The sequence below is a fragment of the Pristiophorus japonicus genome, chromosome 17 (genome assembly GCF_044704955.1).
Source record: "Pristiophorus japonicus isolate sPriJap1 chromosome 17, sPriJap1.hap1, whole genome shotgun sequence".
NCBI classification, from domain to species: domain Eukaryota; kingdom Metazoa; phylum Chordata; class Chondrichthyes; family Pristiophoridae; genus Pristiophorus; species Pristiophorus japonicus.
Window position 1 is genome coordinate 126,877,257 of NC_091993.1, and position 144,179 is coordinate 127,021,435.

Sequence of the window (144,179 nt, forward strand, 5' to 3'; positions counted from 1 at the left end):
GATTGCACTATTCCTATCTAGATGTCCCGCTATTTCTTCCTTAATGATAGCTTCAAGCATTTTCCCCACTACAGATGTTAAACTAACCAGCCTATAGTTACCTGCCTTTTGTCTGCCCCCTTTTTTAAACAGAGGCGTTACATTCGCTGCTTTCCAATCCGATGGTACCTCCCCAGAGTCCAGAGAATTTTGGTAGATTATAACGAATGCATCTGCTATAACTTCCGCCATCTCTTTCAATACCCTGGGATGCATTTCATCAGGACCAGGGGACTTGTCTACCTTGAGTCCCATTAGCCTGTCCAGCACTATCCCCCTAGTGATAGTGATTATCTCAAGGTCCTCCCTTCCCACATTCCCGTGATCAGCAATTTTTGGCATGGTTTTTGTGTCTTCATCTCTGAAGACCAAAGCAAAATAATTGTTTAAGGTCTCAGCCATTTCCACATTTCCCATTATTAAATCCCCCTTCTCATCTTCTAAGCGACCAACATTTACTTTAGTCACTCGTTTCTGTTTTATATATCGGTAAAAGCTTTTACTATCCGTTTTTATGTTTTGCGCAAGTTTACTTTCGTAATCTATCTTTCCTTTCTTTATTGCTTTCTTAGTCATTCTTTGCTGTCGTTTAAAATTTTCCCAATCTGCTAGTTTCCCACTAACCTTGGCCACCTTATACGCATTGGTTTTTAATTTGATACTCTCCTTTATTTCCTTGGTTATCCACGGCTGGTTTTCCCTTCTTTTACCGCCCTTCTTTTTCACTGGAATATATTTTTGTTGAGCACTATGAAAGAGCTCCTTAAAAGTCCTCCACTGTTCCTCAATTGTGCCACCGTTTAGTCTGTGTTTCCAGTCTACTTTAGCCAACTCTGCCCTCATCCCACTGTAGTCCCCTTTGTTTAAGCATAGTATGCTCATTTGAGACACTACTTCCTCACCCTCAATCTGTATTACAAATTCAACCATACTGTGATCACTTGTTCCTCGAGGATCTTTTACTAGGAGATCGTTTATTATTCCTGTCTCATTACACAGGACCAGATCTAAGATAGCTTGCTCCCTTGTAGGTTCTGTAACATACTGTTCTAAGAAACAATCCCGTATGCATTTTATGAATTTCTCCTCAAGGCTACCCCGTGCGATTTGGTTTGACCAATCGATATGTAGGTTAAAATCCCCCATGATTACTGCCATTCCTTTTTCACATGCCTCCATTATTCCCTTGATTATTGCCCGCCCCACCGTGAAGTTATTATTTGGGGGCCTATAAACTACACCCACCAGTGACTTTTTCCCCTCACTATCTCTAATCTCCACCCACAATGATTCAACATTTTGTTCATTAGAGCCAATATCCTCTCTCACAACTGCCCTGATATCATCCTTTATTAACAGAGCTACCCCACCTCCTTTCCCTTCTTGTCTATCTTTCCAAATTGTCAGATACCCCTGTATGTTTAATTCCCAGTCTTGGCCACCCTGCAACCACGTTTCTGTAATGGCCACCAAATCATAACCATTTGTAATGATTTGTGCCGTCAACTCATTTACTTTATTTCGAATGCTGCGTGCGTTTAGATAGAGTGTTTTAATACTAGTTTTTAAACCATGATTTTTAGTTTTGACCCCTCCTGCAGCCCCTTTATATTCATACATATTGTCCCTTCCTATCACCTTGTGGACCAGCCAGGACCCGATATTATCGGTGGTAAAGGATTGCATCCTCAAAGGGGATTGGTCTGCCATACCTAAGCAAATGTGTGAGGAGGCCGAACCGTACATTAGTTGCAAGGACGAACTGTCTATTCAAGCAGATTGCATATTGTGGGGCAATCGAGTTGTAATGCCTAAGAAAGGGAGAGAGAAGTTTGTGCATCCTGGTATAGTGATGATGAAGGCCATCGCCAGGTCCCATGTATGGTGGCCAGGAATTGATTCTGAGCTGGAAGCATGTGTGCATCAGTGCAACACTTGCATGCAGCTCAGCAAAGCACCAGCGGAATCGCCGCTGAGTCTTTGTTCGTGGCCAGCCAAACCTTCGTCGAGGATCCATGTAGATTTTGCAGGTCCCTTCCTGGGCAAGATGTTTTTAGTGGTGGTGGATGCTTATTCGAAGTGGAGAGTATTGTGTTCCTAACACAGATGAGACTGCACACAGGGAGGTTAAAGTAACAGTGACCTCAATCTTTATTTAGACATTCCAGAGTGAGCAACAGGCCTTAGGGGCCCGCTTATATACAGTGCTCCCAAGAGATGCTGGGATCCCTTGGGACTTCAGGGGATGCGCTCCCTGGTGGCGGAACATGGGAGTGCATGCTTTACAGATACACAACAGATAGAAAGCATAATCATGTCATCCAGTACGTCCACGGCAACCATAGAGAATTCAATGTCATGTTCACGACACATGGTCTGCCTGACATAGTGGTGAGCGACAATGGGTCGTGCTTCACCAGTCAGGAGTTTCAGGAGTTTGTAAAGCTTAATGGCATAAAACATGTAAGGTCAGCACCGTTCAAGCCTGCATCCAACGGGCAAGCAGAACGTGCAGTACAAATTATCAAGCAAAGCATGAGGCGAGTAACCCAAGGGTCACTGCAGGCCTGCTTGTCCTGCATACTGCTGAGTTACAGGACAAGACCCCACACACTCACAGGGGTTTCGCCTGCTGAACTCATGATCAAAAGATGTCTTAAGGCCAAGTTATCTCTTGTACACCCGGATTTAAGTAATCATGTTGAATACAGAAGACAGAGTCAACAAGGGTACCACGATCGCGCAACTGTGTCACGCGAGATTTCTGTTAATGATCCTGTATATGTGCTGAATTATGGTCAGGGTCCCAAATGGATCGCTGGTACAGTCATGGCCACGGAGGGCAACAGAGTATTTGTTATTATGCTCAAGAATGGGCAAACTTGCAGGAAAGACATGGATCAGACAAAGCTGAGTCACACAGACGAGCCAGAGCAGTCGGACGAAGAAACCGTCGATGACCAACCAACCTACCAGCAGCCTTCAGTGGGTTCAAGGGTCATCAGTGAACCCGGAATTTCCATCGCGGACTTTTTCAATAAAAATGGACTTGCAATACCTGACCTGGCCACTGCCACCCCCAACAAGTTAGCCATGCAGCTCTCAGCCACAACAGACTCCGCACATTCACCCAAGGCCGGAATCGAACTGAGACGGTCAACCTGGGAGCACAAAGCATCAGATCGTCTCAACCTGTGAAAGACTGGGATAAGATCTCAGAGGAGGGTATTGTCATGCCTGTACATGCTGTTTGTAGCCACCAGATGGTGTCATTGTTGGAGGCCACTGAGCAGCACACACATGGTGCTGCTCTGGTATAAAAGGCCAGCTATTTTGAGAGTCAGACCTTTTGGGCCTAAATAAAGCAGAGCCAAGATTGCACCTTGCTTAGTTAAACAGTACTCAGTGTGAACCTTTATTGCATACATAACAGTTACCTCCTCCAGCCCCAACCCCTCCCTATCTCTGTAACCCCCTCCAGCCCCAACCCCTCCCTATCTCTGTAACCTCCTCCAGCCCCTACACCCCTCCCTATCTCTGTAACCACATCCAGCCCCTATACCCCTCCCTATCTCTGTAACCTCCTCCAGCCCCACACCTCTCCCTATCTCAGTAACCTCCTCCAGCCCCACACCTCTCCCTATCTCAGTAACCTCCTCCAGCCCCTACACCCCTCCCTATCTCTGTAACCTCCTCCAACCCCTACATCCCTCCCTATCTCTGTAACCTCCTCCAGCCCCTACACCCCTCCCTATCGCTGTAACCTCCTCCAGCCCCTACATCCCTCCCTATCTCTGTAACCTCCTCCAACCCCTACATCCCTCCCTATCTCTGTAACCTCCTCCAGCCCCTACACCCCTCCCTATCTCTGTAACCTCCTCCAGCCCCTACACCCCTCCCTATCTCTGTAACTTCCTCCAGCCCCTACACCCCTCCCTATCTCTGTAACCTCCTCCAGCCCCTACACCCCTCCCTATCTCTGTAACTTCCTCCAGCCCCTACACCCCTCCCTATCTCTGTAACCTCCTCCAGCCCCTACACCCCTCCCTATCTCTGTAACCTCCTCCAGCCCCTACACCCCTCCCTATCTCTGTAACCTCCTCCAGCCCCTACACCCCTCCCTATCTCTGTAACCTCCTCCAGCCCCTACACCCCTCCCTATCTCTGTAACTTCCTCCAGCCCCTACACCCCTCCCTATCTCTGTAACCGTGTGCAACTGCGCCTGGAAAGGTGAGGCATCACCCCAAGGACAACGTTGTCTTCTGTGTGTTTTCAGGAAATGCCGAAGAACAAAATGAAGTCAGTCATAGTAATCCTTATCGTCATGATTGAAGCCAGCACGAGTCACAGGGGTGACACCGAGGAATCGGTTGTTTTCAGCTGCACCGGCAGAGACCGACCGTGACCATCGGAGGTGGCTCGAAGGATGGGGCGAGCGTCTAACTCGGAGATAGCCGGGATGGCTGAGGTCGAATTCCACCCAGTATTCCAGCCATGACAAGTTCACCTATGGAGAAGCGTCCATCCCATGCCCGAGAATAGGGGTCACCACCTCCCGGGTTAGGGGAACGGAGGGTAAACAGGTGTGCCTTAGCCGTAGGGAAGGTGGTGGTGGCTCAGGAAACTGAGCTTGGACACAGCTGACTGGGAAAGACTAAGTAACGACACGTACCGGACGATCGCGGGTTCTCAGGGAGGAGTGAATGTGTGTTGGGATAAGTGGTGGGAATCCGAGGAAGGGATTTATGTGTGTATGTGGGGGTCAGAAAAGATCTGCCCAACGGGTGTGTCGATCCCCCGAACACCAGGAAGCCCCCGCCCACAGCCCCGACGGTACAGGCGACTGTTGATAGGTGTCTCACCAACACCTTCCAGGGAATGGGTTGGTGTTAAGCCCCACTGATGTTTTGTTTCAGAACATGTACTACTCCCTGGCATCCGTGATCCTGAACCTGACTGAAGTCCACCTGCCTGCGTGGTACCCGAAGAAGACGGAGAAGCTTTATGAAGCTCTGTTAAAAGTGATGTTTCAGGAATTTTATGAACTGGACTATGGAAATGTAGATAAAGAACAGCTTTGGGACACATGTTGGGAATAGTGTGGGGTCTGGAAGGCAGAGAAGAAGGACCTGGAATGATGTAGCCACAGTGTTCAGTACAGGAACGGGTGTTGTTAATACCATGGATGATGTACAACTCCAGATGCAGACCACTGGGTTAAAGAACCAACTGCATAAGATTCTAGGGGAAGAGAACATAGTGGTGGGTTCAGAGCTTCATGAGGACCAGGCAATGACCCTTCATTTAAAGGAGGTCATTGCGGAACTGGAGAGGCATGCTAAAACTGTCAATGATTTGATACGGGAGGACAGACTGCACGGAATGAGGTGTGTGTGTTGTATGGAGCATGGTTGCTGGGCGAGGGCCGCAGTAACCTGGAGGACCTGAGGCAAGGTCGCGTCCCTTCATGGATAAGCAACAAGCATCTCGCCGCGCTGCACCCGTATAGCAATTCATTGGCCCCGTGCCAGCTTTGTTTAGCCTCTGAAGCCGATCCTGTCCCTGTAGATTGCGGGCGGTCCAACCACACAGTGATGGGAATTGTAGTAAGGATGCCGGTAATGGGTGGATCCTCCCGGCCAGCATACAGGGTTGAGAATATCGGGGTCATTTGTGGAGGAGTGCATGTTCGTTTTAAAGTGGTCCCGCCGTATGTCATAAAGTGGGAGCATACTAGTCATCTAGTTTTTAGTGATTTCTGTACATGGACATCCAAACCTCCACAGTTCCCAGCTTCTCACCACAAGCTCAGACTGCAGGCACTCTACCAACTATAAGCTCATATTATCCAGTGCCATGCAGTTATCATAAGAACATAAGAATTAGGAGCAGGAGTCGGCAACACGGCCCCTCGAGCCTGCTCCGCCATTCAATGAGATTGTGGCTGATCTTTGACCTCAAATCCACTTTCCTGCCCGATCTCCATATCCCTTGATTCCCTAGAGTCCAAAAATCTATCGATGTCAGCCTTGAATATACTCAGAGACTCAACATCCACATCATCATCACAGGCAGTCCCTCGGAATCGAGGAAGACTTGCTTGCACTCTAAAAGTGAGTTCTTAGGTGATTGTTCAGTCCAATACAGGAATTACAGTCTCTGTCACAGATGGGACAGACAGAGGTTGAGGGAAGGGTGGGTGGGACAGGTTTGCCACACGTTCCTTCCGCTGCCTGCGCTTGGTTTCTGCATGCTCTCGGCGACGAGGCTCGTGATGCTCAGCGCCCTCCTGGATGCTCTTTACACTTTCCCGCCTGATCCCCATATCCCTCAATTCCCCGAGAGTCCAAAAATCTATCGATCTCAGCCTTGAATATACTCAACGACTGAGCATCCACAGCCCTCTGGGGCAGGGAATTCCAAAGATTCACCTCCCTCTGAGTGAAGAAATTCCTCCTCATCTCAGTCTTAAATTATTCTGAGACTGTGACCCCTGACTCCAGACTCCCCAGCCAGGGAGAAACATCTTCCCTGCATCTACCCCATCAATCCCCCTCAGAATCTTGTATGTTTCCTGTGAAGAGCGAAAGGTGGATGTGAATTTACAGGAACGCTTCGAAACCTCTGGTGATAATCAGGATAAAAGCACGGGAAACAAAACTCATTTTCAAAAGCTGATGCAAAACCAGAAATAGCTGGTGTGTTGATCAGACAAATGTTCTTGGAGTATACCCAGGGACTTCGATCTTTGCACTGTGCTTCCAACCACACTCCATAGTTTAAACAGCGGAGCCAGAAAAACAAAGGTTACATAACAGCAGTGTGTAATTATAAAATGTAGTTTGTGTTTTATTTAATGACATGTCGTAGTGCACTGTGTAAATGGCTAACCTGAAACATTGCTTCTCATTGCAGTCGTCAGTTGGAGCCAAGGGATTAACGTCATGGGCATTCTCGCTGATCGCCAACTTATCCCCAAGGAGAATCCCATCCAGCCAGCATTCCCGCTGATGACAGGCAGTGCCAGTGAGCCTCTGATTGGCTCTCCCCCCAAAGGGCAATACTATCATCGAGCCCCTCCCCCTCCCCCGCCCAATGGGCAATTCCATCATCGACCTCTCCCCAATGGGCAATACTGTCACCGAGCCCCTCCCCCATGGGCAATACCATCATCGAGCCCCCCCCCCCCACCAATGGGCAATACCATCATCGAGCCCCTCCCCCATGGGCAATACCATCATCGAGCTCCCCCCAATGGGAATGGGGTACTGAAGTTGCATGATCAGCCGTGATCATATTGAATAGTGGTGCAGGCTCGGAGGGCCGAAAGGCCTGCTCCTGCACCTATTTTCAATGTTTCTATATCATCACCGAGCCCCTCCCCCATGGGCAATACCATCATTGAGCTCTCCCCAATGGGCAATACCATCATCGAGCAACCCCCCCCCCCCCATGGGCAATACCATCACCAAGCCGCCCCTCCCGCATCCCCCCCCCACCATGAACAATACCATCACTGAGCCGCCCCCCCCCCATGCGCAATACCATCATCGAGCTCCCACAACAGGCTCTCCCACCATCTACCACTCGCATTGACGGTCGATAACGTTAGCGAGCTCTCGCACCAACAGGCCTTAAAGCTGACAGAGGTGGACTTGCATTGACAGCCCGTAATGTACGAGGGATAATGGAGGTGCTGTAGCTCACACTGTTGCCTCCCAGCCCCCCTGGACCTCCAGCCCAGCTCTGAGGCTCCATACCGACAGCACTAGAGTCAGGTCAGTGGTCATTCTCACAGCGAGTATTAAGGCCGTCGGGTGAAGTGCCATCCGCTGGTCAGCTTGACTCCTGCTCTGACCACCCCCTCAATATGTATCCCTCAACCAACATCACTCAGATTATCCACTCGTGTATCTCATTGCTGTTTGTGGGAGCTTGCTGTGCGCGAATTGGTTGCCGCGTTTCCCACATTACAACAGTGACTACACTTCGAAAGGTCTGTCAGTGAGGCACTTTGGGACATCCTGAGGTTGTGAAAGGCGCTATAGAAATGTAAGTTCTTTTCCTGCATGAATTCCTTCTCCTCTGCTGTTAGAGGGGGTGGAAACCCTCTCCGGGTCGGGGGCAGCAGGGTTCGGAGGTGATGCCCGCCCGGTGACTGAGAGCAGGGTGCCAGTGTGCTGCCAGTCGCTCGCCGTGTTTGGGTTGCCGGTTCCCATGGAGCTGTTTGGCATGGGCTGTCTGGACGTCAGGAGCAGAATGTAAAGTATTTATGATAAAGACTGAACATAAAACAGTAACAGATGTTTGTAATATTTTCCAGGCTCACTGTGTGCAGAAAAACATTGGCCTTGGAGTTGGTCGGGGTCCTGCAGGCGTGAACCGGACAGCAGGGCTTCATCGGGATGGGGTAGGCCCAATATCGGGCCTCGGGCTCTTCACACGGCGGCCTTGACACTCGGAGTGAGAATGACCACTGCCCCGACTCTAGTGCTGTCGGTATGGAGCCTCAGAGCTGGGGTGGGGGTCCTAGAAGGTGTGGTGGTGGTGGGGGGTGACAGTGTGAGCTACAGATTCCCGCTGGGCCTTCTCCTACAGCACGCCGGCAAAGTACATTCGCAATTCGGGCCACTGCGTCACCGGTAGATCTTGGGTGTGGAGCAGGGGAATCGACTGGGGAGAGGGGGGATTGGGAGGCGCACAGAGAGGGGGTACATTGGGAAAGGAATCATCATCATAGGCAGCCCCTCGAAACGAGGATGTCTTGCTTCCACGCCAAATATTCCGGATCCCGAACTACATCCTGAAGGGTGGAAGATGCCTGTGGGTGGATTTTTTTAACGTGAGGTGACCGTTGCACACCAGCCACCACACGGGCTTGACAGAGCGAGGTCTTGGTCCAGTGGCAAGGGTTGACCAGGACAACTGGAGACCAGCTCTGCTGCACGAACCTAGTGCGCACATATTGCAATGTGGGCTGGCCCGCGCTGCCCCTGGGCCCTCGCCTCTTCTGGGCCCCGAACTCACGCCTCTCCCGGGAGGATTGCATTGGAGGCTGTTCAGAGAAGGTTCACTCGGTTGATTCTGGAGATGAGAGGGTTGACTTATGAAGATAGGTTGAGTAGGTTGGGCCTATACACATTGGAATTCAGAAGAATGAGAGGTGATCTTATCGAAACATATAAGATAATGAGGGGGCTCGACAAGGTGGATGCAGAGAGGATATTTCCACACATAGGGGAAACTAAAACTAGGGCTCACCTATTTAAAACTGAGATGAGGAAGAATTTCTTCTCTCAGAGGGTTGTAAATCTGTGTAATTCTCTGCCCCAGAGAGCTGTTGAGGCTGGGTCATTGAATACATTTAAGGCGTAGACAGATTTTTGAGCGATAAGGGAGTAAAGGGTTATGGGGAGCAGACAGGGAAGTGGAACTGAGTCTATGATCAGATCAGCCATGATCTTATTAAATGGCGGAGCAGGCTCGAGGGGCCAAATGGCTGACTCCTGCTCCTATTTCTTATGGTCTTATGACTGAGGGGGTGGAGCACTATAAGGAGGTCTGAGAGAGAGGGTACTGAGAGGGGGGACTGGGAGTGGGGGGAACTGGGGGGTAGGGGCGAGACAGCCATCGGGAGGAGGGGTCGCGTTATCGATCGGGGAGAGGGGGGGTGCGAGCAGTGGCCATCAGCGGCTTGCGGTTTCAATGTGAGGCTCGGGACTGCTGCACCTCCCGACTTCCATTCCGGTTAGTGTTATTTACACACCTGCTCACTGGGTGGTGGCCTGTAGTGGCCCCTTTAAGGACCTCGGGTTAGGCCGCCAGCAGACCTGATGTTCCCAAACTCAGCAGATCTGGCACCCACTGTCTTCTGAGTCATTCGGTAACCAGGGCCGCAGGCTGGCCTTAGGCCCCATAGCAGAGGGCCAAACGCCTGTTTCAGGCATGGTGCATGGATGCTGCCTTTGATGTCTTTACCAATATGGCGGGTGTTGGAAATCTGGCTCACTCCACCTGCCAGATTGGACACCCGTTCTACGTCATCAGATTTCTCGGCCTTTGAGTTCAACACGTAGAGTGCGCAAGGACTTGTCGCTGTGATGGAGGGGCACAGAGTGAGGGGGCAGCACAATCTGCCCAGTAGCAGGGTCTGCTCTTACTGGGATCTATGGCCTCGCCCCTCCTCAACTCTGTAACCTCCACCAGTCCCGCAACTCTCCAAGATCTCTAATTCTGGTGTTACACACGGCAACCCACTTCTTCCGCTGCTTTACATCCAGCAGTTCCTCCAATTCTGGCCCTTTGAGCATTCCCGATTTCCATCACTCCATTGGTGGTCGTGCCTTCAGCTGCCGAGGCCCCAAGCTCTGGAACTCCCTCCCTAAACCTTTCCCTTTCTCTCCTCCTTTAAGATTGTCATGTATTCAACAGTCATTGTAACCCAAGTATAAACTGACCTAAGTTGTACACCGTGAGAACACTGACCACTAGGGGGTGAACTTGTGGGAGACACTCCTAACCTGGACTTTCAGGTATAAAAGGGGATGCTCCACCCACCTTCTTCACTTCAGTGCTGGCTAATAAAGGTTACTGGTCACAGAGTGATCTTCTCTCAAGTATGGGCCTCGTGTGCATTTGTATTGTATAGTAAGGACATATTATTGGCGACGAGAAACTGGGATTTAAACCACGCGACCATGGCCACTAGCAGCACAGAAGAGAGGTACTGTGTTGGTGATGATTGGGACGACTTTATTGAGAGACTACAGCAAAGTTTCGTCACTAAGGAATGGTTGGGACAGGATTCGGCCGACAAACGCAGGGCTCATCTCCTGACGGTTTGTGGATCCAGGACGTACTCCCTGATGAAGGACTTTCTAGCGCCAGAGAAGCCGGCGGACAAGACTTTTGAAGAGCTCAGTAAGTTGATCGGGGAACACTTTAAACCGGCGAGCAGCATGCACATGGCGAGACACCGGTTTTACACACACCGGCGGTGAAAAGGGCAAAGCGTTCCAGACTTCGTGGCAGACCTCCGGCGACTGGCGAACCGATGTAAGTTCCCAGATACATGCAGAGCGGAGATGCTGCGAGACTTTTTTATTGAGGGCATTGGGCACGCTGGGGTTTTCAGGAAACTGATTGAGACCAAAGACTTGACCCTGGAAACGGCGGCTTTGATGGCCCAGACATTTATCTCAGGGGAGAAAGAGACCAGAATGATGTCTGACAAAAATCTTGGTTTAAATGCAGCAAATGGACAGGGAGTCAACATTGTTAACGCTGTACACAGTTCTCCAGGCAGACAAGGGCAATTGGACATGCCCCAGCATGTAGTCGAACCCAAAGGGGGAATTCAACAGAGACAATGGCTAGCTGAACGGCGATTCATGCCATCGCAAGGGACAATGCGGCCAGTAATGGGGCCATCAACACCTGTCAATGGTGCGCTTAAAGACAGTTACAGAGACAATCAGAGACGATCGACTGATAATGGACCTTTTGTTTCCAACAACGGCTCATGTTGGAGGTGTGGAGGCAAACACACAGCCAGAGCTTGCAGGTATCAGCAATATACCTGCAGAAATTGCAACGTCAGCGGTCACTTGGTGCGTATTTGCAGGAAACCTGCAGCCAGGCTGATGTACGAGGAGGACGGGCCCGATGTAAGCCCTACGAGGCCAAATGGACACTGGGGGAAATCGCTGGAAGCTGAAATTCAGCGAGTTCATGTGGAGCACCTATACAGTTCATACACCAATAATGATGAAAGTGCTCCTCAATGGCATCCCAGTATCAATGGAGCTAGACACGGGAGCCAGCCAGTTCCTGATGAGTATTATAGAAACATAGAAAATAGGTGCAGGAGTAGGCCATTCGGCCCTTCGAGCCTGCACCGCCATTTAACAAGTTCATGGCTGGTCATTCCTTCAGTACCCCTTTCCTGCTTTCTCTCCATACCCCTTGATCCCCTTAACCGTAAGGGCCATATCTAACTCCCTCTTGAATATATCCAATGAACTGGCCTCAATAACTCTCTGTGCAGGGAATTCCACAGGTTAACAACACTCTGAGTGAAGAAGTTTCTCCTCATCTCAGTCCTAAATGGCCTACCCCTTATCCTAAGACTATGTCCCCTGATTCTGGACTTCCCCAACATCGGGAACATTCTTCCCGCATCTATCCTGCCTAGCCCCGTCAGAATCTTATACGTTTCTATGAGATCCCCTCTCATCCTTCCAAACTCCAGTGAATAAAGGCCCAGTTGATCCAATCTCTCCTCATATGACAGCCCAGCCATCCCTGGAATCAGTCTGGTGAACCTTCGCTGCATTCCCTCAATAGTAAGAACGTCCTTCCTCAGACTAGGAGACCAAAACTGAACACAATATTCCAGGTGAGGCCTCACTAAGGCCCTGTACAGCTGCATTAAGGCCTCCCTGCTTCTATATTCAAATCCCTAGGCCAACATACCATTTGCCTTCTTTACCGCCTGCTGTACCTGCGTGCCCACTTTCAGTGACTGATGTACCATGACACCCAGGTCTCGTTGCACCTCCCCTTTTCCTAATCTTCCGCCATTCAGATAATATTCTGCCTTTGTGTTTTTTCCCCAAAATGTAATATCTCCACGTTTGCAGATGACCGTTGCACACCAGCCACCACACGGGCCTGATAGAACTAGGCCTTTATCCAGTGGCAAGGATTAACCAGGATGACTGGAGACCTGCTCTGCTGCATGGACCTAGTGCGCACACACATCGCGGTGTGGGCTGGCCCGTGCTGCCCCTGGGCCCTCGGCTCATCTCGGCCCCATACCCTCATTCGCCGCACCTCCACCACGACTAGATAACCTCTTGTTGGCTGGCGCAGACACGATGGTAAGCACATCATGGAATCTAATACGGCCAGAGTAATCCCCTGGACTAGTCTCGATCGCCTGGATGGGTCGGAGAGGAATTTTCCCAATTTTTTTTCCCCCAATTGGACTGGGGTTTTAAACCTCATTTTTTGCCTCTCCCAGGAGATCACATGGATCCGAGTGAGGTGGAATGTAGGGGGTGGTCTCTGGGGTCAGGTTCACTTCTGAGCAGTTCAAATCACTCCCACTCCCTGGGTTCTAGACTTTGAATTTATTTGGGGGATGTGCCAAAGTGCATGAGACAACTGGTTTGGTGCAAAGAACTTCGATTTTATTAAGGACAAGAAAATACAATGTCAAACTTGTAATCATTCAAATAAAGAACACTATATCACACATTCAAAGGGGTTACAGAAATAATACACCTCCCACCTCCCAATGCCTAACTCTGATTCGGTTAAACTCCAGGGCAAACAGGGACTATGCTCACCAATCCTTTATTGTCAGTTGAAGGTGGTTCACGATTTCGGGGTTCGCTGGACTCTGTAGGTTCTGCTTGCCGTACCCTGAACGTCGTAGAAGACGTCTCACTGCGTAGTCTTCAGTTGGGTGGTGCGGTAGGGCGCGTATTGGACTTATGGGGTGAGTATCCACTTTCTTTCGTTAGCAATAGGTTTCAAAAGTCTCTTTAGACAATGCTTCACCTGTTGGTGGTCAGGACTAGACTGTAGAGTGGACACTTTCGAATCTTCGGTTTCTTCTTTGCGGAGTTTGGTTTCGGAGTTGGCCGATCGCGGTGTTTTCTACGGTACCACGTTGGCTGTGGTCGGTTGCTGCCGCAATGGCGATGTGCGGAGTTACTGGGGCCCATTTCTCTGACGTGGTGATGTTCTTCCTTCTTCTTCGATAGCAGGGCAGTGTGGCCCCGGGAGTGTCGGCGAGGCTGGAGAAGCTAGTTAAAACTGCTGTGGTGATCTCTCTCCCTTCTTGATGCTCGATGATGTTACGCTGCTGTAGTGCATCCAATGCATTGCATAAAACTTCGTGAAAACAGGGCCCCAGTTATACTTTGGGAGCTCTTCTAATCTTCGCGCCAAATCAGCCCTGATTGTTTAATTTTGGCAGGCTTGATATCTCTTTGTCATATTTTGGTGGGCCCATTAATGTTAACCTGTCTCGGATGTGTCGACCTTTTAAATTTGTTTCTTGATCGTGAAAAATTAGTTTTGGTATTTGCAATGTCTGCCTAGGCCTGGGTATTCCATGCGGGCTGGATGTGCCATTGTCATTCTGTATATGCTGGATGGTTTCTTGCTCAGGGTGATGGCTGCTATCTCTGGGTTGATTGTTGCTATGTTAATGTCTCCCGGGGAGAAGGGTTTTCGAGTTTACACAATTCCCCAGACAATTTGTTTAGCTTCAATACCCAGACAGTTTCAATACTCAAAACTAGTTGCTTTGAGGGACAGGCATCCTTTAGTTCTCACCCTTTTCCACACGGACCCAATCTACCATGTAAAAATCCCAAATTCGATTTAAACTCATAGTTTCTTCCCTGTGCACTTTAAGATCCCAAACTTTCGGGTTGATAGTTCCAAATTAAATATTCTTTCCAATGAGTCCAAACACTGGGAGGGGTTTCCGCACAAATTTTGTAACCTTACAGGAGTGCAGAATGTTGCGATACATGGGGTATCTCAGTTTTGTGGTCTTCTACGGCCACGCTCCATTATTCCACATTTTATTTTCAATGCTTGTGTGAAGTGCCATGCAGCTTTACTCCTTCCCTCGGCAAGCTTGGTTTGGAAATTAGGCTGAAAAATTCTGTTATGATGCAAAAGTGATAGCTTCCTTTCCCTTTTATACCAACCGCTTTCTAGGGATCTTGATCCTAGAAACATAGAAATTTACGGTGCAGAAGGCCATTTCGGTCCATCATGTCTGCGCCAGTCGACAAAGAGCCACACAACCATTGGTCAGCAGTCCTGATGGTATAAACCTATGAACACACATAGAAACATCGAAAATAGGTGCAGGAGCAGGCCATTCGGCCCTTTGAGCCTGCACCACCATTCAATAAGATCATGGCTGATCATTCCCTCAGTACCCTTTTCCTGCTTTCTCTCCATACCCCTTGATCCCTTTAGCCGTAAGGGCCACATCGAACTCCCTCTTGAATATATCTAACAAACTGGCATCAACAACTCTCTGCGGGAGAGAATTCCACAGGTTAACAACTCTCTGAGTGAAGAAGTTTCTCCTCATCTCGGTAGTAAATGGCTTACTCCTTATCCTTAGACTGTGACCCCTGGTTCTGGACTCCCCCAACATCGGGAACATTCTTCCTGCATCTAACCTGTTCAGTCCCGTCAGAATTTTATGTTTCTATGAGATCCCCTCTCATTCTTCTAAACTCCAGTGAATAAAGGCCCAGTCTATCCAGTCTCTCCTCATATGTCAGTCCTGCCATCCCGGGAATCAGTCTGGTGAACCATCGCTGCACTCCTTCAATAGCAAGAACGTCCTTCCTCAGATTAGGGGACCACAACTGAACACAATATTCCAGGTGTGGCCTCACCAAGGCCCTGTACAACTGCAGTAAGACCTCCCTGCTCCTATACTCAAATCCCCTAGCTATGAAAGCCAACATGCCATTTTCCTTCTTCACCAACTGCTGTAGCTGCATGGCCAACTTTCAATGACTGATGTACCATGACACCAAGGTCTCGTTGCACCTCCCCTTTTCCTAATCTGCCGCCATTTAGATATAATCTGCCATCATGTTATTGCCATCAAAATGGATAACCTCACATTTATCCACATTATACTGCATCTGCCATGCATTTGCCCACTCACCTAACCTGTCCAAGTCACCCTGCAGTCTCTTAGAATCCACCTTACAGCTCACACCGCCACCCAGTTTAGTATCATCTGCAAACTTGGAGATATTACCCTCAATTCCATCATCTAAATCATTGATTTATATTGTAAATAGCTGGGTTCCCAGCACTAAGCCCGCGAATCTCTTGTGTGGGACCTTGTCAAAAGCCTTTTGAAAGTCCAAATACACCACACTGGATCTCCCTTGTCCACTCTACAAGTTACATCCTCAAAAAATTCTAGAAGATTTATCATAAATCTATGCTGACTTGAACCGATCCTGTCACTGCTTTCCAAATGCGATGCTATTTCATCTTTAATAATTGATTCCAACATTTTGCCCACTACTGATGTCAGGCTAACCGGTTTTTTCTCTCATTTTCCCTGTTTTCTCTCTCCCTCCTTTCTTAAAAAGTGGTGTAACATTGGCCGCCTCCAGTCCATAGGAACTGATCCAGAGTCGATAGACTGTTGGAAAATGATCACCAATGCATCCACTATTTCTCGGGCCACCTCCTTAAGTACTCTAGGATGCAGACTATCAGGCCCCGGGGATTTATCGGCCTTCAATCCCATCAATTTCCCTAACACAATTTCCTGACTAATAAGGATTTCCTTCAGTTTCTCCTCCTCGCTAGACCCTCGGTCCCCTAGTATTTCCGGAAGGTTATTTGTGTCTTTCTTCGTGAAGACAGAACCAAAGTATTTGTTCAATTGGTCTGCCATTTCTTTGTTCCCCATTATAAATTCACCTGATTCTGACTGCAAGGGACCTACGTTTATCTTCACTAATCTTTTTCACTTCACATATCTATAGAAGCTTTTGCAGTCAGTTTTTAAGTTCCCAGCAAGATTCCTCTCATACAATGTTCCCTCTCCTAATTAAACACTTTGTCCTCCTCTGCTGAATTCTAAATTTCTCCCAGGTTTGCTGCTTTTTCTGGCCAATTTATATGCCCCTTCCTTGGATTTAACACTAACCCTAACTTTCCTTGTTAGCCACAGTTGAGCCACCTTCCCCGTTTTCTTTTTACTCCAGACAGGGATGTACAATTGTTGAAGTTCATCCATGTGATCTTTAAATGTTTGCCATTGCCTATCCACCGTCAACCCTTTAAGTATCATTTGCCAGTCTATTCTAGCCAATTCACATTTCAAACCATCGAAGTTACCTTTCCTTAAGTTCAGGACCCTAGTCTCTGAATTAACTGTGTCACTCTCCATCTTAATAAAGAATTCTATCATATTTTGGTCACTCTTCCCCAAGGGGCCTCGCACAACAAGATTGCTAATTAGTCCTTTCTTGTTACACATCACCCAATCTAGGATGGCCAGCCCTCTAGTTGGTTCCTCAACATATTGGTCTAGAAAACCATCCCTAATATTCTCCAGGAAATCCTCCTCTACTGTACTGCTACTAGTTTGTTGCTAATAGCCCAATCTATATGTAGATTAAAGTCGCCCATGATAACTGCTGTACCTTTATTGCACGCATCCCTAATTTCTTGTTTGATGCTGTCCCCAACCTCACAACTACTGTTTGGTGGTCGGTACACAAATCCCACGAGCGTTTTCTGCTCTTTGGTATTCCACAGCTCTACCCATACAGATTCCACATCATCCAAGCTAATGTCCTTCCTTACTATTGGCAGACAGTTAAAGAGCATCTAGCCCAACCAGTCCGCCCCACACACACACACACACTTATACACACATACTCATCATCACAGGCGGTCCGTCGAACGAGGATGACTTGCTTCCACGAGTTCACAGGTGTTTCGATGAAGGACCTGATGTTCCAGTCCTGAACTCCAATTGAGGGGGTGGAAGATGCCTGTGCGTGGATTTTTTTAACGCGTGGTGACCGTTGGTTCGGTATTCACTAAGGAGGACACAAACAACCTTCCGGATATAAAAGGGGTCAGAGGGTCTAGTAAGAAGGAGGAACTGAGGGAAATCCTTATTAGTCGGGAAATTGTGTTGGGGAAATTGATGGGATTAAAGGCCAATAAATCCTCAGGGCCTGATGGACTGCATCCCAGAGTACTTAAGGAGGTGGCCTTGGAAATAGCGGATGCATTGACAGTCATTTTCCAACATTCCACAGACTCTGGATCAGGTCCTATGGAGTGGAGGGTAGCCAATGTAACCCCACTTTTTAAAAAAAGGAGGGAGAGAGAAAACAGGTAATTATAGACCGATCAGCCTGACATTGGTAGTGGGTAAAATGATGGAATCAATTTTTAAAGATGTCATAGCAGCGCATTTCGAAAGAGGTGACATGATAGGTCCAAGTCAGCATGGATTTGTGAAAGGGAAATCATGCTTGACAAATCTTCTGAAATTTTTTGAGGATGTTTCCAGTAGAGTAGACAAGGGAGAACCAGTTGATGTGGTGTATTTGGACTTTCAGAAGGCTTTCGACAAGGTCCCACACAAAAGATTAATGTGCAAAGTTAAAGCACATGGGATTGGGGGTAGTGTGCTGACGTGGATTGAGAACTGGTTGGCAGACAGGAAGCAAAGAGTAGGAGTAAATGGGTACTTTTCAGAATGGCAGGCAGCGACTAGTGGGGTACCGCAGGGTTCTGTGCTGGGGCCCCAGCTGTTTACATTGTACATTAATGATTTAGACGAGGGGATTAAATGTAGTATCTCCAAATTTGCGGATGACACTAAGTTGGGTGGCAGTGTGAGCTGCGAGGAGGATGCTATGAGGCTGCAGAGTGACTTGGATAGGTTAGGTGAGTGGGCAAATGCATGGCAGATGAAGTATAATGTGGATAAATGTGAGGTTATCCACTTTGGTGGTAAAAACAGAGAGACAGACTATTATCTTAATGGCGACAGATTAGGAAAAGGGGAGGTGCAACGAGACATGGGTGTCATGGTACATCAGTCATTGAAGGTTGGCATGCAGGTACAGCAGGCGGTTAAGAAAGCAAATGGCATGTTGCCCTTCATAGCGAGGGGATTTGAGTACAGGGGCAGGGAGGTGTTACTACCGTTGTACAGGGCCTTGGTGAGGCCACACCTGGAGTATTGTGTACAGTTTTGGTCTCCTAACTTGAGGAAGGACATTCTTGCTATTGAGGGAGTGCAGCGAAGGTTCACCAGACTGATTCCTGGGATGGCGGGACTGACATATCAAGAAAGATTGGATCAACTGGGCTTGTATTCACTGGAGTTCAGAAGAATGAGAGGGGATCTCATAGAAACGTTTAAAATTCTGATGGGTTTAGACAGGTTAGATGCAGAAAGAATGTTCCCAATGTTGGGGAAGTCCAGAACCAGGGGTCACAGTCTGAGGATAAGGGGTAAGCCATTTAGGACCGAGATGAGGAGAAACTTCTTCACCCAGAGAGTGGTGAACCTGTGGAATTCTCTACCACAGAAAGTTGTTGAGGCCAATTCACTAAATATATTTAAAAAGGAGTTAGATGTAATCCTTACTACTAGGGAGATCAAGGGGTATGGCGAGAAAGCAGGAATGGGGTACTGAGGTTGCATGTTCAGCCATGAACTCATTGAATGGCGGTGCAGGCTCGAAGGGCCGAATGGCCTACTCCTGCACCTATTTTCTATGTTTCTATGTTGCACACCAGCCACCACACGGGCTTGACAGAGCTAGGTCTTGATCCAGTGGCAAGATTAACCAGGACTACTGGAGACCTGCTCCGCTGCACAGACCTAGTGAGCACACATATCGCAGTGTGGGCTGGGTCCGTGCTGCCCCTGGGCCCTCGCCTCTTCTGGGCCCCATACCCTCATCTGTCGCACCTCCGCCATGACCTCATGCCGCTCCTCCGCCATAAACATTCACTGCATCTCGCCACAAACACTTGCTGCTCATCCGCCCCAACTTTCCCACTCCTCTGTACCTGGGTCCTGCCAATGTTCCTGCCAACGCCCAAAATGGCGACCAGGGTCTAGGCCACCATCAACAACGTCCCTTTAATAGACTATTTTAGTTAGAAGTGGAATTTTTTGTATATATCAACTAGTGTGCTTTTGAGCTGCTCTTTCTGTTTCTGAACAACTAGTCTAAGTTCCAGTTCATTTTCCAAAGCAGCTTCTTTTTCGCAGACCTGAAGCTTTAAGGCAGATTGCTGCTGCGGACCGTGTGGACAGCAGCTTATACTCGCTGCATCCGGTTAGCGCTCATCACTCCCACAACAGGCTGCCCGAGCTGCCGGCTTCCCAACCAACCCGCGTTCGAATGCAGCTCGAGCACACACACTCACACTCTCACTCACACACACTCACACTCTCTCACACACTCACTCACACTCACACTCTCACTCACACACACTCACACTCTCACTCACACACACTCACACTCTCACACACACACACACACACTCTCACTCACACACACTCACACCCCCACACTCACACACACTCACACTCTCACTCACACACACTCACACTCTCACTCACTCACTCTCACACATACCCACACACACTCACACTCTCACTCACTCACTCTCACACATACCCACACTCACCCACACTCTCACTCACACACACCCCCCACACTCACACACATACTCACTCACTCTCACACACACTCACACTCTCACACACACATACTCACTCACTCTCACACACACCCACACTCACTCACACACATACTCACTCACTCTCACACACACCCACACTCACACACACACATACTCACTCACTCTCACACACACCCACACTCACTCACACACATACTCACTCACTCTCACACACACCCACACTCACACACACACATACTCACTCACTCTCACACACACCCACACTCACTCTCACACACACCCACACTCACTCACACACACACACACACACCTTACCTAGGAGCGGGGGACCCAGTAGCATGGGTCAACACTCCACGATAGTGAGCAGCCCCACCGCGCTGGAGAACCTTTGTGCCCCCACCATATCCATCAGGGCCTCGAACAGGACGGAGCTGAGCATGCTGAAGGCGAAGGTGGAGAAGATGGCGTAGATCACCAGGCCGACGTAGTCGGTGGCCAGGGGCATCATGATGTGGCAGATGCCATTGTACACAACGGAGAAGGAGAAAAAATACTGCATCTTGGGCCTTACCCACTTGGTGTTGGCCGGCAATCCCACAGACGGGCGGGCGAACATGTCCACGAAGGCCAGGATGGAGAGGAGGAAGGCGGCCTTGTACTCGTCAATGTGCATGTTCTTGGCGTAGGAGGACAGGAAGACAAGGGGCGCGAAGAGGCCGAAGAACATGATGACGTTGCCCGACAGGTAGATCAGGAAGCCCCGGTGTTTGAAGAGCGAAAGGTCCATGTACTTGCTGATGGTCTGGAAGATGCTGAGCTTGACCTTGGGCTGGCCAGTCAGAAGGTCGGAGTTGGCCCCGGCCTCGAGCTTGGCGTCCTCCGTCGATTTGGCCGGGCCGGTTTGCTGGGGTCCGATGGGCCGCATGAGAGCGCCGGCTACGCAGCAGTTGAGCAGGATCCCCCCCAGGATCAGGAAGCCCCCCCGCCACGAGTAGTGGTCAAAGAGGTACTGGTTGAGAGGAGCCAGCGTGCTGAGGATCACCGGGCTCCCGGCCATGGCTAGCCCGTTAGCCAATGGCCGCTTCTTGTAGAAGTACTTGCCGATCATGGTCAACGCCGGCTGCAGGTTGAAGGCGAGCCCAAGACCTGCACAGAGAGTGTTAGAAAAAAAACAATCAGCTTCCGCTAACCATCACGCCACATAACAATTCTAGAACCAGGGGTCACAGTCTCAGAGTAAGGGGTCGGCCATTGAGGGCAGAGATGAGGAGGAATTTCTTCATTCAGACGATGGCGAATCTGGAATTCTCTGCCCTAGAGGGCTGTGGAGGCTCCGTCGTTGAGTATATTCAAGGCTGAGATCGATGGATTTTTGAACTCTCGGGGCATTAAGGGATATGGGAATCGGGCGGGAAAGTGGAGTTGAGGTCAATGATCAGCCATGATCTTATTGAATGGTGGGGCAGGCTCGAGGGGCCGAATGGCCGACTCCTGCTCTTATTTCTTATGTTCTTATATAATTCCACACTCATTTTTAAAACCAAGGAGATGGATCTCTGAAAGGGAGGTGTGTTCTAAATTACATAATGTTGATATACAGGGTTGTCCTGGGCCAATATTTATCCCTCAATCAACATCATTAAAACAGATTATCTGGTCATTATTGTAGTGTATGGAGAAAGAGTCAGACTGAACACTGTGAGCTCAAAGTAATTGTGACCTTAGTCTTTTATTGCAGGTCTCCAGAGTGCCTCTCAAACCTCTCCAGCCAATTAGCGCACAGCAAGCTCCCACAAACAGCAATGTGATAATGACCAGATCACCTCTTTTAGTGATGTTGATTGAGGGATAAATATTGGCCCCAGGACACCGGGGATAACTTCCCTGTCCTTCTTCGAAATAGTGCCATGGATCTTTTACTTTCAACCAAGACAGCAGACGGGGCCTCGGTTTAACGTCTCCTCTGAAAGACAGCCCCTCCGACAGTGCAGCGCTCCCTCAGTACTGCCTCTCCAACAGTGCAGCACTCCCTCAGTACTGCCCCTCCGACAGTGCGGCGCTCCCTCAGTACTGCCCCTCCGACAGTGCGGCGCTCCCTTAGTACTGCCCCTCCGACAGTGCAGCGCTCCCTCAGTACTACCCCTCCGACAGTGCAGCGCTCCCTCAGTACTACCCCTCCGACAGTGCAGCAGTCCCTTAGTACTGCCCCTCCGACAGTGCAGCAGTCCCTTAGTACTGCCCCTCCGACAGTGCAGAACTCCCTCAGTACTGCCCCTCTGACAGTGCAGCACTCCCTCAGTTTGCCCTTCCAACAGTGCAGCTCTCCCTCAGTATTGCCCCTCCAACAGTGCGGCACTCCCTCAGTACTGCCTCTCCGACAGTGCAGCTCTCCCTCAGTATTGCCCCTCCGACAGTGCGGCGCTCCCTCAGTACTGCCTCTCCGACAGTGCAGCGCTCCCTCAGTACTGCCCCTCCAACAGTGCGGCACTCCCTCAGTATTGCCCCTCCAACAGTGCGGCACTCCCTCAGTACTGCCCCTCCGACAGTGCGGCACTCCCTCAGTACTGTCCCTCCGACAGTGCGGCACTCCCTCAGTACTGCCCCTCCGACAGTGCAGCACTCCCTCAGTACTGCCCCTCCGACAGTGCGGCACTCCCTCAGTACTGTCCCTCCGACAGTGCGGCACTCCCTCAGCACTGCACTGGGAGTGTCAGCTGAGGTTTTTGTGCTCAAGTCTCTGGAGTGGGACTTGAACCCACAACCTCCTGACGCAGAAGCGAGAAAACAAGCAAACGTTTAAAGGGAAGTTCATTAAATGTTTTATGTTACAACAATGCTGCTCAGATTTTGATGATGATAAAGAGTTGTTGAGGTCTCAGCTCCTGTGTAAGGAACGGCATCGTGAGATCTGGGGTCACGGTGACTCAAAGCTCTATAAACTCCCCTGGTTCTAGACACTCCAGACAGGGAGAAACAATCTATCAGCATTGACCCTGTCAATCCCCTTCAGAATTTTGTATGTTTCAATGGGATCACCTCTCATTCTTCTAAACTCCAGAGTATAGGCCCAATCTCTCATCATAGGACAGCCCTCTCAGCCCAGGGTGCCCACGCCCGAGTCTGTCAGTGTGATGTGATGGAGTCTCTCTCGGTCCTTAAGCCAGCTGGAAGTTTGGGTGGCTCGGAGGAAGTTCCTATCTCTCCCTAACTGAGCCTCAGTTAGCATTCCCACTCAGACAGGTTGTAGAAATGGCGAGGTTGGAAATGGATAGATCGAACAGATATAACAAGAGGCAACCTTCCGAATTTCAGGTTCCTCCGTGGAGCCCAATTACCCACGCCCTCCACAACACCCGATCACTCGTTCACTGAGACAGGGGCCCTGCATTGGGAACGTAGGAAAAGGAGGAGGCCATTCAGCCCCTGCAGTCTGGTCTGCCATTCAGGGGCAGCTTGAGCCTGGAGCAGTTGGAGGGAGTTTGAAACATAAGCTAACGGTTACAGGGCCTGTCAACACCACAAAATGCTAAATAAAAAGTTATAAAATTATGACATCACAAGGATGGAGGACGGTGATTGGTTCTTCCAGATTAATTGAATCACTGGACAGGGAATGAATCTTAAAGACAGCTAATAACTGATTTAATTTGATTCAATTGCTGATTTGCTAATTTTAAACTGAATTTATAATTCTGGTATATATTATTTAATTTTGTTTAATTATAATTAATCTTTATGATACTGATTTTACTATTGTATACTCCTTATTGCATTATCTACAATGTAATTTGAATTTCTTTTTATTTAGTTTTCCCACTGTGTCTATCTGTGTGCACACATTGGCTGCTGCTTCAGACCCAAGCCTTTAACCACTTTTACATTTCCAATGCAGTCTGCTGCCCCTAAACATCAGTGTTGCGGTGTCAGGCCCGGCCCCATCCTCTGCCCCGGTTAGCCCGGCCCTGGGCTGACATTTCCCGAGCCTTTCCCAACGGGAGCCCGGACTCACCCGGTGCAAAGTCCCTGCGTTTTCAGGACCGACACACACCGGCTCCCGGCATCTTCACAGCTGGGTGAGTGCGAGAGCGAGTGGTGTATAAACAGAGACAGGACTCGGGTGTGTGGGGGGGGCTGGGATAACACATACTGTATATTCATTACACACACACAAAATCACCAACAGCGTGCCTGTACTGCAGGGCAATGTAGCAGAAGAAATGATTCATGAAATTCGAACAGCATTTAAAGATGGTTTGGAAAAGCTGACATGGATGGATAGTTGACAAGACCCGACGAGCTGCTGAGGAAAAGGTTCCTATTTCTGAAATTCTAAGAAAATTCAAACCTTATGAAATCCGTGGCCAGTATGTTGCAATTGTAAAAACTACAGAAATGATGTCCTGTTGTATATTTTGTAATAATGCCACCATATCAACTGTTTACTTTACCTGAATGAAGAAAAGAAAGTAGTTTTCATTGAACTTTGCACTTGTGCTGTTTTGATGCTGTTCTTGTGCTGCTGGCTGCATGTGATCCAAGCATTAGGAGCTGGTGATATCCAAAAGCCAAATGCACTGGCCTCAACATTCCTTGCTGCTTTTGACATTCCTGTGGTGCAGAATTGGTGAATCCCGATTTATTGGCCTGTGAATTGGTGCAGCAGCCATCTCCTCTGGTTTTCAGCTCGAGTGCCCAATCACCGTCTCGGCCTCCTGCCTGCCAAGTCCCCATGGAGCTATTTTAAATGTTTGTAAATAAGGGGCAGTGGCATTGGTATATTGAAATGCCACAAAGAAAGCTTTGAAATGCACCAGGGGTAAATTAGAACAGGATATACAAGGTGTACCTGTTATCAGGATCAACTGAGACTGGTGGAAGTCAGGAGCGTTTGAGCCTAAAGAGGGCAGAAACTTTGACGATGAATTATTGGCATTTGACCTAAATACTGCTGGACTGGCCTTTGACTGAATGTGGGACTATGAAACCCCTAGGATATTTTTTCCCTCGCGCACAGTGAGGGGTTCTGAGGACCAGGTATAGGATTCCCAATACTCTTTGTCATTGTAGTGGAGGAAGTGGAGCAGTAGGAGATGGTGGGGAAAAGAAGGGGAGGCAGGATGAGGAGGATGCACTCTTCGAGATATTACCCTCCCCAAGGAATTTACAGGTCACACAGGTCCTAGGAAGACCTTAGTGGGGAGGTCAGTTAGAAAATGCGCATCACCAAAGAGGCGATAGGGGAACTGTGCCAACTACTGCATGAAGGAGGAAGGTCACAACTGCATTCAAAGTTTATGCCACTGTCTCATTTCAGGCAGCCAGGGAGTACAGTGTAATATCAGCCACGGTGCCATCAGGGCGTGTATTTGTAACTGACACTCTCCCCTCCCAGAGAGCTGGGAAATTCATCCAATTTGGCATCACAAAAAGACAGCAGTAAGATGGGGCCATTCAGTTTTATTGCATCGCTTAGTGTCCCAAAGTGCAGGAAGCAATAGTTGCCATCCATGCTGCTTTGTGAATTCCGATGGTTAACCCACTCAACTTCTTGAACAGAAAGGGCGACCACTCTTTAATTGTCCAGATTATGGGCCCAAGTTTCCACATGATTTGCGCCTGATTTTTAGGAGCAACTGGTGGAGAACGGACTATCTTAGAAATCGCAATTCTCCACATTTTTTTTTCTGCAGTTCTAGTCAGGTAGAACAGTTCTACTTTGGAACAGAATTTTTTCTTCAAAAGGGGGCGTGTCCGGCCACTGACGCCTGATTTGAAAGTTTCCACAGTGAAAACGTACTCCAAACTAAAGTAGAATGGAGCAAGTGAAGATTTTTGTAGAACTGAAAAAACCTGTTCTACACATTAAAAAATCAGGCGCAGGTTACAAATTAGGCGTCCAGAACGAGGTGGGGGGGGGGGGGGGGGGGGAAGGGAAGTCATTAAATTCTACAATAAATCCTTATTTATACTTATACAAATATTATACAAATAAATCCAACCTGAATAAACATTTATAAGCAAAGAAAAGATTAAAGAAACCATCTTCCTACCTGTGTGAAAGTGCTTCAGCCAGGGAGAATTCTGCAGCCGTTCGTGCCGCTGAGCGGGAGGGGGTGGGGGGAAGGAGACAGCGGCTTGTTGCCATGGAGGGAGGGGAGGGAGGGGAAGGAGACAGCGGCTTGTTGCCGCGGAGGGGAGGGAGGGGAAGGAGACAGTGAGAAGGGTAGCCTCAGTGCTGATGGCAATGTGATTTTATTAAAAAATGTTCAAAAATTAAACAGCTACAAAGAACTACAAAAATGGCCGAGTGCCAATGTTTTTTTCACACTGAGCGTGTGCGAACGCTCCAACGCGTACGCGTAGCGTTGCCGGCAGGAAAAAAACGAATTTAAATAGTACCCGCCCCCTCCCACTTACAAAATCGGCGCGAGTGTAGGCTCCGCCCCCCTGGGCGCCGCGCCAAACAGACAAGGAGCTTCAAAGCACTCGAGAATAGCGCGTTTTCTTTCTGGCGCCATTTTAGGCGCGAAAAACGAGCGCCCAGCTCGGAGGGGCGCCCGTTTTTTATCCTGTGGAAACTTGGGCCCATAGTGTGACTGTGATATATTCACAGAGCACAGCACACACAGCTTCCTAACATGGCAGGCAGCTCTCTCGGAAGTCTCCGGAATTGCCCTGGTTCTGTTTAATGATTAACTCTGCAATTGCAGTACACAATACGTCCACATCCACAGTGTGGAGCTACAAACATTACAAGCTTACAGACATTACAATGACAACATGCGAAGAATCCTCCCTTGTAATCAGGATTTGCTGAAAGTTTGCATGATGCATTCATCCTGCCTGGGAGCTGCGGCAGGCTCTCGGTACACTAATACATGGCAAAGGAGCAGCGAGTGATCGTAGCGGAGGTGCAGCAAATGAGGTTGCAGGGCCGAGAAGAGCCGTGGGCCCAGGGGCAGCACGGGCCCAGCCCACACTGCGATATGTGAGCGCACTCGGTCCGTGCAGCAGAGCTGGTCTCCAGTCGTCCTGGTTAAGCCTTGCCACTGGACCAAGACCTACCTCTGTCAAGCCCGTGTGGTGGCTGGTGTGCAACGGCCACCACACGTTAAAACAATCCACGCACAGGCATCTTCCATCCCTGGAGTTCAGGACTGGAATATCGGGTCCTCCATTGAAACATCTATGAACTCATCCCTTTTGGTGTGGAAGCAAGTCATCCTCATTCGAGGGACCGTCTATGATGATGACACTTCGTTCTCCCGCTTTTTCTCTCTCTCCCTGAATGGTCAATATCCAACGTGTTGTAAAATTGTTGTGAAGCACCTTGGGATGTTTTACTACATTAAAGGCGCTATATAAATAAAAGTTATTATTATTATTATTCAATTAGATCGTGGCTGATCTGTTTCTTAACTCCATCCACCCGCCTTGGTTCTGTAATCCTTAGTACCCTTGCCCAACAGAAATAGTTAAACCTGTAATGTATTACAGTATGACGGCAGCGAAGAGGGTCGTCATCAAGGTCCAGCTCGGTGATTGGAGCGTGGGGAGATACAGCAGGAGCGACGAGAGATTGTGGAGGGATGTGATCGGAGCCCAGGAGAGGCGTGAGTTCGGGGTCAGGGGCAGCACGGGCCCAGCCCACACTGCGATATGTGCGCGCACTGGGTCCGTGCAGCAGAGCTGGTCTCCAGTCGTCTTGGTTAACCCTTGCCCCTGGACCAAGGCCTAGCTCTGTCAAGCCCGTGTGGTGGCTGGTGTGTATCGGTCACCAGACATTAAAAAAATCCACGCACTGGCATCTTCCACCCTCCAACATGTAGTTCGGGATCTGGAATATTAGATCCTTCATTGAAACACCTGTGAACTCATCCCTTTTTGGCGTGGAAGCAAGTCATCCTCGTTTTGAGGGACTGCCTATGATGGTGAATGTATTATCACATGGTTTGGTCTGAGCACGCTCAGTTCACCCAGGCCCAATAAAGCCAGCACATGGACTGGCAACTCCAAGTCTCTGTCCTTCAGTCGTCCTACCCGAGGATATTACATTGTGACCCACTGGGGTCCCAAAGCCATTATTAGGGATCACGGAAGAACACAGGGCTAGACTTTCCTATCATTCTCGGCGGGTTCTCAGCGGTACAGTTCTTTTTCCGCCCGGCGAATGTTTCCCCCTTAGTTTTTCAGGGATATTGCCCAAATCTGAACACGCCCGCCAGGACCAAACCGCCGACGTGCAAAGCCGAGAAAATCGCCAGAGCGTAAGTTTGGCCTCAACGAAAGCCCGTCCAGATCGCCGAGGAAACCGCCCTGTGAAAGCTGTTTAAACAGGGCGGTAGGTATGTACTCTGCAAAGAAAGGAAAGTTAAAAGTACTTTATATATTTGTTTTTGATTTTAAAACGATGATTAGGTATAAAAGTATCTTGGGAAAGCTTTGTACGTGTTATTTTGTGATTTTTTAAAAAAGTTTTCCCCCCTCCCTAGGCCCAACTGTAGCCTCAGGCTAAATTTTTTTTAAACCGTCCGTTTTACTTAGTTTCACCTTAACCGCCGAGAAAACCGCCGAGAATAAAGTTGCAAGGCCCATTTTCTCGCCGGGCGATTAGTTTTAATTCGTTTTAACATAAAAGTGTACACTTTTGCCAGCGTTACTTACCAAATGTTCGTGGTTTTTCTGAGCAGGCAATCGGGCGGTCAGGGGCTCTCGGGAAAGTCTAGCCCATAGTGTTCAACCGTCGAGTGGACAAGTGTAAGGGGAATCTGTGCGATGTTTTACCGTTAATACTGACGCAGAATGGTCTGTGCTTCACCGTCGCGTGTCTGTATCCACGGCAACAGCGACGCTGACTCTCACAGGTACACGGGTAACGTGCGGAGTCACTGTTCCACGGGGTCGGGACAATCTCGGCCACGCCTACGGGATTCATCGGCAGCCTCGGCGTGTATGAGCGAGCTCGTCAACCGTTCAGTTCTTGCACCAAACGGATGGAGATTTCTTTGGGGGCCAGTAACATTATTGAGGCCAAAGGTGCAGATGAGAGTGTTAAAAAAAAGAATTGCATTTCTATAGCGCCTTTCACAACTACTGGATGTCCCTAAGCACTTTACAGCCAATGAAGTACTTGTGAAGTTGAAGTACTTGTGAAGTGTAGTCACTGTTGTAATAAAGTTCAAGCTCAAAATAAAGTAATTGGTGAGCGAAAAAAAGCAATGTTTCTAACAGAGCTGGGGCCAGATATCTAGGGAACATCGATAAACCTACTCGCACCAGGGAAAGCGAAGGATGCGTGGTTTGAAGATATTGTCGAGAAACTCGGACCATTTTGACCCAAAGCCGTTAGAAATAGCGGAGAGCTACGAGTTTGGAACCAGAAACCGAATAAAAGTGAAAGCGTCAGTGAGCACATTGTAGCTCTTCAGAACCTGTCCTTACATTGTAACGTCGGCACATGTTTGGATCGTGCGTGGCGATATAAGTTTGTGTGTGGTATGGTGGATGAGCACACACAGTCCCAGTTACTGAACACTCCGAACTTAACGCTTGACATAGCGTGCAACATTGCCCAATCTATGGAGAGAGTGTCTAAGAACGCGAGGGAGCCCCGTCCAACTCAAGTGTCGAGTGCAGCTGAGGTCTACAGTCACAAAACCACGGCCAAACCTAAAGCTGAGACACCCAATCAAAAGCATGTCGGGGAGAGCAGTCCAGTGAATGTTTATCACTGCAATGGAAATCACTCACCACAGCCCTGCCAACACAGAAACACAAAGTGTTTTCACTGCCAGAAGCGAGACCATATTTCAACAGCTTGCAGGGCACGAGCTAAAGCAGGAAGTAAGAACCATTCTCGTGGCAATGCAAAGCAGTGACAACAAAAGAGAGGAGTTCACAATATTGAAGGGAACACACCTGGTGTTGAACAACTCGGCATCGACAGTATCTGTTGCACCAGCGGCAACCTTTGATCAATGAGCAATATATTGATATGTATCAACATGACGGCGGGCTGCTCGATCATGAATAAGGGCATATATGAGAGTAAGATTAATCAAATACCAATTACAAAGAGGACTGTAGAGTTAAAACCTACTCCGGAGAAATCCTAGGGACATGTGGACAAATGGAAGGTACAGTTCAGTGCAATGGCCAGTCAGTGAAGCTGCCTATCATTGTAGCAACAGGCCAACCCTGGCTGAGAAAGTTAAAACGAGACTGGAAAATCGTCTTCAGGGTAGATGCTTCAAAGAAGCAACATAGAAACAACACCATGCTGAACAAGGCTGAAAGCATGTTCACCGACAGTTAATGGGGGCATCACTGGGTATGACATGTATACCCGCATCAAGCCCAACGCGGAGCCTGTCTATTTAGGGCAAGGCTGGTCCCTATGCATTGAAAGGTAGGTGGAGGACAAGCCAGTGAAGCTCAGAGGGAACGGAGTGCTAGTAAAAACTGACAGAAGTGAGTGGGCTGCCCCGATTGTGGTCGTGCCCAAAGCAGACAAAACTCTACGTTTGAGCGATGACGACAAAGTTACTATCGAGCAAGCAGTTGAGGATGAGCAGTACCCGTTACCTACATCACAAGGACTGTACTCAGACACCAAGCTGCCGTATGGTGTAAAATCCTCCCCCGTTACCTTCCAGGCTACCATGGATAAGATTTTGCAAGGAGTTCCAAATTGCTTATGCAATCAAAATGATATGCTGATCGCAAAAAGCACCAAGGAAGAAAATCTAGAAGTGTTAGATACCGTGCTTCAAAGATTGAATGTACATAATGTCAAATTGCAAAGGAGCAAATGTGCTTTTGTGCAGCCTGAGCTTGGTCTGAAAGTTGATGCAAATGGCTTGCACCCAGTGAAGGAAAAGGTTCATGCTGTCATCAATGCTGTAAAGCCACAGAAATAGTGGATGCATTGGTGATCATTTTCCAACAATCTATCGACTCTGGATCAGTTCCTATGGACTGGAGGGTAGCTAATGTAACACCACTTTTTAAGAAAGGAGGGAGAGAGAGAACGGGTAATTATAGACCGGTTAGCCTGACATCAGTAGTGGGGAAAATGTTGGAATCAATTATTAAAGATGAAATAGCAGCGCATTTAAGCAGTGACAGGATCAGTCCAAGTCAACATGGATTCATGAAAGGAAAATCATGCTTGACAAATCTTCTAGAATTTTTTGAGGATGTAACTAGCAGAGTGGACAAGGGAGAACCAGTAGATGTGGTGTATTTGGACTTTCAAAAGGCTTTTGACAAGATCCCACACAAGAGATTGGTGTGCATAATTAAAGCACATGGTATTGGGGGTAATGTATTGACGTGGATAGAAAACTGGTTGGCAGACAGGAAACAGAGTTGGGATAAACGGGTCCTTTTCAGAATGGCAGACAGTGACTAGTGGAGTGCCGCAGGGCTCAGTGCTGGGACCCCAGCTCTTTACAATATACATTAATGATTTGGATAAAGGAATTGACTGTAATATCTCCAAGTTTGCAGATGACACTAAACTGGGTGGAGGTGTGAGCTGTGAGGAGGACGCTAAGAGGCTGCAGGGTGACTTGGATAGGTTAGGTGAGTGGGCAAATGCATGGCAGATGCAGTATAATGTGGATAAATGTGAGGTTACTTTGGGGGCAAAAACACAAAGGCAGAATATTATCTGAATGGTGGCAGATTAGGAAAAGGGGAGGTGCAACGAGACCTAGGTGTCATGCTACATGAGTCATTGAAAGTTGGCATGCAGGTACAACAGGCAGTGAAGAAGGCAAATGATATGTTGGCCTTCATAGCTAGGGGATTTGAGTACAGGAGCAGGGAGGTCTTACTGCAGTTGTACAGGGCCTTGGTGAGACCTCAGCTGGAATATTGTGTTCAGTTTTGGTCTCCTAATCTGAGGAAGGACGTTCTTGCTATTGAGAGGTTGCCATGAGGACTAGTGTGTTGGGACATCACGCGAGGTGCAGTTGACAAAGACTTTCCCGTGAATGCAACTGAGATTGTAGGTGAGACTCAAACGGATTCGGTACTGAAAAGACTGTCTGAAAACACCCTGAATGGATGGACACAGAATTGAAACCATTCCATGCCCGTCGTACTGAACTATCTGGTGAGCAAGGTTGTGTCAGGTGAAGAAACAGAGAGGTGGTACCTACTTCTCTGAGAGATAGAATTCTGGCCCAACTTCATACTGAACACCCTGGGGTCGTCAGCATGAAATCAATTGCAAGAAACTTTGTTTACTGGCCTGGATTGGTCACTGAGATTGAACCATTTGATCGGGAACATATACATGAGTTTGACTCAGTTCAGACTTCAGTAACTGAGCTACCAGGTTCAAACAAGTCTGAGACAGAAACAGGATCATCTTTGAATTTAGAACCAAAACAAAAGAGCCCAAAAACTGGTTCATCATCAAAACCTTCTGTCAGGAGATCTGAAAGGCTTCGCTACCCTGTTATTAAACTGGATTTGTAGTTCACTTAAAAGGAAAAAAAGCCCAGAGTTTTGTTATGTGATACATGCAATGCTGGGAAAGGTGGGACCATCGGCTTGATGGATTTGAGGGGGGAAATCGTGCTGTGGGATCGTTTTAAGGGGGAACGCAGGGTAATGTATTATCACATGGTTTAGTATGAGCATGCTCTGTTCACTCTGGCCTAGCAAAGCGAGCACATGGACTCGCACCTCCCCGTGTCTGCTGTAATGTGCTGCAGCCAATTTGTGCACAGCAAGCTCCCACACTCAGCAATGTGATAATGACCAGATCTTCTGTTTTAGTGATGTTGGTTGAGGGATAAATATTGGCCAGGACACCGGGGAGAACTCCCCTGCTCTTCGAAATAGTGCCATGGGATCTTTTGCATCCACCTGAGAGGACAGACGGGACCTCGGTTTAATGTCTCATCCAAAAGACAGCACCTCCGACATTGCAGCGATCCCTCAGTACTGCCCCTCCGACAGTGTAGTGCTCCCATAGTACTGCCCCTCCGACAGTGCAACACTCCCTCAGTGCTGACCCTCTGACAGTGCGGCACTCCCTCAGTACTGACCCTCCGACATTCCCTCAGTATTGCCCCTCCGACACAGTGCAGCGCTTCCTCAGTACAGCCCCTCCGACACAGTGCAGCGCTCTCTCAGTACTGCTCCTCCGACAGTGCGGCACTCCCTCAGTACTGACCCTCCGACAGTGCGGCGCTCCCTCAGAACTGCCCCACTAACAGTGCACGCTCCCTCAGTACTACCCCTCCGACAGTACTGTGCTCCCTCAGCACTGACCCACTAACAGTGCGCGCTCCCTCAGTACTACCCCTCAGACAGTACTGTGCTCCCTCAGCACTGCCCCTCCGACAGTGCAGCACTCCCTCAGTACTGGCACTGGAGTGTCAGCCTAGATTTTGTGCTCAAGTCCCTGGAGTGGGACTTGAACCCACAACCTTCTGACTCGAGGCGAGAGTGCTGCTCACTGAGCCACAGCAGACACAGCACGCATGTTGCCTGAGATTTGAGGTATGCTACTGTATCGAAGCCCGAATGGAGGGAGTGTGAGATTACCAAGTGACTCAGAGCCGGTCGATCCCTGTGAATGCGAGGGCCTCTTGTTTGTAAAAATGTTTTTGCCAGCTGATTTCCTGCTGCGTCTGGGAGCGCAGGTTTTGGCAGAGACTGCACACAGCATCTGCCTCAATGGTAAGACAGAGAGTGGGAACACTGCCCTGACATCTGCAGATACACACAAAGATGGCTGGCTTCAGGCACTAGTTGTTCTGGCAATAGTTTTTCCACATATAATTATATGAGCAGGGGGTTTTGGCATGGAATCACTTAGCAGGAACTGAAAGATGAAGCAGTTGGTTGGAGCAGGGAGCAGGCTGCAATAGTGAAACTCTCGCTCCTGCCTGACTCTGTCTTCAAAACACAGACGTCAGCAGTGGCTCAGTGGGCAGCATTCTCGCATCTTGAGGTCGAAGGTTGTGGGTTCAAGTCCGCACTCCAGAGACTTGAGCACAAAAATCTAGGCTGACACTCCAGTGCAATACTGAGGGAGCGCTGCACTGTCGGAGGGGTAGCACTGAGGGAGAGCTGCACTGTCGGAGGGGCAGTACTGAGGGAGCGCCGCACTGTTGGAGGGTCAATACTGAGGGAGTTTCGCACTGTCGGAGGGGCAGTACTGAGGGAGTGCCGCACTGTCGGAGGGGCAGTACTGAGTGTGTGCCGCACTGTCGGAGGGTTAGTACTGAGGGAGTGCCGCGCTGTCGGAGGGTCAGTACTGAGGGAGTGCTGCACTATCAGAGGGGTAGTACTGAGGGAGTGCCGCACTGTCGGAAGGTCAGTGCTGAGGGAGCGACGCACTGTCGGAGGGGCAGTACTGAGGGAGCGCCGCACTGTCGGAGGTGCCGTCTTTGAGATGAGACGTTAATTTGAGCCTCCATCTGCTCTCTCAAGTGGATGTCAAAGATCCCATGGCACTATTTTGAAGAAGAGCAGAGGAGTTCTTCCCGGTGTCTTGGCCAACATTTATCCCTCAGTCAACATCACTGAAACAGATGATCTGGTCATTATCACTTTGCTATTTGTGGGAGCTTGCTGTGCGCAAATTGGCTGCCGTGTTTCCTACATTATAACAGTGACTACATTCCAAAAAGTACCTCATTGGCTGTAAAGTGCTTTGAGACGTCCGGTGGTTGTGAAAGGCACTATATGTTGGAGCAGATTTTTGGACATATACTTGACTAGTATACGGGACCAAACATTTGTTTTTATTTTCCCTTTTAATGAATTTTGTAAGGGACAATACTGATGCATTATGCTTTATATAAAAAAACAGTTAGACTTCAAGGTATGCTGGCCTTGAGTTATGGGAATAGGAAAGTGAGATAATGAACGACTGGAGAGATAAGTGGGGGTATGTTTGTCTATACCAGTGCCAAAAAGCCTGCACTTGTTTATAATGCCCTGTCACAATGCGAGGATGGTTTATATCAAGAGCTCAGCCTTGGATAGTAATTGTATGAAAAGCTTTGTAAACCTTGTAATTCGATGATTAGACTTAAGGACTAGTGCTAAAGCACGTGATGTAAAGTGACGTAATTGTAAAATAAAAAAACCTCACTGGAGATACCAAATTGAGAAGCTGGTTCAGAGACAGGGGTCTCTAACACTTCTCCCAAAGCTTTGTCTCCGATTTAATAAACCTCTCTTTATATATTATACAGTCTCGGAAATATTTTTCCACAACACTATATAAATGCAAGTATTTCTTTTTTGAAATCAAGTCAAGGCCTCCAACTGGGCCAGGCAGCTTTGCGGAGTACTGGGGTTCCCTTCGAGTATAAAAGCAAGGAAGTTATGCTAAAGTCTTTAGAAAGCACAGACTGGGCCTCAGCTGGAGTCTTGTGTCCAATCCTGTACACCGCTCTTTAGGAAGAATGTCAAGGCCTTGGAGAGGGGGCAGAGGAGATTCACTAAATGTTGACGGGATGAGATGAAGTCGGGTGGGAGGAGGCTCATGTGGAGCATAAACACCGGCACGGACCAGTTGGACCATAAATTCGATGTAATCCGACAACGATTCCAGGGATGAGGGACTTCAGCTACGTGGAGAGACTGGAGAAGCTAGGATTGTTCTCCTTATAGCAGCGAAGGTTAAGGGGAGATTTAATAGATGTGTGCAAAATCATGAAGGTGTTTTGACAGAGAAAATAAGGAGAACCTGTTTCCAGTGGCAGGTAGGTCGGTATCCAGAGGACACAGACTGAAGTTAATTGGCAAAAGAACCAGGGGAGACATTAGGAATAAAAATTATGCAGCGAGTTGTTGTGATCGGGAATGCGCTGCCTGAAAGGGCGGTGGGAGCTGATTCAATAGTAACTTTCAAAAGGGAATTGGATAAATATATGAATCGGAAAAATTTGCAGAGCTGTGAGGAAAGAGCGGGGTGGGGCGAGTGGGACTGATTGGATCGCTCTTTCACAGAGCCGGCACAGGCACGATGGGCCGAATAGCCTCACTCTGTGCTGTACAATCAATTCTATGATTTTACCGTTGCAAAAAGCAGAAGTTAACTTTACCTTTCGGAAACATGCAAATCTGTGGTTTACACACGTGTCACAATGCTGATCTGTTTTCCCTCATCGTCTACAGCATCTGCCTCTTGTTGACCCACGCAGCTGTCAGCTGTGGCTCACTGGGCAGCATTCTCGCCTCTGAGTCAGAAGATCGTGGGTTCACGTCCCACTCCAGAGACTCGAGCTCTATAATTTAGCTTGACACTTCCAGTGCAGTGCTAAGGGAGTGCTGCATTATCGGAAGTGTTGACTTTCTGGATGAGATGTTAAACCGAGGCCCCGTCTGCCCTCTCAGGTGGATGTAAGAGATCCCACGGCACTATTCAATAGAAGAGCAAAGGGACAGTTCTCCCTGGTGTCCTGGGCAAATATTTACCTCTCAATCAACACTAAAAAAGTGATAATCAGGTCATTTATCTCATTGCGGTTTGTGGGAACTTGTGTGCAAATTGGCTGCCGTGTTTCCCACATTACAACAGTGACCAAAACAAACAAGTACTTTACAGGGTGTAGCGTTTCGGGGCGTCCTGAGCTAGTGAATGGCACGGGATGGATTTTTGGGTTTTCTGCGCTCCGTTTTTTGCCCCGGACAGCGGCAATGTTGGCAGTGAGGTGTTCTGGGCGGGCAATTACCCTCCAGCGCCCCGTACCAATCCTCGGGTCTGGTTTTGCTGGAAAGTGCTGCACCCGGTGTACAACGTCTCCTGGTTGCAACACCAGCGTGAGTTTGACTCCCGCCCGACCCGCAACAACCGCCTGGGAAATCAGGGCGGCCCAACCGTCCCGACAGCGGAGAGGTGAGCATTGGACTCACAAGGTAAGTTTGATCGTTTTTTTTCTTTTAATTTTTTTTCGATTTATGTTATGGTGGAGTGGGCAAAGTTTTGGGAATGTTTTTGTCAGTCCCCCCCCGCCCCCCCAGCCGTCTCTCGGAGCGCTCCTGGCCCGGCTCTTTAGCTCGGGATCTTCCCATGCTAACGCCCCAAGAGAAGTGTAGAACGCCTCCCTTAGCGCTGCACCCCACACTCAGGGCCCAGCTGCCCAATGTTACTGACTGAGGCGCAAACTGTTCCCTGGCGCTAACTATACCGCCCCACCACCATTACCGCCCCGAAATGATCAAAGCCAACAATCCAGCCGGTTCTATACAGAGACAAGTAACTCCAGTTCACAGTGCGTGCCCGGGCTGTTTCCCCACGAAGCCCCCTCACCTCCAGCGTACATCACTGCCAACATTATGGAGGAGATCCACGACACCTGGCTGTCGGTCGAGTTGAAGATGTCCTTGATTTCCTTGAAGAAGACATGGTGGCTTTGGGGAACACGTAGGAGAAGCGGACGCCGATGAAGGATGCCAGCACCACGGCCCAGCCCCACCCCCCATCCGGGGGGAGGTAATCCTGCGGCCCTCCGACTGCAGGAGGCATCTTCGGATCGCGGGAACGGCAGCAGCAGCGAGTCACTGCAGGAGGGGAAGGAAAGGCAGGCGTTACCGGCGGCAACAACACCACGGTAACCAGCCTCGGCCCGCGGAGCACGCGCACTGCTCACGGTGGAGGAGCTGGGCGACAAGCAATGCAATACTCCCCACTGCCAGGGCACATGCAGCACAAGCTGCCCTGGGAGTGTTTGATGGGACAGTGTAGAGGGAGCTTTACTCTGTATCTAACCCGTGCTGTACCTGCCCTGGGAGTGTTTGATGGGACAGTGTAGAGGGAGCTTTACTTTGTATCTACTCCGTGCTGTACCTGCCCTGGGAGTGTTTGATGGGACAGTGCAGAGGGAGCTTTACTCTGTATCTAACCCCGTGCTGTACCTGTCCTGGGAGTGTTTGATGGGACAGTGCAGAGGGAGCTTTACTCTGTATCTAACCAGTGTTGTACCTGCCCTGGGAGTGTTTGATGGGACAGTGCAGAGGGAGCTTTACTCTGTATCTAACCCCGTGCTGTACCTGCCCTGGGAGTGTTTGATGGGACAGTGTAGAGGGAGCTTTATTCTCGGTGTAACTTGTGATTTGGGAGTGCTTGATGCTGTTCCTGGATCTGCACGAGGAGAAATTCAGCTGTGAAATTTCAGCCCTCCTAAGAATACTCTGGCAGTTACTCATAACAAAGTCATGTTCCACCGGCAAACAGCACGAGTTCTGATTGAAATCTTGTTTGTTGGACTATGGTCATGTGTCTCACTGGTTCCTCTCCACCAGCACCCAGAATCAATATTCTGCTGCACGGTGCCGGTTATTACAAAACTCAAATATTTACTGGTTTCCCAGATGCTGAAGTACAAGTTTTCACAAATATTGGCGTCCCTGAGTGAATCTGAGGAAGGCCGAACTCAAAGATCCTGGCTGGTCACCCCCACACTGCCACCTCCGTGCCATAAATAGCGGCCAACACAACACGCCCAGGCATCGGAACCTGACAGTAACTCCCTCACCGGCACCGGTCACATATACCGCCTCTGAGCCCTGGGCCCGAGGGGGTGGGCCCTAGGGTCTCCGGGGGGCGGGGGGGCTTGGACTAACGGTGACGGGCAGTCGCTGCTGCTAGTGCCAGCAACAATAACTTACCTTTATATCGTCTGTGGAGCCGCGGGAAATCAAGGGATATGGGGATCGGGCGGGAGAGTGGGGTTGAGGCTAAGATCAAATCAGCCATGATCTTATTAAATGGCGGGGTAGGCTCGAGGGGCCGAATGGCCGACTCCTGCTTTCTTACGTTCTTATAGTACCTTTAATGTAGTAAAACGTCCCAAGGCGCTTCACAGGTGTGTAAAGCAGACAAAATTTGACACCGAGCCACAAAGGGAGATATTAGGGCAGGTGACCAAAAGCTTAGAATCACAGAATAGTACAGGACAGAAGGAGGCCATTCGGCCCATCGAGTCTGCATCGGCTCTTTTGAAGGGCAGTGCAGTCAGTCCCACTCCCCCGCTCTTTCCCCCATATCCCTGCAATTGTTTCTCTTTCAAGTATTTATCCAATTCCCTTTTGAAGGCCGCTATCTAATCTGTATCCAACGCCCTATCAGGCAGTGCATTCCAAACCCTAATCACTCCTTGCTTAAAAATGTTTCTCCTCGTGTCGTTCGGGTTTTTTTGCCAATCACCTTAAACCTGTGCCCTCTGGTCCCTGACCCTTCAGCCATTGGAAAGTTTATCTTTATTAACTCTATCTAAACCCTTCATGGTTTTGAACACCACTGTCGACGAGTTGCCAGTTTTGCTGCAGCTGAAGCTATCTACAGATCAAGACTATATCATCATGCCCCTCCATTTTAACTTGTGCCGATGAGGAGTGTGCCCAGGTACCGCTGAGCCGTGTAACCGTGCAATGTGATGGGCAGAGCCAGACCATAACCATTATTTAAGGAAGGATACACTTGCATTGGATACAGTTCAGAGAAGGTTCACCAGATTGATTCCAGAGAAGAGGTTGTCTTATGAAGAAAGGTTGCGCAGGTTGGGCCTGTACTCATTGGCGTTTAGAAGAATGAGAGGTGATCTCAGATCAGAGACAGAGATAGACAGTTTTTTAACCGATAAGGGATTATGGGGAGTGGGCATGGAAGTGGACTGGAGTCCATGATTGGATCAGCCATGATCTTATTAAATGGCGGAGCAGGTTTGAAGAGCCATATGGCCGACTCCTGCTCCTATTTGTTATGTTCTTATACGTGGGAAAGCAAGTTGTGAGGAGGACACAAAGAATCTGCAAAGGGATATAGACAGGCTAAGTGAGCGGGCAAAAATTTGGTAGATGCAGTCTAATGTGGGAAAATGTGAGGTTATCCACATTGGTAGGAAGAATAAAAATGCAACTTCTTATTTAAATGGAGAGAACTTACAAAATACTGCAGTACAGAGGGACCTGAGAATCCTTGTACATGAAACACAAAAAGTTAGCATGCAGGTACAGCAAGTGATCAGGAAGGCAAATGGAATGTTGGCCTTTATTGCAAGGGGGATAGAGTATAAAAGCAGAGAAGTCCTGCTACAACTGTCCTTATTTAAGATGGGATATACTTGCATTTGACGCAATTCAGAGAAGGTTCACGAGGTTGATTCCTTGGATGAAGGGGTTTTATGAAGAAAGGTTGAGCAGGTTGGGCCGATACTCATTGGAGTTCAGAAGAATGAGAGGTGATCTTATTGAAAGGTATAAGATTCTGAGCGGCTTGATAGGGTAGATGCAGAGAAAATGTCTCCCGTCGTGAGGGAATCTCGAACTAGAGGGCAGAGTTTCAGAATAAGGGGTCGCCCATTTAAAACAGAAATTAGGAGGATTTCTCTACCCCAGAGAGCTGAGGAGGCTGGGTCAATGAATATATTCAAGGCTGATTCTTGAACTACAGGGGAGTCAAGGGTTATGGGGAACGGGCGGGGAAGTGGAGTTGAGGCTAAAATCAGATCAGCCATGATCTTACTGTATGGCGGAGCAGGCTCGAGGGGCCAAATGGCCTACTACTGCTCCTATTTATGATGTTCTTATATATACATATTTAAAAAACAGAGCTCCCATCAACCTCAAGTGACATATGACAGTTTAAAACAAACTGCATGTTGTGGAATCACCAACCAAAACACAAGGTGTTATGTATGCAACCCTATGTAACCAGTATTCTACCGCCACCAGAGGGCGTATCTGTTGGAGTCCCAAGGGATCCCAGCATCCCTTGGGAGCACTGTATATAAGCAGGTCTTCCATGCTGTACCTGCACTCTGGAGTTAGAATAAAGAGACTAAGGTCACACTTACTCACGTCTACAATACTCAGTTATTCGAGATGTAGCACAAGGACACTGGGATATTTTTTTAATGATATAGACCAGAAAAAGTGAAACAACAACAATAACTTGTATTTATATTGCGCCTTTAACATAGTGAAATGTTCCAAGGTACTTCACAGGAGTATTATGAGAATTTTTTTTAAATTGACACCGAGCTACAACATCATCATAGGCAGTCGCTCGATTGAGGATGACTTGCTTCCACACCAAAAGGGATGAGTTTCAACAGAGAGCCCGATATTCCAGTCCTGAACTCCAGGGGTGGAAGATGCCTGTGTGTGGATTTTTTTAACGTGTGGTGACCGTTGCACACCAGCCACCACACGGGGCTTGACGGAGCTAGGCCTTTATCCAGTGGCAAGGATAAGCCAGGAAGACTGGAGACCTGCTCTGCTGCACGGACCGAGTGCGCGCACATATCGCACAGTGTGGGCTGGCCCCGTGCTGCCCCTGGGCCCACGGCTCTTCTCGGCCCTGCAACCTCATTTGCTGCACCTCCGCTACGATCACTCGCTGCTCCTCCGCCATGTATTAGTGTACCGAGAGCCTGCCGCAGCTCCCAGGCAGGATGAATGCATCATGCAAACTTTCAGCAAATCCTGCATTAATATGGAGGATTCTTCACATGTTGTCACACACAATCTGGACAATTAAAGAGTGGTTGCCCTTTCTGTTCAAAAAGTTGAGTGGGTTAACCATAGCAATTCACAAAGAAATATGGATGGCACCTATTGCTTCCTGCACTTTGGGACACTAAGCGATGCAATAAAACTGAATGGCCCCATCTTACTGCTGCTTTTTTGTGATGCCAAATTGGATGAATTTCCCAGCTCTCTGGGAGGGGAGAGTGTCAGTTACAAATACACGCCCTGATGGCACCGTGGCTGATATTACACTGTACCCCCTGGCTGCCTGAAATGAGACAGTGGCATAAACTTTGAATGCAGTTGTGACCTTCCTCCTTCATGCAGTAGTTGGCACAGTTCCCCTATCGCCTCTTTGGTGATGCGCATTTTCTAACTGACCTCCCCACTAAGGTCTTCCTAGGACCTGTGTGACCTGTAAATTCCTTGGGGAGGGTAATATCTCGAAGAGTGCATCCTCCTCATCCTGCCTCCCCTTCTTTTCCCCACCATCTCCTACTGCTCCACTTCCTCCACTACAATGACAAAGAGTATTGGGAATCCTATACCTGGTCCTCAGAACCCCTCACTGTGCGCGAGGGAAAAAATATCCTAGGGGTTTCATAGTCCCACATTCAGTCAAAGGCCAGTCCAGCAGTATTTAGGTCAAATGCCAGTAATTCATCGTCAAAGTTTCTGCCCTCTTTAGGCTCAAACGCTCCTGACTTCCACCAGTCTCAGTTGATCCTGATAACAGGTACACCTTGTATATCCTGTTCTAATTTACCCCTGGTGCATTTCAAAGCTTTCTTTGTGGCATTTCAATATACCAATGCCACTGCCCCTTATTTACAAACATTTAAAATAGCTCCATGGGGACTTGGCAGGCAGGAGGCCGAGACGGTGATTGGGCACTCGAGCTGAAAACCAGAGGAGATGGCTGCTGCACCAATTCACAGGCCAATAAATCGGGATTCACCAATTCTGCACCACAGGAATGTCAAAAGCAGCAAGGAATGTTGGGGCCAGTGCATTTGGCTTTTGGATATCACCAGCTCCTAATTCATGGATCATCATCATCATAGGCGGTCCCTTGAAATCGAGGAAGACTTGCTTCCACTCCTAAAGTGAGTCCTTTGGTGGCTGAACAGTCCAATACGAGAACCACAGACCCTGTCAAAGTTGGGACAGATATTTGTTGGGGGAAGGGGGGTGGGGCTGATTCGCCGCACGCTCCCTCCGCTGCCCGCGCCTGACCTCTTCACGCTCGTGGCGTTGAGATTCAAAGAACTCAATGCCCTCCTGGATTTTTTTTTTAATTCGTAGCCAATCTTTCCAATTCTTTGTCAAATCACAAATGCCAGAGGTCACCTTGCACACATCAAGGATCACTCTGCACCAATGCTCTTAGCCAAAAGGCCTAGAGCCACTGCACCGTTCCTGGAAGTACTGCAATACCAGGTTCGTGCCATGGAGGTGGATGGGTCAAGCCCCCCACACACCTCCTATTTCCAAAAAGCATAGGAGAACCACCTTCCTGATCCAGGGAGAACCACGTTGGGGTCATGGTTACTCCCCTGTCGGGTCAGTTACGCATGATCTTAGCCAAAAGGCCGGGAAGCGACTGATGTTTCGGGGCAGCGGACTGCATTGGAAGCTGAAGCAAAGCTGCAGCGCTCCCGATCTCCCGTCAGTTTAAATTTCCTCGCGCCGAGTCCTGGCAGGGGGATTGGCCCAGGTCGGTCACGTGGGGCGGGGATGATTGACAGGCAGGTGGAGGGGCGGGGCCAAAATAACGGTCCACGGCGGCAGCGGGAAAGATGAGGGAAAAACACCGGGAAAGGTGAGGGAAAACACCGGGAAAGGTGAGGGAAAAACACTGGGAAAGGTGAGGGAAAACACTGGGAAAGGTGAGGGAAAAACACCGGGAAACGTGAGGGAAAAACACTGGGAAAGGTGAGGGAAAACACTGGGAAAGGTGAGGGAAAAATACCGGGAAAGGTGAGGGAAAAACACCGGGAAAGGTGAGGGAAAACACCGGGAAAGGTGAGGGAAAAACACCGGGAAAGGTGAGGGAAAAATACCGGGAAAGATGAGGGAAAACACCGGGAAACGTGAGGTAAAACACCAGGAAAGGTGAGGGAAAACACCGGGAAACGTGAGGGAAAACACCGGGAAAGGTGAGGGAAAAATACCGGGAAAGGTGAGGGAAAACACCGGGAAAGGTGAGGGAAAAATACCGGGAAACTTGAGGGAAAACACTGGGAAACGTGAGGGAAAAATACCGGGAAAGGTGAGGGGAAAACACCGGGAAACGTAAGGGAAGAGACTGAGGAATGTGAGGGGAAATTACTGGGAAATGTGGGGAAATACCAGGAAATGTGAGGGGAAACACTGGAAATTAGCGCAGGTGACCAAAAGCTTGGTCAGAGTGGTCGGTTTTAAGGAGCATCTTGAAGGAGGAGAGAGAGGTAGAGAGGTTTAGAGAGAGAGTTCCAGAGCTTGGGGCCCAGGCAACTGAAGGCACGGCCACCGATGGTGGAGTGATTATAATCAGGGATGCTCAAGAGGGCAGAATTAGAGGAGTGCAGACATCTTGGGGAGTTGTGGGGCTGAAGGGGATTACTGAGATAGGGAGGGGCGAGACCATGGAGGGATTTGTAAACAATGATGAGAATTTTGAAATCGAGGCATTACTTAACCGTGAGCCAATGTAGGTCAGCGAGCACAGGGGGTGATGGGTGAGTGGGACTCGGTGCGAGTTAGGACACAGGGCAGCAGAGTTTTGGATCACCTCTAGTTTACGATATGAAGCTCTCAGGCTACAAATCAACCTGACTCGAGTCTGGGGAGTACAGTTAATTTCTAAAATGTAATGAATAAGCCACATTTGTTTGACCTGCAAAAATTAGGGGATGCATCAAACGCATCAGTACAAGCCATCTCTCAATGCTTGGCTTCAAAGTCATGGGTGCACCTTACACTCACACTCCCGGGACACACAACACAAACCTCAACCCTGATTGTGTGTGTGGAATCATTCCCTGGGTGTGCGCCCGGAGCGGCACGCTTAGGGGCGGATGCAGCAAGTCCGCCCCCATTGCATCATCATCATCATCACAGGCGGTCCCTCGAACGAGGATGACTTGCTTCCACATGAGTGCACAGCTGGTTCGATGAAGGACCTGATGTTCCAGGTCCTGAACTCCAATTGAGGGGGTGGAAGATGCCTATACATGAATTTTTTTAACGTGGGGTGACCGTTGCACACCAGCCACCACACGGGCTTGACAGAGCTAGGTCTTGTTCCAGTGGCAAGGGTTAACCAGGACGACTGGAGATCAGCTTTGCTGCACGGACCTAGTGCGCGCACATATCGCAGGGTGTGGGCTGGGCCTGTGCTGCCCCTGGGCCCTCGGCTCTTCTGGGCACCGTACCCTCATCTGTCGGACCATGGCCACAATCTCTCGCCGCTCCTCCGCCACAAACATTCACCGCATCTCGCCACAAATACTCTTCCGCCCCAACCTTCCAACTCCTCTGTACCTGGGTCCTGCCGAAGTTCCTGCCCACGTTCCAAAACGCCGACCAGAATCCAGGCCACCATCAACACTGTCCCTCTAATAGACTATTTTAGTTAGGTGGAATTATTTTATGTATATATCAACTAGTGTGCTTTTGAGCTGCTCGTTCTGTTTCATAGAAACATAGAAAATAGGTGCAGGAGTAGGCCATTCGGCCCTTCGAGCCTGCACCACCATTCAATATGATCATGGCTGATCATATAACTTCAATAGCCCATTCCTGCTTTCTCTCCATACCCTTTGATCCCTTTAGCCGTAAGGGCCACATCTAACTCCCTTTTGAATATATCTAACGAACTGGCCTCAACAACTTTCTGTGGTAGAGAATGCCACAGGTTCACAATTCTCTGAGTGAAAGTTTCTCCTCATCTCGGTCCTAAATGGTTTACCCCTTATCCTTAGACTGTGACCCCTGGTTCTGGACTTCCCCAACATCGAGAACATTTTTCCTGCATCTAACCTGTCCAATCCCGTCAGAATTTTAGATGTTTCTATGAGATCCCCTCTCATTCTTCTAAATTCCAGTAAATATAAGCCTAGTCGATCCAGTCTTTCTTCATATGTCAGTTCTGCCATCCCGGGAATCAGTCTGGTGAACCTTCGCTGCACTCCCTCAATAGCAAGAACGTCCTTCCTCAGATTAGGAGACCAAAACTGAACATAATAGTCCAGGTGAGGCCTCACCAAGGCCCTGTACAACTGCAGTAAGACCTCCCTGCTCCTATACTCAAATCCTCTCGCTATGAAGGCCAACATACCATTTGCCTTCTTCACCGCCTGCTGTATCTGCATGCCAACTTTTAATGACTAAAGTACCATGATACCCAGGTCTCATTGCACCTCCCCTTTTCCTAATCTGTCACCATTCAGATATCATTCTGCCTCCCTGCTTTTGCCCCCAAAGTGGATAACCTCACATTTATCTACATTATACTGCATCTGCCATGCATTTGCCCACTCATCTAAACTGTCCAAGTCACCCTGCAGCCTCTTAGCATCTTCCTCACAGCTCCCACTGCCACCCAGCTTAGTGTCATCTGCAAACTTGGAGATATTACATTCAATTCCTTCATCTAAATCATTAATGTATATTGTAAATAGCTGGGGGCCCAGCACTGAACCTTGCGGTACCCCACTAGTCACTGCCTGCCATTCTGAAAAGGACCCGTTTATTCCTACTCTTTGCTTCCTGTCTGCCAACCAGTTCTCTATCCACATCAATACATTACCCCCAATACCATGTGCTTTAATTTTGCACATTAATCTCTTGTGTGAGACCTTGTCGAAAGCCTTCTGAAAGTCCAAATATACCACATCAACTGGTTCTCCCTTGTCCACTGTACTAGTTACATCCTCAAAAAAGTCTAGAAGATTTGTCAAGCATGATTTCCCTTTCATAAATCCATGTTGACTTGGACCGATCCTGTCACTGCTTTCCAAATACGCTGCTATTACGTCTTTAATAATTGATTCCAACATTTTCCCCACTACCGATATCAGGCTAACCGGTCTATAATTCCCTGTTTTCTCTCTCTCCTTTTTTAAAAAGTGGGGTTACATTAGCTACCCTCCAATCCATAGGAACTGATCCCGAGTCTATAGAATGTTGGAAAATGACCACCAATGCATCCACTATTTCTAGGGCCAGTTCCTTAAGTACTCTGGGATGCAGACTATCAGGCCCTGGGGATTTATTGGCCTTCAATCCCATCAATTTCCCTAACACAATTTCCTGACTAATAAGGATTTCCTTCAGTTCCTCCTCGCTAGACCTTCGGTCGCCTAGTATTTCTGTCTTCCTTAGTGAAGACAGAACCAAAGTATTTGTTCAATTGGTCTGCCATTTCTTTGTTCCCCATGATAAATTGATTCTGATTGCAAGGGACCTACATTTGTCTTCACTAATCATTTTCTCTTCACATACCTATAGAAGCTTTTGCAGTCAGTTTTTATGTTCCCTTCAAGCTTACTCTCATACTCTATTTTCTCCCTCCTAATTAAACCCTTTGTCCTCCTCTGCTGAATTCTACATTTCTCCTAGTCCTCAGGTTTGTTGCTTTTTCTGGCCAATTTATATGCCTCTTCCTTGGATTTAACACTATCCTTAATTTCCCTTGTTAGCCGCGGTTGAGCCACCTTCCCCGTTTTATTTTTATGCCAGACAGGGATGTACAATTGTTGAAGTTCATCCATGTGATCTTTAAATGTCTGCCATTGCCTATCCACTGTCAACCCTTTTAGTATCATTTGCCAGTCTATCCTAGCCAAATTACGTCTCATACCATCAAAGTTACCTTTCTTTAAGTTCAGGACCCTGGTCTCTGAAATAACTGTGTCACTCTCCATCTTAATAAAGAATTCTACCATATTATGGTCACTCTTCCCCAAAGGTGCCTCGCACAACCAGATTGCCAATTAATCCTCTCTCATTACACAAGACCCAGTCTAGGATGGCCTGCTCTCTAGTTGGTTCCTCGACATACTGGTCTAGAAAACCATCCATAATACACTCCAGGAAATCCTCCTCCACCGTATTGCAACAGTTTGTTTAGCCCAATCTATATGTAGATTAAAGTCGCCCATGATAACTGCTGTACCTTTATTGCACGCATCCCTAATTTCTTGTTTGATGCTGTCCCCAACCTCACTACTACTGTTTGGTGGTCTATACACAACTGCCACTAGCGTTTTCTGACCTTTGGTTTTCCGCAGCTCCATCCATACCGATTCCACATCATCCAAGCTAATGTCCTTCCTTATTATTGCATTAATTTCCTCTTTAACCAATAACTTAGTCTAAGTTCCAGTTCATTTTTCAAAGCAGCTTCTTTTTCACAGACCTGAAGCTTTAAGGCAGATTGCTGCTGTGGGCCGTATGGACAGCAGCTTATACTCGCTGCATCCGGTTAGCGCTCATCACTCCCACAACAGGCTGCCCGAGCTGCCGGCTTCTCAACCAACCCGCGTTCGAATGCAGCTCGAGCACACACACTCACACTCTCACTCACACACACTCACACTCTCTCACACACTCACTCACTCACTCACACTCACTCTCACACACACACCCCCACACTCACTCACTCACTCACACTCACACTCTCTCACACACTCACTCACTCACTCACACCCACACTCTCACTCACACACACACACACTCTCACACACACTCACACTCTCACTCACACACACACCCCCTCTCACTCACACACACTCACACTCTCACTCACACACACTCACACTCTCTCACACACTCACTCGCTCACTCACACTCACTCACTCACTCACACTCACTCTCACAGATACTCATTCACACCCACACTCACTCTCACACATACTCACACCCTCACACATACTCACAAACTCTCACACACATACACACGCACTCACTCACTCTCACACCCTCTCACACACACTCACTCACTCACACCTGGCCTTCGTGGACATGTTCGCTCGTCCGCCCACGGGCCTGCTGGCCAACACCAAGTGGGTCAGGCCCAAGATCCAATACTTTCTCTCCTCCGGCCACACCTACAGGTCGATGCTGCCATGCATAATAGTCGTGGCATTTTTAAAGCCCCCCTGGGCGCGCAGAGCGGGAGAGGTCCTGTTACACTGGAACCATTCCCGCTGGCTCACTAAACACCAATCCCAGATGCAGGAGAGCTGTGCCACTCACGGGGTAATCAGGGGGAAGGAATGTCAATATACTGTTAATCATTTGATAAAGGAGTTAATTGTGCAGAAAGTGGCAGCTTCACCTGCAGGCACTTGGCTCTGAGCCTGTGCACCTCAGTTACTGGGACACTCCACTCACTCAGGCAGCCAGACGCCACTCTTGCTGTGTTGGTCCGACAGCGTCTGGCCATGGGGGACCCAGCCCAATCCTGCTCCCCTCTGGTGCCACAGTCCCGGCTGATTATTTCCACCCCAATCCTCACACAGTGTGCGGAGGCTCATTCCAGCACCACACCCCTCCCCCGAGGCAAGACCAGTAACAACACAACCTGGGCCCCGAACCTTAAATGTACACACCGAGGGCTCACCGCTCAGTGACCGGGAATATCGCCATGACAGGCGATGGCTGATCCCACAGTGTGTGTGTCTCTCACTATCGGCCTATCATCCGATTTCTGTCTCTCTCCCTGCCTCTCTCTCTCGCTGTCTGCCTCTGCCTCTCTCTCTGTCCGCCTCTCTCTCTCTCTCTCTGTCTCTCTCAGTCTGCCTCTCTCTCTCTCTGTTTCTGCCTCTCTCGCTCAGTCTGCCTCGATCTCTCTCTCTGTCTGCCTCTCTCTCTCTCTCTGTCCGCCTTTCTCTCTCTGTCTGTCTCTCTCTCCAGTGGCAGTGTGGCAGAAACCTCCTTCACATCCTCCCCGAGCCATGAGGAGAGGAAGTGCTGTGTGTGCTTTGGAGGGTGGAGAGGATGTCAGCAATGTGGGTGCAGCAAACCTCAGCCCTGCCTGTACAATCAGCCCGGGCAGTGTGTTCTTGGCAGGAGTGATAATTCCCAACTGGCAGTGCGTAACCATGTTCATAGCAATCATAGAGCTTTCCGGCACATTCAGCCCATCGTGTCTGTGCTGGCTCTTCTGATCCCACTGCCCCACTCTCTCCCCATAGCCCTGTATCAATCCCAAACTGATCCCACTGCCCCGCTCTCTCCCCATAGCCCTGTATCAATCCCCAAGCTAATCCTACTGCCCCACTCTCTCCCCATAGCCCTGTATCAATCCCAAACTGATCCCACTGCCCCGCTCTCTCCCCATAGCCCTGTATCAATCCCAAACTGATCCCACTGCCCCACTCTCTCCCCATAGCCCTGTATCAATCCCAAACTGATCCCACTGCCCCGCTCTCTCCCCATAACCCTGTATCAATCCTAAACTGATCCCACTGCCCCGCTCTCTCCCCATAGCCCTGTATCAATCCCCAAGCTAATCCTACTGCCCCACTCTCTCCCCATAACCGTGTATCAATCCCATTTTACAACAGTGACTACACTTCGAAAGGTCCGGCAGTGAGGCACTTTGGGACATTCTGAGGTTGCGAAAGGCACTATAGAAATGTAAGTTCTTTTCCTGCATGAATTCCTTCTCCCCTGCTGTTAGAGGGGGTGGAAACCCTCTCCGGGTCGGGGGCAGCAGGGTTCGGAGGTGATGCCCGCCCGGTGACTGAGAGCAGGGTGCCAGTGTGCTGCCAGTCGCTCGCCGTGTTTGGGTTGCCGGTTCCCATGGAGCTGTTTGGCATGGGCTGTCTGGACGTCAGGAGCAGAATTTAAAGTATTTATGATAAAGACTGAACATAAAACAGTAACAGATGTTTGTAATATTTTCCAGGCTCACTGTGTGCAGAAAAATATTGGCCTCGGAGTTGGTCGGGGTCCTGCAGGCGTGAACCAGGCAGCAGGGCTTCATCGGGATGGGGTAGGCCCAATATCGGGCCTCGGGCTCTTCACACGGCAGCCTTGACACTCGGAGTGAGAATGACCACTGCCCCGACTCTAGTGCTGTCGATATGGAGCCTCAGAGCTGGGGTGGGGGTCCAAGAGGGTGGGGGGCCAGCAGTGTGAGCTACAGATTCCCGCTGGACCTCCTCCTGCAGCTCGCCAGCAAAGTACATTCGCAATTCGGGCCACTGCGTCATCGGTAGCGACCCTCTACTAGGTCTTGGATGTGGAGCGGGGGAATCAACTGGGGAGAGGGGGAGACTGGGAGGCGGACAGAGAGGGGGTACATTGGGAAAGGAGGACTGCATTGGAGGATGTTCAGAGAAGGTTCACTAGGTTGATTCCGGAGATGAGGGGGTTGACTTATGAAGATAGATTGAGTAGGTCGGGCCTATACACATTGGAGTTCAGAAGAATGAAAGGTGATCTTATCAAAGATAATGAGGGGGCTCGACAAGGTAGATGCAGGGAGGATATTTCCATTCAGGGGAAACTAAAATTAGGGGACATAGTCTCAGAATAAAGGCCCGCCCATTTAAAACTGAGATGAGGAGGAATTTCTTCTCTCAGAGGGTTGTGAATCTGTGGAATTCTCTGCCCCAGAGAGCTGTGGAGGCTGGGTCATTGAATATATTTAAAGTGGAGATAGACAGATTTTTGAGCGATAAAGGAGTAAAGGGTTATGGGGAGCGGGCAGGGAAGTGGAACTGAGTCTATGATCAGATCAGCCATGATCTTATTGAATGGCGGAGCAGGCTCGATGGGACAAACTCAGAGTTGTTAGCCTGTGGAATTCTCTACTGCACAGAGTTGTTGATGCCAGTTCGTTGGATATATTCAAAGAGGGAGTTAGATATGGCCCTTACGGCTAAAGGGATCAAGGGGTATGGAGAGAAAGCAGGAAAGGGGTACTGAGGTGAATGATCAGCCATGATCTTATTGAATGGTGGTGCAGGCTCGAAGGACCGAATGGCCTCATCCTGCACCTATTTTCTATGTTACTCCTGCTCCTATTTCTTATGCTCTTATGAGTGGGGGAGGGGAGGGGAGCACTACGAGGTGGACTGGGAGTGGGGGGAACTGGGAAGTGGTGGGGGTGAGACAGACATTGGGAGGAGGGTTCTCGATCGGGGAGGCGGGGGTGCGAGCAGTGGCCATCAGCGGCCTGTGGTTTCAATGTGAGGCTTGGGACTCCTGCACCTCCCGACTCCCCATTCCGGTTAGTGTTATTTACACACCTGCTCACTGGGTGGTGGCCTGTAGTGGCCTCTTAAGGACCTCGTGTTAGGCCGCCGGCAGACCTGGTGTTCCCAAACTCGGCACTTGCTGCCTTCTGGGTGATTCGGTAACCAGGGCCGCAGCCTGGCCTTAGGCCCCATAGCTGCAGGCGCAGAGAGCCGAACGCTTGTTTCAGGCATGGTCCATGGACGCCGCCTTTGATGCCTTTACCAATATGGCGGGTGTTGGAAAACTGGCTCATGCCACCCGCCAGATTGGACACCCGTTCTACGTCATCAGATTTCTAGGCCACCAACCTTTGAGTTCAGCACGTAGAATGCGCAAGGACGTGTCGTCGTGACTGAGAGGCACAGAGTGAGAGGGCAGAACAAGCTGCCCGGTAACAAGGTTTGCTCTTACTGGGATCTATGACCTCGCCCCTCCCCAACACTGTAACCTCCACCAGTCCCGCAACCCTCCGAGATCCCTAATTCTGGTGATACACATGGCAATCCATTTCTTCCGCTGCTTTACATCCAGCATTTCCTCCAATTCTGGCCCCTTGAGCATCCCTGATTTCCATCGCTCCACAATTGGCAGCCGTGCCTTCAGCTGCCTGGACCCCAAGCTCCGGAATTCCCTCCCTAAACCTCTCCGCCTCTCTCTTCCTTCAAGACCCTCCTTAAAACCTACCTCTTTGACCAAGCTTTTGGTCACCTGCACTAATTTCTCTTTGTAGGGATCGGTGACAAATTGTGTTTGATGTTCGCCCCTGTGAAGCGCCTTGGGACGTTTCACTACGTTAAAGTCGCTATGTAAATACAATTTGTTGTTGGAATTGGCTGCTTTATCCCCGAGACGTGTTTTTATCCAGCACCGCACCATCCCGGACAGTCTTTGCGTGTGATCTCCGTTTCACCCCGGCGAGTGATGGTGCAAGGTCCGGGCTCTGAGTACTGGGTTCACACCCAGTGGGGAGTCCTCGCGTCCGATGGGCAGCAGTGACGGCCCCCTCCTCACCTCTGGCCGAGTAAACAGGGGCTTCATAACAAGGGGCGCCCCACAGCGCGATCTGCTGGATGCAAAACGGCGAAGGAATGGGCTGCCTCGTGTACCACAAGGCATGGAGGAGGAGGAAGATAAGAAGGAGCAGAAAGAGACGGAGGATAAAAAGAGGGAGGAGAGGTGGAGCAGAAAAAGGACGACGAGATGGAGAACAGAACAAGAAAGAAAAGAGGAGGAGAAAGAGAGGGAGCAAAGAAGGTGAAGGAAGAGAAGATGAACAGAACGAGAAAGAAAGGAAGAGGAGGAGGAGAAAAAGAGGGAGCAGAGGAGGAGAAGGTGGAGGAAGAGAAGATGAAGAATAGGAGAAAGAATAGGAGGAGGAGGATGAGGAGAGGAAGAAGGAGAAGGAGGTGAAGGAGGAGAAGTTGAAGAACAGAAGGAGAAAGAAAAGGAGGAGGAAGAAGAGACCCTCCCTCTCGAGAAGTTGGTTAGATGGTGCAGCAGAGCGGGATTCACAGCGGGAGAACTTCCTGATCGACCAGCCGATGCTACGACGAGTGGAGTTGCACATTTCTACGTTCCTCTAGCGTGAATCCCCAGTCTGTAGTCTGTGTCCCCTCGTTAGCGATTCACCAGCCAGGAGAAACAATCGGTTACTATTTACCCTCTCAAAGCACTCAGTCATTTTCAAAACCTTCATTAAGACCCCTTTAAACCTCTCTGGTCATGTAGAAATAGCCCGAACCCTTTGAGCCTTTCTTTAGAACGACAAACGCTCCTTCTGAGTATAATTCCAGTGGATCGTCACTGTCCGCTGCCCGTGGCTCTGATAACCTTCCTGTAACTGAGTGCCTGGAACTGCACGCAATACTCCAGTGGCAACATAATCAATATCCTGTGCAAAATTCGACATCAATTTCTTAAATTTTATATTCAATTTCTGTTACATGAAGATAAGACCACAAAACAAATCTACATTTTGATTGTCACAGACTGAAATATTGGACGACTCGTTTGTCAAAATAACTGGTGCTGAGCACCGACGCTGCATCTGTTGAGGCACTGAGTGGATTCTGAATTTTGTTTTACAGAAAATGAGGTAGAGAATGTACATCCCTCATGGGAGCGTCAGCCCATCAGAGCATTAACCCACCAAGCTCACCAGGCCAAGTATCGCCCAGGACACGGGATGAGGGCTGTCAATACTACAGGACACTGAAGGAAGGACATGGATACTGGGGGGAGGGGGGGGGAACGGCGGCATTGGGGGGAGGGCTGTAAATACTGGGGGGCATTGGGGGCAGAAGGGTGAATACTGGGGCAGATCATTGCAATTATTCTCGAGAGCTTCACTGTTCGATGAAGCACCGAAGCAAAGGGGACCTCAGTTTATCATCCAATTGGAGCCCCCTCCCCCCTCCGACACATCGCAGGAGATTTATTTATTCATTCACGGGATGTGGGCGTCGCTGGCAAGGCCGGCATTTATTGCCCATCCCTAAGTGCCCCTTGAGAAGGTGATGGTGAGCCGCCTTCTTGAACCGCTGCAGTCCGTGTGATGAAGGTGCTCCCACAGTGTTGACTTTGTCGTAGCGGTTTAGTACAACGGAGTGTCTCATTGGGCCATTTCAAAGGGCAGTTAAGAGTCAACCACATTGCTGTGGGTCTGGAGACACATATATACCAGACCGGATAAGGACGGCAGATTTCCTTCCCTAAAGGACATTAGTGAACCAGATGGTTTTTACGACAATCCGGTAGTTTCATCGTCACCATTACTGACACTAGTGATTTATTCCAGATTTATTTAATTAACTGAATTTAAATTCCCCAGCTGCCATAGTGGGATTTGAACTCACGTCTCCAGATCATTATCCCAGGCCTTTGGATTACTGATCTAGTAACATAACCATTATGCTACCATACTCCAGCATGGAGCCCACTGGACACACCGCAGGAGTGAGGACCCCAGAGGTTCTGCGAGCTCCCATTGGATGTGATAAAACAAAGATGCGATTGCACTAGAGAGGGGATTTACCAGGATGTTGCCAGGACTGGAGAATTTTAGTTATGAGGAAAGATTGGATAGGCTGGGGTTATTTTCTTTGGAACAGAGGAGGCTGAGGGAGACCTTATTGAGGTGTATAAAATTATGAGGGGCCTGGATAGAGTGGATGGAAAGGACCTGTTTCCCTTAGCAGAGGGGTCAACAACCAGGGTTTGATAGGGTAGACGCAGAGAAGATGCTTCCACATCTGGGGAAAACCAGAACTAGAGGCCATCAACATAAGACAGCCATTACTAAATCCAATAAGGAATTCGGACAAAACTTCTTTACCCAGAGAGCGGTGAGAATGTGGAACTTGCTGCTACAGGGAGGGGTTGAGGCGAATAGTATCGATGCATTTAAGGGGAGGCTGGACAAGCGTATGGGGGAGTCGGGAATAGAGGGTTATGCTGATAGGGTTCAATGAAGTAGAGTGGGAGGAGCCAGCACAGACCAGTTGGGTCGAATGGCTCACGATTTAAGTTGTACAAGCCCCACAAGTTAGATGGTCACGAAGTGGATCTTTCCCCAGGGAACAGCGGGTCTGTGGAACAGGCTGCCGTCTCATGTGGTGGATGCTGATTGGCTGAATTCCTGTGTTTCTGGCTGGGATGAAGATCACTCTTTACAAGAGGTAGGTACTGCCTAGAGTTATCAGGCACCAAGCGATCACCGAGACTAGCTTTCGATCAACTGTTGGGAGTGGGGGGAGTTGGGGCAGCGGGGAGAGGAATTTCCCAGATTAGTTCTCTCCTCTCCCCTCCCCCTCCCCGTTCACAAATTATCCTGGGATTTTTTATCTAGTTTCTCGCCTCTCCCAGAAGATGGTATGGTTTTTTTGGGGGATGTGGTGAGGACAGTCAGTATTGTAATATGCAAGATATCGTATGTGTGTGGGACAGGCTGGTCAAGGCCAGAGGGTCTAAAGCCCATGCACAGAGAGCTCCCTCGCGCCACACACCACTCCCAAAGGCGATGCATTAGTGTTGCTAACTCTAATTGGACAGCACGGTTTCAATACATGAACCCGCCCCGCCCACTCGACCCAGTCTTTCTTCTCCATCTCCAGTGCGTTTGTGTCACTAATAAACAGAAGCGTGCAAAAAAAAAAGATAAAAATGCACGATTATTTGAATGCCCCGTGATGTTGTTTTGACTGCGATGTCCAGGAGATCAACCTTTAATTCCTGGAGGCCCCCCAATGCGATCCTGGAGGGTCAGAATCGCCTTGGCTGAGAGGAGGCAACACTGACTGAGAGGGGAAGGGGGTTTGCGGGGAGGGCGGAGGATAGTGGTTGGTGGGGCAGAGAATACAGTGATTATTGCCTCTACACAATAAATATTCCCCAACATCGATGCTCCAGCAATCTCCCGATGGGCCTCTCCCGAAACGTGAGTGTGAAAGAGTGAAGTGGAGGATGGACGAGTATCCCAACAAGATCAAAGGTGTAGAATCAATGGACGGCACCTCTCTCCCTCACAACCCCCTCCCCACCACCCTCCCTCAAATATCCGTGTCCTGCTCCACAGCTCCATCTTGAATTTTTGGGCTGCTGGACGAAAGGTCTGGTTTGGTCTCGTTGAGGTCAATTGTGGCTTCCTGCTTCGATTTCCGCTCCTCCGCCCACCGCTCCTTCTCCAGCAGCCGGTAGTTGATGGCGTTGCCGATGAACAGGTAGATGCTGGCGAAGATCAGCACTGCTCCGCAGGCAAAGTACACGTAGCGGAAGTCATCGTATGCGTCCTTCAGCATCCCTGTAACACAAAGACAGCTCTACCATCACCTTACGTCCCACCCGCGACCCGACATCAGATCAACATCGCTGCCAGTCGGACAGGGGGTGGGTCAAGAAGAGATAGGGAAGGGGAGAGGGGGCCACGGAGAGACTTGTAAACAGGGATGAGAATTTTGAAATCGAGGCGTTGCTTAACCGGGAGCCAATGTAGGTCAGTGAGCACAGGGGGTGATGGGTGAGCGGGACTTGCTGTGCGTTAGGACACGGGTAGCCGAGTTTTGGAACACTTTAAGTTTATGCAGGATGGAATAAGGGGTCGCCCATTTAAGACGGAGATGAGGAGGAATTTCTTCTCTCAGGGGGTTGTGAATCTTAGGAATTCTCTGCCCCAGAGAGCTGTGGAGGCTGGGTCATTGAATGTATTTAAGGTGGCGATAGACAGATTTTTGAACGGTAATGGAGTCAAGGGTTATAGGGAGCGGGCAGGGAAGTGGAGTTGAGGCCAAGATCAGATCAGCCATGATCTTATTGAATGACAGAGCAGGCTCGAGGGGCAAATGGCCGACTCCTGCTCCTAATTCTTATGGAATGAGGCCATCCAGGAATGCGTTGGAATAGTCAAGTCTAGAGCTAACAAATGCATGGATGAGGGCTTCAGCAGCAGATGAGCTGAGGCAAGGGTGGAGTCGGGTGACGGTATGGAGGTGGAAATAGCCGATCTTAGCTATGCTGTAGATATGTGGTCGAAAGCTCATTTCAGGGTCAAATATGACAGCGAGGTTGCGAACAGTCTGGTTCAGCCTCAGACAGAAGTTGGGGAGAGGGATGGAGTCAGTGGCTGGGGAACAGAGTTGGTGGGGAACCGAAAACAATGGCTTCGGTCTTCCCAATATTAAACTGGAGACATTTTCTGCTCATCCAGAACTGGATGTCGGACAAGCAGTCTGACAATCTCGAGACTGTGGAGGGGTCGAGAGAAGTGGTGGTGAGGTAGAGCTGGGTATAGTCACTCCCTATCCCCAATCCCCACACAGCGTTGGGCATCCTGGAGAGGTATATGTTGAACATCTTGGGGAGTTGAGGGTTAACAGTCGAGCTTCTTTGTATCTTGGATTAACAGGCTTCCCCGGCTTCGCAAGATGTAAACAGGATGCCGTTGAAATACGTGAAAGGAATGCGTTGCTTGTTTTTGGAGGTGCTTGTGTACGGGAATAAGTGCGAGTAATGACACCACCCACGAATGGTTTAGTTTTAGGGTGATAAAACATGCCAGATCGCGGTTGGTGAAGCTGTAACTTCAAGGATGCCAGCAAGGTGTTAGGAAGTCTTGTGATGGAGAAATGGTTCTGAGATTAATAACGTGTTATGAAGATAGCTGGGGGAGAATAATGCGTCGTTTGCACCTTCCGTTAGTGCCCCCAGGGGGCGGTAGTAGCACGCAAGTGACTATTTGTCCAGGGCGCAGGACCGTTGCCGACTCCCGGGAAATTCCGCAGGAGTTAGCGGGCGTGCTAACCTGTGGCGCCTCGCTCCTGCAGGGTTACGTACCTAGAGCTGGTAAATGGGATTAGACTGGATGATCTTTTGTTGGACGGCGCAGATATAATGGTAGGTACTGCAGGGAATCGAATACAGCCAGGGTGATATCCTGGACTAGTTTCGATCGCCTAGATGGGTTGGAGAGGAACCTTCCCAGATTTCTTTTCTCCCTAAATTGGGCTGGGTTTTTAACTGGTTTTGCCTCTCCCAGGAGATCTCATGGCTCCGGTTGGGGTGGAGTGTAGAATGTTTCGGTGTAAGGGGTGTCGCAGTTGTGTGAGGCAGACTGGGTGGGCTGGGTGCTCTTTACCTTTCCGTCATTGTTTGTAGGTTTATGTGTAACCTTCAGGGCTGCTGACCGAGGGCCGTGCGGCTCTTTGTCGGCCGGCGCGGACACGATGGGCCGGAATGACCTCCTTCTGCGCTGTAGATTTCTATGTAATGCCTTGGGCTGCTGCGCCAACGAGGACGACGCCATGAGCGTGCGTCGCGACTCGTCTTCGCCCCGGAGCGAACGTTTGGCGATGCCCCGCTTCAGGCCGCTCGCCGGCCGGAAATTAAAGCGGAGGTGCGGCGCCGACATTTATAAATATGGCCGACTTTCCGGTCACGCCCGTGCCTCACTCACTTCGTGGGTCTGTGCCCCGATGTGGTGAAGGTGCTCCCACAGTGCTGTTAGGGAGGGAGTTCCAGGATTGTGACCCAGCGACGATGAAGGAACGGCCGATAGGTTCAATACTAACTTTCAAAAGGGAATTGGATCAATACTTGAAAAGGAGAAATTCACAGGGCCATGGGGCAAGGACAGGGGGAGTGGGACTGATTGGATCGCTCTCTCATAGAGGCATGATGGGCCGAATGGCCTCCTTCTGTGCTGTATATTTTACCTCCAAACACCTTCCCCTCCGGCCCCACGCTCTCCCCCAGATATCACACACGCAGGCACTCTCACACACACACACACACACACACATACTCACTCACTCTCACACACACCCACACTCACACACACACATACTCACTCACTCTCACACACACCCACACTCACACACACACATACTCACTCACTCTCACACACACGCAGGCACTCTCACACACACACACACACACACACACACCTTACCTAGGAGCGGAGGACCCAGTAGCACGGGACAACACTCCACGATGGTGACCAGCCCCACCGCGCTGGAGAACCTTTGTGCCCCCACCATATCCATCAGGGTCTCGAACAGGACGGAGCTGAGCATGCCGAAGGCGAAGCCAAAGAAGATGGCGTAGATCACCAGGCCGACATAGTCGGTGGCCAGGGGCATCATGATGTGGCAGATGCCGTTGTACAGGACGGAGAAGGAGAAAAAGTACTGGATCTTGGGCCTTACCCACTTGGTGTTGGCCAGCAGGCCCATGGACGGGCGGGCGAACATGTCCACGAAGGCCAGGATGGAGAGGAGGAAGGCGGCCTTGTACTCGTCAATGTGCATGTTCTTGGCGTAGGAGGACAGGAAGACAAGGGGCGCGAAGAGGCCGAAGAACATGATGACGTTGCCCGACAGGTAGATCAGGAAGCCCCGGTGTTTGAAGAGCGAAAGGTCCATGTACTTGCTGATGGTCTGGAAGATGCTGAGCTTGACCTTGGGCTGGCCAGTCAGAAGGTCGGAGTTGGCCCCGGCCTCGAGCTTGGCGTCCTCCGCCGGTTTGGCCGGGCCGGTTTGCTGGGGTCCGATGGGCCGCATGAGAGCGCCGGCTACGCAGCAGTTGAGCAGGATCCCCCCCAGGATCAGGAAGCCCCCCCGCCACGAGTAGTGGTCAAAGAGGTACTGGTTGAGAGGAGCCAGCGTGCTGAGGATCACCGGGCTCCCGGCCATGGCTAGCCCGTTAGCCAATGGCCGCTTCTTGTAGAAGTACTTGCCGATCATGGTCAACGCCGGCTGCAGGTTGAAGGCGAGCCCAAGACCTGCACAGAGAGTGTTCGAAAAAAAACAATCAGCTTCCGCTAACCGTCACGCCACATAACAATTCTAGAACCAGGGGTCACAGTCTCAGAGTAAGGGGTCGGCCATTGAGGGCAGAGATGAGGAGGAATTTCTTCATTCAGACGATGGCGAATCTGGAACTCTCTGCCCCAGAGGGCTGTGGAGGCTCCGTCGTTGAGTATATTCAAGGCTGAGATCGATGGATTTTTGGACCCTAGGGGCATTAAGGGATATGAGGATTGGGCGGGAAAGTGGAGTTGAGGTCAATGATCAGCCGTGATCTTATTGAATGGTGGGGCAGGCTCGAGGGGCCGAATGGCCGACTCCTGCTCCTAATTCTTATGTTCTTATGAAATTCCACACTCATTTTTTAAAACTAAGGGGATGAATCTCTCAAAGGGAGGTGTGTTGTTCTAAATTACATAATGCTGATATACAGGGAAGTTCTCCCCGGTGTCCTGGGCCAATATTTATCCCTCAATCAACATCACTAAAACAGATTACTTGGTTATCACATTGGTGCGTATGGGAGCTTGCTGTGTGCAAATTGACTGCCACGTTTCCCACATTACAACAGTGACTACACTTCAATAATTACTTCATTGGCTGTAAAGCGCTTTGGGACGTCCGATGGTTGTGAAAGACACTATAGAGAAGCAAGCCTCTCTTTTTTTTGATCTTTCACTGTGCCGATATGAATCAGGGAGAAGCGCCCGGTATTAATCAGGCATGACGTTCTGACACTGTCTCTGTACCAGAGCCTAAAGACTTTGCAAAGTGCTGTCGGCACTGACAGACCACAGACACACTTGACGCAGAGTGCACTCAGGGTCTGGAGTTTATCCCACAGAGTGCAACCCGCGTGAAGTGAGTGTAAAGCACTCTCTCAGTCAGGCAAGGCCACATACACTGGCTCGTAACTCGATCACAACCGAGCCCAACTTTCAAGAAAGAAAGTGGAATTTGTAAAAAGAAGAAACTTGCATTTATATAACGCCTTTCACGACCACCAGACATTCCAAAGCGCTTCACAGCCAATGAAGTAATTTTGGAGCGTAGTCACTGTTGTAATGTAGGAAACGCAGCAGCCAATTTGCACACAGCAAGCTCCCACAAACAGCAATGTGATAATGACTGGTTTAGTTGAGGGATAAATATTGGCCCCTGGAAACCGGGGATAACTCCCCTGCTCTTCTTCGAAATAATGCCGTGGGATCTTTTACGACTGGACCTCGGTTTAACGCCTCATCTGAAAGACGGCACCTCCAACAGTGCAGCGCTCCCTCAGCACTGTACTGGGAGCGTCAGCCTAGATTTTTGTGCTCAAGTCTCTGGAGTGGGACTTGAACCTACAACCTCCTGACTCAGAGACGAGAAAACAAGCAAACGTTTAAAGAGAAGTTCATTAAATATTTTATTTTACAACAATGCTGCTCAGATAAAGAGTTGTTGAGGCCTCAGCTCCTGTGTAAGGAATGACATTGTGAGATCTGGGCCTTGTCCACCTCCTGGGGTCACGGTGACTCAAAGCTCTATAAACTCTCCGTGGGCGCGGCTAGTGGGGGAAACTAGGGAGTGTCACACGCACTTCACTGGAATCAAATGTGTGAACTGGTCCACCCAACGTGGTATCACAGTCCGACAGACAGGCAGAGAGAGAGAAAGCAGAGAGGGAGAGAGAGAGAGAGAATAGGGAGAGAGTTGGAGAATAGGGAGAGGGGTAGAGAGCTAGAGAATAGGGAGAGGGGAGAGAATCAGAAAGATAGAGAATAGGGAGAGAGAGAGAGAGAATAGGGAGAGGGGGGAGAGAGATAAAGAATAGGGAGAGTCAGAGAGATTGCGAATAGGGAGAGGGGAGAGAGTCAGAAAGATAGAGAATAGGGAGAGGGGAGGAGAGAGATAGAGAATAGGGAGAGTGGAGGAGAGAGGGTGAGAGATAGAGAATAGGGAGAGGGGGAAAGAGAGATAGAGAATACGGAGAGGGGAGAGAGAGAGATAGAGAATAAGGAGAGGGGAGGAGAGAGGGAAAGATAGACAATGGAGAGGATAGAGGGAGAGAGATAGAGAATAGGGAGAGGGGAGGAGAGAGGGCGAGAGATAGACAATAGGGAGAGGGGGAGAGTGAGAGAATAGGGAGAGGGGAGAGAGAGAATAGGGAGAGGGGAGAGAGAAAATACGGAGAGGGGAGAGAGAGAATAGGGAGCGGGGAGAGAGAGAGAGAATAGAGAGAGAGGAGGAGAGAGATTGAGAATAGGGAGAGGGGAAGAGAGAGATAGAGACTAGGGAGAGGGGGAGAGAGAGATAGAGAATAGGGAGAGGGGGAGAGAGATATAGAATAGAGAGGGGGAGAGAGATATAGAATAGGGACGGGGGAGAGAGATAGAGAATAGGGAGCAAGTGAGAGAGGGAGTGATGCAGAATAGGGAGAAGAGGAGAGAGCATGCAGGAGAGAGCCAGGGTGAGAGTGAAACTAATCTAGAATGCAGGCAGTGTGTGTACGAGAGTCAGTCAGTGAGCGGAGAGCTCGCAACGGGCCCCTTTTCTCAGCCTCCGACAGGAGACCGTGTTGTGGGACCGGCCTGTTGCTCATGATGTCACAGGGGACAGTAAGCTCTCGGTTGGGTGGGAGTTTCTGTCGCTGCTGCAGTGAGGGGGCAGTCCGTGACCCCCAGTGAGGGGGCAGTCCGTGACCCCCAGTGAGGGGGCAGTCCGTGACCCCCAGTGAGGGGCAGTCCGTGACCCCCAGTGAGGGGCAGTCCATGAGCCCCCAGTGAGGGGCAGTCCGTGACCCCCAGTGAGGGGCAGTCCGTGACCCCCAGTGAGGGGCAGTCCGTGAGCCCCAGTGAGGGGCAGTCCGTGAGCCCCCAGTGAGGGGCAGTCCGTGACCCCCAGTGAGGGGGCAATCCGTGATCCCCAGTGAGGGGGCAATCCGTGAGCCCCAGTGAGGGGGCAATCCGTGAACCCCAGTGAGGGGGCAATCCGTGAGCCCCAGTGAGGGGCAGTCCATGAGCCCCCAGTGAGGGGCAGTCCATGACCCACAGTGAGGGGGCAATCTGTGACCCCCCCAGTGAGGGGGCAGTCCGTGAGTGATCTCCAGTGAGGGGGCAATCTGTGACCCCCCAGTGAGGGAGCAGTGACCCCCAGTGAGGGAGTAGTGACCCCCTAATGAGAGGGCAGTGACCCCACTGAGGGGGCAGTGACCCCCACTAAGGGGGCAGATACAGCAGCGGGGATGGGAGGTTTGAGCTGTGACACAATGCTCAGTATGTGGATGATTTTACAGGTAAGGATTGCCCCAATGTTCCCTGCAGACTCTCAGTGACAAGCACAGCCCGTCACCCCCCAAAACAATTAGTACATTAATACTCACTGTTGTCGCATTAATACTCATATACCGTTAGTTCATTAATACTTATACACAGTTACTGCATTCATTAAACAAGGTTTAGAGGGGAGTTGAGGAGAACTTGCTCCACCCAGAGGGGGGTGGGGGTCTGGAACTCACGGCTTGAAAGGGTGGTAGAGACAGAAACCCTCACCACATTTAAAAAGTACTTGGATGTGCACTTGAAGTACTGTAACCTACAGGGCTACGGACCCAGAGCTGGAAAGTGGGATTAGGCTGGATAGCTCTTGGTCGGCCGGCGCGGACACAATGGGCCGAATGGACTCCTTCCATGCTGAATATTTCTGTGATTCTATGAATTAAAAAGACACATGAGCCAAGTGCTGAGGGAGGGGGTGTCACTTACCCCCGATCACACCGATACAGAAGTAGAGCCCCACGATGGTGTTGCAGAACGAGGCGATGATCAGGCCCGAGCTCGCCATCAGCCCGCCCAGTAGCACCACCGGCCGACTGCCATATCTGTTCACCAGCAGGCTGCTGATGGGACCTGGAAGAGCGGAGAAGATTGATTAATATGGGAGCGTGAGGAGTATGGAGAACATGGGAACACAAGAATTAGGAGTAGGCCACACGGTCCCTCAAGCCTGCTCCGCTATTCAATGAGATCATGGCTGATGACCTCATCGACCTCAACTCCACTTTCCTGTCCGATCCCCATATCCCTTGATTCCCCTAGAGTCCAAAAATCTATCGATCTCAGCCTTGAATATACTCGATGGCTGAGCCCCCACAGCCTGCAGTCTATCTGCGTGCACATTTTGGCTGCCTCTTCAGATCAGAGTCTTTAACCTCTTTTTATACTTCCTTCTCCTGCTTTCTCCCTCTTTCCCTCAATGGTCAATATCTAAAGTGTTGTAAAATTGCTGTGAAGTGACTTGGGACGTTTTACTACGTTAAAAGCGCTATATAAATAAAAGTTATTATTATTCAATGAGATCATGGCTGATCTGTATCTTAACTCCATCCACCCGCCTTGGTTCCGTAACCCTTAGTACCCTCGCCGAACAGAAATAGTTAACACTGAAATGGTTTGGTCTGAGCATGCTCAGTTCGCCCAGGCCCAATAAAGCCAGCATATGGACTGGCACTTCATCGTGTCTCTGTCCTTCAGTTGTTCTACCCGAGTGTATTGCATTGTGGTGACTGGGATGGGGTCACAAAGCCATTATTAGGGATCACGGACAGACACAGTGTTCAACCATCGAGTGGACAAGTTTAAGGAGAATCTGTGACAATTAAACTGAATCTTTGCGATGTTTTACCGTTAATACTGACGCGAAATGGTCTGTGCTTCACTGTCGCTGACTCTCACAGGTACACGGGTAACGTGCGGAGTCACTGTTCCACGGGGTCGGGACAATCTCGGCCACGCCTACGGGATTCATCGGCAGCCTCGGCGTGTATGAGCGAGCTCGCCAACCGTTCAGTTCTTGCACCGAACGGATGGAGATGGGTTTTTTTAAGGGCCAATAACATTATTGAGACCAAAAGTGCAGATGAGAATGTTAAAAAAAACTTGCATTTCTATAGCGCCTTTCACAACTACTGAAAAGCACTTTACAGCCAATGAAGTACTTGTGAAGTTGAAGTACTTGTGAAGTGTAGTCACTGTTGTAATAAAGTTCAAGCTCAAAATAAAGTAATTGGTGAGCGAAAAAAAGCAATGTTTCTAACAGAGCTGGGGCCAGATATCTAGGGAACATCGATAAACCTACTCGCACCAGGGAAAGCGAAGGATGCGTGGTTTGAAGATATTGTCGAGAAACTCGAGGAACATTTTGACCCAAAGCCGTTAGAAATAGCGGAGAGCTATGAATTTGGGACCAGAAACCGAAAAAAAGTGAAAGCGTTAGTGAGCACATTGTAGCTCTTCAGAACCTGTCCTTACATTGTAACGTCGGCACATGTTTGGATCGTGCGTGGCGATATAAGTTTGTGTGTGGTATGGTGGATGAGCACACACAGTCCCAGTTACTGAACACTCCGAACTTAACGCTTGACATAGCGTGCAACATTGCCCAATCTATGGAGAGAGTGTCTAAGAACGCGAGGGAGCCCCGTCCAACTCAAGTGTCGAGTGCAGCTGAGGTCTACAGTCACAAAACCACGGCTAAACCTAAAGCTGAGACACCCAATCAAAAGCATGTCGGGGAGAGCAGTCCAGTGAATGTTTATCACTGCAATGGAAATCACTCACCACAGCCCTGCCAACACAGAAACACAAAGTGTTTTCACTGCCAGAAGCGAGACCATATTTCAACAGCTTGCAGGGCGCGAGCTAAAGCAGGAAGTAAGAACCATTCTCGTGGCAATGCAAAGCAGTGACAACAAAAAGGAGTAGTTCACAATATTGAAGGGAACACACCTGGTGTTGAACAACTCGGCATCGACAGCATCTGTTGCACCAGCGGCAACCTTTGATCAATGAGCAATATATTGATATGTATCAACATGACGGCGGGCTGCTCGATCATGAATAAGGGCATATATGAGAGTAAGTTTAATCAAATACCAATTACAAAGAGGACTGTAGAGTTAAAACCTACTCCGGAGAAATCCTAGGGACATGTGGACAAATGGAAGGTACAGTTCAGTGCAATGGCCAGTCAGTGAAGCTGCCTATCATTGTAGCAACAGGCCAACCCTGGCTGAGAAAGTTAAAATTAGATTGGAAAATCGTCTTCAGGGTAGATGCTTCAAAGAAGCAACATAGAAACAACACCATGCTGAACAAGGCTGAAAGCATGTTCACCGACAGTTAATGGGGGCATCACTGGGTATGACATGTATACCCGCATCAAGCCCAACGCGGAGCCTGTCTATTTAGGGCAAGGCTGGTCCCTATGCATTGAAAGGTAGGTGGAGGACAAGCCAGTGAAGCTCGGAGGGAACGGAGTGCTAGTAAAAACTGACAGAAGTGAGTGGGCTGCCCCGATTGTGGTCGTGCCCAAAGCAGACAAAACTCTACGTTTGAGCGATGACGACAAAGTTACTATCGAGCAAGCAGTTGAGGATGAGCAGTACCCGTTACCTACATCACAAGGACTGTATGCAGCACTCTCTGGGTCAAAGGTTCTCTCCCAGCTTGACCTGCCGCACACTCACGCTCAGCTGAATGTTGACAAAGAGAGTCAACGGTATCTCACCATCAACACACGCCAGGGACTATACTCAGACACCAAGCTGCCGTATGGTGTAAAATCCTCCCCCATAACCTTCCAGGCTACGATGGATAAGATTTTGCAAGGAGTTCCAAGTTGCTTATGCAATCAAAATGATATGCTGATCGCAAAAAGCACCAAGGAAGGAAATCTAGAAGTGTTAGATACCGTGCTTCAAAGATTGAATGTACAGAATGTCAAATTGCAAAGGAACAAATGTGCTTTTGTGCAGCCTGAGCTTGGTCTGAAAGTTGATGCAAATGGCTTGCACCCAGTGAAGGAAAAGGTTCATGCTGTCATCAATGCTCCAAAGGTGTCTGAGTTCAGATCTTTCCTTGGAATGGTCCAGTACTCCGCAGGTTTCTTACCTGAGTTAGCGACCATTATAGCTCCAGTGCACCAGCTCCTCGAGAAAGATGTCCAGTGGAAGAGGACGAAAGCGCATCAGGAAGCTTACGACACTTATAATGGAAGTCTCTCTAGCGATCCTCTACTTGTGCACTATGACACAGAGCGAAAGCTTCAGTTAGCTACAGTGTGGGGCTGTCATAAGCCACATAATGGATGGTGGCCAAGATAAACCGATCAGGTTCCCATCGCCAACCCTCACAAAGAGCGAAAGGAACCACGCGCAGATTGAAGAGGAAGCACTTGCCAGAGTGTCTGGAATCAAGAAATTCCAACGGTTCCTGATCGGCAGAACGTTTACCCCGATAACCGATCACAAACGGCTCCCAGCAATATTGGGGCCCAAATCTGCCATCCCTGCAATAGCCACATCAAGAATGTAAGGTTGGGCGGTGTTGTTGTCACAATATGACTACAAGATTGAACATGGCACTTCAAAGCAAAACGCAATCGCAGACGCCTTGTCCAGGTTGCCATGAGGATTCATGTATTGGGAGGGAAGGTGAGAGTTTCACGCGAGGTGCAGTTGACAAAGACTTTCCCGTGAATGCAACTGAGATTGTAGGTGAGACTCAAAAGGACTCGGTACTGAAAAGACTGTATGAAAACACCCTGAATGGATGGACACAGAATTAAAACCATTCCATACTCGTCGTACTGAATGGTCTGGTGAGCAAGGTTGTGTCAGGTGAAGAAACTTCTCTGAGAGATAGAATTCTGGTCCAACTTCATACTGAACACCCAGGGGTCGTCAGCATGAAATCAATTGCAAGAAGCTTTGTTTACTGGCCTGAATTGGTCACTGAGATTGAACCACTTGATCTTATACATGAGTTTGACTCAGTTCAGACTTCAGTAACTGAGCTACCAGGTTCAAACAAGTCTGAGACAGAAACAGGATCATCTTTGAGTTTAGAACCAAAACAAATGAGCCCAAAAACTGGTTCAACATCAAAACCTTCTGCCAGGAGATCTGAAAGGCTTTGCTACCCTGTTATTAAACCGGATTTGTAGTTCACTTAAAAGGAAAAAAAGCCCAGAGTTTTTGTTAGGTGATACATGCAATGCTGGGAAAGGTGGAACCATCGGCTTGCTGGATTTGAGGGGGGAAATCGTGCTGTGGGATCATTTTAAGGGGGAACGCAGGGTAATGTATTATCACATGGTTTGTCACATGGTTTGGTATGAGCATGCTCTGTTCACTCTGGCCTAACAAAGCGAGCACATGGACTCGCACCTCCCTGTGTCCGCTGTAATGTGGGAAACGCTGCAGCAAATTTGTGCACAGCAAGCTCCCACACACAGCAATGTGATAATGACCAGATCATCTGTTTTAGTGATGTTGGTCGAGAAATAAATATTGGCCAGGACACCGGGGAGAACTCCCCTGCTCTTCAAAATAATGCTATGGGATCTTTTGCATCCACCTGAGAGGACAGACGGGGCCTCGGTTTAACGTCTCGTCCAAAAGACAGCACCTCCGACAGTGCAGCGCTCCCTCAGTACTGCCCTTCCGACAGTGAAGCTCTCCCTCAGTACTGCCCCTCCGACAGTGCAGCGCTCCCTCAGTACTGCCCCTCCGACAGTGCAGCACTCCCTCAGTACTGCCCCTCCGACATTGAAGCTCTCCCTCAGTACTGCCCCTCCGACAGTGCAGCGCTCCCTCAGTACTGCTCCTCCGACAGTGCAGCACTCCCTCAGTACTGCCCCTCCGACAGTGCAGCACTCCCTCAGTATTGCACTGGAGTGTCAGCCTAGATGTTTGTGCTCAAGTCTCTGGAGTGCGGACTCGAACCCACAACCTTCTACCTCAAGAGGCGGGAGTGCTGCCCACTGAGCCACTGCTGACGTCATGGACCATTTACTGAAGTCTGTGTTTTGAAGACAGAGTCAGGCAGGAGCGAGAGTTTCACTATTGCAGCCTGCTCCCTGCTCCAACCAACTGCTTCATCTTTCAGTTCCTGCTAAGTGATTCCATGCCAAAATCCCCTGCTCATATCCAGCCCAAACTTGGTCCAGCAGCCAGCCGGGACAGCCAAGTCCGAACCAGCTCCCGAGCATCAACCAGGGCAATAATTATATGCGGAAAGACTATTGCCAGAACAACCAGTGCCTGAAGCCAGCCATCTTTGTGTGTATCTGCAGATGTCAGGGCAGTGTTCCCACTCACTGTCTTACCATTGAGGCAGATGCTGTGTGCAGTCTCTGCCAAAACCTGCGCTCCCAGACGCAGCAGGAAATGAGCTGGCGAAAAACATTTCTGCAAACAAGAGGCCCTCGCATTCACAGGGATCGACCGGCTCTGAGTCATCTGGTAATCTCACACTCCCTCTATTCGGGCTTCGATACAGTAGCATACCTCAAATCTCAGGCAACAGGTGTGGCTGTGTCTGCTGTGGCTCAGTGGGCAGCTCTCTCACCTCGAGTCAGAAGGCTGTGGGTTCAAGTCCCACTCCAGGGACTTGAGCACAAAATCTAGGCTGACACTCCAGTGCCAGTACTGAGGGAGTGCTGCACTGTGAGAGGGGCAGTGCTGAGGTAGTGCTGCATTGTCGGAGGGGCAGCACTGAGGGAATGCCGCAATGTCGGAGGGGCAGGACTGAGGGAGTACTGCACTGTCGGAGGGGCAGTACTGAGGGAGCACTGCACTGTCGGAAGGTCAGTACTGAGGGAGCAGTGCACTGTCGGAAGGTCAGTACTGAGGGAGTGTTTGCACGGTCGGAGGGGCAGTACTGAGGGAGCACTGCACTGTCGGAAGGTCAGTACTGAGGGAGTGCTGCACGGTCGGAGGGGCAGTTCTGAGGAAGTGCCGCACTGTCGGTGGGGCAGTGTTGAGGGAGCGCTGCACTGTCGGAGGGGCAAGACTGAGGGAGTGCTGATCTGTCGGAGGGCCAGTAATGAGGGAGTGCTGCACTGTCATTGGTGCCGTCTTCTGGATGAGATGTTAAACCGAGGCCCAGTCTGTCCTCTCAGATTGACGTAAAAGATCCCATGGCTCTATTTCGAAGAAGGGCAGGGGAGTTATCCCCCGTGTCCTGTGGCCAATATTTATCCCTCAATTAACATCACTGAAACAGATTATCTGGTCATTATCACATCGCTGTTTGTGGGAGCTTGCTGTGCGCAAATTGGCTGCAGTATTTCCACATTACAACAGTGACTACATTTCAAAAGTACTTCATTGGCTGTAAAGCATTTTGGGATATCCTGAGGTCACTAAAGGTGCTATATAAATGCAAGTCTTTTATTTTTTATTTCTTTCCCTGACCTCTAGTCCCCACTAACCCTGTGATAAGGCCTGGTGTTGAGTCACTCCACTCCACCCAAAACATTTGGTCTTGTTTTTCCATAAAAAGTTGCTTCAATTAAGACTTTTTTGATGTCTCATGTGAAGAACGGTACCTCCGACAGTGCAGCACTCCCTCAGTACTGCCCCTCCGACAGTGCAGCACACCCTCAGTAATGCCCCTCCGACAGTGCAGCACTCCCTCAGTACTGCCCCTCCAACAGTGCGGCGCTGCCTCAGTACTGCCCCTCCAACAGTGCAGCGCTCCCTCAGTACTGCCCCTCCAACAGTGTGGCGCTGCCTCAGTACTGCCCCTCCAACAGTGCAGCGCTCCCTCAATACTGCCCCTCCAACGGTGCAGCGCTCCCTCAGTACTGCCCCCTCTGACAGTGTGACGCTCCCTCAGTAATGCACTGTAGCATAAGCTAGATTTTGTGCTCAGGTCCCTGGAGTGGGACTTGAACCCATAACTTTCTGACTCAGAGGCGAGGGTGCTGCTCATTGAGCCACAGCTGACACAATTTGACTCTACACAAGGTCACTGGTGGCACAATAAATGTGCAACCAAGGACACTGGGGTGAGGCAACGGAAGGTCCTTATATGGGGCTTGGAGGCTGAGCTGTGTAGTCATGGTGGGGTGATGAGACAGCGCTGGTACCCAGCCCAGCTTCTGTTGCAAGGCCTTGCCTCTATACACCACTGGTCACACCGCACAGAAACACAGGACAAATTCATATCAACTGGAATTCCCTCCCTAAACCTCCCCTTGTGTGTGTCAGCTGTGGCTCAGTGGGTAGCACTCTCAACTCTGAGTCAGAAGGCTGTGGGTTCAAGTCGCACTTGAGCACAAAAATCTAGGCTGACACTCCCAGTGCAGTGCTGAGGGAGCGCCCCATCACTCACTCCCAGGGCAGGTGCAGCACGGGTTAGATACAGAGTAAAGCTCCCTCTACACTGTCCCATCAAACACTCCCAGGGCAGGTGCAGGGGGTTAGATACAGAGTAAAGCTCCCTCTACACTATCCCATCAAACACTCCCAGGGCAGGTGCAGGGGGTTAGATACAGAGTAAAGCTCCCTCTACACTGTCCCATCAAATACTCCCAGGGCAGGTACAGGGGGTTAGATACAGAGTAAAGCTCCCTCTACACTGTCCCATCAAATACTCCCAGGGCTGGTACAGCACATGTTAGATACATATGATCATGGTTGATCATGCAACTTCAGTACCCCACTCCTGCTTTCTCTCCATACCCGCCGATCCATTTAGCCGTAAGGGCCACATCTAACTTCCTTTTGAATATATCTAATGAACTGGCCTCAACAACTTTCTGTGGTAGAGAATTCCATAGGTTCACAATTCTCTGGGTGAAAAAGTTTCTCCTCATCTCGGTCCTATACGGTTTACCCCTTATCCTTAGACTGTGACCTCTGGTTCTGGACTTCCCCAACATTGGGAACATTCTTCCTGCATCTAACCTGTCCAATCCCGTCAGAATTTTATATGCTTCTATGAGATCCACTCTCATTCTTCTAAATTCCAGTGAATATAAGCCTAGTCGAACCCGTCTTTCTTCATATGTCAGTCCTGCCATCCCGGGAATCAGTCTGGTGAACCTTCGCTGCACTCCCTCAATAGCAAGAATGTCCTTCCTCAGTTTAGGAGACCAAAACTGTACACAATACTCAAGGTGTGGTCTCAACAAGGCCCTGTACAACTGCAGCAAGACCTCCCTGCTCCTATACTCAAATCCTCTCGCTATGAAGGCCAACATGCCATTTGCTTTCTTTACTGCATGCTGTATCTGCATGCCTATTTTCAATGACTGATGTACCATGATACCAGGTCTCATTGCACCTCCCCTTTTACTAATCTGTCACCATTCTGATAATAATCTGCCTTCCTGTTTTTGCCACCAAAGTGGATAACCTCACACTTATCCACATTATACTGCATCTGCCATGCATTTGCCCACTCACCTAACCTGTCCAAGTCACCCTGCAGCCTCTTAGCTTCCTCCTCACAGCTCACACTGCCACCCAGCTAAGTATCATCTGCAAACTTGGAGATATTACATTCAATTCCTTCGTCTAAATCATTAATATATATTGTAAATAGCTGGGGTACCCCACTAGTCACTGCCTGCCATTCTGAAAAGGACCCGTTTATTCCCACTCTTTGCTTCCTGTCTGCCAACCAGTTCTCTATCCACGTCAATACATTACCCCCAATCCCATGTGCCTTAATTTTGCACACTAATCTCTTGTGTGGGGCCTTGTCAAAAGCCTTTTGAAAGTCCAAATATACCACATCCACTGGTTCTCCCTTATCCACTCTACTAGTTACACCCACAAAAAATTCTCGAAGATTTGTCAAGCATGATTTCCCGTTTATAAATCCATGCTGACTTGGACCGACCCTGTCAAATGTGCTGCTATTTCATCTTTAATAATTGATTCCAGCATTTTCCCCACTACCGATGTCAGGCTAATCGGTCTATAATTCCCTGTTTTCTCTACCCTCCAATCCATAGGAACTGATCCAGAGTCCATGGAATGTTGGTAAATGACCACCAATGCATCCACTATTTCTAGGGCCACTTCCTTAAGTACTCTGGGATGCAGACTATCAGGCCCCGGGTATTTATCGGCCTTCAATCCCATCAATTTCCCTAACAGCATTTCCTGACAATAAGGATTTCCCTCAGTTCCTCCTTCTCGCCAGACCCTCGGTCCCCTAGTATATTCGGGAGGTTATTCGTGTCTTCCTTATTGAAGGCAGAACCAAAGCATTTGATCAATTGGTCTGCCATTTCCTTGTTCCCCATTATGAATTCACCTGATTCTGACTGCAAGGGACCTACATTAGTCTTGACTAATCTTTTTCTCTTCACATATCTATAGAAGCTTTTGCAGTCAGTTTTTATGTTCCCTGCAAGCTTACTCTCATACTCTATTTTCCCCCTCCTAATTAAACCATTTGTCCTCCTCTGCTGAATTCTAAATTTCTCCCAGTCCTCAGGTTTGCTGCTTTTTCTGGCCAATTTATATGCCTCTTCCTTGGATTTAACACTATCTCTAATTTCCCTTGTTAGCCACGGTTGAGCCACCTTCCCCATTTTATTTTTACGACAGACAGGGATGTACAATTGTTGTAGTTCATCCATGTGATCTTTAAATGTCTGCCATTGCCTATCCACCGTCAATTCTTTAAGTATCATTCGCCAGTCTATCCTAGCCAACTCATATCTCATACCATCGAAGTTACCTTTCTTTAAGTTCAGGACTCTAGTCTCTGAATTAACTGTGTCACTCTCCACCTTAATGAAGAATGCTACCATATTATGGTCACTTCCCCATGAGGCCTCGCACGACAAGATTGCTCATTACACAAGACCCAGTCTAGGATGGCCTACTCTCTAGTTGGTTCCTTGACATATTGGTCTGGAAAACCATCCCTTATACACTCCAGGAAATCCTCCTCCACAGTATTGCTACCAGTTTAGTTAGCCCAATCAATATGTAGATTAAAGTCACCCATGATAACTGCTGTACTTTTATTGCACGCATCCCTAATTTCCTGTTTGATGCCATCCCCAACCTCACGACGAGGGTGTAGAAGTTCCCTCTACACTGTCCCATCAAACACTCCCAGGGCAGGTACAGCACAGGGTTTGATACAGAGTAAAGCTCCCTCTACACTGTCCCATCAAACACTCCCAGGGCAGGTACAGCACAGGGTTTGATACAGAGTAAAGCTCCCTCTACACTGTCCCATCAAACACTCGCAGGGCAGGTACAGGGGGTTAGATACAGAGTAAAGCTCCCTCTACACTGTCCCATCAAACACTCGCAGGGCAGGTACAGCACGGGTTTGATACAGAGTAAAGCTCCCTCTACACTGTCCCATCAAACATTCCCAGGGCAGGTACAGCACGGGGTTAGATACAGAGTAAAGCTCCCTCTACACTGTCCCATCAAACACTCCCAGGGCAGGTACAGCACGGGGTTAGATACAGAGTAAAGCTCCCTCTACACTGTCCCATCAAACACTCCCAGGGCAGGTACAGCATGGGTTAGATACAGAGTAAAGCTCCCTCTACACTGTCCCATCAAACACTCCCAGGGCAGGTACAGCACGGGGTTAGATACAGAGTAAAGCTCCCTCCACACTGTCCCATCATAGAGTTCTAGTTTTCTGGCACTGCGAACCTGGATTCTCAGAAACTTTGCCAAAGCTGCAAACACTGCAGATTTTCAAATGTTTCCAATTTGCTGTTCAGACTGCGCTGCAGGCGTTTCATTTCCGTAAATAAGCAGAACGGTTCTTCTGGGTCTTAGCTTCCACTTGTCACAGAGTGGAAATAAGGCTTGTCGACAATCTTTTAACAATGGTATTTGGTCTAAGTGTCAGAGCCAACCAGCTGAATATGAGAGTGGTAATGTCGTTCCTGCCGCAGTGTGGCTCAGTTAGCGACACCAAGCTTTGATTCTCAATCTGTGCCAGGTTACCAACCTATCAGCCGCGACTCAGTGGGTCGCACTCTCACTCAGAGCGTCATGTGTTCACATCCTGCTCCAGAGACAGAAGTCCATAATCCAGGCTGACACACCAATGCAATACTGAGGGAGCACTGTCAGAGGGCCAGTACTGAGGGAGTGCCGCACTGTCGGAGGGGCAGTACTGAGGGAGCACTGCATTGTCGGAGGGTTAGTACTGAGGGAGCGTTGCACTGTCGGAGGATCAATACTGAGGGAGCGCCGCACTGTCGGGGGGGCGGGACTGAGGGAGCGCCGCACTGTCGGAAGGGCAATACTGAGGGAGCGCTGCATTATCGGAGGGGCAGTACTGAGGGAGTGTCGCACTGTCGGAGGGGCAGTACTGAGGGAGCACTGCATTGTCGGAGGGTTAGTACTGAGGGAGCGCCGCACTGTCGGAGGGGCAGTACTGAGGGAGCGCTGCACTGTCGGAGGGGCAGTACTGAGGGAGCGCTGCAATGTCATAAGATCAGTACTGAGGGAGCACCGCACTGTCGGAGGGGCAGTACTGAGGGAGCGCTGCACTGTCATAGGATCAGTACTGAGGGAGCACCGCACTGTCGGAGGGGCAGTACTGAGGGAGCGCTGCACTGTCAGAGGGTCAGTACTGAGGGTGTGCTGCACTGTCGGAGGGGCAGTACTGAGGAACACTGCACTGTCGGAGGGGCTGTACTGAGGGAGCGCTGCACTGTCGGAGGGCGGTACTGAGGGAGCACTGTACTGTCGGAGGGTCCGTCTTTTGGATGGGATGTTAAACCAAGGCTCTCTCAGGTGGACATAAACGATCCACAATACTATTTACAGAATAGTAGGGGAGTTCTCCCCAGTGTCCTGATGCAATATTTATCCCTCAGCCTCCACCAATAAAACAGAATACCTTGTCGTTTATCTCACTCTGTTTGTGGGAGCTTGCTGTGTGTAAATTGTCTATCGTATTTGGGCAGTCTCAAATAAATGGTGCAATTTTACAGGGGGTGCAGGAACAGAGAGACCTGGGGGTGTCTGTACACAAGTCTTTGTCGGTGGCAGGGCAAGTTGAGAAGACCGTTAAAAAAAAGCATATGGGATCCTTGGTTTTATAAAATAAGGCATAGAGTACAGAAGCAAGTATGTGTCCAATTCTGGGCACTGCACTTTAGGAAGGATATCAAGGCCTGAGAGAGGGTGCAGGGGTGATTTACTGGAATGGTGCCAGGGGTGAAAGACTTCAGTTACGTGGAGAGACTGGAGAAGCTGTGGTCGTTCTCCTTGGAGCTCTTGGATAGAGCTGTTCAAAATCATGATGCGTTTTGATAAAGAGTAAATAAGGAGAAGATAAGGAGGATCGGTAACTAGAGGGACACAGATTGAAGATAATCGGCAAAAGAACCAGAATATTTTTTCACAGCGAGTTGTTGTGATCGGGAACGCGCTGCCTGAAAGGGCGGTGGGAGCAGATTCAATAGTAACTTTCAGACAGGAAGCAGATAAATACTTGAGGGGACAAAATTCACAGGGCTACGGAGGAAAGAGCAGGGGGGAGTGGAATTGATTGGATCGCTCTTTCACACAGCCCTGTGATGGGCCGAATGGTCTCCTTCTGTGGTGTATCATAGAAACTTACAGCTTCCCCATGCCTGTGCCGGCTCTGTGAAAGAGCTGTCATGTTTAGTCGCACACCCCCACTTTCTGGCCGTAACCCTGTAAGCTCCTCACTCTCGGGTACCTGTCCAACTCCCCTTTAAAATGATGGATGGATTCAGCGTCCGTCATCTTTTTAGGTAGAGCGTTCCAGATCCCGACAACTGAGGGAAAGAATTTCTCAGCTCCCCTCTACATCTTTTTTCATTGATTTTGAATCTCTGACCTCTGGTTGTTGACCCACTCACCACACAGAATACTTGTTCTCTATCTAATCTATCAATGCCCCGCATTATCTTGAAAACCTCTATTAGGTCACCTCATAACCTTCGAAGTTCCAAGGAGACTTTTCTGACTTTTCCAACCTCACCTCATCCCTGGTAAACCCCCCTCTGCCCCCCTTTCCAAGGCCTTCACAACACTCCTGAAGTGTGGTGGCCCTTCTACGATTACAACTTGATAAAGTGCAACATCCCCACCGACACCTGGGAGTCCCTGGCCAAAGACCGCCCTAAGTGGAGGAAATGCATCCGGGAGGGCGCTGAGCACCTCGAGTCTCGTCGCTGAGAGCATTCAGAAAAAAAACAAGTGGAAGGAGCGTGCGGCAAACCAGACTCCCCACCCACCCTTTCCTTCAACCACTGTCTGTCCCCCCTGTGGCAGAGACTGTAATTCCCGTATTGGACTGTTCAGTCACCTGAGAACTCACTTTTAGAGTGGCAGCAAGTCTTCCTCGATTCCGAGGGACTGCCTAGGATGATGATGACCACAGTGACTCCACTTCAAAAGTGCTCCATTGGCTGTAAAGCGCTTTGGGAAGTCCTGAGGCTGTGAAAGGCGCTATATAAATGCAAGTTCTAACTTTAATTCAGCATCTGAAGCCATGTAAATTTTGATCAGTGTAGATGCAGAGAGCAATCCCTCCCTTCCCCCGATTACAGCCCTGCAGGGCAGCAGCGTGCGTGTGTGTGAATGCATAAAGTAACTGGAGCCTTGCTCCCGTCGAGTAAATCCAGTTTTTTCCAGCCTGCGTCACAGTCCTATCACACAATCAGGGCAATGTTGAAACACGGCCTGTCGAGGCCTTGCCCCGTCCGACCTCCCATCAGTTTGTGCAAAATCGTTCCTTATCTTGGGTCATCAATGACATTAACCCTATCATGTTAAATGTCACTGACTCCCGCCCCCGCACTGCCTTGATGCGCTCCTCAGCAGGGTCACGCTGGGTTCATGTGACGGGGTCACGAGGCAACGCATTATGTCTCGTGTTGTTGAATCAGAATGCTGAATGTTTAAGGGGTGGGAACCATTCGACAGGACAGGACGATGTGGAGAAAGCACAGAAACGATTGCGCATAGAGCACGCATGTGTGTGGGGGGGCGGGAGGGGAGTCCGTGTCCGGTAGGAGTGTGAGTGAGCAAGTGTGTGCGAGAGTGAGTGTGTGCAAGAGAGAGAGAGAGAGTGTGTGCAAGAGAGTGAGTGAGTACGCGAGAGTGTGTGCGCGCGCGCGAGAGAGTGAGTGTGTGCGCGAGAGAGTGCATGTGTGCGCGAGAGAGTGCGTGCGCGAGAGAGAGAGAATGTGTGCGCGAGAGAGAGAATGTGTGCGCGAGAGAGAGAATGTGTGCGCGAGAGAGTGTGTGCGAGAGAGTGAGTGAGTACGCGAGAGAGAGAGTGAGTGAGCGAGTGAGTGAATGTGAGAGTGTGCGTGTATCCGTGTCTGCAGTATAACGGATCTATGTCATGTTGACCAGCTGCCGGTACATCTCAGGTATTTTAGCTCACTGATGCCAACCCCTCGAGCACCAGCTGTGATTCAGTTAGTGGCGAGTGACGCAGTTTGGTTCGAAGTTATGAAAGAATCTGAAACAGTCTGCGGAACAGTGTGTTATTCTGACCCGATGCAAAACAAGCCCGTTAACTCAGATACTCCACAACACCCATTCCTGGCCCGAGAATTCCTTCAAAACCAGTAATGCCGCTGTTGTCAATTAATAACTTCACTGCTTGTCATAGCAATCTTTTTGTTACACTTGGACAGAATTATTAAAGAAAGACTTGCATTTATATAGCACCTTTCACTATCTTAGGATGTTCCAAAGCACTTTACAGTAAATGAAGTACTTTTGGAGTGTAGTCACTGTTGTAATGTAGGAAACGCGGCAGCCAATTTGCGTACAGCAAGCTCCCACACACAGCAATGTGATAATGACCAGATAATCTGTTTCAGTGATGTTGATTGAGGAATAAATACTGGCCTCAGGACACCTCAGGTGGATGTAAAAGATCCCACGGCACTATTTCGAAGAAGAGCAGGGGGAGTTCTTCCCGGTGTCTTGACCAATATTTATCCCTCAATCAACATCACTGATAACTATCACATTGCTGTTTGTGGGAGCTTGCTGTGCGCAAATTGGCTGCTGCATCACAGCAGTGACTACACTCCAAAATGTACTTCATTGGCTGAAAAGCGCTTTGGGGCGTCCTGAGGTTGTGAAAGGTGCTATATAAATGCAAGTCTTTCTTTAACAGCCTCATAGCTCCACAGCTCTCCCACACCCCTTGGCACACATTCTTCAACTGCCAGCCTCACCCACAGGGGCTAAAAGGGTTAAATTAGGAGGACAGGTTGCACAAACTAGGCTTGTATTCCCTCGGGTTTAGAAGATTAATAAGGGGTGATGTAATCGAGATGTTTAAGATGATTAAAGGGGTTGACAGGGTAAAAGAGAGAAACGGTTCCCCTCTGGTGGGGGGGGAGTCCAGAACAAGGGGCATAACCTTAAAATTAGAGCCAGGCCGTTCAGGGGTGATGTCAGGAAGCACTTCTTCACACAAAGGGCAGTGGGAATCTGGAATTCTCTCCCTCAAAAAGCTGTTGAGGCCAGGAGGGTCAATTGAAAATTTCAAAACTGAGATGGATCGATTTTTGTTGGGCAAGGGTATTTAGGGTTACGGGACAGAGTTAAGATACAAATCAGCCACGATCTCATTGAATGGTGGAACAGGCTCGAGGGGTTGAATGGCCTCCTCCTGCTCCTATTGTGATATATTCTTACACCATCACCAACAAACACTTTATAAGATGGTTCCAGTACATTGGGTGACTTTTATTGTACAGGTGCAGCGTCCAAATCTGGAACCCTCAGGACCGAGGCCGTTCCTGATTCTGCATTTTTCCGGACTTTGGATCGTCTTTCTGACGTCACAAATCCGGAAAAATCCAAGCCCAGGTTCAGGTATTTCTAGGTTTCGGAACGTCAGAAAGGGGGGTTGAGGGGGGGTGCTCGCGAAGAGCTGTTCGGGCCGCCGGCCCCGTCAATGAGGTCGTAGGGCGGGGTCCCATCACGGAGGAGGTGTTCGGGCAGGCTGGCGAGGAGACCCAAGGCAAGGGCAGCAGTGGCGAGGCAGGGTTGGTGGGTCCGGATTCCGGAACATTTTACGGATTCCGGACGACCCTGTCACCAATCAGTCTGGATTCCGGAACTCCGGATTTTGGACACTGCACCTGTATTTACAGCAACAGTTGTATTGCCACAGTAGTCCACTAGGTGGAGCGCTATATTACATCTTTGTCCCTTTATCTCACTGCAGGACAAATTAACGCACAATGCCCTCCCCGGCAGATGCTGGAGGAGGTCTCCCCCAACATCGAGTACCTCACCCCCTTCAAGGAGATGCCCCTGGAGCTCCTGGGCACGATGCCCAGTTCTTGCGATGCGAGATGGCGAGGTCAGCGTCAGGTTACTGACTGAGCTCCTACACTGTACCCCTGGCCTCCCTGTGTAGCACCACAACCCTCCGCCCCCTCTCGTGTCTCCCTGACCCCAAGGGAGTGACGCTGACCCAACCTTAGCTTGTTGGAATGATTCAATTATTTCTGATGAGTCAGTCTTGTTGCAAGTCAAGCACCAGTAGCAAATCCTACATCAGATGTACTGGGAACAAATCCAAGAGAAAGTCAGAATTTAAGTCTGAGTCCGAGTCAGGCAGACAAATTCTCCTCAGGCTCAGCCTAGAGTGAGTCTAAGTTCGACACCAAGTTTGGAAAGTTCTGTTCGAGAGCGAAGGTATCCTCTTCGAAACAGAAAACCAGTGGTTAAGTTTGATTTGTAAATATGGCAAAATAAGTCCATATCTTTTGTTGTGTAGAACCATGCAGGTTATGTATGATGATTATTTGGTTATGATTACTTCTTCATTAAGGAGGGAGAAGTGTAATATAGAGCTCTACCTAGTGGACTACCACTCCACCTAGTGGACTACTGTGGTAATGCAACTGCTGATGTAAATACAATAAAAACATCACAAGTTCCTGGAGAACTATCTTGTGTGCAGAGTGTTTGTGATGTTGTAATGAAGATATTATACTGCTCTCCGTTCCTGCAGATGCAGCACGGCAACTGAGAGCACAGGAGGAGGGAGGTGATCAAGGAGATGATGAGGACCAAGCCACATAGCGTGATCATAGAATCGCACGGCACAGCACAGGAGAAGGCCATTCGGCCCATCGTGCCTGTGCCGGCTTTTAAAAGAGTGATCCAATCAGTCCCACTCCCCCCTGCTCTTTCCCCACAGCCCTGTAAAATTTTCCTTTTCACGTATTTATCCAATTTCCCTTTTGAAAGTTAGTATTGAATCTGCTTTGCACACACACGCACGCAGGTACACAATACACACGCACACTGAGCGGGGGGAGGGGGGGAGGAATCGCCATTTGTATTCACAAGGAGTTGAGTGAGCCTCTGATGGGGGTGGTGCAGATAGCAGTGTTTGCACGGGGCTCCGAGTGTGAGACTAAGATTGGTGCTAATGAGCTTGGACTGCGGCACTTTCACAGGCAATGGCAAGCGCCAACCACAATAGTGGCAGGAGTCCGCGGGTCACTGAAAAACACAACCCCTGCAGCAAATGGGAATAAGGAACATCGTCAAATAGAATTAAAGATTAAAGAACACGGAATCAGAGAGTGTTTTGGAAGACCCAGTCAGCAAGCCGAGAGTTGTCGGAAAGCCCAAGTGTGACGGTGGACCGGTCAGTCACCCTTCCCCCGCTCCCACTTCACCAGGAAGATAGCAGCTCGAGTCTGGACTGGAGCCAGGGCTGGCACGATCCAGGATTAGTTTGAAATAATTCGAATCGCATACAGCAGCTCAGGAGCTTTGGGCTGTCACTTAGTCTCCTTTGTTGTTGAAGTTTATTTGTACCGTGTTGCCTGCTCCGTCACACTCTGGCTCTCCTCACGGTTTGGGGGAGAACTGCTTTACCCTGTCCCCTGGTGCAGAACCTGCAGGCTTCACTCTTCCTCAAATCTCTTGATGGCCGTGGCTCAGTGGGCAGCTCACTCACCTCTTGAGTCAGAAGATTGTGGGTTCAAGACCCATTCCAGGGACTTGAGCACTAAAATCCAGGCTGACCCTCCTGTGCAGGTACTGAGGGAGCGCCGCACTGTCGGAGGGGCGGTACTAAGGAAGTGCAGCACTGTCGGAGGGGAAGTACTGAGGGAGCACCACACTGTCGGAGGGGCGGTACTAAGGGAGTGCAGCACTGTCGGAGGGGCAGTACTGAGGGAGCACCGCACTGTGGGAGGGGCAGTACCGAGGGAGCGCCGCACTGTCGGAGGGGCAATACTGAGGGAGCCTCTGCTGCAGTGTCAGAGGGGAAGTACTAACGGAGCGCTGCGCTGTCGGAGGGGCAGTACTAAGGGAGTGCTGCACTGTCGGAGGGGCAGTACTGAGGGAGCGCCGCACTGTCGGAGGGACAGAACTGAGGGAGCGCTGCACTGTCGGAGGGGCAGTACTGAGGGAGTGCAGCACTGTTGGACGGGCAGTACTGAGGGAGCGCCGTACTGTGGGAGGTGCCGTCTTTCAGATGAGACATTAATTCGAGACTCCGTCTGCTCTCTCAAGTGGATGTAAAAATCCCACGGCACTATTTCGAAGAAATGTAGGGGGATTCTCCCCGGTGTCCTGGGGCCAATAGTTATCCCTCAATCAAAATACAGATTATCGGGTCATTATCACATTGCTGTGCGCAAATTGGCTGCCGTGTTTCCTACATTATAACAGTGACTACATTCCAAAAAGTACTTCATTGGCTGTAAAACACTTTGGGACGTCCGGTGGTTGTGAAAGGCACTATATAAATGCAAGTCTTTCTTTCTTGAAATCAAGCCAAGGCCTCCAACTGGGCCAGGCAGCTTTGCGGAGTACTGGGGTTCCCTTCGAGTATAAAAGCAAGGAAGTTATGCTAAAGCCTTTAGAAAGCACAGACTGGGCCTCAGCTGGAGTCTTGTGTCCAATCCTGTACACCGCTCTTTAGGAAGAATGTCAAGGCCTTAGAGAGGGGGCAGAGGAGATTCACTAAATGTTGACGGGATGAGATGAAGTCGGGTGGGAGGAGGCTCATGTGGAGCATAAACACCGGCACGGACCAGTTGGACCATAAATTCGATGTAATCCGACAACGATTCCAGAGATGAGGGACTTCAGCTACGTGGAGAGACTGGAGAAGCTAGGATTGTTCTCCTTATAGCAGCGAAGGTTAAGGGGAGATTTAATAGATGTGTGCAAAATCATGAAGGTGTTTTGACAGAGAAAATAAGGAGAACCTGTTTCCAGTGGCAAGAAGGTCAGTAACCAGAGGACATAGATTGAAGTTAATTGGCAAAAGAACCAGGGGAGACATTAGGAATAAAAATTACGCAGCGAGTTGTTGTGATCGGGAATGCGCTGCCTGAAAGGGCGGTGGGAGCTGATTCAATAGTAACTTTCAAATGGGGAATTGGATAAATTACTGAAAAGGGAAAAGAGCTGGGGGAGTGGGACTGATTGGATCGCTCTTTCACAGAGCCGGCACAGGCACGATGGGCCGAATGGCCTCTTTCTGTGCTCTACGATCAATTCTATGATTCTAACTGTTGCAAAAAACAGAAGTTAACTTTACCTTCCGGAAACATGCAAATCTGTGGTTTACACACGTGTCTAGACTTCAGTGCTGATCTGTTTGCTCTCATTGTCCAAAGCATCTGCCTCTTGTTGACCCACGCAGCTGTCAGCTGTGGCTCACTGGGCAGCATTCTCGCCTCTGAGTCAGAAGATCGTGGGTTCACGTCCCACTCCAGAGACTCGAGCTCTATAATTTAGCTTGACACTTCCAGTGCAGTGCTGAGGGAGTGCTGCACTGTCGGAAGTGTTGACTTTCTGGATGAGATGTTAAACCGAGGCCCTCTCAGGTGGATGTAAGAGATCCCACGGCACTATTCAATAGAAGAGCAAAGGGACAGTTCTCCCTGGTGTCCTGGGCAAATATTTACCTCTCAATCAACACTAAAAAAGTGATAATCAGGTCATTTATCTCATTGCGGTTTGTGAGAACTTTTTGTGCGCAAATTGGCTGCCGTGTTTCCCACATTACAACAGTGACCAAAACAAATAAGTACTTTACAGGGTGTAAAGCGCTTTGGGGCGTCCTGAGGTAGTGAACGGCACGGGATGAATTTTCGGGTTTTCTGCGCTCGGTTTTTCACCCCAATGGTGGCGGTGAGGTGTTCTGGGCGGGCGGTCAGCCTCCAGCGCCCCGCACCAATCCTCGGGTCCATTTTGCAGCGGTGCAGAGCAGCACCGCCCGGAAGAGCTGCGCCAGGCGGGAAACTCCCCTGGATTGCGACACCGGCGCGAGTTTTGACTCCCGTCCGCCCCGCAGCGCGCCCCACACTGACCACCTGGGAAATCAGGAGGGTCCCACCATCCCGGCAGCGGAGAGGTGAGGAATGGACTCCTGAGGTAAGTGCGATTGTTTATTCTTGCAATTGTTTTTTCAGAGTTGTGATGTGGTGGATTGCGCAAAGTTTTGGGAATGTTTCTATGGGTTCCCCCCTGCCCCCCCCAGCCATCTCTCGGAGCGCTCCTGGTCCGGCTCTTTAGCTCGGGATCTTCCCATGCTAACGCCCCGAGAGAAGTGTAGAACGCCTCCCTTAGCGCTGCACCCCACACTCAGGGCCCAGCTGCCCAATGTTACTGACTGAGGCGCAAACTGTTCACCGGCGCTAACTTTACCGCCCCGCCGCCATTACCGCCCTGAAATCATCAAAGCCAGCAATCCAGCCGGTTCTATATAGAGACAAGTAACTCCAGTTCACAGTGCGTGCCCGGGCTGTTTCCCCACGAAGCCCCCTCACCTCCAGCGTACATCACTGCCAGCATTATTGAGGAGATCCACGACACCTGACTATCAGTCGAATCGAAGATGTCCTTGATTTCCTTGAAGAAGACGGTGATGGCTTTGGGGAAAGCGTAGGAGAAGCCAATGGAGATGAAGGACGCCAGCACCACGGCCCAGCCCCACCCCCCATCCGGGGGGAGGTAATCCTGCGGCCCTCCGACTGCAGGAGGCATCTTCGGATCGCGGGAACGGCAGCAGCAGCGAGTCACTGCAGGAGGTTAAGGAAAGGCAGGCGTTACCAGCGGCAACAACAGCACGGAAACCAGCCCCGGCCCGCGGAGCACGCTCACTGCCCACGGTGGAGGAGCTGGGCGACGAGCAATGCAATACTCCCCACTCCCAGGGCACATATATCACAAGCTGCCCTGGGAGTGTTTGATGGGACAGTGTAGAGGGAGCTTTACTCTGTATCTAACCCCGTGCTGTACCTGCCCTGGGAGTGTTTGATGGGACAGTGTAGAGGGAGCTTTACTCTGTATCTAACCCCCTGTACCTGCCCTGGGAGTGTTTGATGGGACAGTGTAGAGGGAGCTTTACTCTGTATCTAACCCCCTGTACCTGCCCTGGGAGTGTGTGATGGGACAGTGTAGAGGGAGCTTTACTCTGTATCTAACCCCCTGTACCTGCCCTGGGAGTGTTTGATGGGACAGTGTAGAGGGAGCTTTACTCTGTATCTAACCCCGTGCTGTACCTGCCCTGGGAGTGTTTGATGGGACAGTGTAGAGGGAGCGTTACTCTGCATCTAACCCCATCCTGTACCTGCCCTGGGAGTGTTTGATGGGACAGTGTAAAGGGAGCTTTACTCTGTATCTAACCCCCTGTACCTGCCCTGGGAGTGTTTGATGGGACAGTGTTGAGGGAGCTTTACTCTGTATCTAACCCCATGCTGTACCTGCCCTGGGAGTGTTTGATGGGACAGTGTAGAGGGAGCTTTACTCTGTATCCTACCCCGTGCTGTACCTGCCCTGGGAGTGTTTGATGGGACAGTGTAGAGGGAGCTTTACTCTGTATCGCACCCCATGCTGTACCTGCCCTGGGAGTGTTTGATGGGACAGTGTAGAGGGAGCGTTACTCTGCATCTAACCCCGTCCTGTACCTGCCCTGGGAGTGTTTGATGGGACAGTGTAAAAGGAGCTTTACTCTGTATCTAACCCCGTGCTGTACCTGCCCTGGGAGTGTTTGATGGGACAGTGTAGAGGGAGCTTTACTCTGTATCTAACCCCCGTGCTGTACCTGCCCTGGGAGTGTTTGATGGAACAGTGTAGAGGGAGCTTTACTCTGTATCTAACCCCCTGTACCTGCCCTGGGAGTGTTTGATGGAACAGTGTAGAGGGAGCTTTACTCTGTATCCTACCCCGTGCTGTACCTGCCCTAGGAGTGTTTGATGGGACAGTGTAGAGGGAGCTTTACTCTGTATCGCACCCCGTGCTGTACCTGCCCTGGGAGTGTTTGATGGGACAGTGTAGAGGGAGCGTTACTCTGCATCTAACCCCGTCCTGTACCTGCCCTGGGAGTGTTTGATGGGACAGTGTAAAGGGAGCTTTACTCTGTATCTAACCCCCTGTACCTGCCCTGGGAGTGTTTGATGGAACAGTGTAAAGGGAGCTTTACTCTGTATCTAACCCGTGCTGTACCTGCCCTGGGAGTGTTTGATGGGACAGTGTAGAGGGAGCTTTACTCTGTATCTAACCCCGTGCTGTACCTGCCCTGGAAGTGTTTGATGGGACAGTGTAGAGGGAGCTGTGTAATCTGTGATTTGGGAGTGCTTGATGCTGTTCCTGGATCTGCACGAGGAGAAATTCAGCTGTGAAATTTCAGCCCTCCTAAGAATACTCTGGCAGTTACTCATAACAAAGTCATGTTCCACCGGCAAACAGCACGAGTTCTGATTGAAATCTTGTTTGTTGGACTATGGTCATGTGTCTCACAGGTTCCTCTCCACCAGCACCCAGAATCAATATTCTGCTGCACGGTGCCGGTTATTACAAAACTCAAATATTTACTGGTTTCCCAGATGCTGAAGTACAAGTTTTCACAAATATTGGCGTCCCTGAGTGAATCTGAGGAAGGCCGAACTCAAAGATCCTGGCTGGTCACCCCCACACTGCCACCTCCGTGCCATAAATAGCGGCCAACACAACACGCCCAGGCATCGGAACCTGACAGTAACTCCCTCACCGGCACCGGTCACATATACCGCCTCTGAGCCCTGGGCCCGAGGGGGTGGGCCCTAGGGTCTCCGGGGGGCGGGGGGGCTTGGACTAACGGTGACGGGCAGTCGCTGCTGCTAGTGCCAGCAACAATAACTTATCTTTATATCGTCTGTGGAGCCGCGGGAAATCAAGGGATATGGGGATCGGGCGGGAGAGTGGGGTTGAGGCTAAGATCAAATCAGCCATGATCTTATTAAATGGCGGGGTAGGCTCGAGGAGCCGAATGGCCGACTCCTGCTTTCTTACGTTCTTATAGTACCTTTAATGTAGTAAAACGTCCCAAGGCGCTTCCCAGGTGTGTAAAGCAGACAAAATTTGACACCGAGCCACATAGGGAGATATTAGGGCAGGTGACCAAAAGCTTAGAATCACAGAATAGTACAGGACAGAAGGAGGCCATTCGGCCCATCGAGTCTGCATCGGCTCTTTTGAAGGGCAGTGCAGTCAGTCCCACTCCCCCGCTCTTTCCCCCATATCCCTGCAATTGTTTCTCTTTCAAGTATTTATCCAATTCCCTTTTGAAGGCCGCTATCTAATCTGTATCCAACGCCCTATCAGGCAGTGCATTCCAAACCCTAATCACTCCTTGCTTAAAAATGTTTCTCCTCGTGTCGTTCGGGTTTTTTTGCCAATCACCTTAAACCTGTGCCCTCTGGTCCCTGACCCTTCAGCCATTGGAAAGTTTATCTTTATTAACTCTATCTAAACCCTTCATGGTTTTGAACACCGCTGTCGACGAGTTGCCAGTTTTGCTGCAGCTGAAGCTATCTACAGATCAAGACTATATCATCATGCCCCTCCATTTTAACTTGTGCCGATGAGGAGTGTGCCCAGGTACCGCTGAGCCGTGTAACCGTGCAATGTGATGGGCAGAGCCAGACCATAACCATTATTTAAGGAAGGATACACTTGCATTGGATACAGTTCAGAGAAGGTTCACCAGATTGATTCCAGAGAAGAGGTTGTCTTATGAAGAAAGGTTGCGCAGGTTGGGCCTGTACTCATTGGCGTTTAGAAGAATGTGAGGTGACCTCTGATCAGAGACAGAAATAGACAGTTTCTTAACTGATAAGGGAATAAGGGGTTATGGGGAGCGGGCAGGGAAGTGGAGCTGAGTCCATGATCAGATCAGCCATGATCTTATTAAATGACGGAGTAGTCTCGTGGGGTCGCATGGCCGACTCTTGCACCTATTTCTTATGTTCTTATACGTGGGAAAGCAAGTTTTGAGGAGGACATAAAGAATCTGCAAAGGGATATAGACAGACTAAGTGGGCGGGCAAAAATTTGGCAGATGCAGCAAAATGTGTAGGAAGAATAAAAATGCAACTTATTATTTAAATGGAGAGAAATTACAAAATGCTGTGGGTCAGAGGGATCTGGGAGTCCTTGTACATGAAACACAAAAAGTTAGCATGCAGGTACAGCAAGTAATCAGGAAGGCAAATGGAATGTTGGCCTTTATTGCAAGGGGGAATAGAGTATAAAAGCAGAGAAGTCCTGCTACAACTATACAGGGTATTGAGTATAGGAGCAAGGAGGTCTTACTGCAGTTGTACAGGGCCTTGGTGAGGCCTCACCTGGAATATTGTGTTCAGTTTTGGTCTCCTAATCTGAGGAAGGACATTCTTGCTATTGAGGGAGTGCAGCAAAGGTTCACCAGACTGATTCCCGGGATGGCTGGACTGACATATGAGGAGAGACTGGATCGACTGGGCCTTTATTCACTGGAGTTTAGAAGGATGAGAGGGGATCTCATAGAAACATATAAAATTATGACAGGACTGCACAGGTTAGATGCAGGAAGAATGTTCCCAATGTTGGGGAAGTCCAGAACCAGGGGACACTGTCTAAGGATAAGGGGTAAGCCATTTAGGACTGAGATGAGGAAAAACTTCTTCACTCAGAGAGTTGTTAACCCGTGGAATTCCCGACTGCAGAGAGTTGTTGATGCCAATTCATTGGATATATTCAAGAGGGAGTTAGATATGGCCCTTACGGCTAAAGAGATCAAGGGGTATTGAGAGAAAGCAGGAAAGGGGCACTGAGGTGAATGATCAGCCATGATCTTATGATGGTGCAGGCTCGAAGGGCCGAATGGCCTACTCCTGTACCTATTTTCTATGTTTCTAATTTGAGAAAATGTGAGGTTATCCACTTTGGTAGGAAGAATAAAAATGCAACTTATTATCTAAATGGAGAGAAATTACAAAATGCTGCGGTACAGAGGGATCTGGGGGTCCTTGTACATGAAACACAAAAAGTTATCATGCAAGTACAGCAAATGGAATGTTGGCCTTTATTGCAAGGGGGATGGAGTATAAAAGCAGAGAAGTCCTGCTACAACTGTATAGGGTATTGGTGAGGCCACACCTGGAGTACTGCGTACAATTTTGGTCTCCATATTTAAGAAGGGATATACTTGCATTTATCGCAGTTCAGAGAAGGTTCTCTTGGTTGATTCCAGAGAAGAAGGTGTTGTCTTATGAAGAAAGGTTGAGCAGGTTGGGCCTATACTCCTTGGCGTTTAGAACAATGAGAGGTGATCTTATTGAAACATATTAGATGATGAGGGGGCTTGACAGGGTAGATGCAGAGAGGATGTTTCCCCTCGTGAGGGAATCTAGAACTAGGGTCAGTTCAGAATAAGTGGTCGGCCACTTAAAACTGAGCTGAGGAGGAATTTCTTCTCTCGGAGGGTTGTAAATGTGTGGAATTCTCTGCCCCAGAGGGCCGTGGAGGCTGGGTCATTGAATATATTTAAGGTGGAGATAGACAGATTTTTGAACGATAAGGGAGTCAAGGATTTTGGGGAGCGGCTGGGAAGTGGAGCTGAGTCCATGATCAGATCAGCCATGATCTTATTGAATGGAGGAGCAGGCTCGAAGGGCCATTTAGCGGACTCCTGCTCCTATTTCTTATGTTCTTATTCCATTATGACAGGAACACAGATTTAGGTTTTTTTTAAGGACCTCCATGTAGACTTGAACTCCAATTCTACAGAAATAGGTGGCATTGGAAGACCAGAGTGATTTATGCGGAATAGTTTAAAGTGCTTTAACCTACTGGTAACAAAAAAAAATCAACTGCTCAGGGGGGTTCGCTGAGCTCGTCCATGATTTCACTATCACCCTTTCTCGAAGTTCACACACAAAAAACAATTGCAAGCAGAGATCACCATAAAATGCATTTTGGATTTTGTAATATATGCACCTGTGAGTATGTTCACAGGTTTGTAGTGTCGTTGCGTCCAAAAAGAGTTGTAGTGTAGTTGCGCTGTGAGTGGCTTAGCCAATCATGTGATGTTCCCAAGACTCAATAAAACCCCAGCCAGTTGGGTTCGGGGGATCCACAATGAGGCAGGTGATTGTGAGCCTGGTGGATGAACTGGTAATGTGTAGCGTGATTACATAAGAACATAATAGGAGCAGGAGTCTGCCATTCGGCTCATCGAGCCTGCTCCGCCATTCAATAAGATCATGGCTGATCTGATCATGGGCTCAGTTCCACTTCCCCGCCCGCTCCCCATAACCCTTTACTCCCTTATCGCTTAAGAATCTGTCTATCTCCACCTTAAATATATTCAAAGACCCAGCCTCCACAGCTCTTTGGGGCAGAGAATTCCACAGATTTACAACCTTCTAAGAGAAGAAATTTCTCCTCATCTCAGTTTTAAATGGGTGGCCCCTTATTCTGAGACCATGTCCCCTAGTTTTAGTTTCCTCTATGAGTGGAAATATCCTCTCTGCATCCACCTTGTCGAGCCTCCTCATAATCTTATACGTTTCGATAAGATCACCTCTCATTCTTCTGAACTCCAAGGAGTAAATAACGGAATAAGGGGTTATGGGGAGCAGGCGGGGAAGTGGACCTGAATCCATGATCAGATCAGCCATGATCATATTAAATGTCAGAGCAGGCTCGAGGGGCCGTATGGCCTTTTCCAGCTCCTATTTCTTATGTTCTTATAGGTGGGAAAGCAACTGTGAGGAGGACATAAACAATCTGCAAAGGGATATAGACAGGCTAAGTGAGTGGGCAAACATTTGGCAGATGCAGTCTAATGTGAGAAAATGTGAGGTTATCCACTTTGGCAGGAAGAATAAAAATGCAACTTATTATTTAAATGGAGAGAAATTATAAAATGCTGCGGTACAGAGGGACCTGGGGGTCCTTGTGCATGAAACACAAAAAGTTAGTATGCAGGTACAGCAAGTGATCAGGAAGGCAAATGGAATGTTGGCCTTTATTGCAAGGGGGATAGAGTATAAAAGCAGAGAAGTCCTGCTACAACTGTACAGGGTATTGGTGAGGCCACACCTGGAGTACTGCGTGCAGTTTTGGTCTCCGTATTTAAGGAAGGATATACTTGCATTGGAGGCTGTTCAGAGAAGGTTCACTAGGTTGATTCCCGGGATGATGGGGTGGTCTTATGAGGAAAGGTTGAGTGGGTTGGGCCTGTACTCATTGGAGTTTAGAAGAATAAGAGGTGATCTTATTGAAACATATAAGATTCTGAGGAGGCTTGACAGGGTAAATGCAGAGAGGATGCTTCCCCTCGTGAGGGAATCTGGAACTAGGGGGCATAGTTTCAGAATAAGGGGTCGCCCATTCAAAACGGAAATGAGGAGGAATTTCTTCTCTCAGTGAGTCGTGAATCTTTGGAATTCTCTGCCCCAGAGAGCTGAGGAGGCTGGGTCATTGAATATATTCAAGGCTAATTCTTGAACTACAGGGGAGTCAAGGGTTATGGGGAGCGGGCAGGGAAGTGGAGTTGAGGCCAAGATCAGATCAGCCATGATCATATTAAATGGCGGAGCAGGCTCGAGGGGCCAGATGGTCGACTCCTGCTCCTATTTCTTATGTTAAATATATATAGATTTAAAAAACAGCGTTCCCACCAACCTCAAATGATATTAGGTTTGGCAGGGAGTTCCAGAGCTTGGGGCCCAGGCAACAGAAGGCACAGCCACCAATGGTGGAGCGATTATAATCAGGGATGCTCAAGAGGGCAGAATTAAAGGACACAGAGATCTCGGGGGGTTGTGGGGCTGGAGGAGATTACAGAGATAGGGAGGGGGCGAGGCCATGGAGGGATTTGTAAACAAGGATGAGAATTTTGAAATTGAGGGGTTGCTTAACCATGAGCCAATGTAGGTCAGCGAGCACAGGGGTGATGGGTGAACGGGACTCGGTGTGGGTTAGGACACGAGCAGCAGAGTTTTGGATCACCTCTAGTTTACAATATGAAGCTCTCAGGCTACAAATCAACCTGACTCGAGTCTGGGGAACAAAGTTAATTTCTAAAATTTAATAAGAATGTAAGAAATAGGAGCAGGAGTAGGCCATACGGCCCCTCGAGCCTGCTTCGCCATTTAATACGATCATGGCTGATCTGATCATGGACTCAGCTCCACTTCCCTGCTCGCTCCCCATAACCCGTTATCGGTTAAAATTCGATGAATAAGCCACATTTGTTTGACCTGTAAAACCAGGGGTTGCATCTAACGCATCAGTACAAGCCATCTCTCACTGTTTGGCTTCAAAGTCAGGGGTGCACCTTACACTCACACTCCCGGGACACACAACACAAACCTCAACCCTGATTGTGTGTGTGGAATCGTTCCCTGGGTGTGTGTGTGGGGAAGCACGCTCAGGGGCGGATGCAGCAAGTCCGTCCTCATTGCAAACTTACAACTAAGAACACAACTTCTTTGTTTCATTACTTTTTGTGGAACGATTTCTGATATGCTACATTGCCAAGCTGAAAGAAAGAGAAATGTGACACCACATGGATTAGTGGGTACAGAAAGTGGGAATGTGATCCGGCCACAAACAGCTAGCTCAACGAGTGCGTGGGAATGATAAACAAAGCAACATGGGACAGGTGACGACAATGAGAGTGCAACAATACACCGACAGATATCTCAAATAAAAGACTTGCATTTATATATATATAGCGCCTTTCACGATCATCGGACGTCTCAAAGCGGTTTACACCCAATGAAGCAATTTTGAAGTGTAGTCTCTGTTTGTAATGAGCACAGCAAGCTCCCACAAACAGCAATGTGGTAATTACCAGATCGTCTGTTTTTTCATGATGTTGATTGAGGGATAAATATTGGCCAGGACACCTGGGAGAACTCCCCTGCTCTTCTTTGAAATAGTGCCATGGGATCTTTTACGTCCAACTGAGAGGGCAGACGGGGCCTCGGCTTAACGTCTCATCCAAAACACAGCCGAGATTTTTGTGCTCAAGCCCCTGGAGTGGGGCTTGAACCCACAATCTTCCGACTCAACGAGGCGAGAGCGCTGTCCACTGAGCCACAGCTGACACTTATTAGAACAATTAACGTATCAAAAAGAGATATGCTGCTATGTCAAATTGAAGGAAAGAGGAATGTGCACCCACGTGGATTAGTGGGTACAGAAAGTTGGAATGCGACAGACGACAAGCTAGACGAGAGCATTGACATGAAAGACAAAGCAACATGAAACACCGGCAGTAATACACCGACAGATACCTCGAGTGTAAAACTAAATGGCACGAAAACCACAATGTAAACCAACATCAACACAAACAGTTCAATAAAAAGAAAGTGAGACTTGCATTTCTAAAATGCCTTCCACGTTCACTGGACGTCTCAAAGCGCTTTACAGCCAGTGAAGTACTTTTGAAGTGTAGTCACTGTTGTAATGTGGGGAAACGCAGCAGGCAATTTGCGCACAGCAAGCTCCCACAAACAGCAATGTGATAGTGACCAGATAATCTGGGTTTTTTTTGTGATGTTGATAAATATTGGCCCCAGGACATCGGGGGAGAACTCCCCCCCCCCCTGCTTTTCTTCAAAGTAGTGCCATGACATCTTTTACCTCCATTTGAGAGAGCAGACTTGGTTTAACATCTCATCCAAAAGTCTGAAACACAGCCCCTCCAACAGTGCAGCAGTACTTCAGCACTGCACTGTCAACCTGGGTTTTTGTGCTCAAGTTCCTGGAGTGGGACTTGAACCCACAACCTTCTGACTCAGAGGTGAGGGTGCTGCCCACTAAGCCATGGCTGGCACTCTATAAAATGTGAGTGCTTAATAGGTCACAGACTTGCTCCAATTTTCCTTCAAAAGATATCAGTATTTCATCATTTTTCACTGAGGGGGAAGTTCCTTGCAATCATGGTTAAAGAGGTCGGTTTTAAGGAGCATCTTGAAGGAGGAGAGAGAGTGGGGAAAGGTTTAGGGAGGGAGTTCCAGAGCTTGGGGCCCAGGCAGCTGAAGGCAAAAAAAAACGAGCAGGGCTACGGGGAAAGGGCGGGGGGGTGGGACTGGCTGAGGGGCTCTTGCAGAGAGCCGGCACGGGCTCAACGGGCCGAATGGCCTCCTTCCATGCTGTCACTATTCTGTGATTCTAAGAATTTGTGAGCGGGGCAGGCACCTCCCTTCACAATGTGTGACCGACACGATTTAGGAGCGATGATAGGTTTTATTCATTCATTGATCGTGTAAGCAAGATAATCACTTTGTTCCAACGGATCTGCAGAATTTGCACCAGGAGATAGAGAGAGAGAGCGCAGGAGGTGCAGAGACAGAGACAGAGCGAGAGAGAGAGCACAGGAGATGCAGAGACAGAGCGAGAGAGAGAGCGCAGGAGGTGCAGAGACAGAGACAGAGCGAGAGAGAGAGGCAGAGAGAGAGCACAGGAGATGCAGAGACAGAGACAGAGCGAGAGAGAGAGCACAGGAGATGCAGAGACAGAGACAAATGGAATCTGGGCAACAGAGAAAGCGTCCGTTCGAGTTGCAAAGACAGATGGACAAAGAGAGATTCAGAGACAGAGAAAGGAAAGAGGGAGGATTCAAACCCTGGAGTACGCGATATATCCGAGGGCGGGTGGGGTGGCAGGATGGACTGGCGGTGGGGGAGGGGGGGGGGGAAGTGGGAGTGGGATAGGGGGAGGGGAGGGATAGAGAGAGGGATGGAGGGATAGAGGCCCTTTTAGCCAGGGGGCACTTGTATAATTTGTATTTTTACTGCCCTAAAAAAAAGGGCACTTGAAAAGTTTTTGGAGTGTGCCCCCCCCCCCCTTTAATCAGGGGGCACTTGATTATTCGTTTCAACAAAAATAATTGGAGGGATAGAGGCAAAGGGAGGGGAGGGATAGAGGGCTAGGGGCAGGGGGAGGGAGGGGTAGGAGCAGATGCATGTGTAGGGGCAGAAGGTGGGGGTGGGGTGTAGGGGAGGGAAAGAGGGAGGGGGATGGGCAGGAAAGGGGGCAGGGGCCACACCTACAGGTAGATGCTGCCATGCATAATAGTCGTGGCATTTGTAAAGCGCCCTCCCCCCGGGCCCGCACAGCGGGAGAGGTCCTGTTACAGTGGAACCAGTCCCCTGGCTCACTAAACACCAGATGCTGGAGAGCTGTGCCACTCACAGGGTAATCAGGGGGAAGGAATGTCAATATTCTGTTCAGTTAATCATTTGATAAAGGAACTAATTGTGCAGGAAGTGCCAGCTTCACCTGCAGGCACTTGGCTCTGAGCCTGTGCACCTCAGTTACTGGGACACTCCACACACTCAGGCAGCCAGACGCCACTCTTGCTGTGTTGGTCCGACAGTGGCTGTCCGACAGTGTCTGGCCATGGGGGGCCCAGCCCAGCCCAGCCCAATCCTGTTGCCCTCTGGCGCCACAGTCCCGGCTGATTATTTCCACCCCAATCCTCAGTGTGCGGAGGCTCATCCCAGCACCACACCCCCTCCCAAGGCAAGACCGGTAACAGCACAACTGGGCCCCGAACCCTAAACGTACACACCGAGGGCTCACTGCTCAGTGACCGGGAATATCGCCGTGACAGGCGATGGCTGACTCCACACTGTGTGTCTCTCACTAGCAGCCTATCATTCGGTTTCTGTCTCTCTCTCTCTCTCTCTCTCTCCCCCCGTGTGTGTGTCTGCTCCTCACCAACTGTTATCTTTGTGTCTCTGTCCCTCTGAGTCTCTCTGCCTGTATTTCTGTATCTGTCTGTGTGTCTGTCCTTCTCCCTGTCTTTGTCTCTCTGTGTCTCCATCATTCACTCTGTCTCTCCTCCTCTCCATCTCTGCCTCTGTCTGCCTCTCTCTCTCTCTCTCTCTGTCCGCCCCTCTCTCTCAGTCTGCCTCTCTCTCTCTCTCTCTCATTCTGCTTCTCTCTCTCTCTCTCATTCTGCTTCTCTCTCTCTCTCCAGTGGCAGTGTGGCAGAAACCCCCTTCACACCCTCCCCGAGCCGTGAGGAGAGGAAGTGCTGTGTGTGCTGTGGAGGGTGGAGGGGATGTCAGCAATGTGGGTGCAGCAAACCTTAGCCCTGCCTGTACAATCAGCCCGGGCAGTGTGTGTATTCTTGGCAGGAGTGATAATTCCCAACTGGCAGTGCGTTACCATATTCATAGCAATCATAGAGCTTTCCGGCACATTCAGCCCATCGTGTCTGTGCTGGCTCTTCTGATCCCAAACTAATCCCACTGCCCCGTTCTCTCCCCATAGCCCTGTATCAATCCCAAACTAATCCCACTGCCCCACTCTCTCCCCATAGCCCTGTATCAATCCCAAACTAATCCTACTACCCCACTCTCTCCCCATAGCCCTGTATCAATCCCAAACTGATCCCACTGCCCCTCTCTCTCCCCCCATAACCCTGTATGATTCCCAAACTAATCCCACTGCCCCTCTCTCCCCTCATAGCCCTGTATCAATCCCAAACTGATCCCACTGCCCCTCTCTCCCCCCATAGCCCTGTATGAATCCCAAACTAATCCCACTGCCCCTCTCTCCCCCCATAGCGCTGTATCAATCCCAAATTAATCCCACTGCCCCACTCTCTTCCCATAGCCTTGTATCAATCCCAAACTAATCCCACTGCACCACTCTCTCCCCATAGCCCTGTATCAATCCCAAACTAATCCCACTGCCCCTCTCTCCCCCCATAGCGCTGTATCAATCCCAAATTAATCCCACTGCCCCACTCTCTTCCCATAGCCCTGTATCAATCCCAAACTAATCCCACTGCACCACTCTCTCCCCATAGCCCTGTATCAATCCCAAACTGACCCCACTGCCCCTCCCTCTCTCCACCCCATAGGCCTGTATCAATCCCCAAACAAATCCCACTACCCCGCTCTCTCCTAATAGCCCCGTAACAATCCCAAACTAATCCCACTGCCCCGCTCTCTCCCCAGAGTACCATCTCAATCCCAAACTAATCCCACTGCCCCGCTCTCTCCCCAGAGCACTATATCAATCCCAAACTAATCCCACTGCCCCGCCCTCTCCCCATAGCCCTGTATCTTCCTTGGCTTCAAATATGTGCGCAATTTTGCCTTAACGATGCAATGGTCTCTGCCTCAGTCACTCCTCGTGGATAAGCATTCCATGTTTAAACAATACTGCCTCAAGAAAGTTCTCCTAAACTCTCTCCCCCACTCTTTTTCTTTCTCTCTCTCTCTGACAATTTAAAATTGATGACCCTTCATTAAAAGGGTTAGTAAAAGACCCTTCATTATTCCTTTTTTACAGCTACAGAGTGCGTGTCGCATTAAATAGGCTCGGTTAGATAGAGGAGCGTGCAGCAAGACTCGATCTAATATATTCATCGGAGAGAAAAGCTCTATCATTAAGGGGCCACAGGCCGTGCTTGTGACATTCACAAACCTTCAAGGTTACACATCAGAAAATCATTGTATTCACCACACATCGACTTATTATAGGTGTTGGCACCCTCTGACAGTTTAAGAACTGGATGGTCAGGTTTCTTAGTGAAGTGTCTGCAATTTTTAAAGCAGACAGTAGGAAGCAGAGAGTGAATTTTCCCAATGACACACTCCCAGTTTCACCTCTGTATTGGGAAAAAACAGAGCATTCACCCTCAGTCTGATTTCTGCTTTGATCTCTGTTTTGCTTGGAGTATTTACAAGAACATAAGAATTAGGAGCAGGAGTCAGCCATACCACCCCTCGAGCCTGCTCTATCATTCAATGAGATCATGGCTGATCTTCTTTCTCAACTCCACTTTCCCGCTCGATCCCTCTGATCAGCATCAAACAGCAGAATACAATAGTCCCGACTGACTCCATAAATCCTAGCCCAGCCCTTACTGTGACCCCTGGCCTAGTGCGCACTGTGACTTCTGGCCTACCCTGTAACCCCTGGCCTAGCCCTTGCTGTGACCCCTGGCCCAGCCCTCCCTGTGACCTCCTGGCCTAGTGCACACTTTGACCTCCTGGCCTACCCTGTGACCCCTGGCCGATTGCGCACTGTGACCCCTGGCCCAGCCCTCCCTATGACCCCTGGCCTACACTGTGATCCCTGGCCTAGCCCGCACTGTGACCCCTGACCTAGCCCGCACTGTGACCTCTGGCCTAGCCCACACTGTGACCCCTGGCCTAGCCCACACTGTGACCCCTGGCCTAGTCCGCACTGTGACCCCTGGCCTAGCCCGCACTGTGACCCCTGGCCCGACCCTCGTTGTGACCCCCACACCCCCATCCTCCGTTCTTCCACATTACCTGTCGCCCACAACTTACTGTGTCTTTCTATAAGTCACAGAATGCGATTTTCTTCAGCAACTTCCCTGTTGTTCTCGGGGCACGGACACTCGCTGCTCTCTGGTTCCTTGCCCACGATAAGGCACTTCCCTGGAATCGAGGGTGGCCAGTGTGGGTGGGATTTTCCCCATAGCCAAGGCCCAATCCCATCAACATCCTTGCAGGAGCAGGAATCCTGATAGAGGAGCTCTTGGCTAATTGTTCTATTCTGACTGTGCTTAGACAAAGATCAGCTACTTGCAGCACTGGCCAGGGATGGAATCAGGGCTGATGTCGGGAAGCAATTTTTCACACAAAGGCTAGTGGATATCTGGAACTCTCTTCCCCCAACCCTGAAATTGATGGATTTGTGTTAGGCATGGGTATGGGGGGGGAACAAGTTCGAGGGGCTGAATGGCCAACATCTGTTCTTGTGTCAGCCGTGGCTCAGTGGGAAGCACACTTGCCTCTGAGTCAGAAGGTTGTAGATTCAAGTCCCACCCCAAAGACTTGAATACGAAAAAAATCTAGGCTGACACTCCAGTGCAATGATGAGGGAGTTGCCGCACTGTCGGAGGTGCCGACTTTCGGATGAGACGTTAAACCGAGGCCCCGTCTACTCTTTCAAGTGGACATAAAAGATCCCATGGTACTATTTCGGAAAAGAGCAGGGAAGTTATCCCCCGTGTCCTGGCCCAATATTTATCTCTTAATGAACATAACAAAAAAATAGATTATCTGCTCATTATCACATTGTTGTGGGTTGCTGTGTGTAAATTTGCTGTTGCATTTCCCACATTACAACAGTGACTACACTCCAAAAGTACTTAATTCGCTGTAAAGCGCTTTAAGACATCTGGTGGTCGTGAAAGGCGCTATAGAAATGCAAATCTTTCTTTTTGTTACTTCCTATGTGGCGATCCCGGTGCCAACGACTCAGTGAATGGTGAAGACTGCAGAGCCCGCACAGTATCTTCAGCGGGATTGTAGTCGACTGAAGCACTGAGAGTTTCTGCCTGGCAATTATCACCTTCTCAACTCCCAAAATAAACCCGTCACCACACACTGTATCAGGCAACATATTCAAAACATCACCGCCGTCTCCATGCAAATATTCACACCCCCCCTTTCAACCCCCCCAAACATTCACCCCTCCTTCAACCCCCCAAACATTCACCCCTCCTTCCCCCCAAACATTCACCCCTCCTTCCCCCCAAACATTCACCCCTCCTTCAACCCCCCAAACATTCACCCCTCCTTCCCCCCAAACATTCACCCCTCCTTCAACCCCCCAAACATTCACCCCTCCTTCCCCCCAAACATTCACCCCTCCTTCCCCCCAAACATTCACCCCTCCTTCCCCCCAAACATTCACCCCTCCTTCCCCCCAAACATTCACCCCTCCTTCAACCCCCCAAACATTCACCCCTCCTTCAACCCCCCAAACATTCACCCCTCCTTCCCCCCAAACATTCACCCCCCCTTCAACCCCCCAAACATTCACCCCTCCTTCAACCCCCCAAACATTCACCCCTCCTTCCCCCCAAACATTCACCCCTCCTTCCCCCCAAACATTCACCCCTCCTTCAACCCCCCAAACATTCACCCCTCCTTCCCCCCAAACATTCACCCCTCCTTCAACCCCCCAAACATTCACCCCCCCTTCAACCCCCCAAACATTCACCCCCCCTTCAACCCCCCAAACATTCACCCCTCCTTCAACCCCCCAAACATTCACCCCTCCTTCAACCCCCCAAACATTCACCCCTCCTTCAACCCCCCAAACATTCACCCCTCCTTCAACCCCCCAAACATTCACCCCCCCTTCAACCCCCCAAACATTCACCCCTCCTTCAACCCCCCCAAACATTCAACCCCCCAAACATTCACCCCTCCTTCAACCCCCCATTCACCCAACCCCCCCAAACATTCACCCCTCCTTCAACCCCCCCAAACATTTACCCCCCTTCAACCCCACAAACATTCACCTCCCTCTTTCAAACCCTCCCAAACAATTACCCCTGACCCCCTAACCCCCCCCCCCCCAAACATTCACCCTCTCCTTCAATTCCTGACCCCCTAAATCCCTGAAACATTCACTTCCCCCCTTCAAACATTTCCCCCTGGCCCCCCAACATTCCCCCCCCCCCTCAGCCCAGGGCGGGCCGCGCTGCCTGTCCCGGTGTGACCCGGAGCCCGGGCATGGCTCGGTACTCGCTGGCTGTGTGTGTCATTGGGACCGAGCGGCCGGAGAGCGATCCCCGTGTGCCCCGGGGGTGCAGAGCCAAGCGCGATATCCTGGGCACTGACCCCCGGGCTGGGGGCACTAACCCCGAGGGCAGTGGGGAGCAGCCCCCGCTCACAGGGGAGCCGTGCACATACCGCCCTCCGCGCGGTCCCCTCGCCAACACTGGTAACCAAAGATCACCCACTGAACGGGTGAGCCCAGCACCGGCCCCGCATCGCTCAACTGTGGCATGGAAACTTCTCTAACTTTAGGGAGAGAGAAGTGGGAGAGATAGGGCATGCAGTAAAACCGAAAGTCAGACACAGAGACAGTCAGACAGAGAGAGAGAGAGATTCAGAGAGAGACAGAGAGAGAGAGATTCAGAGAGAGACAGACAGAAAGAGATTCAGAGAGAGACAGAGAGAGAGAGATTCAGAGAGAGACAGACAGAAAGAGATTCAGAGAGAGACAGAGAGAGAGAGATTCAGAGAGAGACAGAGAGAGAGAGATTCAGAGAGAGAGAGAGAGATTCAGAGAGAGACAGACATTATTGCACCTAACAATGCGAGACGCAGTTACAGACCTGGCTGCGAGTTGAAGTTACAGCGTGCCCGAGTCCCGCACACAGCTTCCTCTCTCCATTCTGTGTGCAATGCATTGTTACACTGCCCGGGCTCAAACTCAAGCAACAGCACCCTCCCCCTCTGCTCAAGTCCCACAGCAATCGTGGCAAGCCAGAAATTCCACCCTCTGCCACTCAGCGCTCACTCACAGCGCCCAGGGTCACCACACTGTATTCACACTCGATCTCGGCCCTACCACCAGCCCCTGCTCCTGTCTCGATTCAGGACACAATTATGCCGTGGTTCTGTACTGCACCAGTAATCCCGAGAACACTTCAAATCACACCCTGGGTGTTTGAGAATATGAATGTAACTTTTCATTTAAAGAAACAAATCTGGAAATGCAAAGCTGGTCTCAGTAAAAGTGACCCTGAAGCTGTCGGATTGTCATCTGGTTCACTGATGCCCCTTTAGGGAAGGAAATCTGCCGTCCTTACCTGGTCTGGCCTATAAAAAGAAAGACTTGCATTTATATAGCGCCTTTCATGACCACCGGACGTCTCAAAGCACTTTAAGTACTTTTGGAGCATAGTCACTGTCATAATGTGAGAAATGCAGCAACCAACCAAGGGTGGTGCTGTTGTTGTTTGGCAAACAGACCTCTACCTTGCGGAAGCTGATCACCAACTCTGATAATGATAATGATCATCTGTTTTAGTGATGTTGATTGAGGGATAAATATTGGCCAGGACACCGGGGAGAACTCCTCTGCTCTTCGAAATAGTGCCATGGGATCTTTTACGTCCACCTGAGAGAGCAGACAGGGCCTTGTTTTAACGTCTCATCCAAAAGACGGTACCTCCGACAGTGCAGCGCTCTCTCAGTACTGCCCCTCCGACAGTGCGGCGCTCCCTCAGTACTGCCCCTCCGACAGTGCGGCGCTCCCTCAGTACTGCCCCTCCGACAGTGCGGCGCTCCCTCAGTACTGCCCCTCCGACAGTACGGCGCTCCCTCAGTACTGTCCCTCCGACAGTGCGACACTCCCTCAGTACTGTCCCTCCGACAGTGCGACACTCCCTCAATACTGCACTGGGAGTGTCAGCCTAGGTTTTTTTTGTGGGACATGAACCCACGACCTTCCGACTCCGAAATGAGGGTGCGACCCGCTGAGCCACAGCTGGCCGCTACGGAATCGTCACCAAAAAAAATTATACGCAAAATTCCAATCATATTCGCTTTCAATCTAATGTCTTTAATATGAGACATTAAACCGATGTCCCATCTGCCCTCTCAAGTGCCGTAAAAGATCCCATGGCACTATTCGAAGAAGAGTAGGGGAGTTATCCCCGGTGTCCTGGGGCCAATATTTATCCCTTAACGAATCAGATTATCTGGATCATTATCAAATTGCTGTGTGTGGGAGCTTGCTGTGCACAAATTGGCTGCTATGTTTCCCACATTACAACAGTGACGACACTTCATAAAAAGTACTTAATTGGCTGTAAAACGCTTTGGGACGTCTGGTGGTCGTGAAAGGCGCTATATAGATGCAAGTCTTTCTTTTCAGTAAACAGAAGGCAGAAGCAGGGCCTGTTACTGATTGTGGCAAATACACAAAGGAGGTTAAAGGAAAAAAGCAAAAAGTTACTTTGATCAGCGTTATCTGGGCTGCTTGACTGCAGTTTGTACAAGTAACGTGGGTTGGGCTTAAGCTGCTCATTACCGCACGGGAAGTGCAGGCCTGCTCCCCTCGGGGACCACGAGGCTTCTCTGTGGGTTGGGCTGGCAGAGACGCATTCCCATTGGCTCCCCGGCCCCAACAGCCAACACACCCGTCTCGAAAATCACACAATGTCATGTTCGCGGATCTGCAAATGTACCCAGGGCAGTTACAGATTCCAGGGGAGGGAACGCCTCCCCATCAAAATAGCACAGCATTTCGCCGAGGCAGAGGCGAGACTAGAAATACTTAACCCTCGCTTCACCGGCTGAGCCTGCACTTTCTCGGGTGCCTGTTGCAGTAAATTGCACAGGAACTCAGCCTCCCAACCAGCTCCGACCTCCCAATGTTTCTCTGCAGCCAGCCTCACGCGCAGTGGCAGATGTCGAAAGACAGACTTGCATTTATATAGCGCCTTTCACGACCACCGGACGCCCCAAAGCATTTTACAGCCAATGAAGTTCTATTTGAAGTGTAGTCACTGTTGTAATGTGGGAAACACGGCAGCGAATTTACGCACAGCAAGCTCCCACAAACAGCAATGTGATAATGACAAGAGAATCTGTTTTAATGATGTTGATTGAGGGATAAATATTGGCCCCAGGACACCAGGCTAACTCCCCTGTTCTTCTTCGAAATAGTGGCCGTGGGATCTTTTCCATCCACCTGAGTGAGCAGACGGGGCCTCGGTTTAACGTCTCATCTGAAAGAAGGCACCTCCGACAGTGCAACGTTCCCTCAGTACTGCCCCTCCGACAGTATGGTGCCCCCTCAGTACTGCCCCTCCGACAGTGCAGCGCTCCTTCAGTACTGCCCCTCCAACACTCCCTCAGTACTGTCCCTCCGACAGTGCAGTGCTCCCTCAGTACCACCCCTCAGACAGTGCAGCACCCCCTCAGTACTGCCCCTCCAACAGTGCGGCGCCCCCTCAGTACTTCCCCTCTGACAGTGCAGCATTCCCTCAGTACTTGCCCCTCCAACAGTGCAGCGCTCCCTCAGTACTGCCCCTCCGACAGTGCAGCGCTCCCTCAGTACTGCCCCTCCGACAGTGCAGCGCTCCCTCAGTACTGCACTGGGAGTGTCAGCCTAGATCTTTGTGCTCAAGTCCCTGGAGTGGGAATTGAACCCACAATCTTCTGACTCCGAGGCGAGAGTGCTGCCCACTGAGCCACGGCCGACACTAGGCCCTGGGACCTTCTGGCTCTGGGCTTGCAGCATGGAGTCTGAGTGCAGGCTATCGGAGGGAAGTTCAATCCCGGTGTACCGGGCTACATCGAGTTACATCAAGTGGACCGCACAGAAACAGGCCATTCGCCCCAACGGATCTGTGCAAGTATTTATGCTCCACACCAGCCTCCTCCCACCCCACCAGCATATCCTTCTGTACCTTTTCCGCCTAAGGGACCACCTAAGAAGAAGAAGAACACTGATCGCTGAGCGGCCCGGACCGCACACAATGTCGCGGGACACACCTCAGCACAAAATGCGCGGTGCCCTTTCACGCTGTCGTTAAATCAGGTGTGTAAATCGCACATTTCTGCAACTTGCCGTGTCTTGTAGTTCCGAGGGAGTGACTGCTCCACATTAAACTCTCCTGCAGAGCATTTCCAGCACTGTACAGAAGAAACGCCCTCACCAAGCCTTGCACCTCGCTTCCCGCAATTATCAGCCCAATTGCAAAATGTTTAAAGGAAACATTGCATTTATTGTAGAATGATACAGCACAATTCAGCCTATCGGTGCCTGTGCCAGCTCTGTGAGAGAATGATCCAATCAGTCCCATTCCCCCCGCTCTTTCCCCATAACCCGGCACATTTCTCCTTTTCAATGAACCTGTATAAATCACTGATTAGGCCCCAGCTGGATCTGTCTGAACCCTTCAAAATGTTAAACACCTCTATCAAATCTCTCAACCTTCTCTGCTCCAAGGAGAACAACCCCAGCTTCTCCAGTCTCTCCACGTCACTGAAGCCACTCATCCCGAATACCATTCTCGTAAATCTCCACACCCTCTCCAAGGCCTTGACATCCATTTCCTAAAGTGCAGTGCCCAGAGCTGGATGTAATACTCCAGCTGGGCCCAATCAGTGATTTATATAGCACCTTTCATAACCTCAGGACATCCCAAAGAGCCAATGAAGTACTTTTTGGAGTGTAGTCACTGTTGTAATGTAGGAAAGACAGCAGCTTATTTGCACACAGCAAACAACAATGAGATAATGACCAGATCATCTGTTTTAGAGATGTTAGTTGAGGGATAAATATTGGCCCCAGGATATCGGGGATAACTCCGCTGTATAGTGCCATGGGATCTTTTTACGTCCTCCTGAGAGGGCAGACGGGGCCTCGGTTTAACGTCTCATCACTGCCACCTCTGACAGTGCGGCGCTCCCTCAGTACTGCCCTTCTGACATTGTAGCACTCCCTCAGCACTGCACCTCCAACAGTGCAGCGCTCCCTCAATACTGCCCCTTCGACAGTGCAGCACTCCCTCAGCACTGCCCCTTCGACAGTGCAATGCTCCTTCAGTGCTGCCCCTCCGACAATGCAGCACTCCCTCAGTACTGCCCTTCTGACATTGTAGCACTCCCTCAGTACTGCTCCTCCGACAGTGCGGCGCTCCCTCAGCACTGCCCCTCCAACAGTGCGGCACTCCCTCAGCACTACACTGGGAGTGTCGGTTGGATGCAGGAACTAACTGGCTCCACTGAAGATTAATATCTCAGACTCACACACTATAGACATCAATTTCAACACCTCACTGCTTTCAGAAGTGTCCAAACTGCTTTACAATCAGGACATAATAAAACATAAAACAGAGCAATTACCCCTGATGATTTATGACCCAATTTCACAATTTCTTCTTGGCTTTGAGAGCTGGCCTTCAGTACACAGCCTGCATTCTGTGACAAAGAGGAACAGGATTTGCCCCAAGGTTATCTGGCATTTAGTGTTCTTGGAAATGCACCCCGATTTCACAATGTGCCGAACCTTCTGATCTCCGTCATCACTTGCTCCATCATCGCCGCTTGATACATGTCAAGACCCGCGAAATAAATCGCAAACCAAAACTCCCTCCCTTATTCATGCTCCCTGTTATATACCCTGTACAGCCCATGTTATATACCCTGTACAGTGTTTGTTATATACCTTGTACAGTGTCTGTTATATACCCTGTACAGCCCCTGTTATATATCCGGTACTGCATCAGTTATATACCCTGTACAGCCCCTGTTATATACCCTGTACTGGTATATACTGCTGTTATATACCATAAGAACATAGATATAGGAGCAGGAGTCGACCATTTGGCCCCTCGAGCCTGCTCCGCCATTCAATAAGATCATGGCTGATCTGATCTTGGCCTCATCTCCACTTCCCTGCCTGTTCCCCATAAATCTTGATTCTCTTATCGTTCAAAAGTCTATCGACCTCCACCTTAAATATATTCAATGACCCAGCCTCCACAGCATTCTGGGGAAGAGAATTCCACAGATTCACAACCCTCTGAGAGAAGAAATTCCTCCTCATCTCCGTTTTAAATGGGCGGCCCCTTATTCTGAGACTAGGCCTCCTAGTTCTAGATTCATAGAAATATCCGCTCTGCATCTATCCTGTCAAGCTCCCCCATTAACTTATACATTTGAATAAGATCACCTAAACTCCAAGGAGTACAGACCCAAACTGGTCAACCTTTCTTCATAAGTCAACACACTCATCTCAGGAATCAACCTAGTGGACCTTCTCTGAATTGCCTCCAATGCAAGTATATCCTTTCTTAAATACGGAGACCAAAACTGTACGCAGTACTCCAGGTGTGGCCTCACCAACGCCCTGTACAGTTGGAGCAGGACTTCCCTGCTACCCCGTGCAGCCAGGACACAATGGATCGAATAGCCTCTTTGTGTTGTGCTGTGTTGGTTCAATAGCAGGCATGGGTTCAAAGTTAAACGTTTACACAAACGGGTCAAAATACTCGTCGGAGGACAAGAAGGTACCCCTACATCCAAAATCGACAGTCAGCTGTGTGGGGGGGATGGGGGGGGGGGGCTGAGAAATAATTATAATCGAGGTGTTTAAGATGATTAAAGGAGTTGATAGGGTAGATAGAAATAAATTATTCCCTCTGGTGGGGGGAGTCCAGAACAAGGGTACGTCACCTTAAAATTAGAGCCAGGCCGTTCAGGGGTGATGTCAGGAAGCACTTCTTCACACAAAGCGCAGTGGGAATCTGGAGCTCTCTCTCCCAAATAGCTGTCGAGGCCGGTGGCCAATTGAACATTTCAAAACTGAGAAGGGTAGATTTCTGTTGGGTAAGGGTATTTAAGGTTACGGGACCAAGGAGCGTAGATGGAGTTAAGATACAGATCAGTAGCGATCTCATTGAATGCTAGAACAGGCTCGAGGGACTGAATGGCCTCCTCCTCTTGTAATGATCCAATGAAACTCTTTTGTATATTGTACTCAAGGGATATGGGGATCGGGCGGGAAAGTGGAGTTGAGATCGAAGATTAGCCGTGATCTTATTGAATGGCGGAGCATGCTCGAGGGGCAGAATGGCCGACTCCTGCTCCTAATCCTTAATGTTTCTTCTGTAACTCTGTGGTGTTCGAAAGAGTTAAGTGTGGTCTGATTGCCAGCCGCGGCCACAACGTGCACAGGAGGGTCAGCGAGAGCTGGGGAGGTCACTGAGTTGGCATTGCCGTGAGCTGGAATCTTTCTTGTTGCTTTGACGCGAGCCGACTGGTTTCCGTCTTGGAGTGAGCAGCATGGCAGTGTAATGGGACCCGTGCCGGCAGGTGTTTGCACAGCGCGACAGCTCGCGGACCGACGGTGGGCCGACGTTTCACACACCGAGCCGGTCAGTCCGCACTCTGAGCTGCAGTCGCTCCCTGTCGACCAGCTGCGTGTTTGATCAGCCTCCAGAGTCCAGGAGAGCCCCCGGGGGGTCCTTGCTGGCTGCCAGCTTTATATACCCTCCTGACCACGTGTGCCAGAGCTGCCTCTGCGCTTAACCCCGCGAGCGCCGGACTCAGGCAGCGACCCTAACCCGGTCACGCGGCACCCACGGAATGCAAGCATCTCAGCCCGAGAGTTAACTTAAGAACATCAGAACATAAGCAATAGGAGCAGGAGTCGGCCATTCGGTCCCTTGAGCCTGCTCCACCATTCAATACGATCATGGCTGATCTGATCTTGGCCTCAACTTCACTTCCCTGCCCGCTCCCCATAACCCTATCCTTCAAAAACCTGCTGTCTCCACCTTAAATATATTCAATGACCCAGCCTCCACAGCTCTCTGGGACAGAGAATTCCAAAGATTCATGACACTCTGAAAGAAATTCCTCCTCATCTCCATTTTAAATAGGCGACCCCTTATTCTGAAACTATGACCCCTTGTTCTAGATTCCCCCACGAGGGGAAACATCCTCTCACCTTATCGCGTTCTCTCAGTATCTTATACGTTTCAATAAGATCACCTCTCATTCTTCTAAACTCCAATGAGTACAGGCCCAACCTGTTCAAGCCAGGCCCCGTCTGCCCTGCCATCCCAAGGTCACTATTTCAGAAAAGAGCAATGGGGAGTTATCCCCGGTGTCCTGACCCAATATTTGTCCCTCAACCAACATCACTAAATATCGGATGATCTGGTCAACACCACACTTAGTGGGATCTTGCTGTGTGCAGATTGGCATGCCACGTTTCCCGACATGAGCACAGTGACATCAAAAGTACTTCATTGGCTGTACTGAGGTGGGGAAAGGCGCTATAGAAATGCAATATTTTCTCCTATTTCTTGGCATGTCTGTCAGTTGGGTGATACCTGCCCTCCTGTATGGCTCAGAGACATGGACCATGTACAGCAGACACCTCAAATCGCTGGAGAAATACCACCAACGATGTCTCCGCAAGATCCTGCAAATCATCTGGGAGGACAGACGCACCAACGTCAGCGTCCTCGATCAGGCCAACATCCCCAGCATCGAAGCACTGACCACACTCGATCAGCTCCGTTGGACGGGCCACATTGTCCACATGCCCGTCACGAGACTCCCAAAGCAAACGCTCTACTCGGAACTCCTTCACGGCAAGCGAGCCCTAGGTCGGCAGAGGAAACGTTACAAGGGCACCCTCAAAGCCTCCCTGATAAAGTGCAACATCCCCACCGACACCTGGGAGTCCCTGGCCAAAGACCGCCCCAAGTGGAGGAAGTGCATCCGGGAGGGCGCTGAGCACCTCGAGTCCCGTCGCCGAGAGCATGCAGGAAGCAAACGCAGGCAGCGGAAGGAGCGTGCGGCAAACCAGACTCCCCACCCACCCTTTCCCTCAACCACTGTCTGTCCCACCTGTGACAGAGACTGTAATTCCCGTATTGGACTGTTTAGTCACCTAAGAACTCACTTTTAGAGTGGAAGCAAGTCTTCCTCGATTCCGAGGGTCTGCCGATGATGATGCGTGACATTTTGCCATCCATGGTCCCAGCACACTCACCACGTCATGCGTGTGCGTGTCGCCTCTGCCTGCCCACTGAGTATTGTATGCGATGGGACAGGGGGGGCCGAGGCTTCCCAAAACGCACTGGTGCCATTCCGACCCGTCCAACGAATGCCCCAAGAGTGCGACAGTCGGCAGCCCTTGAAAGACCATCAGCAGGCCGGGGCCATAACAGGGAGCAGCGTGCGGCGGTATACCACTGCAGGGAGCAGCGTGCGGCGGTATACCACTGCAGGGAGCAGCGTGCGGCGGTATACCACTGCAGGGAGCAGTGCGTGCGGCGGTATACCACTGCAGGGAGCAGCGTGCGGCGGTATACCACTGCAGGGAGCAGCGTGCGGCGGTATACCACTGCAGGGAGCAGTGCGTGCGGCGGTATACCACTGCAGGGAGCAGTGCGTGTGGCGGTATACCACTGCAGGGAGCAGCGTACGGCGGTATACCACTGCAGGGAGCAGTGCGTGTGGCGGTATACCACTGCAGGGAGCAGTGCGTGTGGCGGTATACCACTGCAGGGAGCAGTGCGTGCGGCGGTATACCACTGCAGGGAGCAGCGTGCGGCGGTATACCACTGCAGGGAGCAGCGTGCGGCGGTATACCACTGCAGGGAGCAGCGTGCGGCGGTATACCACTGCAGGGAGCAGTGCGTGCGGCGGTATACCACTGCAGGGAGCAGTGTGCGGCGGTATACCACTGCAGGGAGCAGCGTGCGGCGGTATACCACTGCAGGGAGCAGCGTGCGGCGGTATACCACTGCAGGGAGCAGCATGCGGCGGTATACCACTGCAGGGAGCAGTGCGTGCGGCGGTATACCACTGCAGGGAGCAGCGTACGGCGGTATACCACTGCAGGGAGCAGTGCGTGCTGCGGTATACCACTGCAGGGAGCAGCGTGCGGCGGTATACCACTGCAGGGAGCAGCGTGCGGCGGTATACCACTGCAGGGAGCAGTGCGTGCGGCGGTATACCACTGCAGGGAGCAGCGTGCGGCGGTATACCACTGCAGGGAGCAGCGTGCGGCGGTATACCACTGCAGGGAGCAGCGTGCGGCGGTATACCACTGCAGGGAGCAGCGTGCGGCGGTATACCACTGCAGGGAGCAGTGCGTGCGGCGGTATACCACTGCAGGGAGCAGTGCGTGCGGCGGTATACCACTGCAGGGAGCAGTGCGTGCGGCGGTATACCACTGCAGGGAGCAGTGCGTGCTGCTGCAGGAGGGCGACGGCTGCGAAGCCAGGTCGCTGATTGCAGTGCGGGCAGGCACAGCAGGAGGGGCAAAGGAGCACCGAGAGATTGCAGAGCGATGTGATCAGGGCCCAGGAGAGGCGAGGGCCCAGGGGCAGCACGGACCAGCCCACACTGCGATATGTGCGCGCACTGGGTCCGTGCAGCAGAGCTGGTCTCCAGTCGTCCTGGTTAACCCTTGCCACTGGACCAAGACCTCGCTCTGTCAAGCCCCGTGTGGTGGCTGGTGTGCAACAGCCACCCCACGTTAAAAAAATCCACTCACAGGCATCTTCCACCCTTCAACATGTAGTTCGGGATCTGGAATACCTGAAACACCCGTGAACTCATCCCTTTTTGGCATGGAAGCAAGTCATCCTCGATACAAGGGACCGCCTATGATGATGAAAGACCTCTGGAGCCACACGTGTTGACTCCTCCCTTCCCCGCCAAGCCCAGTCAGCAACCAGCCAGAACTGCGGGGCTGTAGATCCATAGACATGAACCCGTTGGACCCCGCAGCGCGGCCAAGCTCCGTAGAGGCGGACCGGGGAGAGACGCTCAGCGCCACGGGAGGAAAATCTAGACCATGGGATCAGCACCAGGCTCTGGCTGCCCTTCAACTTTCTCCTAAACCCAACACCCCTTAAACCCGAGCTGTACCTGGTCAGCGAATGTCCAGCAAGGTTGGCGGGGGGCAGTGGGTTCAACGTCCACAAACCTCCATTCAATCTTCAAGATTTTTCTTTTAGACACAAAGAGTTAACAGGATGGAAGTACCTGTGTGTGTGAGGCAGCTCTACCAGCTGATCCCAGTGTGTGGCGATCTCAGCCTCCTTGTCCAGTCCCTCCTGGCTCAGAACTGGTTAAAAAAAAGCCTCACTTTCCCCTCACAGTCTGATGCAACTTTGTACAAGAGAATCCGTTGTTCATTTGGGGAAAAGGCGGAATCAGCCCGATCCACGCTCCACCAATCAGACGGAGCTTAAACTGCACGCGCTTGGTAAATCCCGCCCCCCCCCCGGCCCTCGGGGACAAACCTCCTAATTATTGTTCTGGCCTCATGCAAATGGAAATCCAGATGTGATCCAACACTCACTGCGGCCAAGGAAAGGCTTTCACAGGCAGCATCGACTACACAGGGAGGCCACCGATTGGTCCTCATGCAGCCCACCCTCCCACCGCTCCCCCACTCCGCCAAGAGTCCCGACCAGCGCAGGGCCCTACAATCCGACTGGACCCCAGCCGTTCTTTCACCAGGAAAAAGAAAGACAGACTTGCATTTATATAGCGCCTTTCACGACCACCGGAAGTCTCGAAGTGCTTTACAGCCAATGAAATGCTTTTGGAATGTAGTCACTGTTGTAATGTGGGAACCATGACAGCTAATTTGCGCACAGCAAGCTCCCACACACGGCAATGTGATAATGACCAGATAATCTGTTTTTTGTTATATTGATTGAGGGATAAATATTGGCCCCAGGACACCGGGGATAACTCCCCTGCTCTTCTTCGAAATAGTGCCATGGGATCTTTTACATACACCTGAGAGAGCAGATGGGGCCTCGGTTTAACATCTCATCCGAAAGACGGTAGTGCAGCATTCCCTCAGTACTGCCACCCCGACAGTGTGGCGCTCCCTCAGTACTGCCCCTCCGACAGTGCGCCGCTCCCTCAGTACTGCCCCTCCGACAGTGCGGCGCTCCCTCAGTACTGCCCCTCCGACAGTGCAGCATTCCCTCAGTACTGCCACCCCGACAGTGTGGCGCTCCCTCAGTACTGCCCCTCCGACAGTGCGGCGCTCCCTCAGTACTGCCCCTCCGACAGTGCGGCGCTCCCTCAGTACTGCCCCTCCGACAGTGCGGCACTCCCTCAGTACTGCCCCTCTGACAGTGCGTCGCTTCCTCAGTACTGCCCCTCCGACAGTGCGTCGCTTCCTCAGTACTGCCCCTCCGACAGTGCGGCGCTCCCTCAGTACTGCCCCTCCGACAGTGCGGCGCTCCCTCAGTATTGCCCCTCCGACAGTGCGGCGCTCCCTCAGTACTACCCCTCCGACAGTGCGGCGCTCCCTCAGTACTGCCCCTCCGACAGTGCAGCGCTCCCTCAGTACTGCCCCTCCGACAGTGCGGCGCTCCCTCAGCACTGCCCCTCCGACAGTGCAGCACTCCCTCAGTACTGCCCCTCCGACAGTGCGGCGCTCCCTCAGTACTGCCCCTCCAACAGTGCGGCGCTCCCTCAGTACTGCCCCTCCGACAGTGCGGCGCTCCCTCAGTACTGCCCCTCCGACAGTGCGGCGCTCCCTCAGTACTGCCCCTCCGACAGTGCGGCGCTCCCTCAGTACTGCCCCTCCGACAGTGCGGCGCTCCCTCAGTACTGCCCCTCCGACAGTGCGGCGCTCCCTCAGTACTGCCCCTCCGACAGTGCGGCTCTCCCTCAGTACTGCCCCTCCGACAGTGCGGCGCTCCCTCAGTACTGCCCCTCCGACAGTGCGGCGCTCCCTCAGTACTGCCCCTCCGACAGTGCGGCGCTCCCTCAGTACTACCCCTCCAACAGTGCGGCGCTCCCTCAGTACTGCCCCTCCGACAGTGCGGCACTCCCTCAGTACTGCCCCTCTGACAGTGCGTCGCTTCCTCAGTACTGCCCCTCCGACAGTTCGTCGCTCCCTCAGTACTCACCTCCGACAGTGCAGCGCTCCCTCAGTACTACCCCTCCGACAGTGCGGCACTCCCTCAGTACTACCCCTCCGACTGTGCGGCGCTCCCTCAGTACTACCCCTCCGACAGTGCGGCACTCCCTCAGTACTACCCCTCCGACTGTGCGGCGCTCCCTCAGTACCGCCCCTCCGACAGTGCGGCGCTCCCTCAGTACCACCCCTCCGACAGTGCGGCGCTCCCTCAGTACTGCACTGGGAGCGTCAGGCTGGATTTATGTGCTCGGAAAGGGCGCGGAAAGCGGCACAGGCCACTGCCACCATATTGGTTCGTGTTCCCATGGAAACTGGCACTGGGCCCATTGCCTGTGAAAATGGGTGGGACTGAGGCCAGTTTCCGGCCAGCTGATCTTTGGCAGATTGGATGGGGATGGAGGTCAGCGAGCGCCAGGCGTGCCACGGTTGGTTTATACAGCGGCACAAACCAGATGTCCCTAACGGCGGCCACAATCCTCCTGCCTCCCCATTAAGAGGGGATCATACAACAACTTATATTTATATAGCGCCTTTAAGCTTGTGAAACGTCCCAAGGCGCTTCACAGGAGTGTTATGAGATAAAAACTTTTGACACCGAGCCGCATAAGTACAAAATAGGGCAGGTGACCAAAAGCTTGGTCAAAGCGTCTTGACGGAGGAAAGAGAGGTAGAGAGGCAGAGAGGTTTAGGGAGGGAGTTCCAGAGCTTGGGGCCCAGGCAACAGAAGGCACGGCCACCGATGGTGGAGCGATTATAATCAGGGATGCTCAAGAGGGCAGAATTAGAGGATCGCAGAGATCTCGGGGAGTTGTGGGGCTGGAGGAGATTACAGAGATAGGGAGGGGCGAGACCCTGAGACATTTGAAAACAAGGATGAGAATTTTGAACTCAAGGAGTTGCTGGACCGGGAGCCAATGTAGGTCAGCGAGCACAGTGGGTGATGGGTGAGCGGGACTCGGTGCGAGTTAGGACACGGGCAGCCGGGTTTTGGATCACCTCAAGTTTACGTAGGGTAGAATGTGGGAGGCCGGCCAGGAGTGCGTGGGAATAGTCAAGTCTAGAGGTATCATGCATGGATGAGGGCTTCAGCAGTGGATGAGGCAAGGGCATAGGTGGGAGATAAGCTGTATATAGTGGGGATATGGGCACTGTCAGCTGTGGCTCAGTGGGCAGCATTCTCACCTCTGAGTCAGTAGGGTGTGGGTTCAAGTTCCACTCCAGAAACTTAAGCGCAAAATCTTGGCTGACACTCCCAGTTCAGGTGAAACATTAAACCGAGGCTCCGTCTGCCCTCTCAGGTGTGTGTAAAAGATCCCATGGCACTATTTTGAAGAAGAGCAGGGGAGTTATTCCCTGTGTCCTGGGGCCAATATTTATCCCTCAACCATCAGTAAAACAGATTATCTGGTCATTATCACATTGCTGTGTGTGGGAGCTTACTGTGCGCAAATTGGCTGCCGCGTTTCCCACATTACAACAGTGACTACACTCCAAAAGTTCTTTATTCACTGTAAAGCACGTTGGGTCATCCTGAGATCATGAAAGGCGCTATAGAAATGCAGGTTCTTTCTATTCAAACCCAGCGAAGGACCAAGGGTTACAGTGAGTGGTCTGGGAATAGCCTGGGCATTGAGGGGACGATATGTGGAGTATGGGAGATGCAGCAAAGAACATAAGAATTAGGAGCAGGGGTCGGCCATTCGGCCCCTCGAGCCTGCTCCGTCATTCAATAAGATCATGGCTGATCTGATCTTGGCCTCAACTCCACTTCCCCGCCCGCTCCTCACAACCCTTAGCTCCCTTATCGTTCAAAAGCCCATGGGAGCAGCAGGTGGTTTGATGATGTGGGTGAATCAAGGGTGGGGTTTGGACCTTTTCGGTAAATGCTTTATGCTTTCAGCTCCTGGCACACCACGGTGACATTTGTAAGGGGTGGTTTGCAGGGGGTCAGCTTTCCCTTCTGACCTTATATGAATGGTTCCGAATCGCTCCCACACCCTTGGTTCTAGACACTGGAATTATGAAGGGACTGTGACAGACTTGTACAGACAATCGGTTTCAAGGTAGGAAGCAGGTATGGCTTTATTGTGTTTAAAAAGAAGTAAAAGGCACACCTTTAATAACACACACAGACCAATACACACTGAGGGGTACAACACATTGAATAAATTGTCCAATTATAGTCTGTGGGGAAAAGAATACAGCTTAAACTCTAAATGGGGTAAAGAGAAGAATGCAGATACATTTACACAAGTTATCCCAGCCTCCCTCCCCAAATTCCCCTAACTAACGAAGTTATAGCTCTGTGGGTTCAGGGACCATGCTCACTAATCCCCTTTTTGACAGTTGCCGGTGAATCGCGGTTTCGGGGTTCGCTGCACTTGGCCTTCTAGGTGAGCCGTACCCCGGACGGAGGAGAGGACTTCGGACTGCGTCGTCTTCGGTTGGGGTGCATCCGTTGATGCGCTAAGTTGTGTTTTGGATGTATGGGGTAAGTACCCACTTTCTTTGGTTAAGAATAGTTTAGTTAGTCCCTTTTGGTAATTTCTCACCCATTGGTCGTTCTGAAGTAGATTGTAGAGTGGAAATAAATGTCGATTCTTCGGTTTTTGCTGAGTTGGTTTCGGTTGGTCGTTTCGCTGGTTGTGGTGGCCAGGGTTGTCAATTTGGTTGCTGACAACCTTCCGTTTCGTGGGCCTCGTGCTCGGTCGGTCCTTGATGATTTCTTGTAGTTTCCTTCACTACTCCATTTCTTCACTCCCCACCTCCGGCTGCTTGTGTCTGTCTGTGTTTGAGTCTGTGTTCTGCTGTTCAAGTCTGTGTCCTGCTTTCAGTGTTTTGTTCCTTGGTAAAACTGGGAATAGATATACCCACCAAAGGCTTCCTTATCTCCCACCAAATCTAGCCCAGCTAACTGAAACTTGATTAAGTGGTTTTAATCTGGCGTTAATAGGCTTTTCGAAGTTGATGAGCTCTCCATTGTGCTAGTCTGGCCTGAGCCAGATATTTCTATGCCTGTTGAAAAGGTGTTGGAATATGTATGTGGCATTGTTTAAATGCTAATGTTTTCAAGGGGCAAGTTTCGAGGGTATACAGTTCCCAGACAATTTGATTAGTTCCAATGTCCAAACTGGCCCTTTAGATATTGACCCCACCCCTTTTCTTGCAGACCCAACATACACCTTTTAAAAATCCCAAATTTGATTAAAGTTCATAGTTTCTTCCATGTGCACTTTAGGATTTCAAACTTTCTGGTAGATAGTTCCAAATTAAATTCCCTTTCCTATGAGTCCAAACACTGGGGGGGGGGGCGGTCTCCATGAATGCACCCCCTTTTATCCCCTGCAGGTCTCGTCTGCCCCTTTAAAATTCATTTGTGTCCCAAAGTTTTCCTTCCATTTTAAAAGTCCAGAAAGAGATTCTTCTCCTCTGCAGGGGAAAGGTACCTGGAATCTTTGCGAGATATTGGTAAATTCTACACATTTCACACGAGCCCGGTGTCAGGCGCCACTGTCGAAAGGCTTTATGTGTGAGTTTGCTCAAGTCCGATCCGAGTGTGCGAGAGGTGGGCAGGCAGGGACCATACCTGGCACATACAGAGGTTCCACATCAGTAAGGGAGAGACTGAGACGCAATTCCTGCTCAGTGCTGCGTTAGCAGGTCGGAGGCAAGTGATTGTAGAGTGACACAATCTTATGGTGTACAAGGAGGCCATTTGGCCCATCATGTCTGTAGCCCATAACCTCCCCAGCCCCACAACCCTCCGAGATCTCTGCGCTCCTCCAATTCTGGCCCTTTGAGCATCTCCGATTTTAATCGCTCCACCGGACGTGCCTTCAACTGCCGTGGCCCCAGCTCTGGAATTCCCTCCCTAAACCTCTCCCCCTCTTTCAGATCTGCACCCAACAGTACTGTACCCCAGTGTTATACAGTGACAGACCTGTACCCGAGTGTTATACAGTCACAGACCTGTACCCCCCAGTACAGTATCCCAGTGTTATACAGTGACAGACCTGTACCCCCCAGTACTGTACCCCAGTGTTATACAGTGACAGACCTGTACTCACCAGTACTGTACCCCAGTGTTATACAGTGACAGACCTGTACCCACCAGTACTGTACCCCAGTGTTATACAGTGATAGACCTGTACGCACCAGTACTGTACCCCAGTGTTATACAGTGATAGACCTGTACGCACCAGTACTGTACCCCAGTGTTATACAGTCACAGACCTGTACCCACCAGTACTATACCCCAGTGTTATACAGTGATAGACCTGTACCCGCCAGTACTGTACCCCAGTGTTATACAATGACAGACCTGTACCCACCACTACTGTACCCCAGTGTTATACTGTCACAGACCTGTACCCACCAGTACTGTACCCCAGTGTTATACAGTGATAGACCTGTACCCGCCAGTACTGTACCCCAGTGTTATACAGTGACAGACCTGTACCCACCAGCAGTGTACCCGAGTTTGAGACAGTGACAGACCTGTACCCACCAGTACTGTACCCGAGTGTTATACTGTCACAGACCTGTACCCACCAGTACTGTACCCCAGTGTTATACAGTGATAGACCTGTACCCGCCAGTACTGTACCCCAGTGTTATACAGTGACAGACCTGTACCCACCAGTACTGTACCCCAGTGTTATACAGTTTCAGACCTGTACCCACCAGTACTGTACCCCAGTGTTATACAGTGACAGACCTGTACCCACCAGTACTGTACCCCAGTGTTATACAGTGACAGACCTGTACCCACCAGTACTGTACCCCGGTGTTATACAGTGACAGACCTGTACCCACCAGTACTGTACCCCAGTGTTATACAGTGACAGACCTGTACCCACCAGTACTGTACCCCAGTGTTATACAGTGACAGACCTGTACCCACCAGTACTGTACCACAGTGTTCTACAGTGACAGACCTGTACCCACCAGTACTGTACCCCAGTGTTATACAGTGACAGACCTGTACCCACCAGTACTGTACCCCAGTGTTATACATTGACAGACCTGTACCCACCAGTACTGTACCCCAGTGTTATACAGTGACAGACCTGTACCCACCAGTACTGTACCCGTGTTATACAGTGACAGACCTGTACCCACCAGTACTGTACCCCAGTGTTATACAGTGACAGACCTGTACCCACCAGTACTGTACCCGTGTTATACAGTGACAGACCTGCACCCACCAGTACTGTACCCGTGTTATACAGTGACAGACCTGTACCCACCAGTACTGTACCCCAGTGTTATACAGTGACAGACCTGTACCCACCAGTACTGTACCTCAGTGTTATACAGTGACAGACCCGTACCCACCAGTGCTGTACCCCAGTGTTATACAGTGACAGACCTGTACCCACCAGTGCTATACCCCAGTGTTATACAGTGACAGACCTGTACCCACCAGTGCTGTACCCCAGTGTTATACAGTGACAGACCTGTACCCACCAGTACTGTACCCCGGTGTTATACAGTGACAGACCTGTACCCACCAGTACTGTACCCCAGTGTTATACAGTGACAGACCTGTACCCACCAGTACTGTACCCCAGTGTTATACAGTGACAGACCTGTACCCACCAGTACTGTACCCCAGTGTTATACAGTGACAGACCTGTACCCACCAGTACTGTATCCCAGTGTTATACAGTGACAAACCTGTACCCACCAGTACTGTACCCCAGTGTTATACAGTGACAGAACTGTACCCACCAGTACTGTACCCCAGTGTTATACAGTGACAGACCTGTACCCACCAGTACTGTATCCCAGTGTTATACAGTGACAGACCTGTACCCACCAGTACTGTACCCCAGTGTTATACAGTGACAGACCTGTACCCACCAGTACTGTACCCCAGTGTTATACAGTGACAGACCTGTACCCTCCAGTACTGTACCCCAGTGTTATACTGTGACAGACCTGTACCCACCAGTACTGTACCCCAGTGTTATACAGTGACAGACCTGTACCCAGCAGTACTGTACCCCAGTGTTATACAGTGACAGACCTGTACCCACCAGTACTGTACCTGTGTGTTATACAGTGACAGACCTGTACCCACCAGTACTGTACCCCAGTGTTATACAGTGACAGACCTGTACCCACCAGTACTGTACCCCAGTGTTATACAGTGACAGACCTGTACCCACCAGTACTGTATCCCAGTGTTATACAGTGACAAACCTGTACCCACCAGTACTGTACCCCAGTGTTATACAGTGACAGAACTGTACCCACCAGTACTGCACACCAGTGTTATACAGTGACAGACCTGTACCCACCAGTACTGTATCCCAGTGTTATACAGTGACAGACCTGTACCCACCAGTACTGTACCCCAGTGTTATACAGTGACAGACCTGTACCCACCAGTACTGTACCCCAGTGTTATACAGTGACAGACCTGTACCCTCCAGTACTGTACCCCAGTGTTATACTGTGACAGACCTGTACCCACCAGTACTGTACCCCAGTGTTATACAGTGACAGACCTGTACCCAGCAGTACTGTACCCCAGTGTTATACAGTGACAGACCTGTACCCAGCAGCTCAATGTGCTCTCCCCAGACAAAACCTGGTTTGGAAGGAGAGAGTCTGGATTTGTGCTGAATGTGTTTGACTGTTCGAGGACGGGTTGCAAAGATTTCACTGTCTGACTGCTCCGTGTTACTGTACGCTGTGCAATAACAACCTGCCCTTTGTGGACACACACATCCTCACTGACAGTGAGTGCATCAGGACGCTCTCTCTGCTGACGAGGGCGATATTTAGGGTAATTTGTAAATGGGATTTCCTCTTCCAGCACAGTCGGTGCCCGAGCATCTGAGGACGAGAGAGGTTACTGTGGGGCAGGGATTGTGAAGAGGGTTGGGCCGAGCTGTAATTCATCACAATAACTCGTTCTCAGCCAGTAATTAAAGACACCTGCGTCGATACAGCCACTGCCCACTTCCTCCTCAGCGCCTGAGCGATGAAATCATTTTAAGAAACTGATGCTGTAATAGGAAGAAAATAGAGTTGCTATTCTAGAAGGATGAGCATAGACGGGATAATTGGCTCTCTGATCAAGAATGACTGTCTTGTTAATTGATGAAATGAATTATGAGATTATGGAGTTGTTTTCCTTGGAACAGAGGAGGCTGAGGGGCGACTTAATTGAGGTGTATAAAATTATGAGGGACCTGGATAAGAAGGACCTATTTCCCTTAGCAGAGGGGTCAATAACCAGGGGCCATAGATTGAAAGTAATTGGAGGGAGGTTTAGAGGGGATATAAGGGGAAATTTCCTCACCCAGAGGGGGGTGGGGGTCTGGAACTCACGGCCTGAAAGGGTGGTAGAGGCAGAAACCCTCGCCACATTTAAAAAGTACCTGGATGTGCACTTGAAATGCCGTAACCTACAGGGCTATGGACCAAAGGCAGGAAAGTCCGATTAGGTTGGATAGCTCTTTGTCTGCCGGCACAGATGCGATGGGCCAAATGGCCTCCTTCTGTTCCATTAATTTCTATGATTGCTACGATCACTGTCACCACAGGTCTGAGCCTTTATACAGAAGCTGCTCTCTTCTCCCCCAAGAGGCTGCTGCCATCAGCCCCTCTCCAGCGTTCCATGTCAGCCGTGGCTCAGTGCGTAGCACTCTCTCGCCTCTGAGTCAGAAGGCTATGGGTTTAAGTCCCACTGCAGAGACTTGAGCACATAAATCTAGGCTAACACTCCCAGTGCAGTACTGAGGGAGTGCCGCACTATCGGAGGTGCCGTCTTTCGGATGAGATGTTAACCCGAGGCCCCGTCTACTCTCTCAGGTGGACGTAAAAGATCCCATGGCACTATTTCAAAGAAGAACAGGGGTGTTATCCCTGGTGTCCTGGGGCCAATATTTATCCTCAGCCAACATAACTAAAACAGATTATCTGGTCATTATCACGTTGCTGTTTGTGGGAGCTTGCTGTGCACAATTTGGCTGCCGTGTTTAGTACATTACAACAGTGATTATACTCCAAAAAAACTTCATTGGCTGTAAAGCGCTTTGAGACATCCTGAGGTTGTGAAAGGCGCTATATAAATGCAAGTCTTTCTTTTTTGGTTCTATTTCTTCCCCGTTTCTGCCAAAGGTTCTCACCGGAGATCAGCAACCCTTTTTCCGCATTGTCCTGCAGTCTCCAGGAATCAAACATCAATCTCTCGGCTGGTGACGGGAATGGAAGAGGAACTAGAGAGAATTGGCCATGAACCCAGGTGCCAGATTCAGCTGACTCACATGACGTTCAATACTCCCCACAAGGTTTGCATAACGGGGTGGAGCAGGTTATAATGAGTGTGCGTGTAGGCAAGGTGTAATCGAATCATTTGTTCCGTCTTATAGCTGTTGTCTGGAGAAAAACTTTTGAAATGTAGTCACTGTTGTAATGTAGGAAACACGGCAGCCAATTTGCGCACAGCAAGCTCCCACAAACAGCAATGTGATAATGACCAGATAATCTGTTTTACTGATGTTGATTGAAGAATAAATATTGGCCCCAGAACACCGGGGATAACTCCCCTGCTCTTCTTCGAAATAGTGCCATGTGTGTCTGTGTGGGTGTGTATCTGTCTGTGAGTGTGTGTGATTGTATGTGTGTCTGTATGTGTGTGAGAGTGTGTGTGTGTGTGTGCCTTTGTGTCTGTATGTGTGTGAGAGTGTGTGTGTGTGTGTGTGTGAGTGTGTGTCTTTGTGTGTGAGTGTGTGTGTGTGTGTGCCTTTGTGTCTGTATGTGTGTGAGTGTGTGTGTGTGTGTGTGTGTCTTTGTGTGTGAGTGTGTGTGTGTGCCTTTGTGTCTGTATGTGTGTGAGAGTGTGTGTGTGTGAGTGTGTAAGAAAATAAGAACATAAGAAATAGGAGCAGGAATAGGTCACCTGACTCCTCGAGCCTGCTCTGCTATTTCATAAGATCATGGCTGATCCGATCATGGACTCAGCTCCACTTCCCTGCCTGCTCCCCATAACCCTTGACTCCCTTATCGCTCAAAAATCTGTCTATCTCCACCTTAAATATATTCAATGACCCAGCCTCCACAGCTCTCTGGGGCAGAGAATTCCACAGATTTACAATCCTCTGAGAGATAAAGTCCTCCACATCTCAGTTTTAAATGGGTGGCCCCTTATCCTAACTATATCCCCTAGTTTTAGTTTCCCCTGAGTGGAAATATCCTCTCTGTATCCAACTTGTCGAGCCCCCTCATTGACCCAAAAGTTCCGACGTCCCTGGCCCGTACAAAGTTTCTACGGACCCGGGAAGACATCGGAAAAGCCGGTTTTCAGCGTACTATGTGCTTGCGCTGAAAACCGGCTTTTCCGACAGATCGGGAGCGGGGGCATTTGCACGGACAGGATTGTGGATTTACGCTTATCTTGCCCGGCAAATGTCCTCATAAGGTGGCGCATAGCGTTTACAGACGCAATTGTTTAAAAACACACATAAACACAATAAAATTAAATAAAATAGATACATTGTATTGTTAAAAACTCTGCCCACTAAGGTAAGTTTCTTTTTAACCCGAATCACAAAACTTTTAAAAAATCGAAAATATATTGTTTTTTTCTAAGGCATTTATTAACTTTAATTTCAGTTCATTTTAATGATGTGAGGTCTGTTTTTTATTTTTTATTAGTGTGTGTTTGTTTTTTTCCCCATTAATAGCACTGAGAACTCGTAGTTACTCAAGTTCAAGTGCTATTAATGGGAACCTGTGCACTACCTACCTGATTGGCTGAGCAGTCAATCAGATGCATGACTGCATCTTCTGCGTGGGAACGCTCCAGACGGGAGCGCGCTTCGCAACGCGGGAGGAGAAGGCCTCCCCATCGGAATCCAGGGCGCCTCCCGGGCCACCAGGTACTTTCGTTAAAAATCTCCAGCGAGGAGGCAATTGCCAGCAGGAAGATCTCCAGAGGAATTTCTGGCCCAATATCTTCTACGTTTCGATAAGATCACCTCTCATTCTTCTGAACTGTAATGAGTATAATTCCAACCTACTCAATCTATCTTCATAAGTCAATCCCCTCATCTCCGGAATCAACCTAGTGAACCTTCTCTGAACAGCCTCCAATGCAAGTATATCCTTCCTTAAGTACAGAGACCGAAACTGTACACAGTACTCCAGGTGTGGCCTCACCAATACCCTGTACAGTTGTAGCAGGACTTCTCTGCTTTTATACTCTATCCCCCTTGCAATAAAGGCCAACATTCCATTTGCCTTCCTGATTACTTGCTGTACCTGCATTCTAACTTTTTGTGTTTCATGCGCAAGGACCCCCAGGTCCCTCTGTACTGCAGCACTTTGCAATTATTCGCCATTTAAATTATAATTTGCTTTTCTATTTTTTCTGCCAAAGTGGATAACCTCACATTTTCCCACATTGTACTCCATCTGCCAAATTTTTGCCCCCTTACTTAGCCTGTCTATATCCTTTTGCAGATTTTTTGTGTCCTCCTCACAATTTGCTTTCCCACTCATCTTTGTGTCATCGCAAATTTGGCTACATTACACTCGGTCCCTTCACCCAAATCATTAACATAAATTGTAAATATTTGAGGACCCAGCACCGATCCCTGCGGCACCCCACTAGTCACTTGTTTGCCAACCGGAAAATGACCCATTTATCCTGGCTCTCTGTTTTCTGTAAGTGAGCCAATCCTCTATCCATGGTAACATATTACCCCCAACACCATGAACTTTTATTTTGTGTAGTCAGCTTTTATGTGGCACCTTATCGAATGCCTTCAGGAAATCCAAATACACCACATCCACTGGTTCCCCCTTATCCACCCTGCTCTTTACATCCTCAAAGAACTCCAGCAAATTTGTCAAACATGATTTCTATTGTCTTCCTAACACAGATGAGACTTCACACAGGGAGGTTAAAGTAACAGTGACCTCAGTCTTTATTAAGACACTCCAGAGTGAGGAACAGGCCTTAGGGGCCGGCTAAAATACAGTGCTCCCAAGGGATGCTGGGATCCCTTGGGACTTCAGGGGATGCGCTCCCTGGTAGCGGAACATGGGAGTGCATGCTTTACAGATACACAACATCACTCCCCCCCCCCCCCCCACAAAATCAAAGTGAAAACTATTTACAAGGCGGTCGGGAGCCTTTCTTTCCCTGATGGACCGCCTCGGTACAAATGTCTGTTCTGGTGTGTTGGCTGTACCCTCGCTGGGCTGGCGTGTTGTTGGCCCTGCAGGGCTGCTGGGTGAGCCTGGCCTTGCTGGGCTGTTGGGCGTGATGGGTTCGATTTCCTGCTCCGGGGTGGTGTCATTGATCCTTTGCGTGTGTGTTGTGGGCTCGAAAAAGGTGGTGTCTGCTGTGGGTTGTTCAGGGCAGTCTGTGAACCGCAGCCTCGTTTGGTCCAGGTGCTTTCTGCAAATTTGTCATTGTCTAGTTTGACTACAAACACCCTACTCCCTTCTTTAGCTATCATCGTGTCCGCGATCCACTTGGGACCATGTCCATAGTTTAGCACATACACAGGGTCATTCAGATCAATTTCCCGTGACACAGTGGCGTGACCATCATTTACATTTTGTTGCTGCCGCCTGCTCTCTACCTGATCATGCAGGTTGGGGTGAACCAGCGAGAGTCTGATTTTAAGTGTCCTTTTCATGAGTAGCTCAGCCGGGGGCACCCCTGTGAGCGAGTGGGGTCTCGTGCGGTAGCTGAGCAGTACTCGGGACAGGCGGGTTTGGAGTGAGCCTTCTGTGACTCGTTTAAGGCTCTGTTTGATTGTTTGTACTGCCCGCTCTGCCTGCCCATTGGAGGCTGGTTTAAATGGGGCCGAGGTGACATGTTTGATCCCATTGCGGGTCATGAATTCTTTAAATTCGGCACTGGTGAAACATGGCCCGTTGTCACTGACCAGTATGTCAGGCAGGCCGTGGGTGGCAAACATGGCCCTCAGGCTTTCAATGGTGGCGGTGGCTGTGCTTCCCGACATTATTTCACATTCAATCCATTTTGAAAAAGCATCCATCACCACCAGGAACATTTTACCAAGAAATGGGCCCACATAGTCGACATGGATCCTCGACCATGGTCTGGAGGGCCAGGACCACAAACATGTGTGGTGCCTCTCTGGACACGTTGCTCAACTGAACACACACGCTGCATTGCAGTACACAGGACTCTAAGTCAGAGTCAATACCGGGCCACCACACATGGGACCTGGCTATTGCTTTCATCATTACTATACCCGGGTGTGTGCTGTGGAGATCCGAGATGAACGTCTCCCTGCCCTTTTTGGGTAGCACTACGCGGTTACCCCACAACAGGCAGTCTGCCTGAATGGACAGCTCGTCCTTTCGCCGCTGGAACGGCTTGATTAGCTCTTGCATTTCAACGAGGATGCTGGCCCAGCTCCCATGCAGTACACAGTTTTTTAACTAGGGACAGCAGAGGATCTTAGCTGGTCCAAGTCCTAATCTGGTGGGCCGTGACAGGTGATTTATCATTTTCAAACGCTTCCATGACCATCAACAAGTCTGCGGGCTGTGCCACCATCAACAAGTTTGCAGGCTGCGCCATTTCCACCCCTGTGGTGGGCAATGGTAGCCGACTGAGAGCATCCGCACAGTTCTCGGTGCCTGGCCTGTGGCGGATGGTATAGTTATACGCTGATAGCGCGAGTGCCCACCTTTGTATGCGGGCTGAGGCATTAGTATTTATTCCCTTGTTTTCAGCGAACAGGGATATGAGGGGCTTGTGATCGGTTTACAGCACAAATTTGAGGCCAAACAGGTACTGATGCATTTTCTTTACCTCGAACACATATGCTAATGCCTCTTTCTCAATCATGCTGTAGACCCTCTCGGCCTTAGCCAAGCTCCTGGAGGCATAGGCGACAGGTTGCAACTTCCCCGCAACGTTAGCTTGTTGTAACACACACCCGACTCCGTACGACGACGCATCACATGCTAGCACAAGTCTTTTACACGGGTTATACAATACAAGCAGCTTGTTGGAGCACAAAATGTTTCTGGCTTTCTTAAAAGCAATTACTTGTTTTTTTTTCCACATACCCAGTTCTCACCTTTACGCAATAACACATGTATGGGCTTTAAGAGGGTGCTTAACCCCGGTAGGAAGTTACCAAAATAGTTGAGGAGTCTCAGGAAAGACCGCAGCTCCGTGACGTTCTGTGGTCTTGGCGTCTGTGGGCCGAATGCTTTCCGCCGCGATCTTTCTCCCCAAAAACTCCACTTCTGTTGCCATGAAGTCGCATTTCGACCTCTTCAGCCGCAGCCCTACACAATCTAGTCGCTGGAGGACCTCCTCCAGGTTTTGTAGGTGCTCGACGGTGTCCCGACCCGTGACCAATATGTCTTCCTGAAAGACCACCATGCGTAGTACCGACTTGAGTAGGCTCTCCATGTTTCTCTGGAAGATCGCTGCAGCTGACCGAATTCCAAACGGGCATCTGTTGTAGATGCACAGTCTCTTGTGCGTGTTGATGCAGGTGAGGCCCTTCGAAGACTCCTCCAGCTCCTGCGTCATGTAGACCAAAGTCAGGTCGAGCTTAGTGAACGTCTTGCCTCCTGCCAGCGTCGCAAATACGTCATCTGCCTTAGGTAGCGGGTATTGGTCCTGTAGCGAGAAACGATTAATAATTACTTTATAATCGCTGCAAATCCTGACCGTGCCATCACTTTTGAATATTGGAACAATCGGGCTGGCCCACTCGCTGAATTCCACTGGGGAGATGATGCCCTCGCGTTGCAGCCTGTCCAGCTCGATTTCCACTCTCTCCCTCATCATGTGAGGTACCACTCGTGCGTTGTGGTGAATGGGTCGTGCCTCTGGGACCAAGTGGATCCGCACCTTCGTCCCAGAAAAGTTTCCAATGCCTGGCTCAAAAAGGGAAGGAAATTTGTTAAGAACCTGGGTACATGAGGCCTCATCGACATGTGACAGCGCTCGGATGTCATCCCAGTTCCAGCGGATTTTGCCCAGCCAGCTCCTTCCAAGCAGTGTGGGGCCATCGCCCGGGACAATCCAGAGTGGCAGTTCGTGCACCGTGCCCTCGTAGGTGACCTTGACCATGGCACTGCCCAGGACAGCGATGAGCTCTTTGGTGTACGTTCTCAGTTTCGTGTGGATGGGGCTCAGGGCTGGTCTTGTTGCACCACAGTCTCTCAAAACATCGTTTTACTCATGATGGATTGGCTAGCGCCAGTGTCCAGTTCCATGGCTACGGGTAAGCCATTCAATTTTACATTTAGCATTATAGGTGGGCATTTCGTCAAAAATGTGTGCACCTCGTGTACGGGCTCGAAATTGCTTTGATCCACCATGGACCGATCTTCCTCTGCCACGTGGTGGTTAGCAGGTTTTGCAGAGCTTGCAGCTCATCTGCAAGCTCGTTGGAGGTGCCCCATTGTTCCACAGCTCTTGCAAACATACCCTTTGAAGTGACATGAATAGGCTGAATGGAAGCCTCCACAGCACCAACAAGATGTGAATTGCCTTGCATTCATCCTGTATTGCGACTCTGAGTCATCTGGGTCACCTGAGGCCTGCTGGCAGTTGCAGACTCGTGGGTTCTGCCCTGTACATTTCTGCTCGCAAACACGGTTCCAGTTAATTTATGAACATTGCTAGCACTTGTGTGCTGAGAGATTTGCTTGGTGTTATCACTGGTGGACATAAATGCCTGTGCTATCACAATGGCCTTACTGAGGGTCGGTGTCTCTACAGTCAAACATTTTCATAGGATGGTCTCGTGGCCAATGCCCAGTACAAAAAAGTCTCTGAGCATCTGCTCCAGGTAGCCATCAAACTCACATTGTCCTGCAAGTTGCCTTAGCTCGGCGACGTAGCTCACCACTTCCTGACCTTCAGATTGCTGGCACGTGTAGAACCGATACCTCGCCATCAGTACGCTCTCCCTTGGGTTAAGATGCTCCCGAACCAGTGTACACAGCTCCTCATACAACTTATCTGTGGGTTTCACCGGAGCCAGAAGATTCTTCATGAGGCTGTCGGTCAGTGCCCCGCAGACTGTGAGGAGGACCGCTCTCCTTTTTGCAGCGCTTCCTTCTCCATCCAGCTCGTTGGCTACAAAGTACTGGTCCAGCCGTTCGACATCGGCTTCCCTGTCCTTACCTTCCGAGAACTTCTCCAGGATGCCCACATTTTGCTGCATCTTTGCGTTGGATTCGTATACTCGTCGCCAGTTATTGTGTTCCTAACACAGATGAGACTGCACACAGGGAGGTTAAAGTAACAGTGACCACAGTCTTTAATAAGACACTCCGGAGTGAGGAACAGGCCTTAGAGGCCGGCTTATATACAGTGCTCCCAAGGGATGCTGGGATCCTTTGGGACTTCAGGTGATGCGCTCCCTGGTGGTGGAACATGAGAGTGTATGCTTTACAGATACACAACAATTTCCCTTTCATAAAACCATGTTGACTCTGCTTGATTGAATCATGCATTTCCAAATGTCCCGCAACTGCTTCCTTAATAATGGACTCTAATATTTTCCCAGCGACAGATGTTAGGCTAACTGGTCTATAGTTTCCTGCTTTTTGTCTGCCTCCATTTTTAAATAGGGGAATTACATTTGCGGTTTTCCAATCCGCTGGGGCCGACCCAGAATCCAGGGAATTTTGGTAGATTACAACCAATGCATCCACTATCTCTGCAGCCACATGCTAATCAGAGTAGGAATCGCAGGATAGCTCAGATGAATACGTGGCTTGAGCAGTGGTGCAGCAGGGAGGGATTCAAATTCCTGGGGCATTGGAACCAGTTCTGGGGGAGGTGGGACCAGTACAAACCGGACGATCTGCACCTAGGCAGGACCGGAACCAATGTCCTCGGAGGAGTGTTTGCTAGTGCTGTTGGGGAGGAGTTAAACTAATATGGCAGGGGGATGGGAACCAATGCAGGGAGACAGGGGGAAACAAATTGGAGACAGAAGCAAAAGACAGAAAGGAGATGAGTAAAAGTGGAGGGCAGAGAAACCCAAGGCAAAAAACAAATAGGGCCACTTTGCAGCAAAATTCTAAAGGGTTTAAGTGTGTTAAAAAGGCAAGCCTGAAGGCTCTGTGCCTCAATGCGAGGAGTATTCGGAATAAGGTGGACGAATTAACTGTGCAGATCGCAGTTAACGGATACGATGTAGTTGGCATCACGGAGACATGGCTCCAGGGTGACCAAGGCTGGGAACTCAACATCCAAGGGTACTCAACATTTCGGAAGGATAGACAGAAAGGAAAAGGAGGCGGGGTGGCGTTGCTGGTTAAAGAAGAAATTAAGGCAATTATAAGGAAGGACATTATCTTGGATGATGTGGAATCGGTATGGGTGGAGCTACGGAATACCAAGAGGCAGAAAACACTAGTGGGAGTTGTGTACAGACCTCCAAACAGTATTAGTGATGTTGGGGAGTGCATCAAACAGGAAATTAGGGGTGCATGCAATAAAGGTGCAGCAGTTATCATGGGTGAATTTAATCTGCATATAGATTGGGCTAACCAAACTGGAAACAATACGGTGGAGGAGGATTTCCTGGAGTGCATAAGGGATGTTTTTTTTAGACCAATATGTCGAGGAACCAACTAGGGGGGAGGCCATCTTAGACTGGGTGTTGTGTAATGAGAGAGGATTAATTAGCAATCTCGTTGTGCTTTGGGGAAGAGTGACCATAATATGGTGGAATTATACATTAGGATGGAGAATGAAACAGTTAATTCAGAGACCATGATCCAGAACTTAAAGAAGGGTAACTTTGAAGGTATGAGGCATGAATTGGCTAGGATAGATTGGCGAATGATGCTTAAGGGGTTGACAGTGGATGGGCAATGGCAGACATTTAGACACCTCATGGATGAACTACATCAATTCTGGGGTAAAAATAAAAAGGGGAAGGTGACTCAACCGTGGCTATCAAGGGAAATCAGGGATAGTATTAAAGCCAAGGAAGTGGCATAGAAATTGGCCAGAAATAGCAGCGAACCCGGGGACTGGGAGAAATTTAGAACTCAGCAGAGGAGGACAAAGGGTTTGATTAGGGCAGGGAAAATGGAGTACGAGAAGAAGCTTGCAGGGAACATTAAAGTGGACTGCAAAAGCTGCTATAGATATGTAAAGAGAAAAAGGTTAGTAAAGACAAACGTAGGTCTCCTGCAGTCAGAATCAGGGGAAGTCATAACGGGGAACAAAGAAATGGCAGACCAATTGAACAAGTACTTTGGTTCGGTATTCACTAAGGAGGACACAAACAACCTTCCGGATATAAAGGGGGTCAGAGGGTCTAGTAAGAAGGGAGGAACTGAGGGAAATCCTTATTAATCGGGAAATTGTGTTGGGGAAATTGATGGGATTGAAGGCCGATAAATCCCCAGGGCCTGATGGTCTGCATCCCAAAGGAGGTGGCCTTAGAAATAGCGGATGCATTGACAGTCATTTTCCAACATTCCATAGACTCTGGATCAGTTCCTATGGAGTGGAGGTTAGCCAATGTAACCCCACTTTTTAAAAAAGGAGGGATAGAGAAAAAAGGAAATTATAGACCGGTCAGCCTGACATCGATAAGGTAAAATGATGGAATCAATTATTAAGGATGTCATAGCAGCACATTTGGAAAGAGGTGACATGATAGGTCCAAATCAGCATGGATTTGTGAAAGGGAAATCATGCTTGACAAATCTTCTGGAAATTTTTGAGGATGTTTCCTGTAGAGTGGACAAGGGAGAACCAGTTGATGTGGTGTATTTGGACTTTCAGAAGGCTTTCAACAAGGTCCCACACAAGAGATTAATGTGCAAAGTTAAAGCACATGGGATTGGGCGTAGTGTGCTGACGTGGATTGAGAACTGGTTGACAGACAGGAAGCAAAGAGTAGGAGTAAATGGGGACTTTTCAGAATGGCAGGCAGTGACTAGTGGGGTACCGCAAGGTTCTGTGCTTGGGCCCCAGCTGTTTACATTGTACATTAATGATTTAGACGAGGGGATTAAATGTAGTATCTCCAAATTTGCGGATGACACTAAGTTGGGTGGCAGTGTGAGCTGCGAGGAGGATGCTATGAGGCTGCAGAGCGACTTGGATAGGTTAGGTGAGTGGCCAAATGCATGGCAGATAAAGGATAATGTGGATAAATGTGAGGTTATCCACTTTGGTGGTAAAAACAGAGAGACAGACTATTATCTGAATGGTGACAGATTAGGAAAAGGGGAGGTGCAAAGAGACCTGGGTGTCATGGTACATCAGTCATTGAAGGTTGGTACTGCTTCATTAGTGATAGTGATTGTATTAAGTTCCTCCCTCCCTATAGCCCCTCGATTATCTACTAAAGAGATGTTTTTAGTGTCTTGTACCATGAAGACCGATAGAAAACATTTGTTCAACGTCTCTGCCATTTTCCTGTTCCCCATTATTAATTCCCCAGACTCATCCTCTAGGGGACCAACATTTACTTTTAGCCACTCTTTTCCTTTTTATGTACCTGTAGAAACTCTTACTATCTGTTTTTATATTTTGTGCTAGTTTACTTTCATAATCTATCTTCCCTCTCTTTATCATTTTATTAGTCATTCTTTGCTGGCCTTTAAAGTTTCCCAACCCTCTGCCCTCCCACTAGCCTTGACCATATTGTATGCCCTTGTTTTCAATTTGATACCATCCCTTATTTCCTTAGTTAGCCACGGATGGTTATCCCTTCTCTTACAGTCTTTCCTTCTCGTTGGGATATATTTTTGTTGAGAGTTATGAAATATCTTCTTAAATATCTGCCACTGCTTATTAACCGTCTTACAATTTAATCAACCGTCCCATACTTTAATCTATTTTCCCAGTCCACTTTAGCCAACTCTGCCCTCATACCTTTGTAGTCTCCTTTATTTAAGCTTAAGACATTGGTTTGAGACCCAACTTTCTCACCCTCCAACTGAATTTGAAATTCAACCATGTTATGGTCACTCATTCCTGGAGGACCCTTTACTAGGAGATCATTTATTAATCCTGTCTCATTACACAGTACCAGATCTAAGATAGCCTGCTCCCTGGTTGGTTCCGCAACGTACTGTGCAAGGAAACTATCCTGGATACACTCTATGAACTCTTCCTCAAGGCTATCCTGGCCAATTTGCTTTGTCCAATCAATATGAAGATTAAAATCGCGTGTGTGACTTTGCATGTGTGTGTAGTGTGTGTGTATAGTGTGTGAGTGTGAGTGTGCGTGAGTGTGTGTGTTTGTGTGAGCGCGCCTGTGAGTTTGTGTGTGTGCGTGCACGAGTGTGTGTGTGTGTGTGTGAGAGAGAGTGTGTGTGTGTGAGAGAGTGGATGTTGGATATTATTGGATCGGGTTGAGCTGTGATATCCTGCCACGGTCGAATATCCCACTCACACTCACTACCTGAGCTCTCTCAGGGCGAGCGAGCACTGGGGAATGTCCCAGAGGGAGTGCAGTGCCTGTGGTGCATCTGTCCTCCCAGGGGATTTGTAGGATCTTGCGGAGGCATCGCTGGTGGTACTTCTCCAGTGCTTTGAGATGTCTATTGTATATAGTCCATGTCTCTGAACCATACAGAAGGGCGGTATCACTACTGCCCTGTAGACCCTAAGCTTGGTGCCTGATTTGAGGTCCAAGTCTTCAAACACTCTCTTCCTCAGGCGACCGAAGGCTGCGCTGGCGAACTGGAGGCGGTGTTGGACCTCGTCGTTGATGTTTGCCACTGCTGATAGTAGGCTCCCGAGGTATGGAAAGTGGTCCACATTGTCCAAGGCCGCGTTCTCGATCAGGCCAACATCCCCAGCATCGAAGCACTAAGCACACTTGACCAGCTCCATTGGGCGGGCTACATTGTCCGCATGCCCGACACGAGACTCCCAAAGCAAGCGCTCTACTCGGAACTCCTACACAGCAAGCGAACACCAGGTGGGCAGAGAAAATGTTTCAAGGACACCCTCAAAGCCTCCCTGATAAAGTGCAACATCCCCACCGACACCTGGGAGTCCCTGGCCCAAGACCGCCCTAGGTGGAGAAAGTGCATCCAGGAGGGCGCTGAGCACCTCGAGTCTCGTCGCTGAGAGCATGCAGAAAACAAGCGCAGGCAGCGGAAGGAGCGTGCGGCAAACCAGTCCCACCCTCCCCTTCCCCTCAACCACTGTCTGTCCCACCTGTGACAGAGACTGTAATTCCCGTATTGGACTGTTCAGTCACCTGAGAACTCAGTTTTAGAGTGGAAGCAAGTCTTCCTTGATTCCGAGGGACTGCCTATGATGATGATGTGCCTGTGGAACAGGGCCCAGTGAGAGTCGGGTCCTCACAGGAACAGAGAGTAAATATGGCAGTAACAAATATTATCGTGAGTAATCAACATCACTCACCTTTAGAGCCTTTCAGAGCACTTGTTGAAGGCATCGACCGCCCACCTCACACGCACTACCCCACACACACACCCACACACTACCCCACACACATACACACCTCACTGCCTCTGCCACACCTCCCTGGATGGGCAATGCTCAAACAATTAGATCATCTGTCGCTGAAAAGCTGGTTACACTTGTTTTACACTTCATTCAATGAGCTGCACAATCAAACACACACTCACACTTTCACACACACTCACACACATTCACACACCCACCCACATCCCCCCCCCCCCCCCCCCCGCCACACACACTCACACACACACACACACAGACATTGGGGTTCATTTCTAGAGGGATAAAATTGAAAAGCAGAGCAGTTATTTTAAACTTGTATCAAACCTTGGTTAGACCACATTTGGTGCACTGTGTACAGTTCTGGTCTCCGTATACCTTGGTTAGACCACACTTGGAGCACTGTGCACAGCTCTGGTCTCCATATTATAGAAAGGATATAGAGGCACTGGAGAAGGTGCAAAAAAGACTTAGAAAGATGATACCAGAATTGAGAGGTTATAACCTTCAGGAAATATTGAACAGGCTGGGGCTCTTTTCTCTAGAAAAGAGACGACTGAGGGGCTATCTGATAGACGTCTTTAAGATTATGAAGGGATTTCGATAGGGTAGATGATGAGAACATGTTTCCAGTTGTGGGAGAGACCAGAATTAAAGGCCATCAATATAAGACAGTCACTAATAAATCCAATCAGGAATTCAGGAGAAACTTCTTTACCCAGAGAGAATGTGGAACTCGCTGCCACAGGGAGGGGTTGAGGCGAATAGTATCAATGTATTTAAGGGGAAGCTGGATAAACACATGAGTGTAGGGGGTGGTGTGTGGGGTCAGGTTCACGTCTACCTTCTGAGCGGTTCGAATCGCTCCCACTCCCTGGGTTCTAGATTTTGAATTTATTTGGGGATGTGACAAAGTGCAAGAGACAACTGGTTTTGGTGCAAGAAACTTCGATTTTATTAAGGAAAAGAAAGTACAATGTCAAAACTTATGATCACTGGAATAAGGAACACTTCGTCACACGTTCAAAAGGGATTACAGAAAATAATACGCCTTTCACCTCCCAACGCCTAACTCTGACTAGGTTGAACTCTAGGACAAACAGGGATTATGCTCACCAATCCTTTTATTGTTAGTTAGCAGTGGTTCATGGTTTCGGGGTTCGCTGGACTCTGTAGGTTCTGCTTGCCATACCCCGAACGCCGTGGAAGACTTCTTACTGCGTAGTCTTCAGTTGGGTGGTGTCCGCTGATGCGGTAGGGCGCGTATTGGATTTTATGGGGTGAGTACCCACTTTCTTCCGTTAGCAGTAGGTTTTAAAGTTCTTTTAGGTAATGTTTCACCTGTTGGGAGCTAGGAACAGATTGTAGAGTGGAATCTTTCGAATCTTCGGTTTCTTCTTGAGGTGTTTTGTTCTTAGAATTTGTCAATCATGGTGGTTCGATGTTACCACGTTGGTTGTGGTCAGTGGTTGCCGTGATGATGATGTCCAAAGTTACTGGGAACTGCTTTTCTCTGCCTGTTTGATGTTGTCCTTCCTCCTTCTTCGGTGGCAGAGCAGTGTAGCCCAGGAGTGCCGTCGAGGCCGAAGATGTTGATGTTCAGATGGCTGCGTAGAAGGCTGCTCAACCCGTAAAACAGGGACTCAGTTATACTTTGGGAGCCGTTCTAATCTGCGCGCCAAATCAATCCCGATTCTTTGTCTTAATTTTGGCGGGCTTGATAACGATAACTCGTTTCGGATATGTCGATCTGTTGAATTCATTTTTCAATTGGTAAAAATTAGTTTTGTTATTTACTTTGTCTGCCTAGGCCTGGGTTATTAACATTATGCGTGCGCTGGATGGGTTTCATGCTTAGAGCTACGGCTGGCTACCTCTGGGTCGATTGTTGCTATGTTAATGTCTCCTGGGGAGAAGGGTTTTTGAGTTTACACAATTCTCCAGACAATTTGTTTAGCTTCAATACCCCAGACAGCTTCAATACACAAAGACTGGCTTCTTTAGAGGCTAGTTGTCCCCTGGTTTTTTGTGCAGCCCTTTTCCTCACAGACCCAACATGCCTTTTAAAATACCAAACTTGGTTAAAACTCATAGTTTCTTCCATATGCATTTTAGGATCCCAAACTTTCTGGTTGATAGTCCCAAATCGAATTTCTTTTTCAATGAATCCAAACACTAGGGAGGTTTTCCCTGAATTTTGCAACCTTACCTTACAGTCCCCCCTGCGATACTCTACATGCTAGAGTGTCATGCTAGGTGAGCAAAATTCTTGATTCCTGAGAATCAATCTTTCCCTCTATTTACCTAGCTAAAACTTAAGCGTTTACCCCCTTTGAAATGTAATGCAGTTTACAGGCAAATACAGTCATTCCACTTATATTACAGCATAGAGGGGGTTCAACACCCCTCCATTAATCCGGTTTTACAGAAAATAAAAAGTACATGGTCAAAACACATATTTTAAGTAAAATTCTTACAATACTCGACCTCTGCGATTTTACAGGAGGTTAAATCGATACAAGAATAAATCAGACATTATAATATGGCATTACCCCTCCCTATCTGATCCCCAAGTTTGGCCAGGGAGATACAGCACCCTTTGGTGCTGGACTCGAAGGCCTCTGCCTTTCACTCGGCAAGTGAGACACCATAAGTAGAGGATAATCGCAAGTTGACAGACAACTAAAATATGGGAAGCTATCCTGACCCCAGCTGGGACTTCTATGTTCCTGAAAATGTCCCACCAAGGTGGAATTGTGATCACCAGAATTTTCCTCCCTATCTCGATGGTTTTTTGTTCTAGAGTATAGAAATGTTTCTGTGAGATTACTACAGCTTCTAGTAGAGCGGTAAGATGTTCGGGTAGAGGGGGGATTTCATAGCCAAAATGTACAACATAATCCTGCAGGTTTGTGATGTTTTCACTCACAGTGAGGTGAACAGTGGAGGGTTCGGGAATGGGGACAATCCATTCCTGGGCCACTTGAACTTCTGCCTCGGGTTTAAAGCAAAAACTGCTGTCACTCACCGGACACCAGAAGTGTTGTCCATGTTGGTAGTGGGGCGCACTGGTGGTGACACACTATGTCCCAGCCCCTATGTATGCTCCCTGTGGAGGGACCTGGTCTTGTGTCATTACCTCCATGGTACAGTTGATAGGCTGTGCACCAGCTTTAAACCTGCACTGTGGTTTAGAATGTCGTTCCAGGTTCCCCTTCTTTTCCTCCCTGTGTCCATTGTGTCTCCAAAGTGTAGGGCGTATAAATCTGCTTTATCTACATTGCCAAAGTCTAACCTGTAAAATTTCTTGAACATTTGTCTAAGTAGGGCCTGCTTTAGCTGCTCTGTTTCCTTCAGGTAAGTGCACCCCGGTAAGGTTTAAAATAACTGAAGCTACTGCATAGTGTACCCCCTGGTATAACACCTTTTCGGTCTGTACCAATACTGATCCATTCCCAGGTCCGTTGGTGGTGGTAGGACACCTCTCTATTATTGTTCACATTGGCGGGGTCGTGGGCAGGGGTTTCTTTATGCGTGCTACGAGTTCGGTGACGTTAATTGGGAGTGGGGAGTGTGGGACCGCACACCCATGTAGGCTGGAATCCCACCCCATCCCTTCCCCGTCATCTTGCCATTGCCTGGCGAAGGCGATTGATATGTCTGTGGGTCAGATCTTCTCTGATCCCCACATGCAGACATAAATTCCCTGTTCAGACTCCCACCATTTGTTCCAATACACCTTCATTCCTCCCCATGTTCCCGTAATGGTCCGGTGCGTATCGTTACCGAGTCGTTCCCAGTCAGATTTCCTGGTCCCCCACATCTTTGCTCAGCTTCCTGAGCCACCACCATCTACCCAGAGGAATCTGCCCTTTACAAGTCAAACACACACGTTTTCCTTCCGTAACACTGACCTGCGCAGCAACGACCCGTATCCTGGAGCATGGGACGGAAGCTTCCCCGTATGTAAACCCCTCCTGGCTGGAGTATCGAGTGGAGTTAGACCCCATCCACCCCGGCCACCTTCCCTCGTGGGAATAAACGGTGAGCTGTTCCACACCCGGTGTGCCACCCCCTGCAGTTACGATCGGTGCTCTCTCTCCCGAGCACCCATTGATGAGGGATTCTTCCACATCACCTCGGTCACCGATGCTCATCCCCACCAGGACGAGCAGGAAAAGGACCCGTTCTTCTTCCTGTAGGGATACATAAAACAGATAGCCCAGCCCTGAGAAAGGCTCACCGGCTTGACAAAAAGTGATCGAGTTCCAATTTAAGCTCATTTCTCTTTCGGAATCTTAATAAAGTCTTTAAACAACCGGGCTGTCTTCATCCCAGTTTCTACCTCGGAACTAGTGTCGGTTCTAACTTTTGTTACTGGGTTATTTTAACCTTTAAGTCTTTGTAGTGCTTCCTCTAATTACTGCAAAGGTGGGGTCTTTTCTTATTCCCAAATGGGTTCTTACACACCTTCCCAAATATTACCAGGTCTCGGTCACTAGTTGGACACCAGCTGTCGGCCGAAACTCTTTCATAACAGATCCTATTTCATATTCGCTTCACTACTTCTCTACGCGTGGTCTTCTTGAGGTCGTGTTGACCTGAAATCATTCTTCATGATGTCGTGATGACCTGAAATCATTACGCTCTTAATCTTACACTAAACTAAGCTCTTAAGCATTCTTGGACTCACATTTAACTATTTATATACATCTGCCACCCATCTCCGGGTGGCCAGGTTAATCCCTGTTCTTCTCTTTGTTCCTTGGTACTCTGGGCTTCCTGCATGGCCGGCGGTAAGGTGGCCTGTACCACAGGACCCGGAATGTTCTGACCGGAGGTGGGTCTGAGTCCCACATTATCGGGGGAACGGCCCCTCCGGTGCTATAGCACACTGCCCCTTTCGGGGTGGCTGTAAAGTTCATTTCATTCACTCAGGGTTCTGCCTGGCTCATTTCATTCACTGAGGGTTCTGCATGGCCGGGGGCTGCAGGCTGGGGACTCTCAGTTGGTGGCTGGTCCACCACTACCTCTCCCGGGAGTCCCTCGCCGCCCAAGGCTACTGGCTGGGCGTCCCTGCTCGCAGACTGATCCCTGTTCTTAGGTGCTCTTTTATGGCTGGTCAACCTCCCGGGACTGAACCACTGAAATTGCGGCGCTGGTGACCACGGTGTCTTAGGCCGTGGTGTGCGGGGAGTCCTTCTCAAGGCTCTGACTGCTGGGGGTGCATCTGAGTCCCAAATGATTGGGGGGATAGCTCCTCCAGTAACACAGTCCACCGCCCCTCTAGATACAGTCTGTGGGCCTGCCACGTCCCCTGTGAGATCTCCACAGTCGGGGGCTGCTGACTGAGGATCCCTGTTCCTGGCTGTCCCTTGCGCTTGGCAGCTATATCTGGGTTAAACGGTTTGCACTGGTTTATGTGGAACCACTTTGTACAGCGGGGCATCTTTACAGCGTAGACCATGGGGCTTGCCTTGTCGCCAATGTGGTACGGCCCCATGTACAATGCCTCAAAAGCCCCTACTCGAGCGTAGTTCCGTACCATGACCTGGTCCCCTACCTCCCACTCATGGTGTCTGCGGGGCTCTAGCAGCAGTCGGTTGCTCCGATGTTGTTTTCCCATATTGTTAGCAGCCTGCCAGTGAATCTGTTTAAGGTGTTCAAACAGATTCCTGACAAAGCTGTCCCGGCTCGTTTCCCTGAGCTGACCTTCCGTGAGCACCGGGGCTAGTACATGGGTGGGGGAATCGCACGGCTCCGCCGGTCATGAGCTAGTACGGGGAGTAATCCGTGCCCTTTGACTGGCTGGCCTGGATCCCCATGAGGACCAGTGGCAAGACCTATACCCACTTCTTCGGTGAGTCCCCCACCTCTTTTCGTAACCTTTCTTTAATAGTGCGGTTTAAACGCTCCACAGGCCCGGATGACTGCGGGTTGTGGGCGACATGCCATTTCCCCTCGATGCCGAGCACCTTAAGGGTCTCCTGCATCACCTGCCGGTGAAGTGATTCCCTTGGTCGGACTCCACATACTGTGGTAGTCCCCATCGGGAGATCACTTCCCTGACCAGGATCCTAGCTATTCCCAATGCAATAACTCTTCGGCATGAGAATGCTTCCACCCATTTGGTGAATAAATCCGCCAATACTACGCAGTACTTGTAGCCTCCCTGGGCAGTGGGTAGGGGCCCGATGTAATCATGGAAACATAGAAACATAGAAAATAGGTGCAGGAGTAGGCCATTCAGCCCTTCGAGCCTACACCGCCATTCAATAAGATCATGGCTGATCATTCACCTCCGTACCCCTTTCCTGCTTTCTCTCCATACCCCTTGATCCCTTTAGCCGTAAGGGCCATATTTAACTCCCTCTTGAATATATCCAACTCTCTGCGGCAGGGAATTCCACAGGTTAACAACTCTCTGCGTGAAGAAGTTTCTCCTCATCTCGGTCCTAAATGGCCTACCCCTTATCCCAAGACTGTGTCCCCTGGTTCTGGACTTCCCCAACATCGGGAACATTCTTCCCACATCTAACCTGTCCCATCCCGTCAGAATCTTATATGTTTCTATGAGATCCCCTCTCATCCTTCTAAACTCCAGTGTATGAAGGCTCAGTTGATCCAGTCTCTCCTCATATGTCAGTCCAGCCATCCCTGGAATCAGTCTGGTGAACCTTTGCTGCACTCCCTCTATAGCAAGAACCTTCCTCAGATTAGGAGACCAAAACTGAACACAATATTCCAGATGAGGCCTCACCAAGGCCCTGTACAATTGCAGTAAGACCCCTCTGCTCCTATACTCAAATCCCCTAGCTATGAAGGCCAACATGCCATTTGCCTGCTTCACCGCCTGCTGTACCTGCATGCCAACTTTCAATGACTGATGTACCATGACACCCAGGTCTCGTTGCACCTCCCCTTTTCCTAATCTGCCGCCATTCAGATAATATTCTGCCTTCGTGTTTTTGCCACCAAAGTGGATAACCTCACATTTATCCACATTATACTGCATCTACCAAGTATTTGCCCACTCACCTAACCTGTCCAAATCACCCTGCAACCTCTTAGCATCCTTCTCACAGCTCACCCGCCACCCAGTTTAGTGTCATCTGCAAACTTGGAGATATTGCACTCAATTCCTTCATCCAAATCATTAATATATATTGTAAAGAGCTGGGGTCCCAGCACTGATCCCTGCGGCACTCCACTAGTCACTGCCTCCCATTCCGAAAAGGACACGTTTATCCCGACTCTCTGCTTCCTGTCTGCCAACCAATTCTCTATCCATGCCAGTATATTACCCCCAATACCATGTGCTTTGATTTTGCATACCAATCTCTTATGTGGGACCTTGTCAAATGCCTTTTGAAAGTCCAAATACACCACATCCACTGGTTCTCCCTTGTCCACTCTACTAGTTACATCCTCAAAAAATTCCAGAATATTTGTCAAGCATTTTTTCCCTTTCATAAATCCATGCTGACTTGGACCAATCCTGTCACTGCTCTGCAAATGCACTGCTATTTCATCCTTAATAATTGATTCCAACATTTTCCCCACTACTGATGTCAGGCTAACCGGTCTATAATTACCTGTTTTCTCTCTCCCTCCTTTTTTAAACAGTGGTGTTACATTAGCTACCCTCCAGTCGATAGGAACTGCTCCAGAGTCGATAGACTGTTGGAAAATGATCACCAATGCATCCACTATTTCTAGGGCCACTTCCCTAAGTACTCTGGGATGCAGACAATCGGGCCCCGGGGATTTATCAGCGTTCAATTCCACCAATTTCTCCAACACAATTTCCTGACTAATAAGGATATCCTTCAGCTCCTCCTTTTCATTGGACCCTCGGTCCCCTAGTACCTCCGGAAGGTTATTTGTGTCTTCCTTCGTGAAGACAGAACCAAAGTATTTGTTCAATTGGTCTGCCATTTCTTTGTTCCCCATTATAATTTCACCAGAGTCCGACTGCAAGGGACCTACGTTTGTCTTCAATAATCTTTTTCTCTTCACATATCTATAGAAGCTTTTGCAGTCGGTTTTTATGTTCCCGGCAAGCTTCCTCTCGTACTCTATTTCCCCCCTCCTAATTAAACCCTTTGTCCTCCTCTGCTGAATTCTAAATTTCTCCCAGTCCTCAGGTTTGCTGCTTTTTCTTGCCAATTTATATGGCTCTTCCTTGGATCTAAGACTATTCTTAACTTCCCTTGTTAGCCACGGTTGAGCCACCTTCCCTGTTTTGTTTTTACTCTAGACAGGGATGTACTTTTGTTGAAGTTCATCCATGTGATCTATAAATGTTTGCCATTGCCTATCCACCGTCAACCCTTTAAGTATCCATTGCCAGTCTATTTTAGCCAATTCACGCCTCATGCCGTCGAGGTTAGCTTTCCTTAAGTTCAGGACCTTAGTTTCTGAATTAACTGTGTCACTCTCCATCTTAATAAAGAATTCTACGATGTTATGGTCACTCTTCCCCAAGGGGCCTCGCACAACAAGATTGCTAATTATTCGCTTCTCATTACACATCACCCAGTCTAGGATGGCCAGCTCTCTGGTTGGTTCCTCGACATATTGGTCAAGAAAACCATCCCTAATACACTCCAGAAAATCCTCCTCCACCGCATTGCTCCCAGTTTGGTTAGCCAATCTATATGTAAATTAAAGTCGCCCATGATAACTGCTGTACCTTTATTGCACACATCCCTTATTTCTTGTTTGATGCTGTCCCAAACCTCACTACTACTGTTTGGTGGTCTGTACGCAACTCCCACCAGCGTTTTCTGCCCTTTGGTATTCCGTAGCTCCACCCATACCGATTCCACATCATCCAAGCCAATGTCCTTCCTTACTAATGCATTAATTTCCTCTTTAACCAGCAACGCCACGACCTGGATCGACTGTCAGGGTCCTTCTACCTCCTGATATGTCCCATAGACACCTTCCTTTTCTGGGGGTCAGGGTTGTTGGCAGCGCACACCAGACAGCCGGCGCAGAACTCGCGGACATCTTCCCTGAGTCCCGTTGCCAGGTGGTTACAGGTCCGGGGTGTCCTGCTCCTGGACCCTCGTGGGCCAGCTGGAGGAATTCTCTCTGGTGTTGTTGCGGTACTACCCATTGCTTCCCCTGAACAGCATGCCTTTTTTAATGGCAATTGTTGCGGTGCTATATGGGCCGTCTACCTTTTCCCCTTTAGCTAGCGTGTTCAGGACAGTTTTAAGGACGGCGTATTGGGTCTGAACCGTTTTCAGGTCCGGGGGCAATGGTACCCCTGCCCTCCCTGTCATCCAAATCCCGCTCCTAATCGCTGCAATGGGACCTGGGTTGTACAGATTCCAGAGCTTGCACGTGCGAGCACCTTGCTTGGCCAACATGTCAGCCTGCTGGTTTCCCTCGCTACGGGGTTCAGTGGTGGAATGTGCTTTTACTTTGTGTGTATAGACCTTCCCTTCCTCCCCCACGGTGGCCATGATCTTTTCCAGTAACGGCTTAATTGCCAGGGGTCTTCCTTCTGCGACGGGACCAGATAGCCAGGTATTCCGTACACGAATTGCATGTGAACATACTGTCCGAGCAAATCATGTATGGGGTAGGGAATTCCTCGGGGTGTGTGACCATGTACATCACCCGCCAACAGTTCAGCATGCTGGGCACTCATGGTACTGGGGAGTTTAATCGCCAGGGCAATGCCTGCCTCTGGGTCATAAATTCTGCAGCCTGTGAGCCGTTCACCCGCAGATTCAGTGCTTGAACCATCTACATAGATTTCTCGGCCCGAAAGTCTATGTTAACTTCCCATACCCCTTCTACGGAACACCAGTGGGCTGTCCCTGGATAGATCATGTTGGCTGCGAGCCTCGGCAGTCCTGTCCTTGATTCTCCCATCCAGGAGCATTTGGGTGGGCGTGTGATGGGTAAGGAGTGTGATGGAGGACCACCCTGTGAAGATCAGTGATCTTTTCACAGCCCAGTGAGTGGCTAGGAGGTGCCGCTCATAGTTGGAGTATCCCTTCTCCATGAGTATCCTGGAGGAGTAGACCACTGGTCTCAGCCGGCCGT

General features: G+C 49.7%; 2 protein-coding genes and 2 pseudogenes across 6 annotated transcripts in view; 1 reads left to right on the forward strand and 3 right to left on the reverse strand.

Annotated features, from left to right (window-relative positions):
- Positions 1–9,839: 9,839 nt before the first annotated feature.
- Positions 9,840–39,777, reverse strand: LOC139228045 (monocarboxylate transporter 1-like; annotated as a pseudogene).
- Positions 39,778–43,218: 3,441 nt separating this feature from the next.
- LOC139228333 (U2 spliceosomal RNA) lies at positions 43,219–43,419 on the reverse strand (annotated as a pseudogene).
- Positions 43,420–53,959: 10,540 nt separating this feature from the next.
- On the reverse strand, positions 53,960–104,921 carry LOC139228085 (monocarboxylate transporter 1-like). Of its 5 annotated transcripts, none has more exons than XM_070859257.1 (5): positions 104,807–104,921; positions 84,943–85,194; positions 64,095–64,238; positions 59,493–60,323; positions 53,960–56,849 (listed from the first exon to the last, which is right to left on the reverse strand). In XM_070859257.1, the coding sequence occupies exons 1-5, from the start codon at positions 104,841–104,843 to the stop codon at positions 56,599–56,601; spliced, it is 1,515 nt and encodes a 504-aa protein (XP_070715358.1). In that variant the 5' UTR covers positions 104,844–104,921; the 3' UTR covers positions 53,960–56,598. The 5 variants fall into 5 exon arrangements, with proteins under 5 accessions (XP_070715358.1, XP_070715360.1, XP_070715361.1 ...); XM_070859259.1 differs by having other exon boundaries at positions 104,731–104,815; XM_070859260.1 differs by lacking the exon at positions 104,807–104,921 and adding an exon at positions 102,036–102,121.
- Positions 104,922–116,108: 11,187 nt separating this feature from the next.
- lrig2 (leucine-rich repeats and immunoglobulin-like domains 2) overlaps positions 116,109–144,179 on the forward strand; it is a 199,331-nt gene continuing 171,260 nt past the window's right edge. Inside the window, exon 1 of the mRNA XM_070859264.1 lies at positions 116,109–116,153. Within this exon, the coding sequence (XP_070715365.1) occupies positions 116,149–116,153 (5 nt within the window). The 5' untranslated portion in view covers positions 116,109–116,148. The remainder of the gene's footprint in view (positions 116,154–144,179) is intronic.

What these genes read in the sequence shown, in the direction of transcription:
- LOC139228085 (XM_070859257.1), bottom strand. Translation starts at nt 104,843, where the DNA reads ATGTGGAGCAGTCACTCCCTCGGAACTACAAGACACG. An exon ending in GGCAGTGATGTACGCTGGAG is followed by an intron (nt 64,239 to 84,942) that starts GTGAGGGGGCTT and finishes CCGCTCTTCCAG; the next exon opens with GTCCCATCAGCAGCCTGCTG. An exon ending in ACTGGGTCCTCCGCTCCTAG is followed by an intron (nt 56,850 to 59,492) that starts GTAAGGTGTGTG and finishes TTTGTGTTACAG; the next exon opens with GGATGCTGAAGGACGCATAC.